Raw genomic sequence first — 111,098 nt, forward strand, 5'->3', positions numbered from 1 at the left:
AAGTTTTAATTTCAGTGTTTTCCTTTACATTTTAAAAAATATAAATGTATATGAATTTTTCATACTTATCATTTCTTTTTAAATTTAATTTTTCATTTAATGAAATTTTTTTTCTTCTCTCTCCCAGTGGGAGAGAGGAGAACCTTTGTAACATAAATAGTTCAGCAAAAGTAATTCCCTCGTTGGCCATGTTCCTCTCTCAAGAGATGGTTGGCATTTATCACTGGGCCTCTGATATCATGGTTGACCACTTCATTGATCTTAGTTCTGAAGTCTTTCAGAGTTGTTTGTCTTTACGATGTTATTGTATAAATTGTTCTAGTTCTGTTTTACTTCACTCTGCATCAGTTCATACACATTTTCCCAGGTTTCTCAGAAACTTATTTCTTGTAGCACAATAGTATTCCATCACATTCATGGTTATTTGTACTACTTCCTTTGTAAACTGCCTGTTCATATCATTTGAACCTCTATTTAGGGATTGGCAAAGGTTTCTCCCCCCTTTCAAGACAGCTTCTCTCTCTTCCTAACTGTACTGATTTTATTCACTGCACAGTTCTTCATTGATAATATGCTGCAGTGCACTCATGCCCACTGGTGTATGCTCTGGGTGATCCACAACTTTAATTTTGCACTAATTGTGGTGTTCCGTGACTTTCAGCCGTACAAAATCACTGCAAGAATGTTGATGTTAAAAAACAGATGGACTTTTGTTCCAAAGCCAATGCAGCCCACCCCTCTCCAGTTCAATTCCAATGTCTTTGGGCTGTCCCTCTTTCCATCCAGCTGCATATTAGAGTCTGGACAATAGGAATTCTTTTTCTACTTTATTAATGAGAGGATCATGAAGCATAATGATTAGTTATTGTACACTTCAAAGAATCTTATGTAACTTTACATATGCATGATAAGCATGCATATATAAGCATACTATCATTGACCATAAGCATTACACCATAAATTGGTGTAATGGATTAAGACTTGGCCTTGGAATTAGGGGTCAGTATTAGAAAGACATTGATTTAAATCTTACTCTGACGATGACATTGTGACCCTGGGCAAGTCACTTAACCTCTCAGTACTCTAGACGATGCTCTAAAAGTTGAAGACAAGTTGCTGATGCATTGGTAGGGGAAGTGTCTTCACCTGGAAGTTCCCTATACCAATGAAATCTGATTCAGTCCTTATTACCAAGAGAAACGTTTTACTGCATGTGAACCTGTAAGTCAGCATTGTGCTTTTGGGAATCGTATGTGTTTTTTTCAAATAGCAATCAAGTATGGTGGAAATTTGTATGACTATAAAGATGTGACCTACTGTAGAATATCCTCTGTGACAACTGTTCCCTCCTCTAACGGTCAAGGATCCCCTCAATGTGCATGTAGACTATTCTTACAAAGATGTGGAAATGGGAATGCAGGAACGTAAAGTTAATTGTAATGGATATTTCTCAGTTTGCCATTAAAAAAGTCAATAGATTTTTTTCAAACATTCAGTTTACTATCATTGACCTGTCAGTACCCTGTGGCCCCCTCTAGAAGAGCCCTCCTCTACATTCAATGCACATGGCACAGTCTCCCTGCTCTTTCTTCCTTCAATGATGTTCCTGCTTGCTAATCCATATGCTACTAAATTTGATCAGTGCATTGGTTAGTCTTGCTTGACTACTTTGTTCCAAGAGTGTTCTGCTGATACATGGTGCTGAGGTTTTTTTTAAAGCATCACTTTTTATTTAAGCGATCGCGATGTTGAGTCCAAATGTGGCTCCATTGTCCAAGAAAAGGGAGCGTTATAGAAGTCTCAGCATCTCTTTTGCATTTTTCTTTTCTTCATCTTTCCAGTTTCATCCTTAAATGATTGCGATTAGAACAGTTTGGCAAAGTTTGGCTCAGCAGCTGGAAGGTGGAATCAAAGTGTTACAACACAGAGCTATACTAGTTTGCTAGCTTGATTTGTTCAACTGTTAATTTGTGGGCTAACTCTGGTTTGTATGAACCAATATGATATAATGTACTGTCTCTGTCCAAACCACTTAATTGGGTTGCCAAAATCACCAAGTTTTCTTTATTTTTTTTCCTTCTGATGGGGTGCTTGGGTGCTTGTGCTTGGACCCTAACATTTCTCTTTAGCCTCTGCTTGGGTGCCTGTGCCTGGATCCCAATTCCAAAACTACATCCAGTTCTAAAATCACATCTCTCTCTAGCCTCAAAATACTCTTGGGCAGTTCCTCTCCAGTTCAAGGGCAGCATGCCTTAGCAAAACACTTATCTCTCCTGACACTGTGGCCAGCTGCACCTATAGAATTTATTGGACCCCCTGTGTACGTGCTAATTGGCTGTGCACTGGGCCATAATGATATTTACTACTGACTGACCTTACTGATATGTATCCTAGACATAGTCAAATGTATACTCCCTTACATTCATCTTGTCTAACAAGACATTTGATGGAAGCAACCTGGATATCTCCAGTCAACCCTGACCATTGGTTGACTTAGTGACGGTTCAAGGCAAAAACCACACCTCCATGTCACTCCCCCCCCCCACCTTGAGCTATTTCCCAGTGAACTCTGGGTAAGATACCTGTGCAGTAGATACAAAAAGTGCATGTTCCTTTGAGAACTGACCACTCCTTAACCACGTCCTAATCCCTCCACAAAATACCTAATTGACATGTGTCACCCCATAATCTCATATATAAGCTTTTCCTGCACCCCTGTAAGGTTGCAGGTTCCTTAAGAACTCTTGCCCACTGTAAAGTGTAATAAATCTTTGCCACCTTGACTTAAAGAATGCTTGAGATTGTGAATTCATTCCAGACAGCCCTGACCCTCTCCAGTACTTGGGTCCTTGAGGGGTACTCCCCCTCAATGACTCCGTCTGGGAACTCCAGTCTTGGGGCTCCTGGACAACATCTCCCTCAATTCTCAACACTTCCAGTTCCTTAATCCTCTACCTTGAAGAAGGACTAAGGCATTTGTTATTGTTGTTCAGTCATTTCAGTTATGTCTGACTCTCTGTGACCCTATTTGGGGTTTTCTTGGCAAAGATACTGGAGTGGTTGGCCATTTCCTTCTCCAGCTCATTTTACAGATGAGGAAACTTAGCCAAACCGGGTGAAGTGACTTTCCCAGGGTCACATAGCTAGGAAGTTTCTGAGTCTATATTTGAACTCAGGAAGATGAATCTTCCTGATTTCAGGCCCTAAACTCTATCCACTCTACCACTAGCTACCATAATAAGGCAGATAGAGTTTTAAAAAGGTTTATAGCAGGAGGTACACCTTGGGGACAACCAGAGGTAATATGATGTATTGACATCCAGTGTCTACATAGACAGAGACAGAATATGTATGAGAGAAAAGGAGGAGAAAGAGAGAGAATGTTTATTAAACACTGTGCCAGGCACTGTACTGAGCAGTGTTGGCTCCTACAGATATAAGCCAACAAGACAGCCCCTACCTTCAAGGAGCTTACATTCTAACTGGGGAAAACAACTCAGAGATGGCAGGGTGTGGCTGGCTGGAAAGTGGTGGTGTGAAAGCCTACATATCAAAGCTGGGAGACCCAGGGTAGAATCTAAGGTTCCAAAGACTAAGAAGTTAGGACAATGGCCAGAGATGGCTAACAGGTAACATCTTTGTATTTGCATTCTCATAGCCTACCACAGTAGGCACTTCATAAATATTTGGTGATTGATTTTTGTAGTCTCTAAAGCAATCAGGGACAACCTTCTCTGAATTCAGCCCTTCATCCTCCTATCTCTCCCAATCTATCTTTCCTACCCCTGCAAGATTCATTATCCTTATGTCATTTCTCAAAAATCTTCAGTTGTTTTCTGTTGCCTACTGAGTAAAATTCAAATTTTCTTGTGGCATTCAAGGCCCTCTGTCATCTGTCACCAGCTTTACCAGTGTTACTTCATTATTACTCTCTTCCATATACTTGCTCCAGCCAGCCAAAACATTGTACTTTATGCCCTGTGTTTTTCTGCTTTCATGCCTTTTTCTCAGTACTAGGTCTATCCTGGGCATGGTGTTCTGCACTATGTTTTCATAAATATTTTCTAAATGAGTGAATGAATGAGAATTTAGAGTTTCTTGCATTACTGCAAACAGGCCCTTAAAGAATCTTTTGGGCATCATTTCTAACACAAGCTATTATCACAGCTCATACTTAGTACTCTCTGGTTTGAAAAGTATTCCCTATGTAACACCAATGGATGTAGGTGTCTGCTGTTGCTGGTGACCAGGGATAGCCTCTGCTGACTCCTTTTCCTCCTCTCTGGAGATGTGATCAGCCACACGCTAGTACAACAATTAGCTCACTTTTTAGCCTAGGGGAAGGGTAATGGCCTCTCCAGTTCATGTGGTTCCCTTTCCTGCAGTTTTATGGATTTTAAAATTAAAGGAAAAATTAGCAGCAAAATGAAAATCACTCAGGGCCCTGAGTTAGGAAAATTCCTAACATTTCGACAGATGTTTTACTCCCTGCCTTAATTTAAATAGATATCTATCTCTGGCTATTCCCCAGCCTCTTTACAGTTGAGGCAAAATTCAGGTTACCAAGTAAAGAAGCATTCAAAGCATGTTACAGTGTCTGCTAATGGCCAACAACCAGGAAGGGCTGCTGGAGAAAGAGCAGACCTCTTCTTGGAACTCTCTTCAGTCCTAGAAGCGGATGAGCAAAACTAGTGGCTTCAGCTTGAGTCTTCTGCTCTGAGATGAATGTTATGTGGGCCCAGGGCCTTCCATGAACCCTCTCTCCTTTTTTTTCTTTTTAGCCAAGGAAAAAGACAAAGTTTATTAAGGGTTTGCCATATTGGGTTGTCTTAAGAAATCTTACCATTTGCAACGCTTGTTTTCACAGGTGGTCCAGATTCAGTTGAATCTGAGTGCCTTCGGGGAGGCAAGATGGAGATTATATACAGAAAGATTGTGGGAGGGATTAGGGGTGGTCTTGAGTAGTCTGGGGTGACTAGAGGAGGGGTTTAGGGAGGGCCTTGAGGAGGACTCTAAGGAGGAGCTTGATGGGACTGGGATGAGGTCAGACTCCAGGAACCAAGAGAATGGGATTAAGGGTGGGAAGTAGCTGAAAGCATGGATATTGATAGTATCAAAGGTGGGAAGGAGCTGGACAATAAAGGCAAGGCTAGGTAGAAATTTGGGCCTAATGATAATGTAAGGTTATAGCCTCAGACCAAGGCCAGATCAAGTGGGAAGATTCAAGGAGAGTTCAAGGGGGCTCCCAGAGACTGTATCCCATCAGGTTCAAGGGGGTTCCCAGAGACTACCCTCATCATTCCCCCCTCAAAGAACCCTCTCTTCTTTGCCATAGCACCGTTCTATTCTTTGTGGTTCCTATTTCCTATCACCCCAATGCCACCAATTCCTTCTAGCTCAGCTGGTTAAGTCCTCGGCAGGGCTGTGGAGGATGACCCCATTGCTGCTGCAGCCACCCAGTTATTGCTACCACTTCCTTTCCATCAGTCTCCCCCAAATAGAATTCTAAGGTATGATTCAGTTCCACCTCCAGAGCTCAAAGATCATGCATAGCCCTGGGGAGATACTGGTAAATGTTTAACCACTGGCTGAGAGGAAATGTAGGCAGGACATACTTTAAATGTGTTTAAGCAGCATCATTAACATTTTCTCTATTAGTTTCTTAAGTCTTGACTAATGTGAACCATTTTGAGCCCCCCATCCCCTGACAAAGGACTAAAACCTGGATTGGTCAATCAGGAGAAAGACATTTTTGGCCCACTCTGAGCTTAACCTAAAATAATGCTTTGCCTGCCCTGGCATAACAAGCATGCTTTGCTTTGCTTTCTGAGTGAACCCCAAATGCCCCTTCCTTGGTCAGCAGCTACAAGGCTGGGTGAAACTGATCAGGAGCATTCTTCTGTTTGTAACTGTCCAGGGCAAGATGCCTTGAACTGGACACTGTCTTGAATAACGAGACTTTTCTTATCTTGGTATTTTATGGACACGTTTATATATACACACATACACACACATATATGTAAATAGAGAGACAGAGAGAGAGAATCATATTAATGATAAAAGAAACACAAACATCCTGGATCTATAATTTCAATTGACACTTTGACACAACTTACTGTCTTTACAATCTATCCTATTAAGAAATTCCTTTCTCAGATTATGGTTAACACATATGGAGGCTCTAAGTTTGCTTGATGCAGGCAGCCCCAGCTGGGATTGCTCTAAGCCTACAGAGGGGCTCCTTCAGCTTGTTTACCTCTGAGTTCAGAATTATTTCCTGAGTCTCATGCAATGCTTGATTCTCTGGATTAATGAGAATAAATAAGCATGTTATAGCCTGATTCTGTTTGTTTCTTGGTCAAAACTTTGGTAAGGTGAACCCCATTCTGTTTGTTCTTAGGACAAACCTTGGTTAAGGGGGAAACTAATTATGTTTGTTTCTTTGGACCAAGTCTTTGGTAAATAGTTGACACAATCAACAAAACAATAAATCAAGCCCCTTCCCCACATTTGTAGTTTGCCAGTTTCCAAGGTGTAAATAAATATTCCTATTGAAAATTTAACAATGGTTCTCTGGTGCCAAACCAGCTGGCTTTAGCACTTCCCTGTGATAGTCCCAAATCACTTCTTAGGGGTAAGAGGGGAATCCTCGTCCTGGTAATGTGAACTACAAAATTTCAATATACCAGGCAGTTCTCAAACTCCTTCTGTTACAAATGACAATGACCCTTTAATTATGTGAAAAGCAGCATCTCCATTTTATAGCTGAGGTGGTTGAGGCGCAGTTTGCGCTGAACTTGGACTCTAGTCCCTGTCTCCACTTCCTATCCAGAACTCTTTACCCTGCCTATGCCTCTTTGCCTCCCAGGAGAGTTCATCAAGGGCCCCTTAGTGGCTTTGCCTGATTTCCCCCCTTGCTAGTTGGCAACTCCCACCCTGACCCACAACAGTATTTATTTTGCATGTGCTCTTAGTCTCCCCAATAGAATATAAACTCCCTGAGGTCAAGAACTGTCTCACTTTTGTCTGATTTCCTAACACCTGTCACAGTGTCTGGCGGTATATGGTAGGCATTTAATAAATGCTTGTTGATTGGCTATCTTCCACCTTTGAAATTCTGCTATTTAGTGAAGGCTAGTGGACCTTTATGTTCATATAGAAAAAGCAATTTGTTCTTTGGATTTTAACTTTTCAAAAGTTAAAAGAGAAAAAACCAATACCTGTCTTTTTAGCGCACACAAAATTGCATATTTCCACATTCCAATCTGCCACCTTTTGGCAGTCTATGCTAACTACAACTTCTGCAGCTGTTTTATGTAGGGATATTCCTACCACAATTCTGTCCAAGGCAAATGTTCAAACGATGGGGGGGCTATGTTTCTTTTATGAAGCCTGACTTTACAAAGAGACTGCATTTCTATTACTTTGGGGGGTGAGGTTTGTCTTCCAGGCCTGTGAGGTAGAATGGGTTCTGAACAGAGAATCTTACATTGAAGTTACAGGCCAACTCCCCTCATTTTACAGAGGAGGAATCTGTTGTTCCTGTTGTTCAGTTGTGTCCAGCTCTTCATGACTCCAGTTTCTTGGCAGAGATGCTGAAGTAGTTTGCCATTTCCTTCTCCAGTTCATTTTACAGATGAAAAAACTGAGGCCAACAAGGTTAAGTGATTGGCCCAGGGTCACACAGCTAGTCAGCGTCTGAGGCCGGATTGGAAGTCAAGAAAGATGAGTCTTTCTAACTTCAGGCCCAGCGTTCTGCGCACTATGGCGCCACCTAGCGGCCCCAGAGATGAGTAAGCTAAGACCTGTAGAGGTAAAATGCCCTTGCCAAGGTCACACAGGAAGGAAATGAGAGGCAGAATTTGGGCCCAGGTGTCTTCTGACTCCAAACCTGACATTCTGTCCCCTATACTGTGCTGCTTATATCCTTGAATTGCTGAAGGAAATGCAGAATGTAGAGTCAATGATGTGGTTTCATACTGTTTCAGTTTGGTGATCCATTACTGGCTGCTTCTCAGGGATTCCCCTACTCTCTCTCCTCCTTTGTCTCCAGTCTCTGATTAAAAAAGTAGCCTTTAATGCTTGCCAAGACCCTACCTTTGCCTTAGATCTCATCCCTTGTATCGTCTCCAGCAGATTACAACCTTAATCATCTCCCCATCTCTTTAATCTTCAACTCCTTCCTATTTACTGACTCCTTCTCTACTTGCCTTTAAACATACCCGTCTCCCTCATCCTTAAAAAAACTTCTACTAGACACTACCATCCCCCCATGCTATCATCCTCGATCTCCCCTCCCTTTCTCATCCAAACTTCTTGATAAAGCTAAATACACACCCACTGTTGTTTTTCTCCTTTCACTCACCCTTCAGCTCTTGGCAGCTTGGCTTCTTTGCCTCATTTTACCTAGCCTTTGTCACTGATTGGTCATTGCCTCAGCCAAACTGTTTAAAGACCTTAGCTTAAAAGACCAAGGTCTCCCACTGCATTGTGGGCCATCTCCAGTCATCCTGATGGATATTTGGCCACTGGACCTAGATGGCTTTGGAGGAGAGAGTGAGGCTGGTGACTTTGCACAGCCCTCCCTCTCTTAAATCCAATTGATTTGCAAGGCACGGCAGCACCTCCTGGATGTCGAGGTCCTCTTCAAGAACGAAGGACAAACAAAGAACAGCGATCTTCTCCTTTCACTCAATTGAAACTACTCTCTCCAAAGTTACCAAAAATCTGTAATCACCAGATTTAATGGTCTTTCTCAGTCTTCATTCTTCTTGACTTCATTTGTCATTGAATATTTCCTGGATACTCTTTCTTCTCAGGGTTTTCATGACACTATTCTTTCCTGGTTCTCCTTCTACCTGTGAGTATAAAGTAAGGTTCAATCCCAGGTGCTAGAGCTTTAGCTTTCTCTCTGTCGTTCCCCCCACCCCCCACCCCTACCAGTAACCTCATGAAGTTCCATGGGTCTCATTATCATCTCTGTGCTGATGATGGGGCAGCTAGGTGGCCAGTGGATAGAGTGCAAGGTCTGGAGTCAGGAGAGACCCAAGTTCAAATCTAGCCTCAAGCACTTATTGTCAAAATGAATTTTAAATGGAAACAGTCAGTACAACAAAATGGAGTTCTTTAATCAAGGTGAGTTTCAGCTCAAAGTACCACAAAGCTAGTGCTGGGGTACCCCTGGAGGGGACTGAGAACAGGATTTATACAGGATACTAAGGCAGAGAAGTACTAGGCTGCAAGTGGGAGGAGTTCATCAGTTTTACATGGTGAGTTGTTACACATAACAAGCAAAAGTCTCATAAGAAAGGTCAAGAATTGGGGCAGGTAGGCAGCGCAGTGAGTAGAGCACCGGCCCTGGAGTCAGGAGGACCTGAGTTCAAACCCGGCCTCAGCTGTGTGATCTTGGGCAAGTCACTTGCCACAATTGCCCTGCCAAAAAGCAAAATAAATAAATGAATGAAAATAAAAAAAGAAAGCTCAAGAATTTCCAGAGAGGAGAGTTTGGCCTTAAGGCAAACTTAACCCTGTTTGCCTTAGTTTCCTCATCTGTAAAATGATCTGGAGAAGGAAATGGCAAACCACGAAGAAAACCCAAGATAAGCCTGAAGATGACAGATTTGTCTACCCAGATCCTTCAGAGAAGAGAAAGCCTTTCCCTTGTAGGCATTGTCTCACTGTTCACCATGAGTGGAGTCAAAGCAGAAATCATGTAATATATAATTTACAAAACCTAAGGAGTCATACATGTCAGAAAGTCTCTCACTCATTGGTTACTTACAGGTAATGCAAGAAATTGTAGAAGAAAGCCGTGGGGGATGTTGATTAAGCATTTCACTCCTCAGGATGTAGATGCCTATTAATCAGCATCTGAGAGCAGGCCCATTGACCCTAGAAGCTATCTTAAATAATGGGACTTTTCTTATGGATATCCTGGGTTGTATCTTCAATTTACACTTTTGTCCACTCTCTTGGCAATCGAGAAAATTCCTTTCTCCTGCTACATAGATCATGAATCTGAGTGATATAGACATCCTGAGTTAGGGGGAACGGGAATTGTAAACAGGGGCAGACAAATCCGAGTGGGTTTTGGGTGTTTTGGATAGGCTGTGGGCTCTGCAGTGTCCAGCCAATGGGGAACCAGGGGAGGGATTTGCATTCAGGATAGGGAATAAAGGATTGTATTTCTGCATTTCAGGGTGTGCCTACTTTTGTGGACACCCGGATCTTACAAGACCATAAATAAAATTCTTTCTCCTGGCTTTGCTAGTTTGTCTGCAGAGTTCTTGGTAAGATCTTTATTTCTTGCAGGAGCAGAGGGAGATCCAGGGAGGGCAGCCGAAGAGAATGAACTGGTGAAGCCTTTTCTGTTCTACAACTGCAGCCAAAGAGGCTACTGTTCCATATGTGATCCCAGCTACAGAATCTGCATTGCTCCCCAGTCTCTCCAAAGCACCTCCAGTATATTCTCTAGGAGGCAGGCTCCCTCCCACTTCCACATGAGGAGCTTGCATTAGCCAAGCACACTGGTGTAGTCTGTGCATGAGCTTGTTACACCTGTTACACTGAGCCTATTTCCTTGTTACGCTGTCAGATTTCATTCATTTATTTATTCATCGCGTTGGCAATCAAAATGGGCTCTCAGCACTTAGTTCAACCAAGTGCTCTTGAAGAGTTTGGCCTTTATTTCCTTGATTAAATTAGGAGTCCTTGACAACCTCCTTGCCTCAGGGGAGGGCCTAGTTTACATGGGTTTGAGTGACATGTTTGTGACACACGTGGGTTTAAGTCGCCCTCTTTGTGACGATTTTAGGTCACATGGGTGAATTGCATGTGTGACTCACCCTTGACCCTGAAAAAGATATAAAACCAGGGGTTGACTTTCTCTTTTTCGGAGCTATGACCCACAAGCAGTGGTGGCGCATGACTCTGGGCCAGCCCTTGTTATGAGCTCCCGGGCTGAACTTAGATGTTGGTAACTATAAACTGCATTTGGCCTGTCTGTTGATGTTTGTAATTTGTTTGTATTTGCTCTGAAGTTCAGGGTTCTGACTTTTTCCCCTGAACTAAGTGAATGGTATTTGTATGCTGAATTAAAGTGAGGTTGTTAACTCCTTAGTTGCTTTCCTTACTAAAGCAGATCAAAAGAATCTGAGCTTGCAGTGTTCTGTGAGCTGGTTGTTGTTGATTTTAACCGCCCGCCGCCGCCTCCCCCACCCCCCGCCACAGCAGCTGCTAGCTGGATTGTTGAAACATTCATTCATTCACTTATTTTTATATTCAAACAGTCTGTCCAAAGAACTGTAAACCTGGCATTCTTAAGAACCCTGAGAGGCAGAAAGCACAGGGTGAGACTAGAAGGATGGATAGAAAGAGAACCCTGAGGGAGCAGTGTCACGGAAGCCAACAGATGTTAAGGAGGATGAAAACCCAGAAAAGTACATGGGATTTACATAGATAAGAGGAGGTTAGTATCCTTGGAGGCAGGGTGGGAGTGAGAGGCTTCCGCAGCCACACTGGAAGGGATTGAGAAATAAGCAAGGGAGTGCAGAGTCTAGATGCTTGTCAGTGTAAGGGAAAAGGCCATGGGAGAATGACATGAAGGAATGGCAGAGAACAACAAAAAACAATGGGGATGGAGTAGACACAGGTGTTTGTAGGCAGTTGGGCAAGTTCCAGTGAAGAAGGAAGGATTGAAGGTGAGGGAGTACATGGTCAGGGCCAGTTTCTTAGATGAGGTCCAAGCAGAGGGTTTGTCTTTGCCAAGAAGAAATGCCTCCTCTTCCTCCTCCTCCTCCCCCTCCTCCGTAATGAATAATGAATAAAGAATGTCTATGGATCTCAGGCTCTGCCAGTAAACTCCCCAGGTTCGAGGTCTGCATTTCACCGGTTTTTGTATCCTTAGGGTCTACACAGTTCTTCACAGCTTGTAGTCGCTTAATAACCGTCTGCTGGATTGAACTGGATCATATTGAGAGGAGGGAGGAGAAAGGGGAGGGATCAGAGCACCAGAAGAGTGTGTTCCTCTCTCAGTTTGTCTGTCTGTAAAATGGGACGATTTACTAGACGTTCTCCAAGGCCCCTCCCGGCCCTCGTCACAGCTGGGGGAGGGCCTCCCTAGAAGATGGATGGGATGTCTTGGGAGAGAAGGTGGGCAAACTGCCTCCCAGATAGGCCCTTCAAGGACCCTCAAGGCTTGGGGGAGGGGTCAGTGGGTCAGGGCCCGTTAAGGATGGAGGGGCAGGGCCTATGGGCTAGGAGGGGGGCCTACGGCCCACGGGTGTGGAGCGCACTTGGGGCGGGGCCTGCGGGACAGTGGGCGGGGTAGGTCAGGAAGGGGCGGGGTCTCCAGGCAATGATGCTCGGGAGATGAAGAGAGAAGGAGCTATGCCCGAGCTCAGCGGGAGGGGGGAAGAGGGGAGGCGGAGCCTCCGGACTGGTCAGAGCCAGGGTTGGGGGCATCAGGAAGGGGGAAGGGGTAGTGCTTTTGAACTGGGTGGGACCAAAGGGGCGGGACCTCCGGACCAAAAAGTGCGGATTCAGACGGTCTCGCAGGGGGCGTGGCTTTCGCGAGGAAGGCGAGGGGGCGGTGGGCGGGGCCTCTGGGTTACTCCAAGTAGCGTCACGGAGAAGCGAGTCTCGAATCCTGAGAGGAGGGTTGGAGGAAACTCGAGGGGGCGGGGCTTCTAGGCTGCGGGGGAGGGGCACGCCCCTGGACAGAGGGGCGGGGCGGGGCCAAATGTAGGTGGGGCTTCCTGCCCGGGGGGCGTGGCCGCTCCTCAGCGCCGGACGTGACGTGCGAAGCTCCTGCAGTGCACAGCGGCAGGGGCAGGGTCCGGGTGCTGAGCTTTCGCTCTCACCGCTCTCCTCCGTTCGGAGGCTCCGGCTCGGGGGCCCCTCCTGGTCCCGCCTCCGCCTCGGCTTCGCCCGCGCCCTCCCGCCCCGCCACCGGCCATGGACAACGGGGACGTGTACAACCCGACCACGGAGAATGTCCCGGCCGCTGAGAACCGCCCCGGCCGCAGCTCCTGCACCTTCTCCCTGGCCCGGCCCAGCCGGCGCCGGGCCCCCCTCAAGCTGGCCGAGCTGGTGAGGCGGCTCCCCATCTCCCCCTCCGCGCCCCTCGCCGCCTCCTCCCCGGGCCCACCTCCGGTGTGCCATCCCTTCCTTGGCCAGCAGCCCCGGCCTCCCCTTCCTCCACCCCCACCCGCGGGTCGGTTGCGCTTCCTGGAGAAGCCCCCCCCCCCCATTTCCAGCCGGCCCCGCCAAGAGGGAGGGGTCACGGGGGACGTTTAGGGAAGTGACCCTCTCCTCCGCCGCTTCACCCCCCTTCCGCGTTTTAGAACCGGAAGAGACTTGGGGGAGGGGTGTGGGTTAGAGCTGGAGCTAGCCCGGGGTCCTAGTCCAGCCCCCACATTTTAGAGATGCGGAAACAGCCCCAGGAGCTGGCGTGACCACCACGGTCCCCCGAAGCCAGGGACCCTTGACACCCCGAGTCAGGGCATGCCTGGCTCCGACACTTTACACATGCGAAAGGGTCCTCGCCCCCGGGGCTGGGTCGGTCGCCTCCACCTGGGCAGCTCCCCAGCCTGGCTTTAGGACCTGGGCTAGTCCCGTCCCGTCCCCCCCCCACTCCGCCCCGGCCTTTACCAGTTTACTCCCCCAGCCCCTGGCGTGTTTTGGATGCTGAGCAGTCATCGCGGGCGGGGGGAGACTTGAGAGGGCACCCACACACGACTGTCGGTGGCCTGAGAGCTGAAGATCCGGTTGGGCGTGTTCAAGAAATGGCAGGAGGAGGCAGAGTTGGGTTATTTTCATGCCATTTAAGCCCACTCCCCTCATCTGGGATCTTCCTCCAGCCGTTAATCACCGAGTTTGGGTGTCCTGAGAATGGAAAGCCCTTCTCCAGAGCTTGTAACTTTTCCCTGGCTCTTGTTTCCTCCTATACCTGTGAAGGCTTTTTATTTACCTCATTGTAAATGCTATGATACCACCCAAACCAGATTTTATCAATCTGCCAAGGTTTTCCTAGTATCTTTTAAATTATTAGCTGAATTTGTAGTCTTTGGACCTTAAAACTTCATGAACCTTAATAAGGATAACTAACATTTCCGTAATGCTCTAAAGTTTGCATTTCATGTGCCCTATCAATTCTGAGCTCAAACCACCCGTGAGGTTGGCAATCCAGATATACGTATTTATTGTTGAGGAAGGTGATGCTCAGAGGGTCAGGCATTTGCCCAGGATAACAACTAGCTGGTCTCCCATTTGCAGTTGGGAAGATCCGAGTTCAGATTCCATCTCAGAGACATAAGAACACAGGGGTTGGGAATATAAAGACAAAAATTGAATTACTTTTTCAAGAAGATTATGTTTTATCAAAAGAAACAGCCTGTGCCCAGATGTGTGTATATATTCATAAGGAATGGCCAGCAATGTAGGGGTGGATATATCAGGAAAGGCCTGGTGGGAGCTGAGCTTTGAAAGAGGCCAGGGATAGACTTGAAGATGATGGAGGTAAGGAGAGAGAGCGCATTGTGGGCATGGGACTGTGAGAAGGATGTTTGTTTAGACCGCAGAGGATGAAGAGGCATTACTTGGTAATAACTCTGGGCATGTAGACTGGAGCCAGGTGGTAGCGGCTTCGAATGCCAAACAGGAATCGGAGTTTTATTCTCATGCAGTGGGGAGCCATTGGAGGTGCTTTAGTTGTAGAGGGGATAGAGGCAGCGGGAGACCAATTACCTGATTGCAGTGGGGGGTGCACCTCCCTTCGAGGTGAGGAGGGGCTTGAACTAGGGGGTGGAAAAATCCTCCAGATTTAAAGCTGACTTTTTGCCACATTGCCTTTCACTTTGTCTTTTTAAATATTGCCTCCCCCTACCCCAATTGCTTCAGAAATGGTAAACTGAACTATTTCTTATTGAGATTTGTTCATCATCTTTAAGAATTGAACATAATGGGGCAGCTAGGTGGAGCAGTGAGTAGAGCACCAGCACTGGAGTCAGGAGGACCTGAGTTCAAATGTGGCCTCAGACACTTGACACACTTACTAGCTGTGTGACCTTGGGCAAGTCACTTAAGCCCAATTGCCTTGCCTTCCCCCCTCAAAAAAAAAAAGAATCGAACATAACCAGTCAATGTTGATAGTCATCTTTTTGGGCTCTATTTTGGTTTTGAAATAGTTGTCTACATATTCAATTCTCTAAGAAAAATTGGGTCAAAAGGGGGCCAGGCTGGAATTTTCCAGGTTCTCTTTTTTAAAGTAAGAAACATAGTTACTCTCATTACTGGGGTGATACAATTTGTTTCACTTTCATTTTTCTCAGAGAATTTTTGTACTTGGTTTAGCTTTGTCCTTGATGTTTTTTTATAACGTTGTATCGTTACCTCTTCCTTGTACAGTGTAAGAGATCCTACAAGAGTATCAGTTGTGTAACTTTTTTTTTATACAGACTAGGAAATAAGAGCCAGGACACCTGACTTACCAGATGGCAGCTCTGCAGAGCTCATTACTAGAAAACAGGCCTCCCGTGGATCAGAGGAATTTAAATCTAGCATGGCGCAGGACAAAGGCTCTGCCTTTTAATCCCGGCGCTCTATCAGTGCTGCTGACATTTTAAAAACATTGGTATCTTGTCTATCAACTTCATCTCCGAATATTCCTTCTTCACCCAGTGAGCAATCTGTTGTAACAAGGATTTTAAAAAGAAAACAGTCTAGCAAAAATTTACCAACAGATCACCTCAGTCTGAGCCTATCAGAGTGGTCTATATATAATATATTCTCCACCCACTGCAGGCTTGTACCTTTGAAAAGCAAGAACCCCTGCCCCTAAATCCTTGTGTGACCTTGGGTACATCATTTAACTTACTGGGGCTTTAGCTGTGGATCTCACCAGCTTCAAGTCTGTGGTTCTCTAAATATGACAGTGACTACTAGTAGGGTAGATGTGTGATGTAGTTGACCTTGTAGCCCGGAAGTCCTGAGTTCAAATCCAGCCTTAGACACTTAGCAGCTGGGACCCTGGGCACCTTCTGTCTGCTTCAGTTTCCTCATGGGCAGTAATAGTAACAGCACCTCCTTCCCTAGGTGGTGAGGATCAGATGAGATCATATTTGTGAAGCGATCTGCAGACTTTAGAGAGCTATATACATTCGAGCTATTATTACTGCTGTCAGTTTAGATACAGATAGCTGAAGGTTTGAAACAAGTTAGGGAAAGGGAAAGAAGAGTTTGGAGTGTGCGATGATTCTAAAGCCAGCTGGAAAGTGACAGGTCACACTGGGACTGGAGCCCTGTTCTCCTGACTCTTGGTTCCTAGCTTTTTCCACTAAGTATGGTGCCTCATATACCACCTGCAGCTGGGTGGTGCTACTGTGTACAGAGTGCCAGGCCTGGACTCAGGAAGGCGTGAAGTCAAATCACTTACTAGTTGTGTGACTGGGCAAGTCACTTAACCCTGTTTGTCTCAGTTTTCCCATTTGTAAAACGGGCTGGAGAAGAAAATGATAAACCACTCCAGCATTTCTGCCAAGAGAACCCCAAATAAGGTCGCAAAAAGTCTAACACAACTGAAAAACAGCTAAATGAATAAAAAGGATCCCCCCTGCAACCACTTTTCCCTCATGAGGCTGAGTCTCTAAATGTAGGCAAGGACAAGGACTTGATTTCCCAGGGTAAACATTCAAGGCAGTTTCAGGTGACTGGTCTGTCCCAGAAATGTACATTTTTTGTGGAATTTTTTTAAAGGAGTTTTTTGTTTTGTTTTGTTTGAGGGGAGAGGGTACTTATGTTCAGGTTTCCAATTTGGTTTGTGTAAGCTAGTAAATATAGTACAGTGAGCTCAAGATATTTATAATATACTTGTCAACAGACTCTGCATTGTGATTACAGTACCAGTGGAGTGCGCCAGTGTTTGCACAGTGCCATCATTGTGGTCACTGTCCAGTTAAGCCATTTGCTTTAGGATTCCCCAGTGATATCACTTTATTAACTGAGAAGCAATGCTGCTGTTCTTTAATGCCAAGAAACAAGAAAATTAGACTTTTTAGCCAGAGCTTAATATTAAGTAGCTGCTGTATCACTGCCACCATTTTAACTTGAGGATGTGCTTGCACTAATGTGAAGTGCTGTGTTGAATGCCCTACATGAATCACCAGGGCAAATGCTTTTTGAGATGGTTAGCATGGTCATTGGCTTTGAGGGCTGGAGCCCATATTGCATCATGCTCTTCTTCTTGCTCACGATACTTGTTTCATTTTTTACTTCATAGGATCGTAGTTTTAGAAATGCAAGAGTTAGAAGAGGATCATCAACCTTCCTTCCCCTCCCACAATCGCCTTGTCATTTGTTCACCAGTAAGCGCTTCCATCTTCTCCTGTGTCCCTGCACCTGCCTCTGGTCCTCTTCTCTCTCCTCACCTAGATTTTATTCTATCACCTTCTAGTCACCTCTAGCTGTTGCTCTGATCCACCAGTTTTCCAAAGCTTGGGCTGTGATTGTCCTTCCTTTACTCAGTCTTTGGGTGCTTCCAATTGCTGGCAGAATACGGTACAAGCTCCAGATACTGGCATTTGGTGCCCGCTACTGTCTAGTTGCAAGCTGCAACTTAGGTATTCTAGGTTCCAGCAAACTGGACTGTGGGCTGTTCTCACAGCACCCTCCTGGCATCAGATTCCATTTCCTCTGTACAGATGACACCTTCATCTCAGACTGGATGGCTCATAGCACATCCCACTCGGCAGGGCCAAAACAGGACCTCTCTGTTTCTATCAAGGCCACTCAGTGGCCAGGCTCTGACCATGCTGCCCCCCTGCTCATTGAGGTCCGGGGGCCCCTTTTACCTCCAGAAACGAAAGGAGAGTCCTTGGTGTGGTGTTTAAAGCTCTTCCTAACCTGGCTCCTGCCTTCCCGTGAACCCTAAATGCCAGCTTTATGGCCCTACAGTGCGTTCCTCAAACAGCCCTCCATTTCCTGTCTGTGCCTTCAGGCTGAGATTGCTCGGCACCCCTCATGGTCATATCTTTATTTTCCTTTTTTCCTTGAAGGCTTGGCTCCCTTCTCACCTTCAAGAGATCTTTCCTAGGACCCCCCTCCTTCCTCTCTGGGACCACCTAGCTGCCATCTACTCTGTACATATCTGGGGCAAGGACTGTGTGTGCCTTTCTTTGCCTTGCCCAAGCTCAGCACAGTGCCTGGCCTGGAGCTCACACTTAACGAATGCTTGTCTGCCTGCCTCTGGACTTAGAATAGGCTGCCATCTCTATCCATGAAAGTTTTTTCCTTCAAGGCCCAGTTTCATTTCTGTTTCCCTTCTTGTCTCTCTGCCATTGGCGTGCAGTTTCCAGTTTCTCCAAAAGCTTTGCCCTGCCTCTCTTGCCCTTTGGGTGCATTCCTCTTTCTCCCATTGGATAAGCAGAGATTGTGTCCTGTCTGGTGTAAGTCCCTTGTACATATAGGCTTGTAATAGACATTTGGAATTGAATGTCTTTTACAGAGTTGGAACAGTGTGGTGGGACAAGCTCTGCCTTCTAGTTTGGCCTCTCCTGTTAACAGGGTGCTTAGCACAGGGCCTGCTGCCTTTTTGTTGTTCAGACTCTCACTGTGACATACCAACACTGTCCATGGGGTTTTCTTGGCAAAGATACTGGAATGCTCTACCATCTCCTTCTCTAAGTGGATTAAGACAAACAGGTTAAGTGATTTGCCCAGGGTCACACAGCTAGTAGGTGTCTGAGGCCAGATTTGAACTCAGGTCTTCCTGGTACTAGTAGAAGCTTAATACATGTGGATGAGATTGGGGAGCTTTGGGCAAAGTCACTTACCTTTCTTGATTTTAGTTTCCTCATTTGTAAAATGGAGGCTGAATGAGGTAATTTCTGAGACCCTTTCTAGCTTAAAAAAAACCCCTTATTCAATGAACTCATTCCTAGAATTTTAGAACTAGGACCTTAACACATAAAGGCAATGAACTATTCACGTTTCTGAAGCACTCAAAGTTCTATATAGTACATCATTTGATGCTCACATCAGCACTGAGCTGGGTGCTATTATCCTCATTTTCCAGAAGGAAAATGAGACTCAGACTGCCCAGGGTCACACAGCTAGTGAGTAAAGGTGGGATTTGAACCCAGATCATCCTGACTCTTAAGACTGTTGTCCTGTCCCCAGTATTTATTGGTTTGGAACATACATTCTAGTCCTTTAAAATATCTTATTTAAAAGTATTGATAAAATTGGTAAGAAATTTCAACTTTGGTTTTCTATCTCACTCATTTAATTTCTTCCTTTCCCAAGTAAACCATCCTTTGTAACAAGACTAGTAGAAAAGAAGTTCAGCAAAGCCACCTAACACCCAGACTAAGTCTATGCAGTCTGTGCAGTCTATACAGCATTCCAACCTCTTTATTTCCCTCCCCCTGCAGTGAAAAGGGCGGGGGGCGCTGTGGGGGAGTATTCTGTAGGCTTCTGTTTCCTTAAATATAAATAAGGATGGGAGGAAGTCGTCTCTAAAATCCCGGAAATTTTCCTCATTTCATTGTATTCCTAGGTAATTACAGTAAACCATGCTGGAAGTTGTTTGTGGAGATGCCAAATTATTTTATTGGCATCTAATAAATATTAGCTCTTGTTGCTATTGAGCACAAGGCTGGCCAGGCTGAATTGATTGCAGTTGTTTTCTTAAGGTCGTCAGTGACCTCCTTTCTTGGTAAATAAATGGCCTAAGCAAGTCCTTTTTGATCTGACTTCTCTTTTTTCTTTTTCCTTCTTTGGATCTTTTTGTCCCTCCACTCCCTCCCAGACAACCTTTCTTTAGAAAGAGGAAGAAAAAGAAAGCCCTTGTGAAAGCAACCAGCTTATCATGAAGTCCAGGCTCCCCATGTGACCTCGTTCCCCCGGGGGTTCCCCTGCCTCTGCAAAGAAGGAGGGGAAGGGGTTTCCTCATCTCCCTTCTTTGGGCCCGGCTTGGCCATTGTGCTTTCACAACCTTCGCTTTCAATTGTTTTGTTGTTTCCACTTACATTGTAAAGTCCTTGTGGTTGTTTTTTTCTTGGTTCAGATGGCTCTACTCTGTACCAGTTGATGTAAGTTTTTCTACACTTTTCTGTATTCTTACAGCATAGTGTTATTACATTATGTTATATATCACAATTTGTTTAGCTATTCCTCAGTCAATGGGCAGTCCTCCACAGAAACCCATCTTGGGTGCAGCCCATTTGGCACGGGCAGGACTTTGGGTTCTCACAGAATCTCAGAGGAAGACACTTGGTAAATTCCTCCCCAGACTGGAGCCCCTTCCAAGTCTGACTCAGCAACAAACTCATTTGAGGATCCACCTACCTACCTTGTCTTATTTGTCACCAGTTGATGGACTTTTTTAGCCACTGTAACAAAATAAGAGTCATAGTTTGCATTTGTTGGGAGTAAGCCCTGTTGATGAAAATAATCTTCAAGTATGAATTAAATAGGTCTTTATGGACTAACTTGGAAATTGCCATCTGTAACGTTATTTCTATGGTTTAAAAAAATGTTAACCAGTTTCAAAGAGCTTGTGTTAGGGATCAACTTTTGGAAGGTAACCCATTGCAAATTAGAAAATTCTTATACCCACATGTGAATTACAGGCACTAGAAGTTTAGGCTTCTTCAGCTGTAGAGAAGTTTTTCTTAGAGAATTCCCTAGTTATTGAGCCCAAGACCCACCCTTCCCAACCTAGCTTTTCCTCCAGAAATTGTATTTTCAACATCCTGCTCCCCTGAGGCTAAGTGAAAACTGTCTACCCGAGGAGCTGTCCAATCTGCTTGGTTCTCTGGTTTTTCTCCTTAAGCCCAGCTGTACCTGGGGCCTTCTAATGAAGAGTCACATAGTCCATCTAGTCATTCTAGTCCTAGGATGCTGTTTTCTGTTAGGTTCCTTGTTTACTCACTATTCATCTTAAGCCTGAACATGACTGGGTTTGGCTCTTTCCCTCCATCTTTTTTTAGACCATTTTAAGCCCTCTTCCTTTTGTTTGATCAGATGGGTGGGGGATCCCTACTTTCCTAGCTCCCATTCAGTTCTTTTCAAATATTTAACTGTCTTCATTTAGCTCATAATGGCTGATGCAAACCCAGCTATTTTCTGAACACTGCCACTGTTGTGTGCTTCTTGGAAATGTGGTGAAAAAAATGAATTGTAAAGGGGTGTGGTGGTAGAGGGGGATAAAGATGTGGAGGAGTCTGGGGACAAACTAGTGGGGCAGGCGGAGAACCTTGTGGCCTTGAAATGTTTATTCTGCTCCTAACTCTGGAGCTCTTGGAACAATGTCAAAGTGTACCAGCTTACAGAGTGAGAGCACCTTTCCAAGTTCTCCACTTTGGTAGTCAAAGGCACCTGGTTCATGGCCTCTTCTTTCTCTTTTCTCCCTTGGTGATCTCTATGCAGATAACTTCCAAATCTACATATCAACCAAACATTTATTAAATTAAAAATTGAACAGTCTCTGCCCTCAAGAAACTTAATTCTTTTGGGGGAGGGGAGAAATAACACGTCTGCAAATACATTTACATGAGGTAATTTGATGGGGAACCACTAGTAGCTGCCAGATCAGAAAATACTTTCAAACATCCTTAATCTTTAGTTCCGGTCTGTTACTACCTGCTTGCTAGACCACATTTCTCCCTGTCCTGTAGACCTCTCAAACTCAGTATATCCAGAGTATAGATCCCCCTTCCAAGCTTCCCTTTTTCTGTTGAGGGTGCTAATGTGCTTCCATTCATCCTTGTTCAAATGTCCCTCTGCTTCCCTTCCTAATATCTCATCAGTTTCGAGTTCTGGCAGTGTGGTAGCCCAGTGGATAGAGCACTGGCCTTGAAGACACTTACTAGCTGTGTGACCTTGAGTTATTCTCTGGATTCTGCTCAGTTCTCTCTATCAATTCCTACTACCCTGGATTCTCTGATTATCTTTTGGATATGTATTTGGATTATCTTTTGTGGCTCATTAATTTATTAGATTCACCTAACACACTTTGTTCAGCCATTCATCAGTTGATGGATTAGATTCTAGTTCTTTTCTCCCCTTTCAATTCCCTTCTTTCAGGATCATGAAGTTTGTTTTGCTTGGGACTGTTTCCTCCTTAGTATTTTCCTCCATCTTACTCCTTCCCCATCCCAGCTTATTTCCTTGTTGAGCTCAGTGTATCCCTACACCAAACTTTGTGTGCATGTATGTGTTCATCTCTTGTTTGTCTGTTTCAGATAAGAGGTTCCTTTGCATGTTTCCCCCACCTTACCTCTGTTTGCATCCTCTTCCCATGGACTCCAGTTATGAGAAACAGCATATTCTCCCTTGTTTCTTTCTACACTCTTATGTTCCTTTTATTCTCCCTTCTCTTGCTCCTCTTAAGTCCTCAGAACAGAACCAGTCCATCCCCACATCATCTGTTTTTCTTATTTAACTCTCTGCCCTTTAAAGGGATGCTTTACTTCACCCACTTTAGAATGTTAGAACTTGACTACCGTGCAATACAGGCCCTTTGCATTGTTCAAATCCATTTACCTTTCTAGGTTTCTCTTGGCTTTTATGTTTGTATTTCAGAGTTCTTGCTCGTCAGAAATCCTTGAAAGATCATTAAAGTTCTTTTTTTTGATCTCTGTAGGATTGTACTCAGCTTTGCAGGTTGCAGGTTCTTGGTTGTAACTTATGTGGCTTTGTCTTTTGAAATGTTGAATCCCAAGATCTCTCATTTGTAGTAGAAGCTACCAGGTCTTATGTCATCAAACAAGTGTTTTCTTGGGTGCTCCCTGGGCTATTTCTTTTTGGATGATTTCAGAATTTTTTCTTTGGCCTGAAAGTCCTGGATTTGGCTCTGATGTTCCTGAGATTTCCTTTTGAGGTTTCTTTTAGGGGGTAGTCAATAGATTCTTTCTCTCTTCACTTTTCCCAGGGCACTTTTAATTTATGATTTCCTGAAGACTATGTCTAGACTTTTTTTTTAAATCCCGGTTTTCAGGTAGTCCAGTGATTAAGTTTTCTCTCCTTAATCTGTTTTCCAAGTCATTAAATCGACTGACCTCCTTTTCTGCTTCCTCTACATAGCATTCCTTGTCCAGCCTTTGGGGCCCCTCTGCTGGCAATGCCCTCCTTTCTCCCTTCTCCTTCATAGTATCTAGTCTCCAAAGCACGTGTTGGTGCCTTTTCTGAGCCTCCCAGTTGTTAAGAGTCTCTCTTGAAATTTCTTAGTCATGACTCATCCATATATGTTTTGTGACCTTCTGGACCCTTCCAAGGGAAGCCGTTTGAGGGGAAGAACAGGGGTTTTCATTTATGTTTGGTTTTGCAGTCCCAGTAGTAGGCACTGAAATGTTTGATTTGCATTTGAGTAGGAACATAGCCAATATTTTTCTTTTAAACTGCATCATTCATAAGGAGTGTGACGTAAGATAGAAAGGGTTTTTTTGTTGGTAAAGGACCAGAGACTGAGCAGGAAGGGAAAAAATAAGTTTCATCTTACACAAAAATAAAATAATGATCATAGTGGAGATACTTTTTTAATTTCACAGTGGAATAGGGAAGAGAAACTACAGATAAAAGAATCTGAAATACTAGATACTTAGTGCTTTAGTATAGTAGTCAGATTTTTGAGATGGTCACTGACGGGTAAAGAAGCACGTTCACAAAACTGCAGTTGTGATTGAGAGAATTGATGGGGAAGCATGGAAACGATTGAGGGGTAGAAGTGGGCAGATGTTCCATGGTGCGCTGGGCCAGACCAGATGGATGTGTTACTGAGCCTTCTGTGGAGCAGGGTAGGAGACCAGGTGGGGGTATGGGGAAATGGCCATGATGGAAAAAAAAAAGAAGCTTCAATAAAACATTTAAAAAGAGAGAGAACCCCACAAGCAGGTGACTTTTTGTTTATTTTCTGGGGTTTCCTATTCACTATATCTTGTGCTGTGGTTTTGTGACACTTTACTGGATTCAGCCACGGTCTAGATTAGTTCAGGGCACAGTAGTTTACATCCTGTGTGTTATGTCCATTAAATGGGAGTTGAGTAATCTTTGAGCTCCTCAAAGGCTGGGACCTTTCTTTGTATTCCATTGTTTGGCACTGTGCCTGGCACATAGTAGGCACTTGGTGCTTGTTCACTTAACTTGCTAGGGTCCTTAGAACTTCAGACTGTTTTTTTTTCCAGAAATACATTCTTTTGTTTTGTCAGGACCTGAGCATTTGGGATGACTTGTATGAGCAAGGGAGTAGGGTTTTTCCCTAAACCCATTTCAGGCAGTGCCTTTGCAGGGGTCAGATAAATGTGACCTGTGCTCATCTTCTTGTGTTGACCACAGTGTGACAGCTTCTGCTTTCAGGACCATGCCTGGATTTTGCTGATGCTTTTTTGTCTCGTGGTCTGTCTGTCTTTTGGAGTAACCGAGGACATTATGCCCTTTTGGCTTAAATGTCTTGGTTTTCTCTGTGATTCTGGTCTTCTCATTGTCTTTTGTTTCACCCCTTGGTGTGCAGGTGCTGTCTCTGGTGGCCTTTATCTGTGAAGAGATCGTGTCCCGCTGCACACAGTGTGGAGGCCTTTACTTTTTTGAGTTCGTCAGCTGCAGTGCCTTCCTCCTGAGCCTCCTGGTGGTGATTGTCTACTGTACCAGTTTGTATGACAAAGTGGACCAAAGCAAAGTGAAGAAGTCGGTGAGAGCTCCTGTACCACCTCCCCACCCAAAACCCAGGGGGGGACCTGGCAAAGATGGTCCCCTAATTACTGGGTCTTAATTGTTTGATTAATAATGTTCTTTTAGCAATGAGCCAGGCAGTCGGTAGAGATTTTTCTACATATTTATCTCTTACCAGCCTTTCCTTCTGCCACATGAAATGAATGATAGGAAGAAGATACACTGTGAGGGCAACGGAGGGTTTAAGATGAGAAAGAAAGCAATATGCCAAGACAAAAGCACATTTATTAATATTTTGATATTTACATGCATCAGATTCAGAAGAAGATTAGAATTGTGACCTTCAGTATTTTTATGGGGGTTTGTGGGTCCTGTGGCATTCTGGCTCTTTTCTATATGTGGCTGCCATTTTAGGGACAGTCCTTTGAAAGGAACCTTCCTTAAACATGTTGTCTTGGCATTTTCACCTCTGTAAAAGGTTGATCAGTTGAGATGTTTTAAATTGTCTAAATTTGTTTAAATTGTTAGCCTTCAGGATTTTGATCCTTTGGGATCTTTTGCCCTAAATGTTGCAGCCATCAGCCTAGAACATGGTTCTATTCTAGAAAAGACAACCTAGATAAAAATGGTGGTCTTTCAGAAAGAAAAAATCTTGGCTATACCCTGTTTTCAGTTTCTCTGACAAGACATCCCGCTTAGAGATGCAGCTCTCTGAATGTTTGAAGAGTGATTCTGCATCTTAGTAGGTCTTGAATATTACTGCGAGGGACTAAAACAGCAAAGGGAGAAAAGCCAGTGTCTCATGGCTGATGGCTTAGATACTCAGCCTCACTGGGGCTTCTAAGGGAGGCCAAGGCTTTTTCTTATACTGTGGCTGGAGGTTCTGGCCTCGCACCAATGAATGCTGTGCCCCCAAATTGGCTTCTTTGAAGGAAGATTGAACATGACAACTGAATTTTCTCTTGAGATGATTGTATGTTTCAGATATTATACCCTTAAGGAATTACTTTGCAAAATGACAAAGCATTATTAAAAGGAAAATGTAGTTTTTATTACATAATGAGAGAGAAGCATACTTAAAACCATACTCTAGCTGGGAAGGTGGATGATCTAGCCATAGGTAGTCTGGAATTACCATTTTAGGCAGTGGATTGCATTAGTTGGGGTAGAGGTGGTGCTTCTCCACTTATTCTGGCTTGATTAAAAATTCCCAACACAGTTAGTAATTGCTTTTTTATTGAGAAACGACGAAGAGTAAGAGCTTAGGATAAAAATGAAGAAGGAAAGATCTTTTTAAAGGAAAGAAAAACATTTTTTTTTCTTAAATCAGTAAATAAATAAGATCATTAGGTTTAGGAAGAGAAGGAATCTTATAACCCTCTCATTTTACAGAACAGGAACCTGGAGGCCACTAAGTGAAGTTGCTGCCCCAATCACAGTGGTTATACTTCTAATTAGGCTTGGGATTGGAACTCAGATCCTTGGATTGGAAATCCAGTGTATTATTTTTCAGTGATTCCCCACCTTCCCTTACACACACACACACACACCCCCTACACCCCTTTTTTTCCTTTCAAAGAAATTTCACTGTAAGGATGTAGCTATAGTTGAACCAGTACAATTTAAGTCACTCAAAAAGTGGGTGGCTTATCAAGCTGTCTCATACAGCCCTGGAATTATAGGCCTCCTGAGGGCTTTGGAAGTTACACGCTGAGCAGAGACATGGCAGGGAGCGATTATTTGGGGATGGGGATGGAAAGCTGGTTGTGTGTAGTAGAGTCATGGTTTCCTGTGACATCGTTTTCTATTCTGTTTCATCTATGGAAATGCCCATGTGGTTGGTATTTATTAAATTTCGAATAAAAATAATTTTTTAAAAGAGAAATCCAACCTTGTAAACAAGCTTTAGCACAAAGTTGCTGGGCGCCCCAGGGCTGTGGTGGCTCCCCTTTGCCTGTAGCTCAGCAGAGGTGGAGCTGCTTCAGCTTCCAGGCATGAACTGAATACCCAGGGAGGAGCCCAGCAAGAGGACTGGCCTCTGCTGAATAAACCTAGTCTAAAAGTTGAGTAAAGCTATGGGAAGACTGAAGATTGGATCATTGCCCCCCAAAAAACATTTGCTCATCACTGTGTGGGGTTTGGTTTTTTTGTTAAAGACAAACATTGAACTTGACTCTTCCACATGCTCACCTTGGTCTCTTTCCCTTTGGTTGTGGACCCCAGGACATCTATATCACTTTGATAACTGGATTGATGTTTTTGATAGCATCAATAACCTTTGCTTGCACCAGTGACCAGACCTCGCCAGAAACTGCTGCAATTGTAAGTGGATGCATTTTCTCCCTTGTATTCTTTTCCTAATGAACTTATTTCCATTTTTTGGTCTCTTTTAGAAGTTCTTTTATCTAACATGACTTCCTACAATTAGCTTTTTAAATAGTCCAGCAAAAGACTGAAAGGCCCGTCAGTCCTTTGCCATCCTCTCCTGGACTGTGTGACTGTCGACATCCTAGAGTTGGGGGAGATGTTGATCTCCATCTCACTGTTCTCTGTAGGGTCATCGCCTGTTTCTTCCACTTTTGGGGGCTGTGGGGAGTATTGCTTGAGGTGCTGGCAGTAAAGCCAGCCTTAAACAGTGTGCCAGTCAGTGGTTGGGCCATTTCACTTTTCTCCCTTTGAATCCTTATCGTGCCACTGTTGCTGCCTGGCTCCTCTCATCCCTGAGGACGCCCCCACTCCCTTTACCTTCTCTGCCCCTGTTCCTAAGTGCTGTTGGCAGCCTCCTTGCCTCTAATGGGACCTCCTTTTTTTAGTGGCCAGCCATTTTTCCCCTGTCTTGGTGATTTACTGCCCCATTTTCCATGATCACTTGTACATTCTCTGCTCTCTTCAAACTCCCAGCTTCCCCTGCTCTCCCTCTTAGCAGAAAACTGCCTCCCTGTTCTGTTGAAGAGAGTGCTTTCAACTGTGCCTTCTCTCAAAACTTCTTAAAATCTCTTCCATCTTTTCACTCTCAGAAGAAGAGATGGCTTTCCCTCTGCCCTTCCCATTACACCTTCAAGGTCTTGTTCTATCCTGATGTTCCCAGCACAGCACAGTGAGTAGTTTTCGAATAATTGAAAGCTGTGGTACTAACTGGGTACAGAAGGGATAGCAATGGGGGAAGGCATCATTTTATTTTATCTGTTTTTGGAGACAGTTTTGAGCAGAAACATGGCAGGGAGTGATTATTTTACTTTAATGACAAGGCCAGGTCGATAATCTTGAAAATTTGGGACATCTCATCATTGAGAGACATTTGGCCACATGGACCTTTTTCAGCACTGTATCTAATGTCTGTCTTCCTGTTTCCTGTGAATGCTCTATTCTGTATAAAATTCTTGTTGGCGTTTGTCCTCTTTGGATTTTCTCTGATTACTTGGAATATTAAGCACAGAAATAAAGTGGAATTATTGGTGCTCTCTCTTAGACAGTCTGTCGGAGTGAACTCCCAAGTTATTTTGAAAGGTTGTTATGGAAGGGATTTTCTGGTTTTATTCTTTGTAGTTTGACCTAGGTCCTGTTCAAATTTTCCAAGAAAACACATTTTGGTTTTTTGTCATTTCTCATGGAACAAATAGGTTGATTCTGTCGTCCACCATCCCTCCATTCTTCTGTCATTGCCCCTCACCTTGTTCACAAGTGAAAGAGAGAAAAAGCAACAGGGAAATTTGAATCTGATGAACTTAGGAATAACTGGATTTGGGAGAATTGAACACTTTGAGAAGGTTGCCCCTGGAGCCCCAAAGACTTGGTGTCATCATGGGGTGAGAACTCACTTGGAATCTCGGGTTCTTCCCCTGTTGGGGGGGAGGCTGTGGATATGAGCTTATATCTTCATTTTTACTAACTGGTAACTGAAATTTAGCATTTCCTTCAATTATTTAAAAACATTCTTCTCAAATGGGCCCGTCGGCTTTTCACTGCTGCCAGAGGGGCTTCAGATTGAAAGAGTGAAGATTGACTTAAAGGTGAAGTCCTTTTCAGGGCTAGTAGACATTTTTTCATTCTCAGGCATAACCTATTGGAGACCCCAAAGATCCTCCTCAGGTTCTGTTCACTGCGCAGCTCTGTGTCCCCTCAGGAGCCCTGCCCAGGTGCTCCTGCCAGTGGCTGGATGATTTTCAACAGGAGTGAAAAGGGTTTGTATTTGGTTTACAGAAGTGAGTAAATTAAAACCGATGAGCTCTTGTGGCTTTTTGGACAGCTCAGTAGTGCAGTGGGCAGGGTGCCCGACTCAGTAGTACATCGGGCAGGGTGCCCGACTCAGGAGTGCGGCAGGCAGGGTGCCTGACATAGAGTCCAGAAGACTTGGGTTTTCGGAGTCCTGTGGTCCTGGGCTTCACCTGTCTTAGCTTCCTTGCTTGTAAACAGAGGATAATCATGGCCCCCATCTCCTGGGATTGTTGTGGAGGTTATAGGAGTGAATATCTTTGAAGAGTGTTGTGTAAGTGCCATCGTTAGATTGACACCGTCAAATTCAAGTTGTAACTCAAAGTCATCATTGACGCCTGAGTGTGGATTTGAATTAACTTTCTCGTTTCACTTTCTAGGTATTTGGATTTTTGGCGAGCATCGTATTCCTGATTGATTTTGGTTTACTGAAGCTTGAAAATGCTCGGAGGTCCCAGACAAGGAAACCTGAAGTCCCCACAACCACTCTTACCCAGCCACTGAATCAATGATCGAGAAGGCAGGAACCGGAGAAGAAACAAGCCAAGTGGAGAGTGCTTATAAAATGTGGAATTGGACTCTATTTAGACCAGCTGTCTTGTTTACTCACTTGTGGGGGCCTTGGGAGAAGGATGAGGAGGCACCTTGCCAGCACTTTCATCAAAACTCTGTCCAGGTTGCCTTTTTTCCAACTACTGCTAAAGTGTGTGCCTTCATGAAATTTCCTGTTGCTATTTTTTTCTTTAAAACCCATTGTCTATCAGGTGATGAACCTTTCTGTGATACTGTATGACAAGACCTATTTGACTGTGTTGGCTTTCAAATGGCGCCATGTGTTCGTATAAGTGGGATGAAATGTTCATCTGATTGACCCTTGTTCAAATTGAATTAATTTGCTTATTTGAAATTTTGGGGGAGATTTAAAAGAAGAAAAAACTAACCTAAACATTGAGTGACTGAATTTGACTTTATTGAATAATATTATTTAACATATTTAAAAGGGAAAAAAGTGTTCAACTTTTCAGATACAGGAGTCTTGCTTTTCTCATTTAGTGTCATATCTAGGTGCGATTGTAGCTCAGCCATGAAGCAAAATAATCATTCTTCTCAAATACCCCATCCCCACCTTGGAGGGTCTTTGGCTAGTTTGTATGTGTGGCTTTAAGGAACAGTGACAACCTCTAGTCCATAGAGGCTTAACGAGTAGGGAGGTAATTGCCAGATTGTTAGTTATGAAAACCTATCAGCTGGTGGGCAAGAAGAGACATTTACCCCCTCCTCTCTCCTCGGAATCAGAAAAGGGGAGCTCCCTCCATCATCTGGAAGGCTGAATACTTTGACACACTAATAGTAGATTTGGCATTGTTGGGCTCCCATACCTACAAAGGCGAAAGGCCACCATATAGCCATCACCATCTCCCTTTTTGAGTGCCTGCCTAATTCAGTGGTCTATATTGAGAGCTGCTGGAATGCAGTAGCATTTGTTTGGGACAAACTAGAACAAAGAATTTTAGCTGTTAACTTTAGAGGGAAATCTCAGAGAAGGAAACTCCATCTACCAAAGCAGGTGCAGAGCTGCCTGTGGTCTTAGAGAGCTGCCTAGAGCCTGAAGAATTGAAGCTATTTATCCAGGGCCACACGCCCAGTACATGATGGAGGTGAGCATTCAACCCAGCCTGGCTCTGAGGCCGCCTTTCTGACCTTTACACTGTGGCTGCCGCTTTGGGTCCAAATGCTGTTTCAATTCATGTTTGTAACCCTACAGAACAGGGGAGCCAAGTGCGCCCTAACCACCTTGATTAGTAGAAAAAGTACTCTGTGTTTGCATGAGCATGCTGGCCTATCAGGTGCCTGTAGGGGCTGGGTCTGGGTAGATGTAAAAGAGAGGGGACACAGAGAGAGACTTCAGATGGAGGGAGGGCTGACAGGTTTACACTTGCATTGCAGTGACTTCCATCTGGTTGTGACCCTGCTTACGGTTAGACCAAGCATTGCCTTCTTATGGGCTTGCCGTCTCCCCACGTCATTCTGGGATGAGAGAACACGGTTACAAGATCCCCACTCTGACAAGTTACAGATTTAAGCCATAGATTCACTCCCTTTCATTGGAAGATTGTATTGTGCTGTGAGAGAGAGGGGGCTGTGTCATGCAGAAATGTTCTGGAACCTCCTTTGTTTTCTGTAGAATACTGCTTGTTGTAATGCCTTTCCATTACTATGTAACCCTTGAATATAAAAATAGATTTTTCTTATTAATTCCTCTAGGTTAATTTGTAGCTACAATGAGTTCAGCCAGTACTGCTGGTGACTCAGCTCCTCACTGTTGCCTTAGGAGTTGGTATTTCTCTGTGAAAAGGGGCCAGCGGAACCTGGAGGGTTTTGCATGTCCATTCAGTCACACTCTTCATCCCGCAGGATCCCCAAGATTTTCCCCTTGGGCTTTCCTAAAGCTCTGGGGAGCAGTGCTGCCTTTTCCCCCCAAAAGCCTGGTTTGCCATCCCAGTTTTCACAGATGACCCATCAGGATCAAAACTACCCTGATCTTTATTTCTTGTACATGAATCATGTTAGTTTGTATCGAAACATGACTCTCGAGTCCCGTCAAGATCTATGTTTGTTCACTAGATGAGGAGTCCCTTTTGAGCAACACGAAGCTCCCATGGGAACTAAATACAGGATATGTGACCTGATCAGACCAGTTTGGAAACTCCCTTTTGGATATGTGGGAAGACACATATGGGCACAATTTTGTGTGTGTGTGTGTATGTGTGCAATAAGTTTCAAGACCAGATTAGAAGGTTAGACTAAAGCTTCCAAGTGTGCCTTAAATAGTACAAATAGACAAATCTATTGTCTCAAATAGAGAATACCAAGCTCTTTATGTCCAATAATGAGGTTTCTTCTGAGGCAAATTATGTAACTGGATTTTGGACTCTCTCCACTAACTCGGTGTTCTGGGTCATGGTCTTAGCAAAACTCTTGTTCGCAACATGCTTGTTTTTGAAACTTTACAATTCTTTCAAAAGGTCTAGTTATGGCTTGTTCAGTAACTTAATTTATAATCTTTTTTGGGAGGGTGTGAGGAAGTGGGGAGGTCAGGGGATCTCTTTTTGCACTTTTAAGCTCAAGCCACTACTTTCTCAAGTTTTCCATTTCCCAAGCCTTTGAATGACTAGTGACTTTATGTTCCTCGGGATGGCTGGGTTTGGCCTTTAGATTAGGGTCCATGCTGAGGTTGAGGGCTGTGTTTCCGAAATGCAGTGCCTAACTCTGTTTGGTAGGTACATAAATGAAATCTTAATAAATCAACTTAATTTGGATCTTCACTGACTTGAGTGGTCAGAATTTTTTAAAAATTAACTAACTGGACCCTTCATTTGTAAATCTCTCGTATTCAAAGTTCCACAGATTGAAGAGTTATTGGGGTAAAAACAAAACAAAAAAAACTTACATCTTAAGATTCAAAACAAAATTATAAACTTGAATATTAATGTCCTTTAATGAAAAATCTGTTAAAAGACTTCTTTACATTATTAAATTTCCAACTTTTGTTGATGTATTTTTCCCTTTTTTCTTTGCTTTCTGCCTAATTTTAATTTTCACTGGTTCTTCAGAAATTATAGGGTGAAATTATTTTAACATGAAAGGCTTATTAGTTAAATTATATCTTTGTTCGTGGGTATGTATGTGTATTTAATGTTATTTGCAACGGTCTTTTGTATATATTACTTTTTAAACTTTCTGTGGCCTTTTTATCTGCCTGGTTTTTGTGGTGCTTTTTACAAAACAAGAGGTAAAATTTTGTAATTCTCTTTTTGAATAAATTCATTTTACTAAAATTGTCCTAGACATTCGTTGCCTCCTTTTCCATAGATAGCAGCCTAAGGTGCAGATGAAGGCTCACTCAGGATGTGTGGTTGGAATGAGCATTTTGGAGCCCCTGCTCAGAGCGCTGTGTAGATATATCATGGGAGGGTACTGAGCCCACCTCCCCAGCCCTTTCCATATCCCTGGAAAGACATAAAACAAATGAGCAGGTTTAATAAGTCACATAAAAATGCGCAGATGAATAGTAGCATTTGAATGAAGTATCATGCTCACTGGACTCATTCCAGAAGCCCAGGCTCCCATCATGTTTCTTGGAGCCAGGTTCTGCGGGCTCAATAACCTCAATCTTTTGGGGAACTCTCAAGTTCTCTGGGAGAAGGAAGAAGTGATGGCCAAGGCGCCTTCCATTTCCAATCTATGATCTGAAGCATCCGGGTTTGGGTGGCTTTGGCACAGCAGCAAGTATTTGTCTCCACACTCGGCTAAATTCTTTCCTCCAGTTGATAGGAACACAACAGAGCCTATGTGACTGGCCAGAACCCTAGAACACTGATATTCAGAGTTTGTGTTTGTAATAAAAAAAACAAACTTCAATAAAATTAAGGGATGCTGCTGTGTGTGTAGTCGAACCCTTTTGCTTTGGAAAATACTCATCGGCTAGGTCTCAACACAAGATGGAAGGCTGGTAGACTGCTGGATTAGTTTTTTTCAACATCAGAAGGAAATTTTTTATTTTTGCTCTTTGCCTTCCCTTTTGATGGACCCTTATATTTGGCCCTGTTTTCTCAGTGTAACACACACTAAGCATTATCTCAAGATTGTACAAGCTGAGGGATAGCCACAGTAATTGTGTATACACACACGTACACGTGTATACATAAATATGTGTTTTTACTTAGCTAAAACAAAACTATCAAAGCATCTTAAATTTTGCATTTATGAAATCAGTACCACAAGCACTTCATGCTTTAAAGTTCAGCTGTGCAGTAGGCTCCCAAGACACAAATACAACAAAACTGCAGTTTCTCATGAAGAGAAAAGTAGTAAGTCATAACCACTAGCCTTTATTAAGGACATGCTATGTGTCAGGCCCTGTGCAAAGTATGGGCAGTACCAAGAAGGGCAAAGAACAGTCCCTGCTGTCGAGGCTGATTACCTTGATGAGGACAATCCCAATTTTCCTGGGCTTCTGTTTCTGAGTCAGAACAATGGGGGAGTTAGAATTGATGTCTCCTGATGACCCTCCCAGCTCTCTTACGACCCCTAAGTGTCCCAGAAGGATGAAGAAAGCAAGAGATAAGAGGGTATACATCAGCGTACCAATGTTAGTGGGGAAGCTCAAAAACAAGCTACTTTATATAGGTCAATGCTGGCACCATACTGCCAGAGTTCGAAAGGGCATCCTTCCTTCCCGTGAACAGTAGCTTGATGTATTGTTTCTGGGGAGGTGATATCACAAAAGGGTCTGTCTGAGGGCTAAGTATCTTGTGACAAAAAAAAAACCCAAAACATTCAGTGTGTGTTTTATATCATATGTGATAAATGCTACCTCACCAACACCACAGCCTGGAATTCATTCCACAAATATGGAGGATGCGCAGTGAGCTAAGGTTGGGGAAGGGGAAAGACATTGATAAAGGAAAGAAGACCTCTGTGACCACCAAGGTTACTTTCTGTGGGGATATGCATGTAAGAGTCATAAAATGGAGGAGTTAATTCCTAGCTCTTTGACATCTGAGACAACATTGTGTCCATCTTACACCAGCAAGAAAACATGGCCAAATGGAAGGGTCTCCAGGCCAGGTTAAAAGCAAAAAAACAATAACCAGCCCCAAATCCCAGTCTTTCTACTTCATTCTAAGAGGCAGCTAGGTGGCTCAGTGGATAGAGCGCTGGGCCTGGAGTCAGGAAGACCTGAGGCCAAATGTGGCCTCAGACATCTATTAGCTGCATGACTCTGGGAAAGTCACTTAACCTCTGTCTGTTTCAGCTTCCTCAATTGTGAAGTGGGAATCATAATGGCATTTACCTCCTAGGGCTGTTGTGAGGGTAAAATGAAGTAACATTTGTAAAGTGTTTTATAAATTTTAAAGTGTAATAATGTAAATGGTACTTATTATGAGAGACCCAGTAGGATGAATATTTCCTAAAACAGAGTTAGGACTTGGGTCAGATATACATATATGTGTGTGTATGTACATATATGTATGCATGTATGCGTGTACATACATGCATGTGTATGTGTACATATATGTATGCATGTGAATATGTGTATGTATGTGTGTATGCATGCATATATGTGTATTTATGTACATATGTAAGAAAGACAATATGATTATGATTTTAATTTCTCAACTGAAAACCAGTTATTCTTATTATTCCTTTTGGAGGGGGCTATTTGAAGTAAAACCAAAAGGGGGACCCCATTTCAGGAGCTCTCACGGGCCACGAGGGGCACACTCTGGGGAGATGTCTTCCTCCTCTGATTGCTCCATCCATATAACATGGGAACTTCTTGACAGAGCCTGTCCAATATGTCCTTACCAACTTCCCTCTGCAAGCATATCACTCGAAAAGCTTAAAGAACGAACAGGTTTATTTACGGGTCAATGAACCAAAGTGGAGTTTCATATAAGGGCCCATAGAACATAGCAATACACCCAGTAAGCCGTTCTCCTAACTGCCCTGCGTAGGACTCCTCCAGGCTGATGCTTTCTTTCATCTAACCTCTCCTATGTGAGAAGTCCTCCTCCCATGGCTTAGTTCCTCCTGGGAGCCTCCATTTTGGAGATGAGCCCAGGCCAACCATTTTTCATTTCCTTCTCAAATGTTCTTCTCAATGTACTTAGCCACCATGCTCCCACTCAGATATCTTCTCCCTTCTCCCCAACCCCCTTTACAGTTCCCTACTATGACTCGTTAGGATGTAAGCTCCTCGTAGGCAGGACCTTACCCCCAGCACAGTGTCTAGCACATAGTGGTATGTACTTTTCTACCAACCATGGGTACACAATAAAGAGAGAAACACTTGCACATCCTATATTGTCTCCTCCCTCTTAAAAATCATTGCTTTCCTGACATTGAGGAAAGCCTTTACATTTTCAAAGGTCACACAAATGATATGCTTTCATGGTACATATTATACATAAATAGCAATTTGCATCCAGAAGATCTTACATGAATTATTTGTGTGTCACCCGTGCCAGGAGACACTTCCATTATGGGTGACCCCCTCGCTCCTTACCTATACAGGGTAATGCACACACATGGCCCAAGTCATTGCTTAGGTTGTCATTCAATTGTTTCAGTCATGTCTGACTCTCTGTGATGCCATTTGGGGTTTTCTTGGCAAAGATACTGGAGTGGTTTGTCATTTCCTTCTCCAGTTCATTTTGCAGATGAGGCAAACTGACAGGGTTTAAGTGACTTGCCCAGAGTCATACAGCTAATAACTGTCTGAGGCTAGATTTGAACTTAGGAAGATACTTTGAAGGCTTTGTCTCTGTCCTCTGTGGCAGGAGAGCTATGTGGGGGTGGGGCAGTGGTCCATGTTCTGGACCCAAGACCACCTGAGAGGGATTGGGGATGTCTGCTACCCCTACGCTATTTCAGAACTGATTTATTTCCAAAATAACCTGGTCTGAGTTCAAATGATGGTTGATTTTCAGTCAAAATGGAGCCGCAATGACCCACACATAGCAAAGCAGACAGGGCAACAGTTTCTGCCTGGCTGAGGGGTGATAGGGATTCTGTGTCCACTAGAACATTGGCTTCCCAGGCAGATTTAGCCACAGTGTGGAAAATGTCCAGGATATGAACTGATAACGCTTGGGTTAAAATGGACCTTTCTAATTGCCTGACAGGCTTAGATAAGCTCTCCCGTCTTCCCATCATCATCTCCACAATGACAATTTCCAGTTTGGGAGGACCGAGAATAGACTGGACTCTGCCCTGTGTGTGTGCTTAAAATTAAGACACATGGCCTACTTTGTAAACGATCCTTCACTGAAGGCTCTGAAGACTGTTCCTCCCAGAACTTCCACTTCAAAGAAGCAACCAGGCTGGCCATTCTTCTGGCTCTGCTGCTGACTTTGTGGCCTTTGCTACCATGTGGCAGCTTGGGTGTCTCCCCGTTTCCCACCTTTTCAGTTTCCTTCTGTGTGTTAGCCTCCCCTGTTGGTATGTAAGATGTACGTAATAGATTTGAAGTCACACGTGCAATCATCTTTTTAAATTATACTATGTTTAGAAATGCTTGTTTTATTCCATAAATTAAAAATAAAATAAATCATTCCCCCCCCCCCCCACAAAAGAATGTAAATGTCTTCAGGCCAAGGACTATCTTTCTTTTTACTTGGAGTTGTATTTCCCAGTGCAAAGTACAATGCCTGGCACTAATACAAGGCACTTAAGAAATGCTTGTTGGCTTGAGGTAGTGCCTACTTCACAGGGTTGTAGTGAGGACCAAATGAGTACAATTATTATATTCTATCATTTCAGTCCCATCTGACTCTCCATGACCTCTCATTTGGGGTTTTCTTGGCAGAGATACTGGACTGGGTGGCCATTTCCTTCTCCAGCTCATTTGACAGATGAGGAAACTGAGGCAAACAGGATTAAGTGACTTGCCCAGAGTCACAGAGCTAATAAGTGTCTGAGGTCAGATTTGAACTCAGGAAGATGAGTCTTCCTGACTTCAGGCCCAGCACTCTATCCACTGTGCCATCTAGATGCCCATAATTATAATAGTTCACATTTATCTAACATGTATTACCTCATTTGAACCCTGTGAAAGTAGGAAATGTGATTCTCCATTTAATGCTTGTAAAGATATCTGTAAACAGGAAGTGTGGAAATTGATACTTATCCTATCAAATCTCCCATTCTAGCCTGTCAGGATCTTTCAGGACCCTTGCCTGTGTTATCTGATGTAGTAGATATTCCAGATTCTATTTAGTGTTGGATCATCTGAAGGTCTGATAAGCATGGTGATCTCTGCATCTCTGCCTTTATCTAAGACATCCATAAAAACGAGATGCAGACCCGAGTCAAGTCCGCATTCCTGGTGCACTCTCTGTTAGATCCCCACTTTCAAGTCGACATTGACCTATCCACGACTCCTCTTGGCATCCATTCATTCTATCAGTCCCAAATCTACCAGGAGTGGATTGTCTCATCCACTTCCTCCCAGAGACTTTTATCAAAGGCTTTGCCAAAATTGAGGTTAACAACACACAACAGGCACCTGCTCTACCAGTTTTACAACTTTGTCAAAAAGGAAATGTCAAATCTAGTGTGACCTGTTCTGGATGCAGCCATATGACTGCCATCTAATAATACTTACTAGAACTTTTCCAGGAATCAAAGTCAACTGCTGTGACATACAATTCACCATATGTGTTCTTTCTCCTAAAAAAAATCAGAACACTTGTCATTCTCCAGTTCTGTAGTAACTTCTGTGTTCCGTGATCTTTCAAAGATTCCTGAGAGCAGCTCAGTCATTACATCTGTCAGTTCTTTCAGGACCATTTGGATTGAGCAAAGGCAGCTGTCTGGGGGGGGGGGGCTTTCACTCCCCACTATTGCCTTATTTAGCTTGGCTATCGCCTCTCTATTAACCCCATTACTCCCATCCCTGTTGGTCCAAAGAGCAATCTGTTCTTCATTGCAAACAGGAGCAAAACAAGATTTGGGCAGTCCTGCCTTTCCTCTCTCCTAAGTTATCCCTGTCCCCTCCACCCTGAGCAGCACCCTTCTTTGATCTTGTTCTTCCCCCTACCTCCCAAACCCACCAAACTGACCTTCTTCGTTGTCCTTTGCTTTGCTGCTGGCCTAATCTTGTTCAGAGTTTCAGCCAACTGCGCACTCTTCTTACCAGACCACACTTTGCCATTCTTGTTCTGATCCTGTTTTTGCTTCTAACTTTGGTACATATATTTTAAAAAGCTGAGAGAGGGATGGCTAAACTGGAATTATTTGGATAGCCTCAGAATATCATAGCGATGGGAATCACAGGGTTCTTAACCTGGGGTTTATGGATGTCTTTCTTTTTTTTTAAATTAATGGTATTTTATTTTTTCCAATTACATGTAAAGACAATTTTCAACGTTCATTTTTTTGAAAGATTTTGAGTTCCAAATTTTTCTCCTTCCCCTCCCCCTGAGACAGCAAGCAATCTGACATAGGTTATACAAGTGCAATAATATAAAACATTATTTTCCACATTAGTCATGTTGTGAAAGAAGAAGAAACAGAGCAAAAGGGGAAGAAACCCACAAAAAAACCAAAACAAAAAAGTGAAAATAGTATGCTTTGATCTGCATTCATTCTCCATCAGTTCTTTCACTGGATGTGGATAGCTTTTCCCATTATGAGTCTTTTGGAATTATCTTGGATCATTGTATTGCTGAGAAGAGCTAAGTCAATCATAGTTGATTGTTGCACAATGTTACTGTTAACTATGTACAATGTTCTCCTGGTTCTGCTCACTTCACTTAGTATCAGTTCGTGTAAGTCTTTCCAGATTTTTTTTTCATGGATTTTAAAAAATATTTTAGTAGCTATTTCAATAGAATTGATTTTTTTTGTAATGCATTCTGAGGTATCTACAAGCTTTGTCAGACTGCCAAAGGAGTCCGCATATACGAAAAAGGTTCAGAATGCCTAAACTAGGGTATTCTTTCTGCAAAAGCAGAGCAGCTAATTCATTCTCTTCTTGACAGTAAAATCTTTTCAAATGTGGAGAAATTGACATTCCAGGGTGGACCTGATTTTCAGCGACTTGTTGTTGGGGTAGAAATGATGGGGGCTAAGGAGGAAAGCGTCCACTCCATTGTTGGAGTTGCAGAGAGGAAAGCTAGGCATAGTCTGACTTGTACCCTAGTTTTTAAAAGAGCAGATTTGAAAGGTTTCGAGGAAGCATATTTAAAATACCATAGACTAAAATGGAAAATCGGCCTAGGAAGGATAAGCTCTTGAAATCAAAATTCTGACAGCACAAAGACATGATTCCAATGAAGAGGGAAAAGGGGGAGCTGTTAATGAGATCAATGTGTGTTTACATGTAGCTCACCAACCAGCTTAGATTTTTGAAGATATTCAGAAGAAAAGGCAGGTTGGCATAGTATAGGGTTTTTTAACCTGGGTTGGATTGCATGGACCTTTAATGGGTCTGTGGATAGATTTCAGGGGCATCTGTGAACTTGAATGGAAATATATCTATATCTATATCTCTACATATCTTTATTTTCACTAACTTTAAATCAAAATTTAGTATTGTCTTTTATAAATGTATGTGACAAACATCAGTATTAGGTTTCCCCAGACTGCCAAAGGTCCATGATATAAGAAAGGTTAAGAATTGCATATTATAATATGGAAATGTTTTGCCTGATTTTACATCTATAATGGACATCCTATTGTTTGCCTTCTCTATAAGTGGGGGAGGGGCTGGAGAGAGGGAGAAAATTTGGAACTCAAAATTAAAAAAAAAATGAAGGTTAAAGTTCTTTTTTAAATAAAAAAGCTCCAGAATCCCCTCCTTTGCAGGTCAGCTCTTGAAGTCAGAGAGACCTGGTTTGAGGCCTTCCTCCCATCTGGTTAGTATGACTTGGACTTGGGAAGATCATAGAATTTAGTCCAGTCTCCTCTTTTTCAGAGGAGGAAACCAAGACCAAGAGAGCTTAAGTAACCTGCCCAAGGTCACACAAGTAGTGTAATAAGCAGTTTTTTTTGAGTCTAATTTTTTTCAATTAACAAAAATCTATTTCTTTCCCTCTCACATCTAACCCCTCCCCCCAACAAGAAAGGAAAAAGAAAAACAAACCCTTATAACAAATATGCATAGTCAAAGTGAAAAAACATCCCACATTAGTTATGTCCAAATTTTAAAAATGTATGTCTCAATCTGCATCCATTACCTGTGTTCATTACCAATTACCATTAAGTTTAGGAGGTGGTGTTTCAACATGGCTTTTCTGGAATCATTGTTGAGTCACTTTGATGACTAAAGGTCTTAAGTCTTTCAAAATTGACTCTGCATCAATTCATAACAGTCTTCCCAGCTTTCTCCGAAGTTGTCCTCTTTATCATTTCTCATATAGCACAATAATATTCCAATATAGCGTAATTTGTTCAGCTATTCCCCAATTGCTGGGTCCCCTCTTAGCTTCCAATTCTTTGCTACCACACATAAAAAAGCTGTCAAACATACTTTTGTACATCTGGGTCTTTTCCCTCTTTCTTTAATTTGTTTGGGGCATAGGTCTAGCAATGCCTTCACTGAGGCATGAGGCACCTACGGCTCAGTAACTTTTTGGACAGAGTTCCAAATTGCTTTCCAGAACTGCCAGACCAGTTCACAGCTGCCACAGGTGCCACAAGGCATCACTTTGCCTGTTTTCCCACAGTCCCTCCAACATTTGTCATTTTTCTTTTTGTCAACTTTGCTAATACGATGGGTATGAAGACAGGCCAGTCTTCTGACTCCTAATCTGGTACCTTTCCCAATGCTGTGGGAATTCTCTCTTGGTCTTCTCCGCTCTTCTCACCGACCCACATTAGCTGCATGGTCCTGGACCAGTCACTCAACAAGTACTCTGAGTTTTCGTTTCCTTATCTATAAAACGTGGACAATAACGTACCCTCGCTTGCAAGGCTCGAGTAGGATCCGATGACGTCATGCTCATACAGTAACAGCTCTGCAAAGTTTGTCCTATAGAATTGATAGTAGCACTTGGACTACTGGTGAGCTGCAGTGAGACCCTTTGGCCACAAGAGGGAGAACAATCCCCACTGCTCAAACAGCGAGGGAGGTGGGTTTTGGTCCAACCTCTCAGAGAAGTTTTAGGGATGTTCAGCATCTGACTCCTGATCCGTAGAGGTCTCGTTTTTGCAAGGAAAAAAGCCTGTAAAGCCACCGTCCAGAGGGATTAGTCAGAAGAAAAAACCGCTTGCAGAGAAGGCCCGCAGCACCGACAATTTCTCTCCCCCATGTGATCTCCATCTCCCCCAGACTGCTACCCCAAATCTTACGCCTGCTTCCCCCGCGGAGGCTGCCCCGGGTGCTGTGGTTTTAAGAGGACGAGCTCAGGGGGGGAAGCAGCGAGCGGGGACCTTCACCATGAGCTGGCTGCATTGGGAATCAGAGGCCCCGGGTTCGAATCCGAGCTTTGCCATGTTACCTTTGTCACGTGAATTTACGTTTCTGAGCCTCCGAGTTGGATGAAATGGTCTTGAGGGGGCCTTTCCAGCTCCAAGTCCGTGATCCAACATTTAGAGACAGTGCTTTAGCGTTGGTTGGGAAGCACTGTACATACCCGATCTCATTTGGTCTTCACTGCAATCCTGGGAGCTAGCTGCTATTATGAGATACATTTCACAGATGAGGAAACCGAGGCTCAGAGATTTTAAGTGATTTGTCCAGGGAGACACAGCTGGTAAGTAGATGAGACAAGATTTGAACTCAGGTCTTCCGAACACTAAAACCATCCATCTATCCACAGTGCCACCAGCTGGCTCTCTGCCTGCAGAAGCCATGAGGCCCTAGAGGGCCTTCGGGCCATGTCATTCAGCAGTGAGCATGGGGGTGCTTAAGAAAATGCTTCTTGGTCAGGAAAGGATTGATGTCTTTCTTGCTTTAGAGAGCTTACTAGGCGGCACACCTATGGAGAGCCTTCTGCGCAAGGCCTCTGAGCCCCTGGCACCTTCTTTCCTGTCCATGGAGTTGATGGTGACTCTGTGGAGGGTTTGGTTTAGGCGAACAAGTCTCAAGAAGCGCAGATCCCCTTTGCTGTGGTAGAGAAGATGGTTCCCTACAAGTACACATGACACCATTTGAGAGTGGGGCATGGGAGACATTGTTAGATTTGAAATCTGAAGGCTCAGGGCTCAAACCCTGCATGGGTCATTTACTACCTGTGTGATCCCAGGTAGATCACTTCACCCTCAACTCCATTGGCCTCTATTCCCTCATCTGTAAAATGGGAGGGCTGGACTTGGTGACTTCTAAAGGTTCCTTCAAGTTCTAAATCTGTGATCCCTTCAGAGAATCAAAGGAGTTCAGTTGGGAGGGACCTTACTAACTTCATACCCTGGTGAGTCATTTAATCTCTCCGGGCCGTGGACTCCCCATCTGTAAAATGGGGATAATGCGAGTACTGCCCTCACAGGGTTGTTGTGAGAGAGTATGTCTTATTGTGTGTTATTGCCCAGGGTCACACAGGTCAGGATTTGAACCCCTGTATTGACTCAAGAGACAGAGCTCTTTCTGCTTGCTCCCCAAAGCAGGGGTTATTTCCCCCTTTTTTATATCTGCAGTACAGTATCTAGCACATAGTAGGTGCTTAATAAATGCTGGTACTGAGAGGTGGCCTATAGAGTAGAAAGGTGCTTATAGAGGCAGCTTCGCAGGTCGGCTCTTGAAGTCAGAGAGACCTGGTTTGAGGCCCTCCTCCCATCTGGTTAGTATGACTTGGACTTGGGAAGATCATAGAATTTAGTCCAGTCTCCTCTTATTCTCATTCCCAAACCCACTGGCTTTGGACCCAGGATGACCTGGGTTCAGATCCTCCCCTGGCACATTGTAGGAACTTAATTAAATTACTGCATATAGAATAAATAGAGGAATGAATTGATATTTATTTTTATAATTAAAGACATTTATTTATTACAGGACTAGATGAACTTCCATGTCTCTTTGCCAGAAACCAAAACCCATGACTCTAGGGAAAGAGTTTGCACAGCAGGGCCTGGGATGGGGAGAGGTATGGGGATGGGGTCATCCTGGACCTGGGCAGATTCCTTGGTCCCTAACATTCCCTCATCCCCCAGTTATGCAGAGCCAAAGTGGATTTGAACCTAGGTCCTCTATTTCAGAGCAGCCACTTTGCTCATGTTCCAACTTTGAGACTTCCTTCATCTGTAAAATGGAGAGGTTGGGCTACGTGGCCTCTGAGGTCCTTCCCAGCTTGTGGTTCACTATGACCCCTACATCCTCATTCCATAAGATTAGCTTTACCATCCTCATTTTTCTCCCCAGTCTCTCTCCTGCTGAGCCCCACTCTCTGCTTCTGTCGAAGGGTGGGGGTGATCTTTGAAACCTCTTCACTAAATCCATGGTCCTATCAGCTGAACAGGTTGATGGTTATAAATAAAGTCTTTGGAGAACAGAGAAAAGAAAAAAAATGGTACGAGGACTCCACCAAACAGTTTCCTGACACAAGTAAGGCTGGCCAGAAAAACACCTGCTGGGGGCCCCACCCTTCTGAGGATGCTCCCCACCCCCACCCCACCCCAGACATACACCCACAGCACAGCTGACCGGAGGCAGGGGAGGGAACAAAGGGTAACCAGGACTGGTGATGAGGCAAGCTGGCTCTCGGAATTTTGAGACAGCATGGGGGAATCCCCTACCCACCCACACTTCAACAGTATTACTGAGAGCCTGAAATTGCCTTCTTCTTGCCTGAGCTCCAAGGCATGGGGTTTGGGCCTTGGACTGAATGGGGGGGGCTTCAATTAGTTTGGGGCAAGAGCTTCTCAGAAGGGCTGTTGGGGGTCTCTGGAGTTACTCATGGTGTGCCCCACACTGGAAGTTGGGTCAAGGAATTGAGAGATGGGAAGGACTCTTGGAAGCAAGCAGGACCAAGCAGGGGTTTTTGAAATCAGAGGGAGTGAGTCGGAATCCTGGCGATGCTAATTAATACCTATATGATCTAGGGCAAATCACTCAATGCTTTGGTGTTGGTCTGTGAGGTGAGGAGGCTGGATTGTAGAATCCCCAAACTGGAGAGTTTGGAAGGACCTAGGTGGGCATTCAGCCCAATCTGTACATGACAGGCCCCTCTGCCCTAAATCTATGCCCCTAGCTTGTCTGAAAGGGCTGAAAGGGACTTTAGGAATCTAGTCAACAGCGAGGAGACAAAGAATCCCAAGGTCACATGGGAAGTGGTAGTGTCAGGATTGCAACCTGGTCTTCTGATAGATATGTCACTCAAGCCCCTTAACTTTGCTTGGCCACAGTTAAATGAGAGGGTTGCACTAAATTATTTCTAAGGTCCCTTGTAGCTCTAATATTCTCTGTCTATATTAGATTTGTTCTCCTTGGCTCCAGAGGTCAGAACTAGGAACAAGGTTAAAAATTGCAAGGAGGCAATGTTAGGCTTGATAAAAGAAAGAAAGAAATGGCAAACCACTCTATTTTTACCAAGAAAACCCCAGGTGGTGTCACAAAGAATCAGACATGACTGAATAGATGGGAGAACTAAAACAGACAAAAGAACAGAAACCAAGGGAAGTTTTTAAATATGAAAAACCAACAAGTATATGGGGAGGCCTAGTGGCCAGGGAGGAAAAGGAATGGGTTTTGGTGGGGTGGAGAGGAAAAGATGTCCCTTAACCTTCACAAAGAGTACCCTTTGTTTTACAGAAGGGTAAAGAGAGGCTGGGAGGTGACTGGCCCACACAATTCAATTCACAGAATCAGGTTCTCAAGAATTAGGAGGAACATGAAGCCCCACACCTGAACAAGAATGCCCTTTACAAATTTTGGACAAGTAGTCACTGACCCTTTCAATTCATTTAAAAATTAAGCATTTATTAAGCACCTACTGTGTCAGGCAACTGTAAAAGATAAAAAATGAGATAACCCCTGCCCTCCAGGAGCTTTAAATGGCAGAATCTGGAAAGATTCAAACCCAGGTCCTGTTACTCCAAATTCTCTAGGCTTCTTCTCTTCTCTGTATGTACCATGTTGCCTTCTAGGCCCATGGGCCTTTCTTCCAGTTTCAGCTGGCTCTGTGAGTCTCCTCTCGTGTCTGTCTTGTGTCTAGACTTTTCCATGCAAGAACTCTGGCTTGGTGTCAGAGACTGGGTGAGAACCATTTCAAGCTCATTGTTTTGCTCCTGTTCAAGCTCATGTCTGACTCTTTGTGACTCCATTTGAGATTTTCTTGGCAAAGATACTGGTTTGCCTTTTTCTTCTCCAGCTCATTTGATGTATGAGGAAATTGAGGCAAATAGGATTAAGTGACTTGCCCAGGGTCACACAGTTAGTAGGTGTCTGAGGCCAAATTTGAACTCAGGAAGATGAGTCTTCCTGACTGCAGGCCCAGCACTCTATCCACTGGGCCACCTAGCTGCCCCCAATTTCAAGTTCACCGAGCTGTTATGAAGCACCTAATGGAGGCAAGACATGGTTCTCCAGGCTGAGGGAGAGACAGAGCTGGATAAGACTTCATGGATCCTGCCCTCAAGGATCTTAAAGTCTAATAGGGGAGAAATAAGATATGTGCAACAGAAGAATCCAAAATGGTGCATGACACAGGAGTGCAGCATACCCTGGAGGCTGGAGTGGCCTAGGGAACTCTAGGGGAGGTGGGGAGCCCACAATGATGAGTTGAAGATCCCTTAAACTCGATCTACTCAGGAAGGGTGCAGCTGGACAAGAGAAGACTTTGAATGCTGAGCTAGGGAGCTTGGTCTTTCTTCAGCAGGTAACAAGGCGCCATGGAAAGTTAGAGAAGGAGAGGGGCATGAACAAGCAAGATTCATAATGTAGAGTTGTGTGATGGTTGGATTGGCATTGGATGGTGGGAGGGGGATTGGGAGAGGCTGGAGGCTGAAGGCAGGGGAATCACAGATCATAGTCTCAGAGATCATCTAGTCTAACCTCTTACCTGGCTAAGATTCTCCTCTGTAATGAACCTGACAAGAGGTCATCCAGCCTTTGCTTGAAGATCACCAGCATCCCCGTGAGGTCAGAGAGTCAGTCAATCAACATTTATTAAGCACCTACTATATGCCAAAACTGTACCTTTAAGCACTGGGAATACAAAGAAAGACAAAAGACAGCCCTGCTCTTAAGGAGCCCCTAGTCTAACGGGGCAAAACTATTACTTCCTGGGCAGTTCAAATTATTAGGCATTTTTTGCCTTACATCAAGTCTACATTTGTCTCTCTACATTTGAAGACATCGTTCCTAGATCCAACCTCTGGGGCCAAGTGGAACAAGTGTAATTAATCTAGTCATAGACCGTTAGAGCAAAGATGGGTTTTAGAAATAATGTAGTCCAACTTTCTCATTGAACATATAAGGAAACTGAGGCCCAGCAAGGTTGAGTGACTTACCCAAAGTCATATGTACTGAGCTAGCCTAGTGGCACAGCCAAAAGGTAAAAAAACTAAGGCCTCCTCTACTCTAAATATAGTGTTCCTTCTCCTATAACAAATTGCCTCCTCCCAAAGGTGAAAAAAGGATGCAACAAAAATCCTGAGGTTGAAATTTTAACTTGAAAATCTCCCCTCAATGAACATAAGCACCCGAAATTCCTCAACGTCCTCTCCTCAGCAGTACCAGGGCCAGAGCACACTGCTGGGGTGTTGTCTACGAGTTGTATCTATTCCATAGCTCGTGAATCCCAGCTCCCCAGGGTTTCTCGTACCACAGCAAGCCACGTGACCATGAGTTCAAAGTAAAAACTTCTAATGGAAAAAACAGGGCTGCACCCACATTCTCAGGCTTTCGTGGGGATCACCTAGATAATATTTGTAAAGCACTTAGCTGAGTGCCTGGCGCAGAGTAAGTCCGATATAATTGCTTCCTTCCTTCCTTCCTTTCCCCCTTCCCAACCTTGTACTGCAGGCACAGGAACTCTGGGCTGCTTGGCACAAAAACTAGGCTATACTAGGGGAGCCCTTGGCTATAGGTCTCATGGTCATCAAAGTCCAGACAAGATACCAGAGCTCAGGGCCCAGCTACTATTTCCTTCTCACTTCTTCCCAACTAACCCCTGCTCTTCCCTAAGCATGCCCTGCCCCCCCATCTTATCCTTCACAAAATTTCTTCCAGTGCCTTCCAAAACCTTTTATGCTCAGGGTCTCCTTAGGCTGTGAACACATCACATGCACAGCCTTATAGGGGATAGAATTCCCAAGAGAATGTGGAGTCCCAAACCTGTCCCTTACAAAAAGGAAGCAAAGGCCTCCCAGCTTACTCCTAATCATGTGTCACCAACGTGGAAGGCTGTCCTTCCCAATTAAGCTTCTCAGACCTTTCCTAGGTATCCATAAGTAAGGCTGCTTGGCACCATCTGAGGCGTTGAGGTGGTAGTGCTGCCCCCAGGTTTTTAATCTCTCAGAGAGATCAGATAAATGGGACCCTGGATGAAATCCTAACAGAGTCCATATTTTAGAAAAAGCTTGTTCAGGGGGTCTGGCAAGGGAGCCAGATGGTTTACCATTTTAAATAATGCTCCTTGGTCTATTAAGTATTGATTTCTCTGATTCTTTAGGCCGTGCATAATTTAGATGGTTTTCAGCAAGTGTGGTGCATCAGCCATGGATGGCAGGTATTGATTTTTTAAAGTGATATATTATTTTGGGTAGGAATAGTATCCATTTCAACCCTTGGAGTTGTTTTATTGGGAGATACGGAGAATCCCAGAAGCAACCTGGGTAGATCTAAATGAGATTCCTGTTGCTTCAGAAGGAAGGCTTGGCCCTATTCAAGTACCTTGGCTTCTAAATAAGCAATTTAGGGCCTTTCCCTGGTGTGTGAGGGCCTTCATCTCAATGCCGACAGCTGACCTTGCCTGACATGGGGGATCCCGGGGTAGGGTGGAGGGTGGAGCTAGGGCCAGCTGGGATATTGGGCAGGTGATCAGCACCAGGGCAGGACAGAACAGATGGGGCTTGGGCAATGATTCAGGACCCTCTGACCAAGGGCTCAGCAAAGGCCAAGAAATGCTAATACTACTGTTAGCTTGCAAACAGTGAAGGGGAGAGTCTCCCACGATCTGGGATGGTCCATTGCGGGCGATTTCAAGTTCAGAGAGGGAGGATCCCTATTTTTATTCACTTGCTTTGAGAAAGGTCCCTAAAGATTTTTTTTTCCTAAAGAGCGTGGGGTGGGGGGAGGGGAAAGGAAGGTATCAAACCTCTGGGGACATAAAGCACACAAGCTACCCAGCCACCAGGGACACCAGCACCCTCATGGGGACAGGAAGAGCCCAGGAATTATTTTAAGGAATTGTATGTAATAAAGTTCAATAGTGAAGTCAAAATGGACCAGAGGGTCTTATTTCTGGAGCTCTGGTTTTTCACAGTGCCTCTCATGCTGAGACCTCTAAGTAGACCTGGACTTATCACCAAGCAAACCAATTCAGCCAACGACCTAGGATTCGAGGATCAAATATAAACTTTGGCATTTGAAGCTCTTGCCAGACCAAATGAAGTATTTTGTTGGTAGCAGTTGCACAGTGGTTAGAGCATTAGGCCTGGAGTCAGGAAGACTCATCTTCCTGAGTTCAAATCCAGCCTCAGACACTTATTACCTGTGTGACCCTGGGCAAATCACTTAACCCTGTTTGCCTCAGTTTCCTCATCTGTAAAATGAGCTGGAGAAGGAAATGGCTGACCACTCTGGTATCTTTGCTAAGAAAACCCCAAATGGGGTCATAAGGAGTGGGACACTACTGAAATGACTCGACAACAGTGCTCCATCAGGCTCTTCTGTCTCTTACATCCAGGCATATTTTTGCATTTGTGCTTGGCAGAGTGGCTGACACATGAATGCTCGGCCCCTCTCTCCCCTCCCCTCCCCTTTCACAGACCATCAAGTCCTCTCTGGTTTCACTCCCATCCATTCACATCCCACTCACTCTCTGGTCCAGCCCTGTTTCACACTCACAATGCTCCACCTCTGGCACTAGGACTCAGCACCTCCTGCCTCTTGGGCATGGCAGCCTCCCCTCCCCGCCCATCTCTGTCTCTTAGACTTCCTGGCTTCCATAAGACAAGATGGTAAGTATGTGAAAAGACGGAGCCAAAGATTCTTAGAGTTCAGTGGGAGGGAGATGGCTGCTAGCCAGAGGGATCATGGGAAGCTCCTTGGAGCTAGTCCTTGGAGGGTGGGCAGGAAGAACACTGGTTCACGACCCAAGGACCTGGATTCAAATGCTGCCTCTAATGCTTACTACCTCGGTGACCCTTGGGCAAGCAAATTACTTAAGCTTTCTGTGTCTCAATTTCCTCGTCCTGAAAACAAAAGGGCTGGAATAAGTGGACTCTGAGGTCCCTTCCAGCACCAAATTTATATGATTGTAGAAGGCCTTGAATGCCAAAGTGAGGAAAATGGACTTTATTCAGTAGGTGCAGGAAGGGAAGAAGGAAGGAAAGAAAGGAGGGAGAAAAAAAAAGAAAGGAGAGCAGAGGGAGAAAGTAAGGGAGGGAAAGAGGGAGAGAGCATTAGGGCTAGGGAGGGAGGGAGGAAAGAAGGGGAAAAGGAAAGAAAAGAGGGGGAAGGGGTAGAGAGAGGGAAGAAGGAAGGAAGGGGGGGAAAGAAAGGAAGGAAAGGAGGGAGGAAGAGAGCAAAAGTGGTAGAGAAGAGGGAGGGAAGAAAAGAGGAAAGAAGAGAGGAAGAAAAGGAGGAAGAGACAAAGGAGGGAGAGAAGAGGGAGAAAGTAAGGGAAGGAGAGAGAGAGGGATGGAGGGAAGGAGGAAAGAAAAGTAGAGGAAAGGAGGAAGGGAAGACAGAAAGAGAAAGAAGGAAGGAAGGAAAATAGGGAAGGAGGAAGAAAGAAAAGGAGGGAAGGAAGGAGCGTTAGAGTTGCTGGAATTTGAACCCTCCCTCATAAGGCAGTTTGGGGCCAACTGAGTCAAGTGCTTAGCAAACTGTAAAGTACTCTGTAAACGTTAGTGACAATGTGACCTGACCAAGCATGTACGTTGGCCCTACACCCAGAGCAGGCAGCGACTTTCCCTTTGAGAAGCTACGCTGCCTCCGTGGGCATGTAAGAAAGATCTCTTCCCCGTGTGAGCTGAGTTTCAGTTTTACTCCCTTGGGTTTGTGACGATGAAATGAGGCTGGGGTCGCTTTCCTGCTAGTACAGATTTTATCTGGGTGGGTCTCACTTTAAGCAAGCTAAACACCACCAAAGTCGGATTCACAAAAGCAGATAAATTAGGGATGTGGGACTGGTGTTTCACAAAAGGATTTACATAAGGCTCCTTAGGTCCAGAGTGAACTGAAGACAGCGTTAAACAAGGACTCAGTTTTACACTCCTATTCCAGGAAATGGGAGACCAGGACCTGAAGAGGCTTCACTGACAGAACAAGGCAAAGGGCTGCTGGAGGTGTGGCTTCCCTTCCCGTCCCATCCCGTCCAGTCCGTCCCATCCCACTCCTAAGAAGAGGCAGGCTGCTGCGAAGAAAGCTGGAGTAAGAGTCTTGGGAAAGTCATCTTCTGGGCAGAGCTCCAGGAAGGGGGTGGGGAGACCCTCCAGAGGCCCCTCCATCCTTCTCAGCAGGACTTTGGCACCAAAGACTTTGCTTCAAAAGCCTTTCTTCGTCCCACCACCAACAGGTGGTCCTTCTGGCTGGCCTCCCCTCTCAGCCGCATGTCCCCTTCAGCCCCACGGGGGCTCTTCCTACCAGGGGGTACGAGGCATTCTGAGTGACGCCATCACACAGCTGCAGCTGGGGAAGAAGTGGGAGGGTCAGGTCAGATGGCTGTCCACCGGTGGCACCCATCTGCAATCTGCATCAGCAGAGGGAGGGCCCACACCAGTGACAGCACAGCTCCATGAAATATTGGAGAGTTAATATTATCATCTATATACAAAGAGGCAATGTAATATGGTGAAAAGAATAGGGCTTTTAAAGTCCCAACTATAATACTTAACTAGCTGTGGGTCTGTCAGGAAACCTCTTTGAATCTCAGTTTATTCTCCTGTAAAATGGGGATAATGATTCCTAAACTCTCTCCCTCCCATGGCTGTTTTCAGAAAAGTGCTTTTTGTAAACTGTAAAGTGCAGTGGAAATATCAGTGGTTGGTTTCACATTATTATCCTTGATATTGGTCCCTACTCTTTAACCCCTAATCCTTGAGCTCTGAAGCTTATGACCAGTAGGGGAGAACACTGCTTACTGTGCTGAGACCTTCTAAGCCATTAAAATGTCTCTTCTTTGCAGAGGTGGGGGACGATGGGTGTGGAGTACTGCATACACTGTTAACGTGTTAGTTTTTATTTCTTTTATGCTGATAAGGGATGGCTTACTGTGGAGGGAGAGGGACTTCTCTGGAAATGATAGTGATGTAAAAAACAGTATCAATTGACATTTACAAAGAAAAACATAAAGAATGACAAATTTTTCAAAGACTTCTTAACTCACTTGAAATTTTTGGGAATGGCTTCCTGGTACCCCTCCCCAGCCTCTAGCTCACCAAAAGAAGCCAGTGCCCAAACACAGAGCCCCTTGGGGGAGGGAGAGGGGCTCGCAGGGGGGCAGGGACAAAGATGCTTCCGTCCTTTCCTTCCTCCATTCACAACTCACAGGCTCTTGAGCTCCTCCCACAGCCTAATTCCTGGTAACTCATTCCTTCTTGGAGGGATGAGCTCTCCCCACGGTGCAGGGGGACACTCCTATTTTCAGCAAATTCTTTTGTGCCAAGAAGTGGGCTTTCACTCACCTGTGGCCTGGGTTATACACGAGATCTTGTAGGATGACCAGATGCTCACCGTGCACAGGAAAGTAGCCAGGAACCCAAAGACCTGTGGCAGGAAAGATAAAGAGGCAAGGACATTCACCCCCAGTTCTGAAGCTAACTAGCCTCGTGATGGCTCCCTGGCTTCTCAGGTTCAAAGGCTGGCTTTATCACCCTGACGGACATCGCCTTTCCCCCAGTTCTAGGCTGTGTGGACATGGTCAAGAGGACCCAGGGGCAAATACCAGCTCTATCACTTACTGTGAGGTGACCTTGGGCAAAGTTCAGCTTGTTGGCCTCAGTCTCCTTAACTGTGAAATGGGAAGCTTGGACTACATGGCCTGAGAGGTTCCTACATGATCTAAATCTAGGAACCTCCGTGTGTGTGTGTGTGTGTGTGTGTGTGTGTGTGTGTGTGTGTGTGTGTGTGTGTGTATGTGATCAGATCAGGGATTCCATCAATGTAAAGAAATGCCAATGAGGAGCTCCCCTCATCTTTAATGCAGATAAAGATTAGAGCAGGTTCTGTGAATTAATTTTTTTAAAATTTGTAATTATTTCAGCATAATTAGCTTCCTTTGCAATCCGATGTATTTCATTTTGTGCATTTAAAAACATGATTCTGACAAGGGGTCCAGAGGCTTCCCTGGGCTGCCCCGAGAGCCTGGTTAAGAACTTTTGTGTTCGAGCCGTCTGGGACCTTGTGACGATTAGTCACACCACCAGGATATTTCTGGGGCAGGACTTGATGCTGGGTCTTCCAGATTTCTCGATCCACTAGGCATGGAGCCTTTCCCATAATCTATCTCAAAGGACGGAAGCTCTTGTCAGTGCAGTTAGAAATGAAAACAATGGACCTGGACAGAGAGGGCCCAGTGGGCAGAGCGCTGGACCTGGAGTCTGGAGGACCTGAGTTCAAATCCAGCTTCAGACACTCTCTAGCTACATGACCCTGGCCAAGTCACTTAACCTCTGTTGCCTTAGTTTCCTCATCTGTAAAACGGGGATGTAACAGGACCTACCTGGCAGGGTTGTTGTGAGGCTCAAATGAGATATTTGTAAAAAGTGCTTAGCATAGTCTCCGTAAATGCTTACTCCCTTGCCTTCCCTCTTAAGTGGCCCTCTAGGACTGGGACCCTGGAGTTCATTCTCAGAAAGGGAAGTTTCTTGCCATGACAGCACAGATCTCCTATGTATTAGCACATAGTAGGTCCTTAACAAATTGAGCAAAGTCTAATAGAAAGAACGCTGACCTTAAGTCAGACAGCCTGGGTTTGAGGCCCTGTTTGGACTCTTCCTAGCTGGGTGACCCTGGGTAAGTCTGTTCTCTTTTCCTCATTTCTCCAATGAAGGGGTTGGACCCCAGGATCTCTTCCAGCTCTCACCTTTGGTAATTTGGTGGATGAGACAATGAATGAATGGAAGGATGTACTCATCCCATCCCATGTCCCTGGCCCTTAGAAGGGGTGAAGGGGCTAAGAGATTCCATGGCCCAGCAGACTCAGGCTTCCCTGGGGGGGAGGCCACGGGCTGAGTGCTTAGCATTTCAATCCCCTGGGTTGTTCTGCCACCCTCTGACCCGAAATTGGGTTTAGATAGAACTCTGAAGGTGACCCTGCCGTGCGGCAGAGAGGCTGCCCAAACATCGGGCTGGCTTGTGGGCTGCAATCACTGCCTTGAGGAGGCAATGAATGTCAGGACTGGTGATCTCCTCTTGTCCATCCAGCACCCTTGTTTTTATGGATGAGGCCGCTGAGGCCGGGGGGCTCATTAAATGATGTGCTCTGGTCACGCTGATCTAATTAGATAGCAGAAGGTGCTTTGTAAACCTTAAAGCGCTGTTTGAGGGCCAGCTATTGGCCTCTCTGGGCTTAGCGAGGCTGGGCCTAGGGCAGCAGACACACCAGGCCCATCTTGCCACGACAGCCCTTTAGCGGCCCAAGGCAGAGCTCCGTCCTGAACAGCTGGGCACTGTCCGCGCTGACCTGTGTCTTCCTCGAGTCCTCTGGTACTTATTGACCGGCCTACAATCCTGTCATTATGGATGTTTCTCTCTTCGAACTGTCTGCATAATGAGCTGACTGTAAGCTGGCATCCGCCAAGTGTCCTCATCGCTACATCATTCTGCTTCATTAACTGTTCCCTGGGTCTGCTCTACCCCAGGTAAGAGAGGAGGCCCTCCCAAGCAGGGATGATGAAGGCGATGATGATGATGATGATAATGCTAGACATTTATACAGCACTTTGAGTTTTGCAAAACACCTTGAATCTATTACCTAATTTGATCCTGTAAAGTAGGCACTATTATGATTTTACATTAAGGAGACGGAGGCAGAGGCTGGAAGCGGTTCAGTGACTGGCCCAGGGTCATACAGCTATTTGTATGAGGCAGGATTTGAACTCAGGCCTTCCTGACTCCAAGTCTGTCCACTGTGTCCCCTAGGTGCCTCATGTCTTACACAGGCTATTCCCTAAGGTCAGTGCTTATAACAGTCGTAAGAACTGGCATGTGTTCTGTGTCCCGGGGCTTCGTATATAGTAGGTGCTTGGTCAGACTGACAGGCAGAGTGGGTTAGGCTGCTTGATGAAGTCTGGAAGATTTGGGTCCAAAGCCTGCCCACATACTACCTGTATGATGTGACCTGAGTGGGTTGCCTGAATCTCAGTTTCCCTGTCTGTAAAATGGGAATAACCATAGTGTCCCAAGGCTGTTGGATGAGACTCGAGGGAAATCATATATGTAAAGTGCTCTATAAACTTCAAAGTATTGGGTAAAATCAAGTTCATGTGCCATCTCAGAGGGCGCTGGGCTTAAATCAGGAAGATTGGGAACAAATGGTGACATTCACCAGCTGGGTGACATTGTCCCGGGAGAGTCACCTACCTAACTGTTCTAAGCCTTGGTTTCTGCCTCTGAGAAGTGGGGATAAAAACAGCAACAACTTCCCAGGGTTCCTGGGGTAACACTTTTAGAGCACTTTGTAAACTCCAAAGCACCATGTAAATGTTAGCTTTTCTTGTTGTTAGCTGTTGTTGGCACTTTTTCCAATCCCTCTTAATTCTAGTGCCTTCTCCCTCTCATTTACTTCCCATTTATCCTGTGTTTAGCCTCCTGGTGCAGAATTTTTCCTGTTGTCTCCTCCCCCTTTCCTCCCTCTCCCCATTAGATTGTGAGCTCCTTGAGGGCAGGGACAGTCTTTGACTCTTTTTATATACCCAGCCATCAGAACAGTGTCTGGCACACAGTAGGTGCTTAATAAATGTTTATTGACTATTGCCTATGGAGTGTGGGACTTGGAGTCCAGAAGACCTGGTTTCAAATGCTTCTTATGGCACTGATGAGTTGTGTAACCCTGGGAAGTCACTTCAGTTCTCTGACTCAGTTTCCTCATCTGTAAAATGAGACTGCTGGATTAGAGTCTGTCTAGGATGGGGTTGAACTGGATGGCCCCAGTGGTCCCTTTCAGCTCTATATCTAGGCTCCTGTTAGCCACAGGAAGGGAGGAAACTGTGTCAGGTCAAGGAAGCAGGAGAATATCTGAGTTTTGGGATGCTCGTCCAAGAGAAGGCTCCTTACCGCTCCTGCCACAAGGCCGTCTATGCCATGACTCTTGGATGCTGCCACAATGGATGCAATCAGCAGGAGGATTGTACCAATTAAGTAATGGAGAAATTCCTGGAGGGGAGAAAGAAGGAGGATGGTGGGTAGGCTGGCCTGGGAGGGTCTGTCCTTAGGGCATTGCTCCTGGGGTGTTGGGTGGGCTACCCATGACATCAGGGAGAATGAAAACCAAGAGAGGGGATCATCCCCTGACTCCAGGACAGCTCTATTCAGGTGTAACATGAGACAGACCAAGAGGGAGATGGTTCAAGCCAAGAGCAAAGGGAGAAAATCCAAGGGAGGGAAGAAAAGGGGACAGAATAAAAACCGAACTCCTTAAGAGAGCTGCCAACAGCTACTTCATTCTCCACTTTGCTATTTGGGAGATGATTCTGGCTTTGCAGAGAATTACAAATGATCCTCTTCCCCTTCCCTGTCTCCAGGCAGCTAAAATGTTCAAGGATGGTATTCTCTTCCTTCCCAGGGGCAGAGGTCCCTCAAAAAGCAGCTCTGGGTCTTTTCTGCCTTTAGAAAAAGTTCCTGGCTGAACAGGGATCTTGAAGAAGGGTAACTGCACCCATAATTCCTGTTGCTAACCACAGAGAGCTCGCTGAGTCCATCAGCAAATGGCCCAGTAGGCTGCCACAGGGAGAAGTTCAAGGTTCTCTGCCACACTGTCCTCTCCAGGTTAAAACCCCCAGGTCCTTCTTCATCTGTAGATGAGAGCAGCAGCTATCTCACAGAGTTACTGCGAGGGTCAAAGGAAACAACAGATGAGTCTTAGGCAGAACTTAGGAGGGAGCCAGCTGTGGTCTATGAAGCACCCAGCATGGGCCAATGGTGTTTCCTTTCTCCTAGGCTTAGCTAGGATGCTCCTCACTCTGTCTCCCCTGAGTTCGGGCTGAATCCCAGAAATGCAAGAGACCTCAGGGGCCTCTAGTCCAATCTGGACCTGAGCAAGAGACTCTTCTACATTAGACCCACCAATGGGCCAAGCAGTCTTTGCTTGAAGACCTCCCAGGGAATCTGGGCACAGCTGCAACAGTGAGGAATTTTTCTCTGGTGTCCAGTTTAAATCTGTCTCTCTTGTAACTTCCATGCCTTCTGGAGGGGGGTGGGGCAAACAGTGTAAACCTAATCCCTTATCCTTTTAATAACTCTTCAAATATCTGAATCTAAATATGGCTATCATGACCCCCTCCCTTATCACCTCAGCCCTGCAAGATTTCTCTTCTCTAAGTTCAAATCCTTAGTTCCTTCAAATAGAACTCCAAATATGGCTCAGTGGGTAGTGCTGGACCCACCAGTCAGGAAGACCTGACTTTTCATCCCATCTCAGATAAAGATTAGTCATGTGACTACTTTTGAGCTTCAGTTTTTTCATCTCAAAAATGGGGAGAATGGCAGCAGGTATCTCACAGGGTTATTGGGAGAAGCAAACGGAATCACATATAAAGCCTTGTAGTGTCAGAGACTCAAGGGAGTTAGGATGATTCATTATTACTATTATTCCATCTTATGACCAATAGGTCCTTTACTATATTGGTTGTACTTCTCTGGACACCCACCAATGTAGGAATGCCCTCCGTAAAAGGAGGTGCCTGGATCTAGCCATGATATTTCAAGAATGGTTTTCTTTCATATCCAGATGGACAGCTTCAATATAACATCGAGGAGACTTTGCCTTTGTTGAGCCCACTTAAAGGTCAAGTTTCCTCTTTAATGCTCTGGCTTGGTCTATTGGATTTCCCACTTCCGAACACATATTCCTTTTCATGAGGTCCTGAGCTGGAACTATACAGACCGTGTCAACAATTTATTTCATCATAATTAGACATTGCTCAGTTCTTCCTCTTCCTCCTCCTCCTCCACACAGGATGGAATGGAGGGTGGCATGAAACTAGGACTGGCGTTGTGGAACAGGAACCTCTAAGAACCTAAGATGTGAAGAAAAAGCAAAAAATATAGAAAGAACAAGGAAGAGATAAAGCAGAAAAGGAAAACAGACCTAAGTACTTCAAAGAGATGTACAACAGAGTTCCTAGCTAATGAGAAACTGAAAGCATGAAGGGACAGAGCATGTGCTGACATCCTTACCTTGCCTTCCCCTTTGCCCTCTGCCCCCAATCTATACTTCTGTATATGCATTGAACAGACATCAGGGAAGCCAGAAGAATGTTGGGACTTGGTGCTACAAGCAGGAACCAGAAATGTTGGCCAGTAGTTTTGGGAGCTCATGCCCTTTCAAACATTCCCAAGATAGGCAGAGATCAATCCTTCAGTAAGCATTTATTAAATATCTATTATGAGCCAGGCACTGTGAAATCAAAAGAATGAAAGTCTATGTGTTTACCAACACTATTTGCTCCCAGTCAAGAGTCATGTATTGGTTTTGATCCATTATAATATCTATTTGACTATTTGAGTGAAATAGATTCAGCGATCAGTTTCAAACTTTGGGTCAAGCCCCTCCAAGATTCAGAGTCTATCCTAAGAGACCCTGCTCAGATCCAGGTTCAATATATGTTTGGTGATGGACTTTTATTTAGGAAATTCCAGAAAAAGCCTTGTGATAATGAGAAAGGCTCTGTGCCATCCCAGGCCTGAGAAACACTGTGCTATCACCTCTCTGTTGGGGGTGGAGTGGGGAGAGAGACAGAGACAGAGAGAGAGAGAGAGAGAGAGAGAGAGAGAGAGAGAGAGACAGAGAGAGACAGAGAGAGCAAGAGACAGAGAGAGACAGACAGAGAGAGAGGGAGAGACAGAGACAGAGAGGCGAGGGGTGGGTGGGGGGGAGAGAGAGAGAGAGGGAGAGACAGAGACAGAGAGGATGACTGAGTATCTCCAGGGGTGGGGAACCTTCAACCTTGAGGCCACAGGTTCCCCACCCCTGACTAGATACTGTACTGGTTTGTTCACATTTAAATGTTTCCCTTTATTTTTATTTTCTTCTAAACATATTTTTAAGTCTATCAATTAAAAAAAGTTAGCAACTGCTGTTTGCCTCCACCTGTTATTTTTGTAGCTAAGATACATTACAATGAGCTTAGCACAGTGTGGGGGTACAAAGTAGGTACTTAATAAATGTTTATTGAATTTGTCATGAGGAGAGTGTTAGAAATGGGCTTCTTTATTTCTGTGCCTCCCCCTCCCTCCTCCCCCCTCTCCAACCCTCAGCCTGTTCTGAAGCACTAAAGGGTAGAAATTGCGATACCAGCCTGCCAGCCATAAGATCTTCCCTTAATCAGTAAGAGGTAATCACTGACAATGGATAATTAGGACAGCAGGTGCCAAATTAAAGACTTAAAAAGAACCACCTGGAAAGATGGTGGGATGACCTCCCTCCGAACCATTCCAGTTACCAAGCAGAGCCCCCAGAGCTGTGCAGTGCCCAGCTGAACGCTACTAGCCCGCTTACCGCCAATGGCCAGCTGATACAGGTGAGCATCCTGTAGATGCAGAAAAGATGGACCAGGTAGAAGACGAGAATCATCAGCAGGTCACACATGGTGACGACTTCAAAGTAGCTGTAAGCGCTGTAGTCAGTCCACATGGAGTTCTTCACGCAGAGGAAGGCAATGAGGAGGGAGATCTGCAGGAAGAGATCCAGAGACTGGAGACATCTCTCCCAAAGGGAGCTACACTGAACAGGACTTCATGCTGGTGCAGTGGTGAGAACTCCGGACTTGGGTCTGTCAGGAGTCCTGCCCCTGATGCTCATCACCTGTGCGACCTTGGCCACAGTCCTGCCTCTCAGAGTCTCTTTCTCCTCACTGTTGGTACGAGAAAAATGAGCCACACCACTTTTCTCAACAAGCCTATGCCTTCTGGGCTGAGAGGCAAAGAACAAAGCCAACCCAGACAGGGATCTGCCCTGAAGGAGTTTACATTCTCTTCACTTTAGCAAGGTTAAGTGGCTTTGGATCATTGATTCATAGACTGAGAGCAGAGGCTTTTAATCAGGGGTATTTCTTAACTAGGGGCACAGATTACCCCCCACCCCCACCCCATTTCAGGGAGTCTGTGAATTTAGATGGGGAGAAAAGGACAAGCGCATTTCCCCTAACCTCTAACCAGAATCTTGCATTCCCTTCAATTATTTAAAAGCAATATTCTGCATCAGGGTCCACAGGCTTCACTAGATTACCAAAGGGGATTACGACAGAAAAAAAGGATGATGTAGAGACAGAAGGAACTTCGGATGTCATTGACTTTAACCGCGCCCCCCCCCCCCCCCCCCCCCCGCCCTGTACCTCCCTCCCCCACTCCATAGATGAGGAAAGTAAAGCTGTGATGGGTCAGTCACTTGGCCATGGTCATATAGCTAGTGTCAGAGATAGGATCTGAACCCATTACTTTTGGATGGGAATACTAGACAAGCCAACAAGTATTTATTAAAGCTCTTAGTGTGTGTCAAGCTCAGCACTAAATTCTGCGGGTACAGAGAAAGGCAAAAACTGTTTCTGCCCTCAAGGAGTTTACAGTCTCTGCACCATTTCAGCACTTAGCACAGTGCCTGGCACATAGTAGGTGCTCAATAAATACCTATTGACCACCTTCCATTACTAGATGAATAAAATGAATCACATGTATACACTGACAAGGGAGGGGTGCCTCAGTGTAATCCTATGGAACAAGGGGGTAGATGGATGTCTCTCAATGATGGGGGAGGCTGCCTGAAGAGACACAATAAGTGCATATCAATAATTAAAACCTTTAGTAAATCCTGTCGTAAGAAATGGGAGAAGGAGTTTTGTTTCCACAGAACTAAAGGTGTGCTTCCTCGCCCTCCCCCACCCCAGCTTTAGCAGAGACCAGGCCTCAAGGTCGGTCAGGTGAGAGGTCAGAGGCTTGTACTCATGCGAATGCTTTTTGAGAAGGCAGTCTGGGGAATTAGAGAGGCCAAACCCACTTGAACCTGTTCAAGCTTATCTGGGGTCTGGTCTTGGTCAAGAATCCAGGCCTACTGATTTGCATAATTTGCATATGTTAAAGAGGGAAAGTAGGGGAAGTAAAAGAATATAGTTATCCTAACTAACAAGGAAAATCTAATTACTTCACTTTTGCTTCTGTATCCTTATTATCCTATTTATATAAACGGTATAACCTAGGAAAACTATGTAAAAAAACAAAGACTGTAAACTAACCATGACTCTAGCAGGAGTGGAGGGAATGGTTACCCCTGCTCCTGCAGCACTATCAGTGTGAGTGTTCCCATGAGCACTACACCAGCTCTCTCCAGGAGCATAATAAAATGCCTTTTTCTGCCCACTGTGGTCTTGAGTTCTTTGGGTGAGACCACGCAAATCACATGAATCTTCCTAAAGTCAAGTGAAGGGAAGCAATGGGCATTGGAAGCTCACTGGGCAGCTTGCCTTGGGGCGTCCTGTGAGTCCCTACCGTGGTGTTGGTGTTAAGAGGGCTACCACTCTGGATTCCCTTGGGGAGCCCTGTGGTCTGTGCAGCCTTCTTAAAGGGACATCACTTGGGACTTCGGGCCCTGTTTCGGAAGCCTTGTGATCTTACTGTTGTCCTAAGGGGCCATCACTTGGGTCCTCCTTAGGGTCTAACCCCTAGGAGGCCCTGTGATCCCCACGGATTAAGGGGGGGCTACCACTTGGTCTTCCTCTGGGAGTCCTGTGGTCTGTACAGCCTTCCCAAGGGATTATCACAGGGTTCTTCCTCAGGACTTTGGCCCTGCCTAGGAAGTCCAATGATCCCCAAAGCTGCGTGTTCTCACAATTTGGGGAAGTCCAGTGATCCCCAGACCAGTGATCCCCAAAACCACGTTTCTCACACCCTAAGGCTCTACCCACCAGCCCTCTGACTTTGCAAATCAAAATGCCCCTCCCTAGCCACCACTCCCCTTCCTACGTTGGCTTCTCTGACTATGTGCAAGCTCTTTGAAAATAGGAACAATCTTTGATTGTGTACAACTAGGTTCCAATCAGTGTGAATAGTGAATCCCCTGAAGTAGTTACATGTATCTTAATTTTCACTATTTAAAAGTATAATTATGGTTCCACCCCATTGGAAATATGCAATATGAATTCAAATAATACTGTGACCATTTTAGGGGATTCATTGCTGGAACTAATCAACATCCAGATGACTTATTTCTGGTATACTTATCACAGTGTTTATCACATGGGAAACTCTTAATAAATTATAAATATATATTTATATTTATTTTATTATATTTATCACTTGTTTATTATTTTTATTTTATATTTAAATTATAAATTATAAAGATAGTTTTGATTACATAAAATAGAAAAGTTTTTGTGTAAGCAAATGAAGCTAGGAAAAGAAGAGAAAGCTTTGGGGGGGGCAGGAAATCTTTGTACCAACTATCTCTAATAAGGGTCTAATATCAAGGAACTAACACAAATATGTAAAACCACAAAACATTCCCCAATAGACAAGTGATCAAAGTTTATGAAAAAAAAGTCTCACAATAAGAATCACAAACTATTAACTATATGAAAAACTACTTCAAATCTCTAATAATAAGAGAAATGCAAATCAAAACAACTCTGAGTGTTCACTTTCCACCCAGAAACTTGGTTAAGATGACAAGGATGAAAATGATGTTGTAGGAGGGGTGGTACAAAGACAAGCACACTAGTACCTTGTTGGTTGAGTCATGAATTATTCTATCAAGTATGGGGATTATAGTTGTCCAACCTACAATAAAAGAGACTGAGGCAGAGCCCCGAGCCTATGGCACATTATTAAAAGGTCCATGGTCCCCTCTGATGAAGTGGACCTCATATCTTCCTCATGATCTGAGATGCCTCTTTCTTCCAGGGCCTTATTTGTATAAGGTTTGATACCAGATTTGATAATCTGAACATCCTAAAGAAGATACAAAGTACAGAAACCCATTGGTTGATAGATCTTGTATTGCGGGTCAAAAAATGATGCATCAGCTAGAAATGGTACATCAGCAGGAGGGTCTCAGGTTGACGAAGCATGGTGCATCTCCACTGACTAAGTGGTCCTAAGATGGTCACTTGTTCATGTTGGACAAGAGGACTTTTCATGTCATTGAGTCACCTCTGCCACACAGGGCTCTGGTGCAAGTGACCGATGGTGAAGGGCATCTTCCAGAGCCCCTTGTTTGAGAGAAACAAGCTGAGCCTGGGCCCCCCAATGGGCCCACAGAGTCCGTTGGCAAAGCTGAGGAGTACACATGTGGTGTTTGGTTGCGGGGGTTACTGGGCACTTAAATATCAAAACAAACCAATGTCGAATCTGAGACTGGGCCCACCTCAGTATTTGCCTATCTCCCATTGCTCCTGCACACTGAGGCCATGCTCCTTTTCTCGGTTCCTCTCCAGCCAGCCAACCAGAATCAAATAGTGACTCACAACCTGGGACTTTTCAAAACCCCCAAGACAATATTTCACTCCTCTGCAGCAGAGTGAGCTCTAGATTTTGGCCACACACCCATCTCTGAAACTTCTAGGACCAGCCACTGACTTGCAGGATGTGCCTGGGCTCTGTAGCCTGGGTCAAGGCCTCTCTGGGTGGTGCTGGTGAGATCCTCAAAGGTTGGTGGCCCTCCCAGTTCTGGGAGCTGAAGTCCAGGGGTTTCTGCCCAGGATGGACTGAGATACCCTGGCTTTGAAAGAGCTCAAGAGACCCCAGAATGTCCCCAAATAACTACAGAAACCTTCACAACCTGGCTTAAGGAGATTGAGGCTGGATGTAGGGAAACCCAGCCTCCCAATTAAGAGCCATCCCAGACAGGCCTGGGCTGCCTTGGGAGGTAGTGAGTTCTCACTGAAGGTCTTCAAGCTGACCAAACTCTTGCCAGGGATGTTATGGACATCCAATATGGGTTCCATCAGATAGATGGCCTTTGATACTGTCCCTCCGGCTGGGGTTCTGGCAGTAGTAGGAGATAAAGCTGGAGGACAGCCCCAGCCTATGGAAGGAATTGAAGGCCAGGAAGAGGTTTGCAATTTAATCAGGTGTTTATAATTTAATCAGGATGCTCCAGGGAATCATTGAAAACCTTTGAGCAAAGGGATTAGGTACAGGTCTAGACACAGCGGTCTAGACGTGGCACTCCTTTGCCCGAACGTTTTCAATGTTCTCTACCATATCCTGATTAACTAGGAGCCTTGCAAGGTTGTCCTTTTTAGCTCTACAAAATCCCACAGTGCCAAGAAATGCCTTCTCTGTCACAGTGAAAACCGTTTTTTTCTTTTACTGCGTCCTTAGCAAACAGTAAGTGCGCAATAAATACTTATTTCCTCCCTTCCTGCTTTTTTTCCCACAGAAATAGGACCTCTGGAGTTTCACTATGAATAAACCATGGGATCATAGGATTACAGATTGGACCTAGAAGGGCCCTTAAAGCAGGCGTCTCAACCTGGGAAATCCACGAACTTAAAATCATTTTAAAAATAATTGTATCTCGATGTAATTGGTTTTCCATAAGGTCTCCTGCATTTTATTTTATGCACTTAAAAATGTAGGGCTCTGTAGACTTCAGCAGACTGCCCAAAGGGCCAGGATGTAACAAAGATGAAGAAGCCTTGCCTCAGAGCTGGTCTATTTAGTCCAAACCACCCCGCCCCCACCCCCCATTTTACAGATGAAGAAGTGAGGCCCCAAGAGCTTTGGCCAGTGTCACACAGCTAATGAGTAGCAGAGCCAGGATTCAAAAACTGGTCTTCTGGCTTCCAGCCAAATATGTTTTCCAGTGAACCAGAAAGCACTCTCCTCGCTGGAGAGGTTTTTTCTTAGAGTAACATGTTGTACCCGATGGTAGGAATGCCATGAACTGTGCTGTTTCACAAGACAGCAAACACATCGTGGTCCCCTGGGCTTGTAAAGTTAAACATCTCCTACAATGTCCTTGCGATTTCTAATGGGGATTTTCACAAAATCTACAGAAGCCTTTTTTGTGGTTGTTTTTAACGTCGTTCGTGATCATTTATAGTCTGCCTCTTCTCTCCTGTCCAACTGAGCCTGACTCTGGTAGAGAGATAATAAGCTCGGCCAACCAGACCCCTTGCCCTCAGCTACCAGCACAGGTGGCTTTCTGTACCCGTAGATCCCCATCGCTCTACAGCTAGGAAGAAAGGTCCCGCAACACCTCTCCCCGAGGCCCAAGACAGACCAGTACAGCTAGCCAGCATTCAGCTCCATCTTGGAATTCCTTTCACACTAAAGGTGGCTCACAGTAGATCCCAGCAATCAGGCAGGGCCTCTGCCCTGGACTTGGCCACACTGGACACTGCGCAAGGAATCCAGCCAATCCATATACGTCCCGAGGCTGGGGTGGGGCAGGCATTCTTACGGGTGCCAAACAACATTTATTGGGGGAACTGCTTCTGGCTTAAGCCCTTCTGAGGCTAACGAGTTGTACGACCCTGGGTAAGTCTCTTAACCTTTCTCAGCCTCAGTTTCCTCATCAGAAAAACGGGGGTAAGTCAGGCCTTGTGCTAGGCACCGAGGGTGCAGGCCCCCGCTCTCAGGGAGGTTACCTTCTCCTAGGCTATGGTTCAGAACCTGGGGTTCATGGATTCATTTATTAGGTTTCAGGGAGTCCGTGAACTTGGAAAAGAATACGTCTTTATTTTCATTAACCCGGAATTGAAATTTACCATTTCCTTTAATTATTTAAAAATATGATTCGGAGAAGGGGACCTCCGGCTTCCCCAGATGTCCAAGGGGGTCCGTGACACACACGGACCTGGATGAAGCTCTACTTAATGCTAAGGGACAACAATACCTGTGGAGCAGGGAGGCAGGAAGAGACAGGCTCGATTCCTGCCTTTGCCTCTTGGCGTGACCCTGGGCAAGTCGCTTAACCAGTGCTCCAAGCAACTGCACCGGAAGAGAAGGTGGGGGAATGCCTTAGACTGACGAAATCACAGGTATCTAGTGGTCTAAGTAACTTTAAAAAAACAGCCCTGTCCCAAAACTCAGCACTTTCCCGTTAGTCTTGCCTTGGATAATCCTCCCCGTTCTGGCTTTCTTCCCAGAACCTAACGTCCTTTCCCCTTTTCTATAAGAACTTTGACAGAGCCGGTAGAAAGAACAGGCTGTTTCAGTGAAAGGTAAACTGAGGCTCACTCTCATGAGAGGCAGAATTATCTCAGAGCGCTTCAGAGAAGATTCTCCCTTGGGAGGTGAAATTCAGAAGGTGGCTATGCTAAGAGCGCAGTTCCTGGGGTCCAGGACACAGCTTCAGCTGGTTCTTGGCCTTGACTATCCTAGACTCCCATCTGTAAAGAAGAAACCCATTTTGAATGGGCCAAGTTTTAGAGTCAGGTTTGGTTCATGAAGTCACAGAGCCAAGAGGGACCTTAGAGGCTGGTCCATCCATGGGGCCCTGTTATACTCTGCATCTAGCGGAGCCTAGACCCGCCATGCATCTTCTCTCCACCCTCAGCCATCACTTTCCCTATCTGGTTCTGAGATGAGTCCTCAGTCTTCCTGTCTGTGAAATGAGAGGGTTGAACTACAAATCCAGCCTAGAATCTGTATTTTAAGTTGGGCAGTTTCCTGAAAACCACAGGAAGAGATGCCAGTGTTTGTACAGTTCCATGGTGAAGAGGGATGCTGCCTCTCTGGCCGACTCTAGCATAGGTGGCCTGGAAACCAGAGTCGATGGCCTTCCCCTAAGCTCATCCCCTTTAAAGCCTTTGCCCAATGTGGAATGTGCCCAATGTACTTCTTTCTGGCTGAAGATGGCACCAGATGCCTTTGGTTCAGGAAGCAAGGGAGAACAATGAAGTCACTCAACACTGCTCTGGTCTGTAACCTGGTCTCAGGATAGAGTTTCTGTGGGAGAGGCAGCTGGGTGGAACTGAGGGAGGAGGCCAGAGGGGGCTCAGATGAAGCCTTAACTGGGCTTTGTGGGAGGGCCCCGGGAGGGAAGAACAAGGCCCTCTTGTTCAGATTGAGAGGCCAGAGAAAAGCAGGTCAAGGGCAACTGTAAGCGTTTTGAGCCCTGTTAATGAGGTAACTAGGGTTGGTTTGCTAGGGGAAGACAAATTTGGGATGTTCTCAGATTTAACCAAATTCTGTATTGGGGTGCAAGAAAAGTGCCCCCATCTCCAGGAAGTGGGATCCTGGGATCTTAGACTTGGGTGGGACCAACCGCAGGGCTGCCTCCTCCAACACCTCCATTTTATAGACAAGGAAACTGAGGCACAGAGAAATTGGCCTAGACCCCAGGAACCAGAAATACAAATCTTTCATTTTACAGAGAGGAAAAGGAGAAGTTTTAAAGCTTGAAGGGACTTCAGGGTCTGTTTCATTCTTTCTCCTCGTTTTACAGATGAAGGACAGAAAAGTATATTGACTTGTCTAAGGTCACACAATTAATAAATGGGAAAATTGGGATTTTCCCCAAATTTTCTGATTTTAGGGCCGCTAGGTGGCTACACAGTACATAGAGCACTGGACCTGCGGTCAGGAAGACTTGAGTTCAAATCCAGCCTCAGACACTTCCTAGCTGGGTGACCCTGGGCAAGTCACTTCATCCTGTTTGCCTCAGTTTCCTCATCTGTAAAGTGGTCAGGCTCAGAGGAGAGGGCCCTTCCAGATGTAAATCCACATCCCCTGTCCTCTGTGCCTCCTTCCACTCTAGAGCGTGACCACTGCTACGACCTTCTTCTCCAAACCGCCTTAAATTCATTTTAGACTTGTTCTGTCAGGCCTCGGAAGGCCAGCTGGATGCCAGGAAAAATCTTGGGGCTGGTGGCACAGTGGATAGAGAGCTGGGCCTGAAATCAGGAAGACCTGAGTTCAAATCCCAACTAGCCATGTGACCTTGGGCAAGTCATTTAACTTCTGTCTGCCTCAGTTTCCTCAACTGTAAAATGTGAATAGTAACAGCATCCCCCTCACAGGGCTGTTGTGCAGATCAAAGGAGGTAACATTTACTGAAGTGCTTAGGACAGTGCCTAGCACACAGTAGGTGTCATATAAATGCTTATTCCCATCCCCACTAATAATGAGAGGGGGGATTGGTTCCTCTTGTTTGGGGGTCTTCAAGCAGATGATGAATGACAACTTGTTGAGGATGTTATGGTGGGGATTCCTTCTGGGTTTGGGGTATAGGTTGGACCAGATGGTTCCTTCCAACTCAGATGCTATGAAAACCAAGGGCGCCATATTGGTACAGTGTCTGACACAGTAGCGCAAACAAGTGCAGCCAACGCATCCTTCCACAGACCAATCATCGGGGCAGTGAGGTGTAATAGGGGAAGGAGCACTGGACCTGGAGTCAGGAAGACCTGAGTTCAAATCCTACCTCAGGTACTTGCTAGCTATGTGATCATGGGCAAAGTCACTTAATTGCTGTCTGCCTCCATTTCCCCATCTGTAAAAAAAGGGATCATAGTAGTCACTTTACCTCATTGGGCAAGTGAGGATCCTCATTTGTCAAATGAGGGGATTGGCCTCGATGGCTTCCGAGGCCCCTTCAAGCTCTGATATTGGGGTGAGAGGGGAGGTTAATGTGTGTGCCTATCTGTGAGACAGGGAAGCGCCATCAAGTCTGCACAGGTGAATTCTATCCCCATAAACTAGGTCCTTTCAGACATTCCACACAAGCTTGTATTGTAGGAGGAGAGAGGAGAAAAAAAAGGAAATCACGCACTTGAAGAGCACAAAGAATCTTAGGGTTTATCTAATCCAACACCTTCATTTTTCATACATAAGGAAGCTGAGACTCTCCTAAGGTCACTAAGCTAATTTGGGGCCAGAAATAGAACCCAGGTCTCCTACCTCCCAGGAACTCTTTGCCTGATCACACTCCCTTTGTAGTTAGAATAGCTGATATTTTTTAAAAAAATAAGTTAATTTATTTATTTTTAGCTTTCAATATTCACTTCCATAAATTTGAAATTTTCTCCGCCGCCTCCCCTCCCCCTCCCCAAGACAGCACCAATTCGATACAGACTCTGCACAAACATTCCAGAACAGCTGATCTTTAAAAATAAGAAAGGGAATGATGAAAGATGACACTATTCACAGTCAAATTTGAAGGTCGACCTTTAAACAAAGTAATTATTTCAAACTTTGCCTCAACAAATGATTGCTCAAATAAACAACCAAAATGAGGGAAACTATCCTAATTAAAGCCACAACATCCAAACTATTTACATAAAACAATACAAATTCTAACAAGATAGCATCCACAAGGTCATGTGTCAACAGTGTGGTCATTGCAAAGGCTAGAAGACCCAGGTTCAAATCCAGCTTCGGTCATCTGGGCTCCTCTGGGCAAGACACCTGAGCCCTGCAGGTCTCAAATGAGGAGTTTGGACTGGAGGGCTCAAACCCCACGTTAGTCTGCAAGATGCCTCCCCCGTGTCCCCACTCCCCCCTCACTGCTACTTCAGTAATTTCCTCTGAAATACCTCCCATTTACCCTGTCTATAGCTTCTCTGTATTTGCATCCTGTCTCCCCCATTATACTGTGAGCATCTTGAGCACAGAGGCTGATTTTTAAAAATCTTTCTTTGTATCTCTATGCCTTAGCACAGGGCCTAGCATACAGTAGGTGCTTAATAAATGCTTGTGCACAATGGTGGCCTCTGAGGTCCCTTTCAGTTCTAGATTTAGGTTTTCTGGTATAGTGGAAAGAGTACTACAGTATGTAGGCATTGGCTAAGCTCTATGGTCCCTTCCAGCTCTGAGGCTATGGTCTCTATGGCCCAGCCATGAACGCATGCTGTTTTCTCTGCGTTCCCTTTCTGTTCCTTGGTCCCTCCTGCCATCTTGATTTCCAAATGGCTTTGTTTGGCCTTTAGCTCCCCGACTAAGCCTCTGAAAACACTGGCACTGGCCCAGGTGCCAGGCCAACGTAGCAGGGGGGAGGGGGTGCTAGACTTGACCTCTGGACAGACCTGCCACTAGCAGCTGGGTGACCCTGCACAATTCATTTGATCATCTCTAAAATGGGGATGATGTCTATAGTATCTATCCTATATAAAGGTTGTGAGGATTAAATGATGTAATGTACATAAAGCCCTTTAACCTTAAAGTGTTACAAAGATATCAGCTATTCCCATTATTATTATATATGTGTCAGACTTTAGGGAAAAGAACTGTGGATTTGGAGTCAAAGGGTGTGGGTTCAAATCCTGATGCTTACTAGTTATGGGAATTGGGCAAGTTCTTTAACATTGCTGGGCCTCAGGCTCCCCCAATGCAAACCAGGAGAATTGGGGAAAAGATGTAACTAAAGTGACCAAGCTTGGCCTTGGAGACCTTAGACAGGTCACCTTACCTCTCTGGGTCTCACTTTCCTCATCTGTAAAATGGGGGGTTGGATGAGATCATTCCACCGCTAGCTCCATGACCACATGTGAGAAGAGATGAGAATAAGTGCCGCTCTTCCTTCTTTGCAGAGGTGGGGGATTATGGGCATGGTCAGCTGCATGTACTCTCAGACTTGGTGATGTGCTCCTTGAACTGCCTTTTCCCCCTCTCTCTTTTTAATTCTTTATTTCCAAGGGACAGTCCCCCTGGGTAGGGAGGGGGAAAGGATATATTCAGAAATAAAGGTGATATAAAAATTATCAATACATTTTTATTCAAAAAAAAAACTAGGGGGTTGGATGATAATTTCCATGGTCCCTGGTCCAGCTCTCAGTCCTAGGACTTATGCTCCATGTATGAATCCTCCTTTTCCCTCTGCCCCAACACTCCCACTTGGTCAGCTTTTCCCACAACCCCCTTCTCCTTGCCACCCCCCAGCAACATCACTGGGGAGGGGAGCTATGATATTAGGAGAAGAAAGGGGCCCAGCCTCAAGGGGTGCTGCTTCATGGGCCGGTAAAAGCACAAAGCTCCTTGCCCTTGATGTGACTTTTCTTTTTTTTGAAGCAAATGTAGAGTTTAAATCCAGCACTACCCCTAAGTTCCTCACTAAGCACACTCCATCCTTCCCTTCCTCCCTCTCTCCTTCCGTCTACCATTGTTCCTTCCATTCTCTGGCTTCTCTTTCCATTTTTTGCCTTAAGTTCTATGGATGCTCATGCTTTGCAGGCAGTAGGGAAGGAACCAGGAGATAGGACATAACAAGACTAGATGATAGTGGTTAGTGGTGGCAATTTGCTGGAGAAGATGGGAGGGGACAGGCTCAAGGGTACACATAGAGGGGTTGGCCTTGGTGAGGAGAAGGGCCACCTCTTCATCAGAGACTGGAGTAAAGGGGGAAGGGAGCACGATGACGAAATGGTTTGGGAGAAGAGGGAAGGGCCTCGATTTTCTCACTAAAAACTCTTCAGTTGGAAGGAGGAAAGGAAGGAGAAGATGTGTTTTCTCTACTAAGCTTTTCCACCTTCATCACTTCTCCCTTTCTTTCTAAACCATAGATTGCCCAGAAGCCCTAAGGACAGATCCAGATCCAGTGGTGACTGAGGGGAGCCATCTGAGTGACTGGGAGCTGTTCTGGGGGAGGGGGAGAGAGGGAAAGCCATTTCTCAAGATGTGTCATTTGTACCTCAGGCAGAGATGGTGTGTACGATGCCTATAGATTGTTTCTTGGCAGAGCCTGTTAATGGGGGTCTGGAACACTGTTCAAACACTGTGAAAGCCACAGCTGTCCAGGGCATGAACAAAGAGCTAATTTGGGCCCCGGGCCCCACATCCTGAGCTGCTCCTCTGAATTCTTGCTTCCCTTTATTTTGCCAAGTCACTAAGATGAGCGCACAGATGGACGGTGCCCTGCGTCCATGGGGTCAGCAGACATGGAAGCCATGAAGAAAATGGAATCCAGAGCTGAGAACCCCATCCTGGTTGTAAGTGAACATTCATTAAGCAGCCCCGATTTGCTCTGCTCCAAAAATGTAGAAAATGTGATTCTGAGGCCATAGGGACACGCATCAGACGTAACAGCTCAGGGCCATCTTTAAACAAAAGGTTCTTTTACTAAATCACACCCAGAACATAGCTCGAAAACTGGAAGGGCCCTCAGAGGACACCTACTCCAATCTTCTTACTTTACAGGTGAGGAAACTGAGGCTTGGGGGGGTGGTGGAGGGAACAGGTATTAAGTGTCAGAAATCCAAGTCCTCACTGCACTGCACTAATATCTTGTTTTTACATCTTTTTCACTTCCTAGTATATGTTTCCTGTTCTGCTACCCAGAAAGCCAATCTTGAACAAAGAATGAAAAACAGGGGGAAAAGGAAGTTTAGCAAAACTAACACCCCAGCCCATTGGTATAAAAAATGGCAGAAGGCAGGGCCTCAACTCCAGGCCTTGTGAGTCAGGGATCCTCCATCTGGGGGGGGCCTCCCCTTTTTTAGCATTGGAGATGTGCTCCAGAGGCCTTCTGGCCTGAGCAGAGGAAGCTCACTGTGAAGGGGAAGCTCGAATCGGAGAGAACCATCCCTAGCCCAGACGCTCTCCAGTCTGACCATCGGTGTGGAGCAAAGAGAGCCGGCCCTGGAGGCAGAGGCCCTGCGTCAGCTGGAAATCCAGCTCTGTCCTCACTACTTGTGTGACCGCCTCCATGGGCCAGTCTCCCCCTTTATAAAATAAGAGAGCCGATTATGTGGTGTCTGAGGTCCCTTCCATTTCTAGAATTAAATGATAATAATAACAGCATTTGTACAGTGCTTTAAGGTTAACACCGTGCTTTTTACAAATGTGATCTCGTTTGATCCTCACAACAACCCTGGGAAGTGGGTGCTGTGATTATATCCATTTTACAGATGAGGAAACTGAGGCAGACAGAGGTTAAGTGACTTGCCCAGGGTCACATAGCTAAGGTTGGATAGGAGTCAGGTGTTCCTGACTCCAGGCCCTAGCACTCTGTCCACTGTACCACCCAGCTGCCAACAGTGAGTTTGAATGCATCTGCTTGTGACCAAAAATGCCCTTGTTCAAACTTCCCTGGACGGTTTTTTAAAAGAGGTCTGGGTCATCTGAATCATCTCTGAAAAGCCTTATAAGTCCTAAGAAGGATAAACAAAACTTCCCTAAATGGAGCTGCTCATTCAGTCATTGTGGTGATTGGTTTTAGAGAGATATGATAGATATGATCCAAGAGAGTATTTTTAAAAATTTTCCATATGTGTAATCAATATTTATAGATGTCCTAAACACTGTGATTCTCAGCTGGGTAGCTCAGTGGCCTTGCAGTAAGGAAAACCTGAGTTCAAATCCTTCCACAGATATTTTCCGGAAGTACGACCCTGGGCAAGTCAATTAATCTTTGCCTCAGTTTCTTCATCTGTAAAATGGGGATAATCATAGCACCTACCTCCTGGGGTTGTTGTGAGGGATAAAATGAGATAATACACGTAAAGTGCTTTGAGAACTTCAGAGCATCACATAAATATGAGTTAAGAGGGGTGACGTACTATAGTAGATAGAGAAGCAATCAGGAAGATCTGGGTTCAAGTCCCACTTCTGATACATACTGATTCTGTGAGTGGATGAGTCTTCTAGGTGACTCTAACAGAGAACCTGAGAGGTCCATCCCTCTGTTTGTCTATAAATGAGAGTTCCCATCACCATCATCACCACCACCACATCACTACCACCACTATCACCACCGTCACTACCAGCATCATCTTCACCATCGCTACTATCACCACCACCATTATCACCACCACCATCACTACCATCACCATCATCATCATTACCACCACCATCACTACCATCACCAGCTTCATTACCCCCACCACCACCATCACCATCATCACCACCACCACATCACTACCACCACTATCATCACCGTCACTACCAGCATCATCTTCACCATCACTACTATCACCACCACCATCACTACCACCACCATTATCACCACCACCATCACTACCATCACCATCATCATTACCCCCACCACCACCATCATCACCACTACCACCATCATCACCGTCACTACCAGCATCATCTTCACCATCACTACTATCACTACCATCACCATCATCATCATTACCACCACCACCATCATCATCCTCTCTGTCGTTGTTCCTTTCACTACTTCAAACTACAGCCCATTTATTCCTCTTTTCTTCTTGTGTACTTCTTGTCAAATAACCTGGAGATCTTTGATTTTTTAAGATATTTTGTGGATATCAATGCAGAACACTAGAGCTGTCTATATTTTCTTAAAAATAATGTTTTGATATCTTTTGTCTTTATATATCCTTGACTGCTTTCTGTATATCTCTTCCTTCTCTTCCTAGAGAGCATTCATACTTCGTAATAAAGAACGTTTAGAAAAGAAAAAGGAAGGAAAAAAGAAAGAATGAAGTGAAAGAGAAAAGAAAAGAAAGAAGGAAAAAAGAAAGAAGGAAGGGAGAGAGAAAGAAGGAAGGAAGAAAGGGAGAGAGAAAAGAAGAAAGAAGAAGGGAAAGAAGGGAGAGAGAGACAGAAATAAAGAAGAAAAAAGAAGGGGAGAAGAGAAAAAATTGGTAAACCTGATGAAGGCATTGAAAAAAATTTGACATTATATGCAATGTTTTCTCTATCCATGGACCCTCGACCCGTTTGAGGGAGTAGGGGGAGGGGTTTTCTCACATCTCTAGGGCTGTCCATATTGTCTCTTTCGTTCTTGCTACATACGTCTGGCCTACTTCCTTTTCTATCACACATCCTCCAATGTCTTTGGTGTTGTTTCCTGTGTGCACATCATTAGGTAACCACTTACGCTTATTATGTTTCTCCAGGGCCTTGTGGGTAACACATACTTCGATTCTACAGGTTCGTACTCATGATATATGACTTGGTTTTGTTCATGGTAGGTCAGTACTGTTGGAAGGGCAAGGGCTATAGGGCTGACTGATGGACAGTCTTTGTACTGCATGAGTACCCACAAAACATCACAAGCGTATTAGTGGCCCTTGAGTAGAGGTCTTATCTCATGGGAGGGCATGGACAAGAGAAAACATGGAAAGGTTGTGATCTGAATTATTGGAGGGGATCCTTATGTCTGTGCCATAGCCATGGAAATATTGAAATTTCTATGATTTATTTACTTAATGGGCAGCTAGGTGGCACAATGGATAGTGTTGTGCTGCCTGGAGTCAGAAAGACTGGAGTTCAAATTTGGCCTCAGACACTTACTAGCTGTGTGACCCTGGGCAAGTCACTTAATCCTGTTTGCTTCAGTTTCCTCATCTGTAAAATGATCTGGAGAAGGAAATGGGAAACCACTCCAATATCTTTGCCAAGAAAACCTCAAATGGGGTCATGGAGAGTTGGACACAACTGAGAAATGACTGAACAACATTCAGTCCTTGGGAACACAACCTCAAATTTACACATTGTTTCAACGGGGAAAGTGCCATTTTCCATTTCTAGGAAATGAGAGGTTTGCCTGTAGGGTGAAAGGCTGCTGCCCTTTGTCAACCACAAGGTGCTAGATAAACATAAGTTATTCATATTATTATTGAGTTACCTCCAGATACAAACTGTGGCCCAGAGGAAGCCAAGTGGTACGCACTTCTATTCAGCTAACTAACTCTTCTGAAAAGTCACGTGGCTCAATTTTCCAAAGTAGAAAAAAAAAAGGCTCAATTAGCCTGGGAAGCCTGGAAGGCACGATGGTGATCCTGGGCAAAAACCAGAAAGAGACTCTAGGGCAGGGGTGAGGAACCTGGCCTTGGAGACAGAGACACAGAAAGAGACACACACACAAAGATACACACAGACACACAGACAGACACAGACACACAAAGACAAACAGAGACACACACACGCACACACGTGCGCGCACAGACACAGATAACACAGACACAGACACATACACACACACAGTCTGGACTCTGGGAATGGAGGAATGGCCATAATGACACAACCCAAGCCCAACGGCTGTCTTGGTGATGTTTCCTTAGTGTTTCTTTCCGCCCAGATGGAGACAGAAATACCAGTTTGGGGCACCTTCCTTTTTTATCTCAGTGGGGGAAAAACAAAACAGAAAAGAAATGACTTATTTGTTCAGCTACTCAAAGGCAAGGAAGTGAGGATGTGTGATGTGTTTACTATGTGCCAGGCACTATGCTAAGTGCTGGGGCTACAAATACAAGAAACGACAGTGCCTGCCTTCTAGGGGGTTATACTCTAAAGGGGGAAGACTATTAACTCACGAACAGGAACAAAGAAGTGGTGGGGGTCAGAGGAAGGGACCCTTACGTGCCAGGCTCTGAGAAGAGGGGACAAGGCCAAGAGTAGGAATGCAGGCTGAATAACCAGAAGAAGGTGTGACAGCCTATGTTAACTTTGCAATGTCCTCCTTTTGCTGCCATGCTTTGGATTCTCAGAATCCAATGGTCAGAATCAATCAAATCTTGTCTCAGAGAGTACTACAGAATCGTGTGATCACATTGATTTGGGACTTGCTGCGTCTAGAGCAAACCCACAGTGGCTGGTCCATCCAACCCTCCCCCACCTACACCAACACTGGCGGTACTCACTAGAGTTAGCCTCTCTTCTATAAAGTTTCTTGATTATCAGTCCATTTTCGGAGACAGAAGGAAACACCTAAGCTTTGCCCATTGCTATCTTAGGACTGGAAGGATGGCACAAAGGTTGTTCTGTCCATTCCCCTGGTTCCAAACCTCCAGCAGGGGTGCATAGTGTCCCTAATGTGTGGCAGAGAGGTCAGGAAGACATGGGTTCAAATCAGGGGTGATTGGTGAATATTTAACAACTGCCTCTCTGGGAGGGGGGAAGCTGGGTGACACTGGATGGAGCACTGGCCCAGGAGTCAAGAGGACCTGAGTTCAAAGCCAGCCTCAGATACTTCCTAGCTGTGTGACCCTGGGCAAGTCATTTAACTTTGCCTCAGTTTCCTCATCTGTAAAATGAGCTGGAGAAGGAAATGGCAAACACGTCTTTGCCAAGAAAACCCCAAATGGGGTCACAAAGACTCAGACATGACTGCATCACAACAGGAAATCTCTGAGAGGGCTGGGCTATGCTTAGCAGACTTTTAAGTTTAATTTGCACTATTCACATTTTCTTCATCACTTTCTAAGGTCCAGACTAGCAACAAAACAATCAAGTCCCTGTAGAATTTGCTCTGAGGTGTGTAAATGCTCACACATTGCCTTGGACACCTTCTGGCCCTAGTCAAGTCACTTAACTGCTCTGCGCCTCAGTTTCCTCGACCCACCCCCCCACTGGGGTGCTGTGAGGTTCTAGTGAGTACATCGAATGCTTTGCAAACCTGACAGTGGGGCAGAAACATGAGCTGTCATTATCAAGGCACAGATAAGGGGTCACAGGATTGCAGAGTTGGAAGAGGTCTTAGAGGTCCAGCACAACCTCTCTATTTTACAGACAAGGGAACCGAGGCAGAGTAAAGTGAAGGGATCCACCTTGGACTTGTGACTCCAGGCTTCTTTCCTTAATGATAATAATTATGCCTACTATGTCCACACACTGTGCTAAGAACTTCACGAATAGTACCTCATCTGATCCTCACAACCCTGGGAAGTAGGTGCTGCGACTATCCCCATCTTACAGATGAGGAAACTGAGGCAGAAGGAGTCTGTCTTTATTCCAGGATGTATTGGCAACCAAAAATGGGCTCCTTAGCACTTAGTCAACAAGTGCCCTTGACTCGTTTGGCTTTTTCCCCTGAACTGAATGCTGTTTGTATGTTGGACTGGAGTAAGCTTGTTGGCCCCTTCACCTTGCTTCCCTTGCTTAAGCTGATGGAAAGAACCTGTGCTTTCCCGGTCAACCCCTTCACCTTGCTTAAGCAGATTGAAAGAACCTGTGCTTTCCCCGGCGTACCTTACACCCCCGCAGAAGCTGGATGGTTAAAAGCAGCTCCCGTTGGAGCCAGAGGCTGCTACAGCCGCAGCCGCAGCCGCAGCCGCAGCAGGAGCTGCCAGTAGCAGAGCTGACCTACGGGAGGAAGCTGAACAAGGACTTCAGGCCAGTGGGTAATCTTTTTACCATAGAGGGGGAAGCATGATTTTGCTTTACGCAATCATGCTTCTCTGTAGCCTCCTGGTTACTCTTTCCAGGTGTACTTATTGGGCCTGGAAGCTTTTGATCAATATATCAAAATGAGGTTGCTGGTTCATGGGTTGGTTACTGTGGAGCCTAAATATATGTTTTGATTCTTCTGCCTTCTACTTTGAGAGTTTCTTATATCCGGCGGTTCCGAACCTTTCAGACATGTTTATGATCCTCTTTGAGATCATAAACTCTGCCCTCCTAATACACAGGATCACAGGGCTAGTGTCTGAGGCTGGATTTGAACTCAGGTCCTCCTGACTCCAGGTCCAGGGCTCTCTATTCACTGCCCCACCTAGCTGAGGGGCTTGTGGCCCTTCAAATGCCCTATGATTTCCTGGGGATTGAGTGCTCCCTCCTTTGACAGCTCTCTCTACACCTTTTCATCCCATGAGAGTTGTGTCCATGCTTCCCCTCAATCCGTCCTGCACTTCTGCATTCTTCATGCGCAGACCCGTCATCTGTCTCCATTCACGCCTCGGCCGCAGCAGCTCTTTCTCATCTCACCCAGAAGCTGGGCCTGGGGACACTTTGTTTGGGGCATCGCCTCTTTTCTTAACACTTTAAAATGCTACAGTTCCACCTCAGCTGCTTACCAGCTATGCAATGAAGACCGTTGTTTTCATCTCACAGTCTGTAACGTCGGTACCCTGTCTATTGATAAAGAGACGGAATCCGAATCCTTCCCATCTGTATTTGATTCATTTTATACAAAGAAATAACGGATTCATTGGTGGGGGGGGGGTAGATCCTTAATTCCTCTTGATCCTCTGCCCACTCAAAATAAGAATGTCTGAAATGTATTTAGTACCTTAAGGTTACAAAGAGTTTTTACGCACATTATATCATCTGAACCTCACAGCAAAGCAGACGCTACAAATATTATCCCCATTTTACAGTTGAGGGAATTGAGACTCAAAAGGGTCAAGCAACTTGTCCATACTCATGAAGTTGGTAAGCGTCAAGCACCCACTTTTCCAGGTGAGTGATCCTTGGAGCTTATTTTGTTGTTTCCACATCTGCCCACAGACCTTGGTTTTTTGTTTTTGTTTTTGGAGGGGGAAGACAGGGCAATTGGGGTTAAGTGACTTGCCCATAGTCACACAGGTAGTGTGTCAAGTGTCTGAAGCCAGATTTGAACCCAGGGCCTCCTGACTCCAGGGCTGGTGCTCTGTTCACTGCGCCACCTAGCTGCCCTTTGTTCACATTTCCCATTGGGGCTCGTTCTCCCTCGCTCCCTCGCTCTCCCTCTCTCTTTCCAGTGTTGACTTCTATCAATTGACCATGTCCTGTCTTTACTGATGACAGAGCTCTCATTACAGATCCCAGATATTTCTTTACCCACAGCCAGCCCCTTCTTCATTTCCTTTTAATTGTTTATTATCCAATCTCATCTATTCTCGCTCTGTCCCTAGGCCTGTTATTGAAGTCATTTAGTTATTTCTTTTTTCTCTGGCAATATCCTTTTGGGATCTTTTAATCCATGACTTCTCAATTTGAGAGAGAGAGAGAGTGAGAGAGAAAGGGTTCATTTCCTTGTTCTTTCCTTGGTGTCATCTGAGTGACTGTTCACATTTGAGGCTCTCTGGTTGTTCCCTTCCTTTTCCCGTCTTCCCCTTTTTGTTGACCTATTTAGGTGCTATTTTTATCTAACTTCTCTAAGGAAGCTCGAGGAATCGGGGTTCTTCTCAACCTCTCACTCTGCCATCTTGTCAGAATTCTCCAGGCTTATTGTTCATTGCTCTCCTTTACTCTCCCGATATTCTAGCCACAGTAGACTATTATCTGTCCCTCTCCTCAATCAACGTCCCATATCCCCACATCTTTCTGTGCCCAGAAGTGTATTTCTCTTTACCTGTGCTTCTCAGGATCTTCCCTTCCTTCATAGGTCAGTGCAGATGCCACCTTCTCCATGTAGACTTCCCAGATTATTCTCCTCAAATTATATTTACTTAATTGTTGGATATGTTGCCTATGTTGGATGTCAGCAGTCAAAAATAAGCTCTTAGAGGGCAAGAACTGTTTTCTTTTAGTCCCTCAAAAGCAAGCAAATGCCCTGCATAGTAGGTCCTTGGTGCATATTTGTTGAGTTGAATTTAGAAGATCCTCAGTCTAATCACCTAAGTGGATATCCCTCCTTCTGTCCTTGACACATAACCATCCAACCTCAGCTTGAACCCATCAACTGAAGAACAATCTCCTATGATATGAGGGATCCTGTTCCACTGAAGGGTGACTATCACTGGTAGAAAATTCTTCCCCATACAGAATGGAAATGTGCCTCCCCAGAACTTCCACCATTTCTCCTTGTTCTGCCCCCAGGAATGATGGGATAATTCTGCTCCCTCTTTCACTTGACAGACTTTTCAAAGATCTAAGAACAGTCTGCCTTCTTCTCTAGGCTAGACATCCCCAGTTTCTCCAACCATTCCTCATAAATACCAGTGATGGTTCCTCAACAAAATTCTCTAGATTTACTTGAATTTTACAGTAACGCTGTAATTTATTAATATCTCTCTTAGAATGTGACACCTAGAAACAAAACTTCATGTATAGGTTGATGAGTACAGAATACAGTGGGACTATACTTTCTTTGATCTGGAAAGTCTACTCAGTTCAGCAAAAGATTGCATTGAAAGAAAGCCCTGCAGAATTGGTAGAAAGTTGGCCTCAGAGTCAGAAAGATCTAAATTCAAATCCTGCTTCTCAATCAATCAAAAACTACTTATTAAGTGACTCTATATGCCAGGCACGAGATACAAATAGGCTGTGTGATCCTGGGAAAGTCACTTAACTTTCCAGTGTTCCAGGCATTTACTCTCTACAAGGCTAAGTTACAGTGAAGGTGCTGAAATGTATTAGTTAGGGGAGTTTCTTCATTGGGAATTCACCATACCAGTGAAATCACATATGATCCAAAGAAGTATGTCATATTAGCTTTTTTGGCAGGCGCGCAGCACTGCTGGATCATATTGAGCATGTGGTCACAATTACAGCTCGCAGATTTTTTTCTCATATGAGCCCCTGCCAAGTCAGATCTCTATTATCCTTTTGTTGTGCAACTTAGTTTTTGAACCTAAGTGAAGTACTTTACATTTATCCCTTTTAAATTTCATTTCATCAATTTCAGCTCAGATGATTCTGGTTTGTCACAATCTTCTCTAAATTGCACGGCTATCATCCATTATATTAGTTTTCCACCAGAGCTTTGTGCTATTGGCAAATTTAAAAGCACACCTTCTATTATTTCAACCAATAAAAAGTATGACCATAACTGGGTCAAGAACTTAGTCCCACAGCATACCAGTAGAATTCTCCCTCCAGAGAGACATCAATTAATTAATCAACCCTCATACAAGTTCAGTTAACTACGCATCTGCCTCACTAGGGAATCATTCAATTCACATTCTCCAAATTGTCCTAAAGACTATTATACAAATCACAGAAGGTCAGGGTTGGAAGGGAATGTGGAGGCCATCTAAACCAAAACATGAGAGAATCTGTCAGATGGCTAGCTGAAATGAAGACACACAATGTCTACAGAATCACCTTATTCTAACAGACTAGTAATCTTTGTAAAAACAAAAGGATTCAAGAGAAATAATTGTAAAATATGCAAGACCACATGAAAACATGTTCCAAATTACTAGTAAGAGAAATGCAAATTAATACAGCTCTGAGGTTTCATCTCACAGCTTGCAAATTGGTAAAGATAGAAAAAAAACCCCCAAAACAGGAACCATCAATTTTGAAGGTATACACTACTACATCGTTAGTGGAGCTTTAAATTATTCCTCCTGTTTTAGACATTAACTTGGATTTATGCAAGAAAATTGTCCAAGCTGTTCATACCCCTTGACCCAGCCTGCTCACTACTTCACTTCAAAGGGGTCAAAGAAAGAAACAGAGGGTCAAAATGCTCATTGTAGCATTTTTTCAGGGAGCAAAAAGTTGTCAACAAAGTTGGAAATAGCTGGACAAACTATGGTCTGTAAATATAATGGGATATCATTGTGTAAGGAGAAATAACAAATATAAGGAATTCAGAGAAACATGGGAAGATTTTGTAAGAACTGAGCCACAATGAGATCAACAGAAGGCGAAAACACACGAAATAACTGCAACAGTGTGAATGAAAAGATGACTAAAAGTCAAGCTGAACTCTGAGTCTGAATAGATCTTCCACCCTGGCTCCCTGGGCTCTGAGAGGTGAGCTGCATCTTGCTAAACATCTTCCATGTTCCTTTCCAGAATCCCTTTCTGTGCTGTTTTCCTCTATTAGAAGCAAGGACTATCCTCTTTGAAAGCAAGGACCATCTTATGTCTTAATATTTCTGTTCCCATCTTCATGAGTTCAAATCCAGCTTCAGATGCTTACTAGCTGTGTGACCCTGGGCAAGTCACTTTATCCTGCTTGCCTCAGTTTCCTCATCTGCAAAATGAGTTGGATAAGGAAATGGCGAACCACTCCATTATCTTTGCCAAGAAAACCCCAAATGGAGTCATGAAGAGTAGGACATGACTGAAAAATGACTGAACAAAATAAGTACAAGAATTAGCAACTTTCGATAAAAACTATTTAAAAAAAATATTTCTATTCCCACCTTAGCACACTTAATAAATGCTCTTTCTCTCTCTATCATCTAAACAGAGAGGTGGGAGACTACTACGGCAGAATGGTATATACAGGGTCAGATGAAGGTTATATCTGTTTTTTAAACTTTTGTCCTTTGTTATAAAAGAGAGGTCCAGTTGAGGGGTGGGGTGGGAGTGAGAATAAGATGTCTGTGATGCAAGAATAAAAGGCATCAAAATAAAGCTTATTTTAAAAAATCAACCAATAAATTATTCAAGAAAAAGCAACCAAATGCAAAAGGAAATGAGATAAATTTGACTTTTGATCTTAGTCAACCAGTACTGGACTTTATTGTCCAACATTTCCTTAAATAACAATTCCTTCCCACTGCATCTCTGTTTAGCCAGGGACCTTCAGGGAGCTCTTGAGACAGCTGAAGCTCCCGTTTCACCAACGGCTGAGGTTTTGGCCACACTTCTAGAAAAGCAGGTTTTGGGCTGTGGGCACCAGGCTGAAGAGGGGGCCAGGAAGCAAAGGTTCACCAAGCAGTAAGAAAAAACACCGGACAAATTTAGAACCTGAGGGTGGGAAAGAATGGTCAAACCTGGACGGAACAAAGAGAGGAGAGAGTCCGTGCCATCCATTAGAACCATGATGATGCTTTTGTGGGAGAGGCCCAGATATGCAACCCTCTGAGCAGATACAGAAATATCTCAAGATGATTGTTATTGGGGTGAAATTGTCTTCCATCAGAATGCAGTGGGGGCAGTGGAGAGAGCACAGACTAGAGTCAGAGAAGGGGGGGGTTCAAATACATCCTGAACTTAGTGCCTGTATGACCTTGGACAAGTCACTTAACCTCTGTTAAATCTCAGTTTCTAAAATGAAGAGGTCGAACTAGGTGAACTGTAAGGGCCCATCCAGCTCCAGAGCTCAGACTCCTTTTCCTGACTGTAGACTTTTGTGTGTCTTATATACACTTATGTATGTATGCACTGTACGTATCTCCTGTCTTGCATATGCTTATGTATGTATACATTGTATCCCAACAGAATGTTAGCGCTTTGAGGACTTTGCACTTTGCACCTCCAATGCCTAGGGCATAGTAGGTGTTTAGGTTTGGAAAGTGCTTCATAAATATTTGTCTCATATGATCCTCACAACAACCCTGGGAGGTAGGTGCTTATTATTATCCCCACTTTACAGTGGGAGAAACTGAGGCAGACAGAGGTTAAATGACTTACCCAGGGTCACACAGCTAGTAAGTATCTGAGATTGGATTTGAACTCAGGTCTTTCTGGCTCCCGGCCCAGCGTTCCATCTGCTGCACCACCCAGCTGACTATACTAGCTAGTGGGGAATACAAGGAGTTTATATTCTGCTAAAGTAATTCTTCCCTGGAAGTTTTTCCTGTGGTTTTTTGGTGGCGGGCGGGGGTTAGGGGAGGAGGGGAAGGAAGGGAAGGCATGTGGGTATAAGAAATTTCCAGGTCACCACGTTCTCTCTATCTATTTGCTGGTTCTCTATCTAGAAATCTGATTTAATTTTGGGAAAAAGAAACAAGCAAACAAAATAAAATGTCTCATCACTTTCTTTTCTCATACGTACTGCTCCCCAGGAATGAATAAAGCCCAAAGGATCATGGATAGAGAGCTGGAAAGGACCCCAGAGATTACCTGGTTAATTACTTGGCTAACTCCCTCACTTTACATTTGTCCAAGGCCACACATGTAATAAGTGCCAGAGCTGGGATTCGAACCCAGGCCCTCTGATGCCAAAAATCAGCACACTACTACATTCACTGCCCCCATGCTAGAGAGACCACTCGTTTTGTTCTCTAAGGGGGCCTTGCTGGAGGAAAGCCTCCCGTGCTCTCCTTGCTGTCCCCAGGGAGGAAGTCAGTCAAATGTTCAGCAGCAGGTTTTCTGAGGCGGCTGGCAGTACAGATAATGACCCAGAGGCCCCCTCTTTCCTTTTTCCTTCTTTTCTCCCCATGTCCAAAGTCACTATTATCCAGCTTTGTACTAGGGATGGGGCGGTGAGGTTTGGGAGGATAGGGGACCAGTGGTTTCCAGTTCCAAGCATTTAGCAACAGCTACTGTTATAGCAGGAGGGCCCCTGTGATGGGGTGGGGGGCTGCTCTTCATCCCTCTCTGCTCCTTCCTACAGCCCCTCCCCACCCACTCAAGGGTGAAACTCTTTCACTTCTGAGGTCCCTCTGCCCCCTCATTCTAGGCTTATTCAGAATGACCAGGTAAGCCCACGCTTTTCTGGAGTGAGGCCTCTTACAGCATCACACTGCCACTCTGCCTGCCAAGTCACACCCCCACCTCTCCACCACTGTCCAAACATGATACTTGGCCCATAGACAAAGGAGCCTTTCAGCCACCTCTGAAGCAGGGGCCTCCACCCATCCCCCAACCAGAGCCATTGGAAGAGGGGAGGCTTTGAAAGGCCAGTGAACAGGAAAGATTAGCGATTAATGAAGTCAGCTCTCAGCTCTGCAGGCTAACCTGGCCGAGTTCATTCAGGGAGGCCAAGAAAAGGAAAGCTGGACTTAAGAGTCACTTAAGGCTTGGGTTCGAATTTAACCTCTGACATTTCCCAGCTGTGTGATTATGGGCAACATGACCATGTCTTAAACTCTCTGGCCCTGACTTCCGCCATCTCTTAAGGCAAACCTCAAAAAAGGCTGTACAAATGTCACCTGTCCATAAGGACCCAATGTGCGGGGGTTGACTCCTGCCTCGGTTACTACCAAGGTATGCAAATTTGAAAGCACTATAATAAATGTCAGTTATTGTTATTGTCATTAAAAGATCAGTAGGAATTGCCTCAAAGTGCATCAGAAGGCCAGGGTTCAGGATTCAAATCTTACTTCCACAACTTATTTCCTGTGTGACCTTGGACTGTCAGCTGAATCTTTCTGGGCCTCAGTTTCTGGAGATGACTGAACTAGACAAACTCTCACAAATCCTCCAATCCTAAATCTAAGGTCCTATTATCCTACGCAGGCAAGAGGCTTTTTAAATGCCATGGAAAAATTAACTCTATAAGGATTTGGAGTCAGAAGGCCTGGGTTCGAATCCTGGGCTCTGTGAGCTTGATCCTCCCCTCTATGAGCCTGTTTCCTCACCTAAAGCTTCTCCCAGGCCTCTGTTTCTTCATCTAAGGTCCCTCCCATCCCTAAATCCCATCAACTGTGGATCAACGACACTCAGGATCATCTCAGCTGTTGGTTTCAACCTTCTTCCCATTATGAGAACTACTCATTTAATTTAATTCCACAAGCATTTGTTAAACACTTCCCCCATGGAAAGCACCATACTGGGTGCCAAAGAACGACTGGCCTGCTAGCAACGTTGACCTGAATTTCACAATCCATCAAACATTCGTTAAGCACCTACTATGTGCCAGGCACCGAGCTAGTCAATACTGGGGATAGAAATACAAAGAATGAGCCAACCCTGGCCCTCTCAGGGGAGACAAGAAGTCTCATTATATGCTGTATTATTATATGCCATGACATACTGTAATGGTATATAGTATACAGGTACAGTTTATATTATACTGCTACGTCATATTATACTGTCAATCATGATATTCTCTGTTCAGAATATATCTTGTACTATAATATTACATATGGTAACATGCTATAATTATATATAATATTTACAGCATATGTCATAGGGCAGCTAGGTGGATAGAGCATTGGGCTTGGAATCAGGAAGACTCATCTCCCTGAGTTCAAATCCAGCCTCAGAGACTTACTAGCTGTGTGACCTTGGGCAAGTCACTTAACCCTGTTTGCCTCGGTTTCCTCATGGATAAAATGAGCTGGAGAAGGAAATGGCAAACCTCTCCAGAATCTCTGCCCAGAAAACCCCAAATGGGGTCACAGAGAGTCAGATATGACTGAAACGACTGAACAACAAGAAGTAAATATCACATGTTATCATACGTTATACCAGAGATATCAAACTCACCCCGAGGGCCTGCGAAATTCTGCATGGAGCTGGAATCATATTTAAATGCAATTGGGAAATATTTAACAAGATAAATAAAAATATAATACAACACAGCTAATGTTAATTTGTGGTTTTCTAAGTCCATATGTGACCTTACATATCTGAGTTTAATACCACTATACCTGCCATACTACAATGTAACAATAATATTCTATTACAGCAGAACATATTTGGAATGAATACCAAGAGGTTTGGGTGGGAGGGCACTCGAAGTTGGGGGACCAGGAAAGGTGCAATGTAGAAGGTAGTTCTTGAGCTGAATCTTGATGGAAGAGGGGGATCCAGTGAGGCGAGGGGAGGAACGAGGGCCTTCCAAGCTTTGGGGGATGGCCAGGAGGAAGGCTCAGAAGGGGAAGGCTCATGTGAGGAATAGAGATGGCCAATTGGACTCCATTGAGGAGCTTGGGAGAGGTGGTGATGCCTGAGGAGGCTAGAGAGGTTGAGGCATCTTCCTCCTCTTGCCTGACTTCTGGCTGAGATCATCACAAGGAGGACAGTGGGAAGAAGTGACCATCCAGGGACCAAAAACTAGTCTATAAATTACCCTTCTCCCCTCCTGTATCCAAAGGAGCACCAGGATCCAAGGCCTGAATACACAGGCCACTTTCCGCTCCCTCATTTTTGATCGGCAGCCTGCCCCCAAGGGCTCAGTCCTGTCACTCTCCCTCACACTTCAATCTGAGCCATAGGTTTTTACCCCAAGGAGGTCTGCCCCACTTTAGGCAAACTCAGCATATGAAAATCTGCACTAATGAAGCAAATTGATTTGGGAGATAGGGAAGGAGTGATGGTTTACAGAAGGTTTTTTTCTTTTTTTTTTTCTTTTTAGTTTACAACACTCGGTTCTACATAATTTTGAGTTCCAGATTTTCTTTCCCCCCTCCCCCCCAACCCCAAGATGGCATGGAATCTGATATATCTTCTATGTACAACTTCGCATTGAACTAATTTACACTCTAGTCAAGTTGTGGAGAAGAATTATGACCAATGGAATGAATCATGAGAAAGAAGAAACAGAACCAAAAAAAAAAAAAAAACAAACACAAAAACAAAAACAAAAGAGAGAAAAAAAGGGAAAAAAAGGCTGGCGTAGTGTGCCTCAATCTACTTCATAGTTCTTTCTCTGGATGTAGATAGCATTCTCCATCATGAGTCCTTTGGAGCTGTCTTTGCACCTTGTGTTGCTGAGAAGAGCAAAGTCTATCAGGGTTGGTCCTCACAGAATCCACATATCTGTGCTTGGTTTACAGAAGGTTTTACCAAAGATCCCTGTCATTAGTAGGATTTAGAATTGGAAGGAGCTTAGCCTTCATCCAGTTTCTCATTCTGCAAATAAGGAAACTGAGTCCCCCATCACCCATCCAGCTGAAGTAACCTCCTAAGGTCAGTAAACCCAGAGCTCATCTCCAAAGTCAGGCCCGGGCTCATTCCAAGATGCTTAAGATGTCAAGTTCCTCGATTACATTTAAACCATGGCTAGGCACGGTGGCACAAGCCTGTAATCCCTGCTTTACTGGGGGATACTGAGTCTGATGCATTCCTTGTGTTTGGGAGTTCTAAACCACAATGCCACCAAACTGAAGCTGAGCCCTCAGGAGTGGGGAGCCATGGGCTGCCTAAGAAGACTGGAAAGAGAGTGCAGATTAGAGCTTCCATACTGATCAGTACAGGGCTGGGCCCAGGAGTGGTCAATGAATTTCCACAACCTGGGCAAAACAGGGAGACTCGGTGTCAAAAAACAAAAACAAAAAGACAAAGTTTTATTTGCAGCAACTTTGTAAGGGACCTAATGATCTTAGAAAGTGAATGTAGGAAGACCTGGGTTCAAATTCTGCCTCAGACACATGCCAGCTGTGTGACCATGGGCAAGTCACTTAAGTGCTGTCTGCCTCAGTTTCCCCATCTGTAAAACAAGATGAATAATAGTGCTTGACTCCCAGCTTGTTATGAAAACGAAATGAGATAAAATATATAGAGTGCTAGATAACTGTCAGCTATAATAATTATCTTTATAGCTACTCTATGGGTGGTATTATTCTCTATTTTTACAAATGATTGCTTCAGATGATGAAAAGGTAAGCAACTTGCCTCTGGTCACGCAGCTATCAGATGTCGAATTCAGGTGGAATCTGAGCTCAGGCCCAGTCTAGTCCATCCACAGACTATGTGCTATGCATTATCCTTAGTGAAAATAGATCCTGTGGACTCTTCTTAGCACAGGTGGGAGACTATGGGTAGAGAACACTGTCCGATTTGGTTGATGAGTTGGTTAGCTTGCTGGTTAGTGCCCACCTTCCTGGCACCACCAGCAACAACTGCTGATCAGCTGCCACCAACAAGAGTCCTGACAGTAGCAGCCTCGCCCCCTCCCCAAGCCACCCCCATCTTCCCCCAGACCACGGGTCTTGCTTCTAGCCCAGTTTTCACAGATATCCTCAGAGAAAGTAATTCCTTTGGCATGGAGGCTAGCCATTCCCATCAACTATCAACCAACTGCTGTGTGCAGGCCAGGTGAGCCAGCCTGGATGAAGGAGAAAGAGATAGGAAGTAGGTCAAACCCACCAGTACCATATTGACCACTGCATCCCCTTAGATCTTACTGAAGAAAGCCCAGGAGCCTGAACCTAAGCAGCCTTGAGAAGGGCCAGGCTTCCAGCCCAGAGCCCTCTGCCACCATTCTGGAAAACAGTCTCCATGAGGATGCAGCCTGGACCTGTTCCTGCAGGGGCTGCAGCCACAGATGCTGAAGACCCAGGAAAGAAAGCTCTGAGTACGGCATCCTTGGCCCTGTCTAACGGTTCAGCATTCAAACTGAAATGATGCAAAAACAAGCTCTATGAGAAAAATTACAGAGATGTCTGTTTCCCAAGTCCTTGAAGTTGCATATTAGAAAATGATGTCACTTGATTAGTGGAAATGACAGTAAAGATGAGCTATCGTCATCTGCTTTGCTGCAGCTGCACCCCAAGAATCACTGACTTGCAGCAGAAACCTTCCATGTGTTATAGTCTCCCTCATTAGAATGCGAGCTCTCAGCAGACAAGGACTGTTTCCCTTTCCTATTGGTATCCCTAGCATTTAGCATAATGCTTTGTGCCATAGTAAGTCCTTAATAAGTGCTTCATTCATTCATTCATTCATTCACTCACTCACTCATTCATTCACTCATCTGGGCCTAGGGTCAAAAGTTGAAACTCTAGGACTCCAAGAAAAAGTTTCAGAAACGGCCCCATGACGTTTTGTGTTAACTCCCAAATACCTAGACATCCCATGGGGGGAGGGCTCCCTATAATATTCAAGCATTATTTACATCTAGACCCAGGCCCCAAAGGAAGTGGATTTATCACAACCCAGAATGGACATCTGGGTTGGGGCAGATGGTCTGCACAATTTGTGCATTAATCATACTATTAATTTGTCCTTTACCTCTTCCAAGCATAATAAGGTGGCAAAAGAAGGAAAAGTTAAATATATTGTGTATAGCATAAGATCACCTGACCAGCAAGGGCTGAGAAGACTGAGAACAAAGAATGTCAGCGCTAAGCAGGACCTTAGAGCATCTATAGTTTAACAGAGAGATAGAGATATAGATATATATATATATATAGAGAGAGAGTAGTCCAATATGGTAGTCATCCTTCAAGGAGGGAGAGGGAGAGGGAGAAGGAGAGGAAGAGGGAGAGAGAGAGAGAGAGAGAGAGAGAGAGAGAGAGAGGAGAGAGAGAGAGAGAGAGAGTAGTCCAATATGGTAGTCATCCTTCAAGGAGGGAGAGGGAGAGAGAGGGAGGGAGGGAGGGAGGGAGGGAGAGGGAGAGAAAGAGAGAGAGAGAGAGAGAGAGAGAGAGAGAGAGAGAGAGAGGGAGAGAGAGAGGAGAGAGAGGGAGAGAGAGGGGAGAGAGAGGGAGAGAGAGGGAGAGAGAGGGAGAGAGAGGGAGAGAGAGAGAGAGAGAGAGAGAGAGAGAGAGAGAGAGAGAGAGAGGGATAGAGGGAGAGAGAGAGACAGAGGGAGAGAGAGGGGAGAGAGAGAGTAGTCCAATATGGTAGTCATCCTTCAAGGAGGGAGAGAGAGAGGGAGAAAGAGGGACAGAAAGAGACAGAGAGAGAGACAGAGGTCCAATCCATGGAGCTCTACCAACTGAAACCTTAAAAAGGCACTTTTTCAAGGCTAATCTGTAACACATGTAGCACTGAAAAGTACGCTGGCCCCAATCCAATTAGCAAATGGTATGTAATGTTGCTTTTTGAAATCTGGCCACAGGCAACATTTACAACAAAGTTATTATTCTCTTGGCTCCTAAAATTAAAAATTAAAACACTTAGAATATCCAGAGTCAATGGTGAGTTCTTATTTCATTTTGCAAAATTGGAAAACTAGAATTATTGGAGTCATCATTTCTAATGACTGCAATTCTGTAATATAGTGATAAGAAAAACCAACTTGCTGAGTGGCTTGTCTGACACGTCTCTCATCAAGATCTTTGGAATCCATCTGATGCCTTCATCAGATACTCTGGAAGGAACCATTAGGTGCCTCCCGGGCTCTGCCTCGTTAATTCTCTCAAAAGATTCAGAGAGCGAGAAGCCCAGTGATGGGGACTGACGCCATGCATCCTGGAAGAACCCTCACTGAATGTGTAATGGAGCATCTCTATCCTGCCCCATGAGCCATACGCTGATGGAGTCAGGATAAAAAGCAACCTTGCTTGAGAAGGCTTGGGTGCCAGCCTTGGTTCTGCCAACAGTTCTCTATGTGACCTTAGAAGTCCCTTTCCCTGTTGGGGCCTCAAGGTTTCCTCATCTGTCAATAAAGACATGGCAAAAGACCCTGAGGTCTCTCCCAGCTCTGACATTCTACAGGACTTCTATGATATCACAGATCTATAGTTGTAAGAAACCTTTGGGTTCATTTAGTCCAATCCCCTCATCTGACAGATGAGAAAACTGAAGCAAACAGAGGTTAAGTGACTTGCCCAGGGTCACACAGCAAGTGTGTGACAGAGGCCATATTCAAACCCAGGTCCTTTCTGACTTCGAATCTAGTGCTCTGTTATACCATTCTGCCCCATAAATTTGAAAAGGGGCATTATTGAGTATATCAAAGCATTGAAATGAAGGTATATGCCCAAGGTGTGTGCCCCTCTGCTTTACGGAGGCATCAGAGAAAGAGGATTGAACTGAGAGCCGAACCCGGGATCTGAGTTCAAATTCTGATTCACCTACTTATTACCTGTGTTGCCTTGGGCAAGACTCTTATCCTCTTTGGGCCTCAGTTTCCATCAGGTTAGATAAAATTTGAGATCCTTTCCAGCCCCAGATTCTGTATGTGTGACTTTGGACAAACCACTTTACTTTCCCAGGCCTCAGTTCCTCATTTCTAAAATGAGTAAGTTGTCAGGATAACTTCTAAGGTCCTCTCTCACTCAGATCTATGATCCACTATCATAAATATTCTTCATTTCCAGCTTGGCTATACTGCTTGAACTTTTCCCATCATGATAGTATTAAAGGCTGTCATTATTATCAACACTATTACTATTCACGTGGGACAAACCAAGTGGATGAAAAGCATGGTATTAAATGGAGAAAAAGCAAAAAAAAAAATCCCATACATATTTAATTCAAGCAGACCCAGTTTTCTCTTTCTTCATCACATAATATCCACCATTGTGAAAAACTTTAAGTACCACTAGCTCAAATGAAGAAGCCTTTCCTGCAGGTCTAGCCACAACCCATTTTTTTTGCCTTATGAAATCTTCTAGCTCCCTGCTGTTCTATTATTCCTAAGTGCCTATGCCCCCAGATCCTATCTGCTGCCCATCACTATGCGCCATAGTGCATAGAGCGATGAGGCTGCTGCCTTGGTATAAAGGGGGGCCAGGAACATGAAGACAAGAGAAGAAAAAGGAATGTATTATTTCCAAACAGATTTTCCAGGCTGAGTAAATCTGGAAGCACTCTCTGCTACCAGCAAAAATCTTTTTTTTTTTAAAGCACTTTATTAAGGTGGGCAGTCTCCAATTGCTTCATGTCTGGCTGACTACTAGGCAAGTACACTTCTGCCAACCATCAGACAAAAAACCAAAAAACAAACAACAACCCAAATGTGGTGTCCAAAGTGAATTGGAGTAAGATTCCCCAGTGAGCGCCTCTGGCAAAGTGATTCTCCTGGCTGAGCTCACGAGGTTTTCCAACTGACTATTGACTATGGGCCCCAGCAGGACCTGCCAGACTAGACTTATTAGGTATACAAACGCTTCTGAGAGGTCAGGGGACTTTTCATTCAATCTCCACCAGTGGCCTGGAGGTATGTTTAATTGGGAATGCCTTTTTGATCTTTTGTCTCTGCTTTGCAAATAGAGTGCTTCTCTCCAAAGGATTTTTGCTTTCAAGTCAGACTTGCCTCCAGATCTCCATTTTCTCTCAGCAGTCTAAGGCAGAAAAGTTCAGAAAAATAAGAAATAGTTCTTGCTTTGAAAAGGGAGACTTTTAACTAAAAACCAAGGATCAAAATGTAATTGATTTTTCAAGGCCACCAAGGGAGGTGGTGACAGCTGTTTCCTTGAAAAACCATTCCCCAAATCAATCAACAAACATTAATTAAATGCCTACTGTGTGCCAGGCTTAGGTGCTAAGAATACAAAAAGATGCAAAAAGACAATCCCTGCCTTCAAGGAGCTCACAGGCTAATGGAGGGGGAAGGGGGGCAGAAACAAGTATATACAAAGCAAGCTATATAGAGGATAAATAGTAATTAACAGGGGTTAGGAAAGGCTTCCTGTAGAAGGTTGGATTTTATTTAGGACTTAAAGGAACCAGGGAGGTCAGTAGTTGGAATGATGGATCTAGAGCACCCAGAGCCAAGAGATGGAATGTCTTGTTCCTAGTATTGTAGTCTAGGGGTGCTAGGAACAGAACCAAAATATGTTGTGGGGTAGGGGTGCTAGGAACCCCAAAATGCAAGGGTACAGGGTAGGGGTCTGCCTCAAAAGAATTAGACCATTCAAGCCTTCTTTCAGTCCAAGTAGCAAGTTTATCGTAACACCAATAGAATCGGGCCAGACTCCTAGTGAATCTGCACTATTTGTGCTGCCAATACAAGTCGGCCAGATTTTAAGAGTTTGTGCATCTGATGAGGATAAGATGGATATTTTTATACAGAAAGATTGTGGGAAGATCTGGATGGGATCTAGGAGTGGCAAGTAGCCTGGGGTGGTCCAGAGGAAACAGAGAAAGGGGTCTAGATGGGACTAATGAGTGTCAAGTAAGCTAATTAAATAATTAAGGTGGGGTGGGCCAGATGCAGGCAGGGACTGGGCCTGTGTGGTAAAGTCCAGGGCCTTTTAGGGGTCCATCATTAGTGCCTCATCATTGGAACAGCCAGGAAGCCAGTGTAACTGGAAGAGTAAATAGATAGTGGGGAGGAAGGTATAAGAAGGCTTGAAAAATAGAAGGAAGCTAGGTTATGAAGGGCTTTGAATGCCAAACAAGCCATTTTATATTTGTTCTTAGAGGAGAGAGGGAACCACTTGAGTTTATTGAGTGAACCCATGATCTCTGATCTCTGTCTTTGCTCCTTTTAAGGGTGGCTAGGTGGCGCCATAGTGCATAGAGCGATGGGCCAGAACTCAGGGGGACTCATCTTGGTGAGTTCAAATCTGGCCTCAGACACTCACTAGCTGTGTGTCCCTGGGCAAGTCACTAACCCTGCTTGCCTCATTTTCCTCATCTGTAAAATGAGCTAGAGAAAAAAAATGGCAAACCACTCCAATATCGCCAAGAAGACTCCAAATGGGGTCATGAAGAGTTGGACACTACCCCAAATCCCCTTTTAGAAATGTGCACCTATCAGGATTGTCTTCTCTTCTCATAAAATTCATCTTTAAAAACAGTGCTCAGTTTGAACCTGGTGCCTGGCCACATGTAATGGGCTTTTGTCTTAGATGCTTGGATAAACTCCTTCAAATTTTCTCTTGCCGGGTTTCCTTCATTATTGAAAGCAAGATCTGAACAAAGATTTTCTTTTAACAATTTTTGACAAGCTCAGTCAGGAGAATCACTTTGCCGGGGGTGCTCACTGCGGAATCTTACTCCAATTCACAGTAGGCACCATGTTTTTGGGTTGGTTCTTGTTTTTTTTTTTTTTTTTTTAAACCCAATGGCTGGCAGGAGCATACTTCCCCAGCAGTCAGCCAGACATAATGAAGTGATTGGAGAATTAAACTCCCCAGCTCAGGAAGGTAAAGGAGAAATAGGTCCTGATAGAAAATTGTTAATATAATGACATAAATTGTTACTACCAAATGTAATATGGACTGCTACTCCCTTAAATGATCCTTGTAATGTCAGAATTTCCATAATGTCTTTACATTCCTACTCTTAAGACATTTACTCTTTATCAGATTGAGTTGAACCACTCTCTAGGTCCCCCTACCCAGGGATATGACCTTGTGGGAAGCCCAGCTCAAGCTGGATCTCAGCTTCTGGTGTCCTTGGCCTCTTCCATTGGGATTCATGGCATGAAGGACAGAAGAGCAAGAATGAAGTGACTTCCCTTGCCCAGATCGCCAAGAGCCACTGGGGTCTCACATCCAGGCCTTGCTACCTCATACTGCCTCCTAAAGGTATAAGAAGCTTTTGCATGGGTCTTGGAGTTGGGAAATCCACTGGACATCCTCCAGGGTGGCAGGTTTGCTACCCTGTTATCTCAGTTAAAGATTCAGGACCTGACAGTCCGCAAACCCGAAGTTTGGTTTTTGTTCTTCCTCATTTGTATATGAAGAAGGGAAGAGGCAGGTAAGGAATTAGCCACCGATGTGTTCCTCATTGCAAATATTCCAAAGGGAGGAGGAGGGCAAAAGGCAAGCCTCCTGTAGACTCCCACGTAGACAGGCTGTAACAAAGGTTGGGATAGGGAATAATTCTGCCTGTTACATCCACGCTGGAGCGATGAGGTTCAGCACAGAGCGGGAAAATTGGGGGGTAAAAATTAGGCCAGAGAAAAGTTGGGACCTTGGATACTAAAAATAAGACTTCAATACCATAGGCAGAAATGGGACTTTGAGCGTTGTCGAGGGGGACTTTGATACAGAAATTGTCCTCATTATCATACAGCAAAGATCAGAATACCAGTGAGGGATTAAAGAATGGAAAGGGAGATTTAGAAAACCAAAAAGGGGGTAGGGAGGAAAACCTCAGCCAACTCCAAAGGGATAAACATTCACAGTGACAAGACAGACATGGGTGGGAACTGGGGATGTCTTTTGGGAAGGCTGAAGTAGCGCTTTGTAAAAGCTGCTGTAGGACACCATAGCAAGGGAACTGAGTAACAAGGAGGCTACAGAGAAGCATGATGGTGTAAAACAAAATCATGCTTCCCCCTCTATGGTAAAAAGATTACCCACTGGCCTCAAGTCCTTGTTCAGCAATCCTCACGTAGGTCAGCTCTGCTACTGGCAGCTCCTGCTTCAGCTTCGGCTGTGGCTGTAGCTATAGCTGTAGCTGCCTCTGGCTCCAACGGAAGCTGTTTTTAACCATCCGGCTTCTGCGGGGGTGTAAGGTACGCCGGGGAAAGCACAGGTTCTTTCAATCAGCATAAGCAAGGTGAAGGGGCTGACCGAGAAAGCACAGGTTCTTTCGATCAGCTTAAGCAAGGGAAGCAAGGTGAAGGGGCCGACAAGCTTACTCCAATCCAACGTACAAACAGTATTCAGTTCAGGGGAAAAAGCCAAACTAGTCAAGGGCACTTGTTGACTAAGTGCTAAGGAGCCCATTTTTGGTTACCAACACACAACCCGAGTCAGGTTGGAGAAGACAAAAATAAAGACAGACAAGGAAAAAGAAGGAAGAATTTCTTCTTTCTTTTTGTTTTGTGTTAATTGCTTGGAAATGGTTCAGCAGAAGTTAATTGGTTAGGTAAATTCGTAGGCTTTGATCCAAGTTCCTGGAGGAGTGTAACAAGAAAGGAAGAGAGAAAGTTTAAGCAAGTGGGGATAAGAGAAAATAGAAAGCTAAAGAAAGTTGAAGTCAATTTTGTACTGACTGTGTGACTGAAGGTTTGAGGATAAAAGAGTTCAAAGAGAAGTTAGGGAAGTTTTGGTTCCATCGAGATAAGAAGGTTTTGAGAAAACTTTCAAAGAAATGCCTGTTAGCAATTTCAGATGGTCAGTGGCCTGTCAAGTTATAACATTTACTAACTGAGAGCCATGGGCTTTAAAATTTGAGGTGCAGTCAGCTTATGGCCCTTGGAGGAAAACTGAGGTTCTAAAAAAGTGTTTGTCTTGAAACTAAATGATGTGCTCTCTCTTATAGTGAGATATGCTAACGTGAAGAGAGTTATGATTTTTATAATAATTGATGATATGTGTAATAAATATAATGATAGATTAGGTCTTTCAGAATTGCCTCTTCTAGCTTGTAAGTCAGAAGCTCACAATGCAGCTTGAAATTATCAAACCTTGACAATGCTCACAATCACTGCCTTCTTGTGCCTGCATACCTTATGTGAAGAAAATTAAAGACTGTAGAATTTGTTCCCATTGCACAACTCTGGTTCTATGGCACGGGGGTGGCCACAACCCCCCAAATTTGAAATAATCAAAGAATTGTTGTATTATTGTGGGAAGCTACTCAAGCCCTGGGAAAGGATTGTTTGTAATTCAGCTTCCCCTGTCCCTTTCTTTCTTTCTTTTTTTGCAGGGGGGAAGTCAGGGCTATTGGGGTTAAGTGACTTGCCCAAGGTCACACAGCTAGTTAATGTGTCAAGTGTCTGAGGCCGAATTTGAACTCAGGTACTCCTGACTCCAGGGTGGTGCTCTTCTCACTGTGCCACCTAGCTGTCCCTCCCTGTTCCTTTCCACTTGTGATGCATGTACAAACTCCTCTCTCTTCACCGCAGCAAGGTGGAATTCTGATTCGAATTCCTGATTTGCAAATCTGTTCCTCAGAATGAAACTAATTAATTAAACAGCTACCTGATTAGTGGCACTCCTATTTCTGGCCTGCTGTTTTGTCATTTTCAGGTTAGAGACTGGCTCAGTAAAATCCTGTTAACATTATCCTACTAGGATAATTGTGGTTAATTAAACTTAGTGCAAAATACATTTGATTTTTTGGCAGTAAGGAAACATGCTTGGAAACTACATAGATCAGAAAACCTGAGTTAAAAACTGGTCTCAGAAATGTATTAACTGTGTTATCTTCAGTTTACCTTCAGTTCCCTCAAATGTAAAACAGATTAATGATGGCACCTGCCTCCCAGGGTTGTTGTGAGGATCACGTGATATAATTGTGAAGTGCTTAACACTGTACCTGGCAGGCACATAGTAAAGCACTAAAATACGAATGTTAACTACTATTATTATTATTTCTAATTGAATATAATGACTCCATACTGTACTCCTCTATATTGGGTTTTAGATGTGATTAGTATACGATGCCCAAAGTGATCAGATGAAATGATCTTCTGTGTAAGATAATTTGGAAATGCATTCTACTGAATTAATGTCATCTGACTGGTAATGGGTTTTGTTTCATGTTTTAAATACATGATATTTTGTATGTTGCCATTGTGTTTCTAAAATATTTCTTATATTGTGAAATTTGGGAAACCATTGTATTAGAAATGCTGTTAGAAAAGAAACTTTTTTCCTGGATGCTGTTAGATTATGAATTGAGCTGTTAAAAGTATGTGGTCAAAATGTTTGAAAACTGTTAAATATTTAATTGGATATATTTTGCTTTTAAAATGGATAATACTAATAACTTACTGTTGGGAAAAAAGGAGCAAAGGTTATTGTCTTAAGTTATCTTTATCTGTGAAGTTCCTTGGGACCTTCTACTTGGATGAGGTTATAAGATCTCATCAGCCCTATAGACCACATGTAAAATTTCAATTACCGAAGTTACATCTTTGAGCCAGCTTGGTAACAACAGACCTTATAGTCAAAGACTTCATTTTACTTTGGATTAACAGGCAGTACAAGATTTGAGACTTGGTGTCTGGGGTTTGTCATTAACTATCATGTACTCTCTCTCTCTCTTTCTCTCTCTCTCTCTCTCTCTCTCTGTATGTGTGTGTGTGTGTGTGTATAACTCCAGAATTTAGTTATTCTTATATTATAAATGAAGGGTAAATGAGATGTCTGTATGTGTGCTCATTGTTAACTGTTCTTGCAATGCGAGGGGGAAAATGGTAATACCCTGGGCTCAAGCTATGATTAATATAAATTTGCTGTTTGAATCAAACTCTTGTGGAACTGTAGTTTGAGATTATTCTGAGTTTGATTTCAGGTATGACTGCCTGAATTGCTCTTAAGCCAATAATCCACCTTCATGGGGAATACAATGAGCTGCCCAAAGGCAGTTTGGCCTGAAAAGTGCTGCAGGTGGATGTCTCTCCCTGGGAAAAGTTGAGGGGATGATCTTGCATAGACAAAGGTAGGAGCAGCTTGACTCAATTTCCTATTGTTATTTCCTTTCTGAACAGTAAATTTTCCTGCCTGGTTAATTCTGAGCCTGGCTGTGCTCAGGCTCCTTGTGAATAAAGTGGAATTTGGGGATGGGGACACAATTAGCTATAAAGTATTACTCTTGCCGGGAATCGAACAGAGCTAAGGGAAATTTTCCCCCTATTATAGCTTATGTCAGGTTAATCTGTGCCCTTGAAGGGACAGTCTTGATATTATCATAACCATGTCTCTTTTTTCCCCCTTTCATTGCGAATTTCTATTGTCAGAGCAGGTGAACAGTGACATTTTTGTCATAATACAAGATCAATTAATTATCACATCAAAACTAAAACATCTGAGTTACTATTATAGGATGCAAGCATGAAAGATCTTCCTGCTTTAATCGGAATTTGTGGTCAACTCCATATCCCTATCCTTAAAAGAGAGATAGGATAAAGATGTAAAAGTGTTTAAAAACTTGTTGGAGTAGGAAACTTTGAGAAAGCAACAAGATTGAGCTGTTTTTAATCTAAGGACTAGTATATATATAAACAAATAGCTTTCAAAATGTTTAAAATGGGACATATTAGTTTTGAGTATATTTAGATATAAGCTCTCAAAATATTTGGATTAAGGCTTCACACGTAAAATTTCATTAACAATTGTGACAAATCTTAAAATCATGTCTTTCTCTTCCTATGTTGAAGTATCTGCTTGATAACATTAAGAGACAGAAGTGCTCATTTTCCAAGTCAGGACCTAGTGGATCCCTTTCAAGAATAAGATTAGATTCATAAGGTCTGCACAGGGTTTTACTACATGAACTAATTACTGAAAGGACAATCTGATTAGCTTTTGTCACAGTTTACTAAATTATGCAAAGTCTTATCACCAGCAGGACTTAGTAGCTATCTGGAGAATCTCAGCAAGTGACCTGGAACCTGGAGATGGTTGAGGAAATGCCTCCACAGTCTGCCCTGATCCATATGCAGCTGTTTGAGAGATGAACAGGAAGTGCTTGCCAGATCCCTGAGGATTATGGATGCTGCAAAAGGACTTGATACCCCTAAAACTACTGCTGTGTTGGGTTTCTTTATTCGCCTATTATAACTTCACTTATTGTTAGTCACATGCATGTTATGGACCTGTTACCTAGTCTGTAAACTGCTTATGTTTCTGCTTGGATGAATGGCTCTGTAGGAACCAAGGCCCTTGTACCACATGTCTGCCAGTCATGGTTTGCCCACAGTATTTAAGCAGAGGCCCTTCATGTGGTCTCTAGCTGCCTTTCTTATCGAGTCTGCCTCTTCATGGAAGGAAACTATAATGATAAAATGAAAGTGGAAGCTCTACCATTTAAATAACTGCAAAGTGACTATATTGAACTGCCAGAATCTATGAGCTGTATACATATTTTGCTATGTAGAGACAAACTGAGTCACTGGGTAGAAGCCTTTCCAGAGACACATGGCACAACAGCACAGCAATACCCCTACATGAAGTCTGCTGTGACTGACCTCAGCCCAGCAGAGGAAACAACTCCTGATTGACCTTGGGAACCAGTTCAGCTGAGAATAGACCTTAACACCAGTTGAGGGTTTTTGGTCACTGTTTATTTGACCCTGATAATTAGGACCTAATCCCTTACATGTTCTCTATCATGTACTTGTTTGCACTCTATACCTTGGTCTATACCCTGTTGGGGATATAGGAGAGCCCAACGCTTACGTGTGCCTGATCCAACATGCTAGTCATGCTTTTAACTGGACCCACTGATGGATATGTGCACACACCCATTTGTCCCTAGGGAAAGAAATGGCCCTGGTGGGTATAGGGGCAGACATTCAGGACTTGTGTGATTATTCTTTTGTAATCAATGAGGTTAACTTAATTACTGCACCAGATTGTACTGTCACAGGCTGGAAGAATGAGTCTTCCCACTCATTCACTTTTAATTGGGAAAAGATCACTAACTGTTCAGGATTCTTGCCTCCATTAGCCTTACAACATGGTGTCAAGCCACCAGTTCCGGGTTAAGAGAAAAACGGGACGTAAGGTCAGACAATGGGGTGACTGATGTGATGTTATTAAACCCTACCCCCGAGACAGACTGTGACTATTTGGGAAGGAAAGAGCCTTTCGAGGATTGTGCTTAAGCCAGGGGGCCAGGCACATACCAGAGGGTTCTTTTTTAGGATAGCCCCACAAGGGTTTTCTTCCCTGTGTAACAAAAAGGCATATTACTGGCTCCCCTCAAACTGGACAGTCAAATGTGGCTTAGGCCCAGTGCTTTTTGCTCTCCAGCCCACACCCACCCAGCCTCCTGGCACTCACTTGTGAAGTAAGCATACAGCCATCCAAGTTTCTGCTACGCTTGACCTTTAGTGAGTGAAACTGAACTGCCCATCTATGGGATCAGATGCAGTCTGGTGCTCCTGAATAAAATGAACACATTCTTCTAGGTATTTGTCAATGAAACCATAGGTCCAGACCTGAATCCTGAAGTCCATGCTCTTAGGGCTGTAGTCATACAAAATAGGTTAGCTCTGGACTTTCTCCTGGCAGAGAGGGGAGGAGTATGTGTTCTTGTAGGTCAGGACTACAGGACTATGGGGACTGTGTGCCGTTAGTGCTTACAATGCCTCCTCCCTTGGTGCAAGTAATGATTCCCAAGCCAATTCCCAAATCATGAGCTGCAGAGATTAGGACGATCAAGTTGAGGACATAGGAGTGATATAAGCCTTATTCTGGGGCTGCATCCAAAGCATGGTTAGCACCAAATGGGGGATTATTGTGTTGCATTTCGTTACTACTGCCAAGCTAATTCAAGTGAATTCACCATCTCTCATCCCCTTTTTGCTAGTTGTACCTGCCAGTACTCTCATAAGGGGTGACCAAAGTATGTGCCAATCCAAAGCTGAAGTATGTGCCAGCTGGAGTGTAGGAAAGGTCAGCCATTCACGATTTGATCTCCTTTTTAGAAATCTGTATCTAGCTGGATTGTAAACTCGTCTCCAAGGTAACACTAGCTCATCCCCTTTTAGAAATGTGCATCTATCAGGACTGTCTTCTCTCATTGTGAAATTAGTCTTTAAAAACAGTGCTTGGTTTGAACTTGATGCCAGGATGCATTCAATGCTTTTTTGCCTTAGATGCTACAATAAACTCCTTTCAATATTCTCTTCCTGGGTTTGCTTCATTATTAAGGGCAAGGCCCAAACAAAGATTTTCTTTTAACAGGAGATATGCCAATCAATCTATCAATAAACATTTATTAAGTGTCTGCTTTGTGCCAAGAACTGTGTGCTAAGTTCTAGGGATACAAAAAGGGGCAAAAGACAGTCCCTGCCCTCAAGGAGCTTACAGTTTAACAGAGGAGACAATATACAAACAAATATATCCAAAGCAAAGGACTATAATTCAGAGGAATTGGGAAAGGCTTCCTGTACAAAATGGGATTTTAGCTGGGACTTGAAGGAAGCCAGGAAGTGGATAGGAGGAGGGAGGGCCTTCCATACATGGGGGCTCCCCTTCATACATTCTCCATTCAGCCAAACTTGGCTGACTTGACAATTTATCTCCCATCACCTTATCTTTGCACAGGCTATGACCCTTGCCTGGAAGGCTCTCCCTCTTCACCTTTACCTTGTCGAATCCTGGATCCCTTCAAGGCTCAGTTCAAACATCACATCGTACAAGAGTCCTTTCCAGTTGAGAGGTCTCCCTTGTACCCTGGAAAAATTACTTTGTATTTTGCCCCAGTGAAGTAAGCTCCTTGAGAGCAGGGACTATTTGTGTTTGTATCCCTAGTGACTAGCACATTTAATAAATATCCTTTAACTTGGATTGTTTCTATTCTCTCCCCTCCACAAATCATATTATATTTATCTGTTGAAATGTTGTATCCTCCAGTAGACCAGAAGCTTCTTGATGGCAGAGTGTTGTGTCTAGAGACAGAGTGGCCTTAGAGTGGAGGTAGTGCTAGACTTGAAAGTCACCAGCTGTGTGACTTTAGGAAAGCCATTAACCTCTTGAAACCTCAACTTCTTCACTTGTAAAATGAGGCAGTTGGACTGGATGACGTCTAATGTTCCTTCCTGTTCCAAATCTACGGTCCTATAATTTCTGCATTCACGGTCTCACTGACTTGCACAGAGTGGAGTCTTAATAAAGCCAACTAGAAAGGGAAAATTGTGCAGCTGTCCTCAGAAATACAAGAGCCATGAAGGTACCCTGGGCTATTCATATTCAAAGCAGGTTAATATTTTGTCACCGGAGAGGGCCTGAGGATCAACTCTGCTAATAGTGCCTCTGGGGTAGAGAGTGGTCTTTATCATGCTCAGTGTGGTTTCTGCCAGAAGTACTTGGCAAGGGAGGGGGGCAAACCCAGGATCTAGAAACCAGAGCTGTCTGGAGTCCAAGTGGGGTGAGCCCAGCTGCTGGATGAGAGTCAGAGTTGCATAGGGCCTGAGGGAAGGTTGCCAGAGAGTGAATGATGAGACAGCAAAGTCACTGAGCCAAAAGCCAAAATGGGGTGGGGTGGGGGAGGAGAAAGAGAGAGAGAGAGAGAGAGAGAGAGAGAGAGAGAGAGAGAGAGAGAGAGAGAGAAAGAAAGAGAGAGAGAGAGAGAGAGCGTGTGCTGGCACTTGTCGGGCAGTAGGTCAAATAGAGCCTCCATCTCTCAGCACTGAGCCAGGACAAGCCTAGCAGATGGCAGAGAGAAGGGAAACAGATGGAAAGAAAGTTGGTAGGTGCCTGGGAAGATCTATTACTGAGAGGTTGGGGGTGGGTGAGGAGGAACTCTAGGAGATTAGTTTAGATGAACACACTGACCCACAAAGAGAAGCCTCATCAGGGATAGGAAGTCTGGTGGCTGCATCCTGGGAAATTGACAAAGGCTCATGTTCTCTGGCTCAGATAAGAGGAGATCCACTCTAGTGGCCTCCTAGCAGGAAGACTTTACTTCCCTCTTTTAGAAAAGCTCATGCAGGAAATTAACTTCTTACATTGGGTCAGTGCCCGATTGGAGTGGGGGTGGGTGTCACAGAAAGGAAAGAGCAGCCAGAAGGGTGGATCAGCTGCTACTGGCATTTGCAAATGGATTTCAGTTTCATGGGTTTAGAGCAAGGGGGAATCTCAGAGGTCCAATAGTCCAACCCCTTTATTTTACATATGAAGAAATTGGGGCATAGGGAGGGTTACTTACAAGTCTTGACAACAAAGAGATGAATGAACGGGGAGAAGAGGTTATTTAGCTCTCACTTTGTGCCAGGTTGGGGGGCATGAAGACAAGAGAGAGGAATCCTCTTCCCTCAAAGAGTTTCCATTCTGATAGGTAGGGAGAGTTGAATATATAGTACAGTGTTATCTATTGCTCAATGCCAAATTTTAGAGCTGGAAAAACCCAAAGTGATCGCCTAACCCGACCCTCTAACATTCTCTTATGATGCTTTGAAAAGTTTTGTTTTTTTTTTTTCTAAAATGTTGTTGGATGAGCATTTATTGATCCATCTTCAAGTGTGTCTTAGTTGCTTACTATTAAGCACCTACTATATGCCAAACACTCTGTTATGGGCTGGGGATAAGAAAGATAAAAACATATGTTCCTTGCCCTCAAGGAGCTCACATTCTATTGGATTTAAGTTTGGGTTTGGCAGACTTTGCAAAAAGGGAAGCATTTGGACACCATTTTGTTACACTGGTAAATGCATTAAATGAGGGAGGAGGGATAGGAGAGAGAATTCATAGGGAGTTATCAATCTTGGGGCTTCCCCATGACTACAGGAGCACTAGTTGTCTTAAGGGCAGCTTTTTCAGCCTTCTCTGACACTGTGAGAATTACAATGATATCGTTGGCTTGCTTCCTAATCCTCATCACCATATCCCCTTTCCCATTGGCATGCCTCTGAAAAGTCTGTCCTCCCTGTCTGGAATGCACTGCCTCCTCAGATCCATAGGACTCTTAGCTCCTTTCTAGGTTCAGGTGAAGTAATACATCCTACAGGAAGTCTATCCTGATCCTTCCAGTTGCTAGCACCTTTCCCAGAAATTACTTGATATATTTCATATTTAATTTTCTGCGTACATATTGTTGCCTACCTTGTCCCCTTTGAGGGAGTCTTATTTTTGTCTTTGTATCCCAGTGCCTAGCACATAGTAGGAACATCACAGGTGTTTAATAAAAGTTTGTTGCATGAATAGTAATAGCTCCTATTTGTGAATTGCTTTAATGGCAGAAGACCTGGCCCCCAGCAGATTTGGTTTGAAGATCCCAGCTAATTATTGGGGTGGTGGCAGTGAAATGGCCCCAAGTGGATTGTGTGAACTCTGCCATTGCTGAGGGTTTCAGGGGAGCCATTCTTCTCTCTTTCCCCCAAACCTTCTTGCCAGAGTTCTGAGCAATCAATCAGCATTTATTAAGCACTTACAGACTTAGTCTGTGCCAAGTACTATTTGAGGTGGAGGGATACAAATGCGAAGAATAGAACAATCACTACTGCAGAGCAACAAAGTTGACCCAGTTATTACAATGCCTTGGCTAACCAGTCCCTAAATCACTAAAAACTTGACTGCCAAAATCCTTGATATTCACTTAAGTTGGGGAACGTCATTCACAGCCCAGACCTGCAGCTATGGGGAATCCTATGGATCTACTTATGGGAATCCTATGGCTTTCTGAAGGAGGAAACCCAGAGGAGAAAATCCCAAGTGAAAGCTACTCCTTAAGTCTTAGAAAGTTCTATTCTATGTCTTCTAAGCAACGAGGCCTTTCTTTGCCACCTGCAAACAGTCATAGAGAGCAATTAAGCATGAGATAGTCTGGATGGGGGGGGGAAGGGAGGATGGAGCATTTTCTACCAGCTCAATCAATCTCCATGCCATTCCATCCTTTAGAGCTCCTTTGAGGAATGGTGCTTGGTTGATTCACTGAGGCCATTGTTATCAGGGAGGTGGGGGAAGGTGCTTCTCCATGACCCACTAATTCATCTCAAAGTCTAAAGTTATAGAGTCCTTACCAAGAAAGACATATCCATCCCCATCCCCCAATGTTTTGAACATAAATTTAGGGCTGGAAAGGATCTTAGAGTATAACTGATACAAACTCTTCACTTCACAGATGGGGAAACCTGAGACCCAGAGAGTCATCATTCACCCCAGGTCATTTCCGGTGCTCTTTCCCTTGTACCAGCTACCTCTGTGTTCAATACCAGTTTCTGAAAAAAGGTTCTAAAGAAAGCTATTCTGCTTTGTATATGTCTCCTTCTACTTGGGTTATCTTCAAGACTAAGGAATATTTTTTATGTATTTTTTTAAACTTTTGACATTGTAGTTGTAGACATAATTTCTAGTTAGCTTTCTTTAAAAAAATTAAAAGAATTTTATTGATTTTAATTGATTTTTCTTTTGTTTTTGTCCTCAATTCCAGAACCTACCTTCCCCCCTTCCCTGATGAGGGAGCCATCCTCTTATAACAAGAAATAAAAAAGAGAAGAAAAGAACCCAGTTCGTCAAAAGTGATGATCACCTGAGCGTCTGACAGTATTTGGGACAGGGACATCTGGTTTCACTCTCCATAATCCCTTTAAGATATTCTGACTCAAATGTCGCTTTAGCACTTTTAGCACATCGAGGGCCTCAGAGTGACTGTGCAATAAACAGATGGCTGGCTACCTCTACTCCAATGCTTGATTCTTAGTCACAACCTGACCAAAACTATTCCGTCTCTGCCTCTCACTACCTCCAATCCATTCACCTCCCATCGTACTCAGTCATTTGTTACCACCATTCCAATGGCAAAAAAAAGGTCAAGGTCACTTTCAAAAGGCAACACTGGACCATCGTCTCGAAAGAGAAGTGTCCTTGGAAGTTTTTATTTAAACCTGGAAAGTGAGCTCAAGTAGATGGACCTGAAGAAGAGGAGGAAAAAAAAAAGAGATAGCAGAGGAACCAGACAGAAAGGGGAGGTTTGGAAAGGCCAGGTATGAGAGTAACAGGGGATAAATATTCAATCAACAACTAACCAGCATTTATTAAGCACCTACTACATGTCAAGCACTGTGCTGGTACTGGGGATACAAAGACGAAAAAAATAAAACAGTCCTTCCTCTCACTGAGTTTGCATTTGATCAGGAGAGACAGTTTGTATGAGAGATGGCCTCTAAAGGACAATTCACGCTTGCTAAACAAGTATATCTAAAGAAGACAAGAGAATGCTTGTTGAGTTAATTTTGAATAAATAATAATACTAAAAACTCACATTTATGTTGCTAGCTGTGTGATCAAGGCAACTTACTTAGCCAATGGCTCCAAGCCTCCATTTCCTCAGAAAAAATGGGCATAATTCTTTCAGCTCAAAAGCTATGAAATTTGCACTACTGGACCTTGAAAAGTTGTGCTGAGTAGGTAAGCGCTAAAAATGTAGGCTATTACACCTTCCAGGAAGGCTGCTAGGTGCTTCAGTGGACAGAGCACTGGGCCTAGAGTCAGGAAGACCTGAGTTCAAATCCAGCCTCAGACACTTAACATGTGACCCTGGGCAAGTCACTTAACCCTGTTTGCCTCAGTTTCCTCATCTGTAAAATAAGCTGGAGAAGGAAATGGCAAACCACTCCAATATCTTTGCCGAGAAACCCCAAATGATCATGGAGTCATAGAGACTGAAACGACTGAACAACACCCTTTGGGAGTTGCGGCCTCTCTGTACCTAACTCAGCTTTCCCGATTCCGTCCTTTTTGGTTTTAACAGCAGATTGGTGGTGTTAACATTGATTCTGAAACTTGAAATGTCTCACACTTTCACAATTGCCTGGTTCTAATCAGGATCCCACACTTCTGTAAACACCTCTACAAGGTGCTCTGTCTTGCTTTTATGCTCTTCGAAAACCTAGCACAGTTCTTGGCTCCCAGGGCCAAAAAGAGGCACCCATTCAACTCTCCCCGGACCTAGGCATTTGCTGAAGGCACACCAGGAGTGGAGGCCTCAAGAATCAGAATCCCACAAAGCAGCTCCCTGAGGGAAAGCTGAGGCTTGTGGCCCTCCAAGGCAGCAGATTTTTATTTTTATTTTTTTTTACCAAGACCGAATGACTGAGAAACTTCTGCAAAGCTTCCCCAGGAGAGGAAACAGTACGAAAACGTAGTAGATTCGTGTTTGGAAGGAATGGGGTAGACATCTGAGAGGATGGACAGGCCCTCTCCCTTCGAGTCTCTCCAGGTAATATACTGCTTTCCTCCAGAGAAAGTGGAGACGCCATAACTCACACCGGGAGGAAATGGAGGTGGAGGGGAGAGTTTGGGTTGTCAACCCCCAGGCTGGCTGGTGAGCTGAGCAGGCTGGGGGAAGAGGTTGGGAGGAGTGGGCGGCTACACCAAAGATTCCAGGTGACGACAAAAGAGTGAAGGCTGGGAAGGAGAAAGGGGTTGGGACGGGGAAAGAGAGAGGGAGATCGGAGCGTGAAGAAGACCCGCGGAGAAAGTTGCAGGGTTGTGGGCGAAGAGGAATCCGTGCGCAGAGGAGCCCCGTTTCTCCCTCGCTGGGTCAGTGTGCCAACGCAGCAGGGATGGGGATGCTCCAAGGTGCTCCAGGAGTGGGTCCCCGGCACGCCGGGAGGAGGGAGAAGCCCCAATGGTCTCTGCCCCCTCTCACCTCACTCAGGGTGCTTCCCACACCCCTTGTGCCCTCCCCCACCCCTTTTGCCCGTCCCCTTCTTACCATCTGCGCCACCTTGAGCAAGGCGGGGTAGGTGGTGGGGTAACCGCGGGCCAGCAGCCCCTCCGAGGGGCCCGGGACTGGGGCCGGGCCCGGGGGCGGCGCGCCCATTCCGACGATGCCACTGCTGCTGCACGTGGTGCGAATGACCCCCGGGCCGTGAGACATGGCGCCGGGTCTGTGGGTCCGTGGGTCCATCTGCCAGGCGCGGCTGCAGCCCCGGCCCCCGCCTGCTTGCGGGCCAGTCTGCCAGCCTCTAGGACCTGACTAGAAGCCTGAAGGAGGGGCAGGGGCCTGGGCGGCCCGCCCCAGGGAGGGGCGGGGTCGGGGCGGTCCCTGGGACAGGTTACTGAGGGGCCTGGGACTTTTTGGGGTCAGCCTGCCCCTGGCAGGACCGGATTTGTTCTTGGCACTGACCCTGACTTTGACCCTGGCCCGACCCAGTCCTGGCTGGACTTGAGGTGGGGGGGAGGGGTGAGGCGGATCACGACCCCCACCTCCTGAGACCGCCGCCCCTTCAGCTCCAGAGCCTAGCAGGGGGCGGGGTTAGGGGAGGAAGGGCCGAGGCTGGCCAGGGCGGAACAGGATCCAGATGTGGACTAGGAGGGGGTAGAGGGCGGGAAAAGCAGCTGAGAGAGCAGCTGAGGGAGGGGTAGCCGCCGCCTGTCCCATCCCAAAATGAGCCCCAAAGTCCGAGCCCCTGGAATCCTTGGGAGAGTTGGACGGGAGAGCGGAGGTCCCCAAGTGTCAGCCTGCTGGTACGGCTTCACGCGCAACAGATTCTGTGGCTTTTGGGATCCCCAGAGAGCTAGCCTGGGCCTTAGTCGCAGGGAACAGGAAACTTGCGTCCGTGGCCAATTGCTCTTAGGGGAGATGGGATGGGCCAATGGGGTGCAGGCCCCAGGCGGTCTCCGAATTCTCCTGGAGGGCGCGAGAGTTTGCTGTCCTTCGGGACAAATTCGGGCCCCGCCTCCCGGGCCTTACCCCGATAGTTGTACTAATGGGGCCCCAGATGAAGCCACTCAAAAATGTAAGTAGTTGGGGAGTGGAGAGGAGGAGGGGAAGCTTCCATTTGCGGCTCCCGAATGGTACCTCCCTTCCAGTGGTCTCAAGAGTGACTTCATGCGCTGAGTCTCAGGGAAAATAGAGATTATAGCCCCACATCATTTTCTTGGTTGTTGATCAACATGGTCTGCAGGTGCCCCTCTGGTCCACAGTGCTTGTAGCAGCAGTTTGTGGGGATGGCAAAGAGCTGAGATCTAAGCTGGTGTCCATCAGTGGGATGGGGGGCGGGAAAGGCTGAACAAACTACAGTGGAACGTGGAGATCATGATTTGGAGCGGGAAGAGATCTCAGAGGCCATCGATTTCCACTCCATCGTTTTCCAGAGTAGGAAACAGGAACCGGGAAGTTCCATGTTGCCAGAGGTCACCCACAAGTGCCTGAGTTGGGGTTGTGAAGCCATATCTTTTTCACTCCAAATCGAGGGCTCTGTCCTCTCCACTACGCCACCACTCCAGATTAAGACCCGCCCCCTCCCACCCCCCATAGAAGCAATAAGATAAAACAGAGGGAAAAGTCAATGACCAGTCTTGGACGAGTGATGAAGAATACTTCCTTCTTCTCAGTGAAAAGGTGGTGGACCAGGGTTTCAGAATGCCGTATTCTCTGTCAGATTGGGTCGTTTTGTTGGTTGTTTTTGCTCCTCTTTTATAATGGAACGTTCTGGGATGTGAGCCTTGAAAGTGACTGTACACATTTTAAGCATCAATGAATCATTTTAAAAAATATGACTAGAAATTTTTTTCATGGGGCATGGGGTGGGGGTGGGGGCCCTTCTGACTGTGAGGAACTTCTAGTGTGGACATTTCTTCCACAGCCCACAACATAGAAGCTTAGAGAGTTTAAGGGGTCACTAAGAGGTTAAATGACTTGACCAGCACCAAGCAGCTAGTAAATGTCAGGAGGCATGACTCAAAACCAAATCTTCCTGATGCCCAACCCACCTTTATCCACCAACCTAGTTGTTCTTCAGCTTTTCCACAGTGGTAAAACCTTTGAGAATTTTTGTTCTTTGACAAAACTCTAAAATTATTTTAATGCCTACTAATGAAAAACAAGGTTCATATAGAAAAACTGGGGGTGTTTCAGGGTTTTCTAAAGCACAGTTTGAGAACCACCAAACTAAACTGGGGTGCCTTCTTTCTGTGTCAGAAAGTTGTCTGGGTGCTGAGTTGTTAAGTGACTTGTCTGGGATCACATGAGTTGTAGGTGTTGGAGGCCACCCTTCTTGATGCAAAGGCTTGCCTTCTATCCATTATGCCACACTGTCTTTCTAAAACCAGCAGCGATTACAGCAAACACATGGGAAGTGGAGAGCCATTGTGCATCCCTTGTAATTGTTTTAGTAAGAATGGGCAAGACTTTTGGGCAATGGATTCCAACCAGTCTTCCCTGATCTGCCTTAGAAATGAGGTGGGATTGGCTGTAGCACATAGTATGCCCACGCTGAACCTTTTTGGCTACCTGTTGGCTGAGAGAGTATTAGACTGGGTTGCTGAATTACTGGGCGTTATTGTGGTCT

The 111,098-nt window shown here is 44.7% G+C and overlaps 2 protein-coding genes across 2 annotated transcripts; one reads left to right on the forward strand and one right to left on the reverse strand.

Moving 5' to 3' along the window:
* The first annotated feature begins 12,784 nt into the window (after window positions 1-12,784).
* On the forward strand, window positions 12,785-32,722 carry CMTM6 (CKLF like MARVEL transmembrane domain containing 6). Its single transcript, XM_036760317.1, has 4 exons — window positions 12,785-13,089; window positions 24,506-24,682; window positions 26,887-26,985; window positions 29,256-32,722. The coding sequence occupies exons 1-4, from the start codon at window positions 12,955-12,957 to the stop codon at window positions 29,385-29,387; spliced, it is 543 nt and encodes a 180-aa protein (XP_036616212.1). The 5' UTR covers window positions 12,785-12,954; the 3' UTR covers window positions 29,388-32,722.
* Window positions 32,723-50,289: 17,567 nt separating this feature from the next.
* On the reverse strand, window positions 50,290-108,748 carry CMTM7 (CKLF like MARVEL transmembrane domain containing 7). Its single transcript, XM_036760981.1, has 5 exons — window positions 108,518-108,748; window positions 59,208-59,381; window positions 55,766-55,864; window positions 52,174-52,255; window positions 50,290-51,178 (listed from the first exon to the last, which is right to left on the reverse strand). Exons 1-5 carry the CDS (start codon window positions 108,710-108,712, stop codon window positions 51,165-51,167), a joined length of 564 nt encoding a protein of 187 aa, XP_036616876.1. The 5' UTR covers window positions 108,713-108,748; the 3' UTR covers window positions 50,290-51,164.
* Window positions 108,749-111,098: the final 2,350 nt, after the last annotated feature.

This window comes from Trichosurus vulpecula, chromosome 5, assembly GCF_011100635.1.
Source record: "Trichosurus vulpecula isolate mTriVul1 chromosome 5, mTriVul1.pri, whole genome shotgun sequence".
In the NCBI taxonomy this organism is placed as follows: domain Eukaryota; kingdom Metazoa; phylum Chordata; class Mammalia; order Diprotodontia; family Phalangeridae; genus Trichosurus; species Trichosurus vulpecula.

Excerpts from the sequence above, each read along its gene's own strand:
- CMTM6 (XM_036760317.1), top strand. The coding sequence starts at position 12,955 with ATGGACAACGGGGACGTGTACAACCCGACCACGGAGAATGTCCCGGCC. Across the intron at positions 13,090-24,505 it reads CCCTCAAGCTGGCCGAGCTG|GTGCTGTCTCTGGTGGCCTT; the intron begins GTGAGGCGGCTC and ends CTTGGTGTGCAG. Across the intron at positions 26,986-29,255 it reads CGCCAGAAACTGCTGCAATT|GTATTTGGATTTTTGGCGAG; the intron begins GTAAGTGGATGC and ends TTCACTTTCTAG.
- CMTM7 (XM_036760981.1), bottom strand. The coding sequence starts at position 108,712 with ATGGACCCACGGACCCACAGACCCGGCGCCATGTCTCACGGCCCGGGG. Across the intron at positions 59,382-108,517 it reads TGCTCAAGGTGGCGCAGATG|ATCTCCCTCCTCATTGCCTT; the intron begins GTAAGAAGGGGA and ends CTCTTCCTGCAG. Across the intron at positions 55,865-59,207 it reads GTATCAGCTGGCCATTGGCG|GAATTTCTCCATTACTTAAT; the intron begins GTAAGCGGGCTA and ends TCTCCCCTCCAG.